The sequence below is a fragment of the Muscardinus avellanarius genome (assembly GCF_963383645.1).
Source record: "Muscardinus avellanarius genome assembly, chromosome: 13".
NCBI lineage: Eukaryota > Metazoa > Chordata > Mammalia > Rodentia > Gliridae > Muscardinus > Muscardinus avellanarius.
Window position 1 is genome coordinate 42893631 of NC_137799.1, and position 144179 is coordinate 43037809.

Sequence of the window (144179 nt, forward strand, 5' to 3'; positions counted from 1 at the left end):
TCACCATGCCCTCCAAGGGTACTAAAATTAAATGCTCATAAATGCTGTATAGAACTCAGCCTCAGAACAGATTGGTGTGAAAAATTATAAAATAAAATAATACTGCCAAGCCATTGATGCATTAGGAAGATTTGCCTCAACACAGCAAGGCACTCAACATGAGGCCAGACCACATTTGGGGGAACCCAGGTCAGACTGCAGCAGCCTCCACCAGGAGCCCCATGCCAGGTCTCTGGACATTTTTCTGTGACCTGGAGCCTGAAGCTCAGCCTTTGAAGAGCCTCTTAAAATACAGGCATATAAAACCAAAGTTCTAGACACTTCCTTCTCTTTAGCCACAGCAGATGTGTCTATCTCTAGGTATTATTTTACTATTCAAGTTCTATTCTCTATTTCTCTTGCGCTTTGACCTTGGGCATGAGAAGAACAATATCTAGTAGCCCCTGTCTCCTTTCATTTAGGGACAGAGGGGCAGGTAGAATGAAATCAACATCAGCTTGTTTTTGTTGTTTTTTTTCTTTAAAATAAAACTTAGTTTAGATGATAAAAAAAACTAAGTTTTATTTTTATAAAAGTTTTATTTTAATAAAATAAAAGTTTTATTTTAATAAAAATAAAACTAAGTTTAAAATAAAACTTAGTTAGATGGTGGTCTTTTAATTTTTCATATCAGAATTAAATAAGTTTATTCTACCATGGACAACCTAGAAAAGCAGAGGCGATTCTGGAAGAGGAAGATAGCCAGTTTCTGTAAAAATAAGGGCTTGGGAGACAGACCAGAGTGTGTGCTTCCCAAAGGTATGCTGGCCCAACCTGGGCTCCATCCCAAACCCATCAGTCATCTAAGTCCCTCTTCCAAGAGTGTACTACTAACAGAAGTTCCTCATTCTGAGGACAGGAACTCTCCTGGGGTGAGAAGGTTCTCGACAACAACTGGATACAGTGTCCATTACATCAGCACAGGTAGCACCATAAAACCAAGCTTGGCGGAAATAACTTTGTGGAAGACATTGGAACTCACTTAAGATTATTGCCAAAAGAAAGAGAGAAAGAAAGAGTGGGGGAGGGAGGGAGGGAGGGGGAGAGAGAGAGAGAGAGAGAGAGAGAGAGAGAGAGAGAGAGAGAGAGAGAGTAATTGCATTACATCATAGTGGGAAGGAGATACAAATAGAAGAGGAGATTTATAAAAGCATCCTTGGCAGAAAGGTTGTAAGAAGGTAAAACAGTTGCATATGAAGTGCTGTCTTAATTCCATCATTACAATTTAGGCTCTACAACTTCTCCTTGAATTAGCCATTCTCTCTGTTTATCAAGTTAATAACATTTAGTATTTATAAAAATTTTCTCTATTATTTATTTTGTGTGTCATAACTAGGGATTGAACCCAGGGACATTTTACCTCTGAGTTATATCCCCAACCCATTTTTTTATTTTTCGTTTGAAATAGGGTCTTGCTAATTTGCTTAGAGTCTCACTATGTTTCTGAGGCTGACCTCAAACCTATGATCCTCCTGTCTTAGTCTCCAAAGTACTGGGATTACAGGCATACATGACTATTCCCAGCTTATAAAAGATTTCTTATAAAGTCTTTCCTATGGCTCTTATAGTATGCCAACAACATAGAAATGGATCTTAGCACCTCTGACCCAAAATATTTTCTGGTTTGTCATCCTCATAAGAATCACATTAGGGAAGTTGTGGTCTTAAGTACTTGAACTTCAGAGGGGCACTGTCCAAGGATGCATGGCTGGCAGTGACTACTTGAACATTCACCTTTCTTGTGAGATTACCTGGCAGGTGGCGAGAGCACAGGAACAACCCAAGAAAGGTTGTTGCTCTGAGCAGAACTAAAATAAGGTAAATATATATCTTCTTCCTCAGGAGTAGAGAACAACAACAACAACAACAACAACAACAACAACAACAACAACTGGTCTGATCTGATAGTTTTCTATACGTGGAAAAACATCTGTTTCTGTATTCACCACACTCTTATGAAAAGAAACACAAATAGTCTTCAATACATAAATGTGGTAACATATAAATAGGCAAATATTATAACCTAAAACATGTATTTAGGAAAATATTATATAACTTTTAATAATGTGAAAATCATTTAGATTGCACACATTCAAATATAGTACAGTTTTAGTTCCTCTTATAATTTTTAGTTACCTGTTAGAACAATACAAAAAATCTACAAATATTAATTATGCAAATATCATACATTAAAAATTTATATTGAGTGAGAGTAGAGAGGTGAGCATACTAGAATGTTAATCATCTTTAGAAGGGTAATATCTTTATTTTCAAATAATGACTTATTGTCGTGTCTTGCCTGGATCTTTTGTCTCTATACCTCTCCACTTGTGCAACTGGAAACATCACTTAAAATGATTTCTTTTGTGTGATTTACAGTGAATCTGCCCGTGTGGCAATCAGGTTGCTACCCAGTTCTGATAACCAGCAGCTGCATCGTTCCTCTGACCTCTCGGTCTCAGAATGGGGTCTACAGGACCAGACTTCTGAATAGAGGGCCTGCTTTGCATTCTCACCTCTTCCCCCTGGAGCTGTTCACAGTACCACCTTAAGCCTTGCTGTAGCTTATGCTTAAACACGAGAAGACCTTATCCCTTACAGGTATTGTGTAAGGATACATCAGGATGTAATCCATGCCACACCACCCAGAGCATGGGCACTCAGCAAATGTCAGCCCTTACCAGCCTTCCTTCTCCACCTTAGGCATTTCCCATGGTTGGTCAAGTGTTCTGGGTATTGTTCCAAGCATTAATTCATTTTATGCTTCATCTGGTTGGCTATCTGTGTTAGCACTTAGAATCTCCAAATATTCAGCCAGGACAGAGGACGTCTCGGTCAATCACACATATCACTTCTTACAGCAGCAGGATGTTGGCTGTCCCTCTAAATGATAACAAGATTCCCCACTGGAAATTCAGAGCATGCAAAAACTGCTGTGGAGTGGGCATAAAAAATGAGCAATCTACAAATCTCAGTTTCTTAAGCATTTATCTTTTGGCCAATGTCTATATATTTTTTCCTGTTTTGCCTTACCTGGCTGCCATGCATCATCATCACTGACATTATTTTTATTATCATCATTGTACTCCTCATCATCATTATTTGTGATGCTGGGATTGAACTTAGGGACTTTCAACCTCTGAGATACACTCCCAGTCAAGCCCCTTTTTAATTTTTGTTTTCATTTTTTTTAACAAGGCCTCTTTAGTTTGCTAAGAGTCTTACTATTTTACTAAAGTTGTCCTCAAACCTGCAATTCTCCTGTCTGAGCCTCCCAAGTACTGGGATTACTGGCATGGGTCACCATCCCCACACCATGCATTATTTTGGTTTGGTATATACACACCTTAATCAAGTTATTTATCCTCTCTAAAGTTCAGGCAGCTCATTTGAAAATGCAATAATGGTCTTTATCTCAAAGAGTAAGTGAAGATAAAGCTGGATGCTCTTGTAATCTGTGCTTGGGAGGCAAAGACAGGAGGATGACACAGGTTTGAAGCCAGCCACACTGGCTTAAGAGACTCTGGTTCCAAATAAATTTAAAAAAAAGCATAAATAGGTCTGGGAGTGTAGCCTGGACATAGAAGGGCTTCCAAGAACCCCAGTACCACCCACCAAAAAAAAAAAATGAGTAAGTGAAGATAAAATATATTGGTATATCTAAAAAGGTAATTCTGAAATGATTTTTGGCTCAAAAACCTGTTGAATAAAAATTCAGTGAGTACCTAAAGTATTTTTAATTGGTTATTATGTCTATGGGTATTTTCTGTATTAGAAATTAAGACAGAGAGAAACTTTGATAATATTAATTCATTTAAAATAATAATAAAACCATTATATGTTAACAAAGATAGCCTATTTTTAATTTTTTGGGGGGACTAAGGATTAAACCCCAGGGTACCCTACCACCGAGTAGAGTGTCCATTCTATTTTTTATATGTTTTGAGGCTGGCCTTGAACTTCTGATTGTACTGCCTTGATGCGGGTCCTGCCCGCTGTCAGTGGCGCGGGGCTGAGCAGGAAGGTAGAGTGCTGACGACTCGAACATACACACACACACACACACACACACACACACACACACACACGAGCCGGGAGTCAAGTCAAGCAAGATCTCAAATGAGATCCTCTCCAAGCAATCATATATATAGCACAAAACCACGAGGGGAATTCCCATGGGAAACAGCCCAGCCTATCGGGATAAAGATCACTAGCACGTAGTTCACAGCCAATCCCAGGCCAGTACATGAGCCATTCATGTGTGCGGAAGCTCCTTTAAAGGGAAAAACTGCTCAGTCTCCCCACCCATAATGAATGGGGAAACCACGCCTTTGTAGCTTCCTCCAGGCGCCATCTTAGCCCCTTTTCTGCTGAATCATTTTACTGTGGAAGTTCTTAAACTTTACCTAAAGCTTTGCCTTAGGCTGCAGGCTGCTCAGGCCGAGGGAGGCTGCATCTCTTTAGGCGCTATATGGACACACCCCATCACTGCCTGAGTTTCTTGAATAGCTGGAATAATAGGTATGTGCCACTGTACCAGAAAAAGAAGTTACTTTTAAGTTGAAATATCGTATTTGAGGAACAATTCAAATAAGGTAATAATGAAGGTATCATTATTAATCTTACTAACATATATGGACTTCGAGGGGAAAGGAGGGGTGAAGTGGGATACAGAGGGAAATACACCACATGATGTATGTATACACGTAAGTATTTATGTGCCACTGTGAATCTCACTATGATGTATAATAATTACAATGTACCATAACAGTACAAAAAGATTATTAAAATATTACTATTATATAAGGAAACTTTAGAGAGTGGCACTGTTTTATCTCTTCGATGTTTGGGTTACCAGAAGATTGCTATATTCTCATATATACCTTCACATTTGGCCTGTCTCAATAATGTTGTTTTGGTTGGAGAACATGAACAAAATATGGCCTCACCTGAATAGGTAGATGGAAAAGAAAGCAATACTCAGATAGCCTTTACAGACAATTGTGGATGTTCTTTGATCTCCCACACAAAGTTAACAAGTGCTACTATAGGAAAGATAGTTGTCATCTGGAATCTTTGACCATATTAGTGAACATTATGCACTGTGTAAAACTAAAATTCATTGTGCTTTGAATGTATTTTTCACCCATATGTCTTTTTTATTGCTCATGGGGGATTTAGAAAATATTGATTTTCTGATAAATTATGCAGCTTTCCCACATATCAACATATTTTATTATAGAATATTAAAAGCCATATTTGTTAAACTCACTAACATACAGATCAGAAAAGTATTCACATATTGGAAGCTGTCATGCTCCTTTTGGCAGATGCATTTTCCAAAATTATGATCTTCACTTGAAAGTTCAAATTTTATCAGGACTACAAATATTGTTTGCCATGGTTTTTTTTTTTTTTTTTTTTTTTTTGGTGGTACTGGGGTGTAACCCAGAGGCTTTTCTACCTCTGGTCTATACTCCCAGATCTATTTTATATTTTATTTGTAAACAGGGTCTCACTAGGTTGCTGAAAGCCTCACTAAGTAGACGAGGCTGGCTTCAAACCTGTGCGATCTTCCTGTCTCAGCCTTCCAAGTGCTAGGATTACAAGCATGTGCCACCATGCCTGGCATTTGTCATGTTTTGAAAGACAGTTTTACTCACTCATTTTCATGACAATATCTGCCAAATATCCATGTCTGAAAATCATTGTTGGCCATTCTTTTAAATAAAAGTGGTGCCCCATGAAACAATGTGCAGCTAAGTTATACAGAACATTTTCTTAAGGCTACTATAATGTGTCAGTGTCAGCAGATGGTGCATCCATATTTCATCACCTAAAACTCTACAGAGTGTGTTCAAGGAATCAAGTGTACAGAAATTAATTTCATTAAAATGTTAAGCTTGGCATGGTTAAGCTGAGCATGAGACTGAGACAAGTGGGTTGCAGGTTCAAGGACAATCTTAGGAACTTAGTGAGGCCCTGTTTCCAAATAAAAAATAAAACAGGGCTGAGGGTGTAGCCTGAAGGTAGAATGCTCCTGCATTCCATCCTCAGGACCGCACACACATACAAAAGGTTAAGTAATTTACGTAAAATTTATTAAATTTTACTACATCAGTAAGTATATACTTAGATGAAGTTCTTTCCCAACCCACCCCTGCAAATAAATGGCTGTGAAGAGTATAGCTATAGCCTGAGGATTTGGCTCAGTGGCAATGCACTGTCTAGCAAGTATGAGGCCATGGGCTCACTCTCCAGTTCTTCCCTTAAAAATTGCAAAAAGTGCCGGGCGTGGTGGTGCATGCTTGTAATCCCCATACTTGGGAGGCAGAGACAGGAGGATCGTGCAGGTTCAAAGCCAGCTGCTCTGGCTTAAGAGACCCTGTTTCCAAATAAAAAGTATAAAATAGGTCTTGGAGTGTAACCTAGAGGTAGAAGGGTTTCCAGGAACCCCAGTACCACCAAAAAGAAAATTGCAAAAAGCGCAATTTTTATTGGTACATTTCTACTTTGATGCTGCTACCTTGATTGGTGCTCAAGACCAGCAGTTTTACCCATGACTGATTTTATGTCATCTGTGCAATGTCAACATGATAGAAAATGACATATAATATGTTTTCTTTTCTTGATACTGGTGATTGGACCTAGGGGAATTCTACCTCTGACCTATACCCTTTTTATTATTTTATTTTTATCTTTTAGTTTGAAAACAGGGTCTCACTAGGTGACTTGAGAGTCTTGCTAAATTGGTGAGGGTGGTTTTGTACTTGTGATCATCCTGCCTCAGCCTCTCAAGTTACTGGGATTACAGGCATGTACCACCATACCTGGCTCCTACATGTAATTTCTTAACACTGTTATGAACTTAGTTTTGCAGAACTTCTAAGAGGGTCTTGAGGATTCCTGGAACATTTTTTTTTTTATTGCAGGTCTGGGGATGGAACCCAGGGGCATTTGACCTCTGAGCTATACCCCCTGCCCTATTTTTTATTCTTTATTTTGAAACCGGGTCTCACTGAGTTGTGGAGGGCCTCACTAAGTAGCTGAGGCTGTCCACGAACCATGATCCTTAGGTCTCAGCCTCCCGAATGCTGGGATTACAAGCGTGCGCCACCACGCCCGGCTCCTGGAATTCTTGAATCACATATGGAACTGATAATATTTGCTTTAGACATAACTTGGCCAAATAGAGAATAGGGACCCCATAGGGAACATCACTTTCATTATGATGACAAATGACTAATTCTATCATGTATGTATATGTTCACGCCTGCAACCCTATGGTGTGGCACATCATCATCACAGGTTATAACAGTTTTAAGCTCTTCCCTTTGTTCCTCCATCCATGAAACTGGTAGCTGTTTTCTACAGTTACAACTTCTGTGGTCACTTCAATCCTCCCTTTGTGTCCTTCCAGTTACCCAATACCTGGAGTGGAAATAAAGACCATCTAAATAAGAACAAATGGGGGCCCATTTATTGAAAGCTTGCTATTGCAAAGGAGTTGTCAACCAAAACTTGCATTGAGCAGAGATGTGTGAGTGGGAAAACTTGAATATAGGTGCATAATTGGGAAAACTTTTAGGGGAGGAGGAGGAAGGCCTAGGGTTTCCTGACTGGAGGTTGTTAGCATGAGGAGTTTAGAGGTGGGCTAATCATAAGTGGAACATCTTATGTGATTGGTGTGGAGAACATGTTTAGATTTTTACGATTGGTCCTGAATTGGAAACAAGGACAAAAATAGGAAAGCTGGTCATTACTGACCAAATTCTGACCTTCCTTGGCTGATTGCTTCAGAGGTTATGGGGCAGAGTTCTATGGGCTTAGGTGGTTTGGCCATTGTATAGTCAATCTTGTACCAGTTAACAATTCATAATATTAGTTTTTTTCTGTTAAATGAATCAGTAGACCTGATTTTCCTAGGTAGACTATAGTAAAATCACTAAATTGTGCAGCCATAGTTAGTCTGCATAAAGATAATCTGACAAGTTTGCTTATACTATAGTAAAATAATTGGGTAAATGATTGATGGACATTTAAATTATCATGGTTCATTACAAAGAGAAAAAAAGAGAAAGGACACAAGAAGAGGGTGTGATGGTAGAGTGACCAACTCTCCTGATTTGCTAGGAATGTGGACTTTCATTGTTAACCCTGGGACAGTCTAGGAAAATTAATATAGCTGGCTGCCTTACAACAATGCTTAAAGTTGTACTTGTCTGATATAATTCCCCGTTTTCTTACTCTAACAATACAAAAATGGTGTGTTTCTTGCAGGCAGCAGATAGATTCTGCTTGTTTAATCCATCTTGCCTCTTTATGTCTCTTTATTGGGGAGTTGAGGGCAATTATGTTCAGTGTGATTATTGAGAGATTATTTTTAATTCCTAACATATTAATATTTAACTTCTGTTTGAGGTAGTGTTTGTTTTCTTTGCTTAGTTGTTTGCTGGATGGAAATTCTTGTTTTTCTGGTTCTTGTGTGTATTACTTATTTCTTCTCTGAGTATTTTCTCTATTGCTTTTTTTTGTGTGTGTGTGGAACTGGTGTTCCTGGAAACCCTTCTATCTCCAGAATACACTCCCAGACCTATTTTATACATTTATTTGGAAACAGGGTCTCTTAAGCCAGTGAGGCTGGCTTTTAACCTGCACGATCCTCCTGTCTCCGACTCCCAAGTGCAGGGATTACAAGCATGTGCCACCACGCCCGGCGTAGTGCTGTTTTTTTTTTTTTGTTTCTTTGTTATTTTTGTTTGTGGTACTGGGGTTCCTGGAAGCCCTTCTACCTTAGGGTTACACTCCCAGACCTAATATATATATATATATATATATATATATATATATATATATATATATATATATATATAATTTTATTTGGAAACAGGGTCTCTTAAGCCAGAGCAGCTGGCTTTGAACCTGCATGATCCTCCTGTCTCTGCCTCCCAAGTGCGGGGATTACAAGCATGCACCACCATGCCCGGCATAGTGCTGGTTTTAAAGACATAAATTTCTTTAGCTTCTGTTTGTCATGGAAGATTTTTATTTCTCCATCTAATTTGAGAGATACTTTTGTTGGGTAGAACATTTTTGGCTGCAAGTTGTTTTCTTTCAGAGTTTGGAATATGTTACTCCAGGCCTTTCTAGCTTTCATGACTTGATTTGGGAAGTCTGGAGTGGTTCTAATTGGTTTTCCTCTAAATGTCATTTGGTCTTTTGTTTTTGTTGCCTTGGCTTCTACATTGGTCAGCTTGACTATTATCTGGCATGGGAAACCGTTTCTCTAATATTTTCTAAAGGGTTTCTGTACTTGCTGTATGTTTGGAAATTTTTCTGATATCACTTCTTCGAAAAGATCGTTGCTCTCTTTGGTTTCACCTTCTTTTCCCTCTTCTATGCCAATTATTCTTAGGTTAGCTCCTTTAAAATGGGCCCATATTTCTTCAATGTGCAATTCATGCTATTGGATTGTTTTTTCTAAGTTATATACTGTGTGTTCATTTCTGGAGTGATCATCTTCTAGGCATGAGATTCTATTCTCCATGTTGTCTAATGCTGGGGTCCAGCCCTAGCAAGAGTCGAGGTTCCTGTGTTGGTGAGAGAGAGCCGAGGTCAATGAGAGAAGAAATGCCACACGAGATCAATCTTCTCCATTTTATTCAGGATTTGTTACAATTTTTATACTTTCTTTTTGGGCAGAAAAGCAAGGGCATAGCCATGCAAGCAGGATCTCCAAGGACAGGAAAAGTTTTATTTTTCATAGAGTTTAGGGCAAGGGTGTCAGATATTTAAATAATCATAATATGCTTTGTCTCACTTCACAAAGCTGACTCAAACTTAATCTTCAAAGCTGACTCAAACTTAATCTTATACATTGGCCCAAACTAAGGTCAGTTTGAACTTAATATTTGGCCCAAACTTTATCTTTGGGAAAAAATCTTTGCTGCCTGAGTCTCTCACAAGCCACTGCCCATCAGTTTTAGTTATAATACTTATACATAAAATTCCAATTATAAATATTAATCCAAATAATCCTAAAATAATTTTTTGAAGAAAGGAATGCTAGACATACTTCATGGGGGATCTATGCCATTGCAGATCCCCTGATCGAGCTTTCTCAAGATCTGCATGAGATGCTGTAGCAGTCTAATCAATTGTTTATAGTTTGAAATGATGCCTTCATTTCAGTGATTGCATCCTTTATTTCATCAGACTCTCTCTAAATTCTTTTCAGAAGTCCTGTAGTATTTCTACAGTTACAGTCCTGATTTGACCTTCTGGGAATCTCTGCAATTCTGTGTTGTCAGGTTCTGTTATTGTAGTGTTGTGAGCACTCATTGCTTCCTTGTTATTATTTCTTCTCATGATTTCAGAAATGTGTATCTGTTGCTTTTGATGGGTTTCTCTCACTCTGGGTTTCAGCTGGTATATCCAAGGGTAAGTTGTATTGTATTCAACAGTGAAGACTGAGTGAGTAGAAAATGAAGTAATAAATGTAAGAATAGGGTAAAGCCTCAGATAGGATTTAATAGAATGAGAGTATGAGTTTGGTAAGGTAGTATATATGAGAGATTAGAGATAGTGAAAATATAATAGTATTCTAGTAAGAAATGTAGAGTTTCTGGTATAGTGATATGAAGTGGACTTGATAGAAGACAAGGGAGAGAGAAGAGACAATAAGAAAGAAAGGGGATAGAGAAAAGAGAGTAGGTATATATACAAGGGAAGAAGATTGGGAGAGTGTTTGGGAGGAAAGTAAAACTTACCAGCATACACCTTTACACGAAAAAAGAACAAAAAACCAAAACAACCCCAACAGCAAGTTAATGCAACTCTACAAATAAACGAGTATTCAGCAGACTTGGCCTCTGCAGTCTTTGTGCAGATACCGAATGCCACCAGCACCTTTCCTGCTGCAAGCCTGGTTCGCTGAGTCTTTCTCAGTCTATGCAGATGGCCAGTATCAATGGTGCTGGATTTATGTTATTACAGATCACCCTTTGTGCTTTCCACAGATGTGGAATCCTGCCTCCATAGGCGGCATATGCCTCTGAGATCAAACTCAATGTAAGGGTCTCTGTTCTCCATGGCTAGGGCTGGTCTGGTCTGATATCTCCCCATTCACCACAATTGGATGGTCTGTGGTAATCTTGGTGATGCCATTAGTTGGGTCTAGTGTTAAGCATAGGTTTCCCCCCACACTTTCCACTGATCAGAGCCTGAGTCTGTCTGAGCCTCTGCTATGTTCAACAGCAGACTCACCTCATCTTCTCTGGGTTGAACCACAAAGTGTCAGACCCAGGGAGTTTATTGTGGTTGCATGAGTCCCTGGGGGTGCTGCACTGGTCGACCTCCTGCAAGGACCACAGCTTCACTTATGGTGTTGTGCTCCATTCTGGATCTATGGAGGGTGTATTAAGCTCAGCTGCCACTGCTGCAAGTTGTAGATTCCAGCCCCTCCTTTGCTGGGTTGAATTGTAGTCTCAGACCCAGGGTGTTTATTGCAGCTGTGTAAGTCCTTGGGAGTGCTGCACTGGGTGTTTTCCTGTGGGTACATTGGCTTCACTTATGGTGTTTTTGTGTGCCAGTAAGATCTCTAGAGGGCGTGGTAAGCTCAGCCACCACTGCTGCAAGTTGTAGCTGGTGCTTGTGCAGGAGGAACTGATGACTTACAATTCTGGTGATCTGTAGCTGCTTACTTTAGGTCCTTGGTTGTTTTCCTGATTGTCCCTGGAGTTGGATGCAGTGAGGCAAGATGGTGCCACCGGAGTGCCCACGGTTGCAAGGCAGGCAGGTGTCTCTTCTGGTCTCTGATCGGTCTTCTGAATCCCCCCTGCCCGCCACTTTGTACCTATCATTTTATTCCTCTACTGATGGTATTTTCTAGCTTTGTAGAATGCTGTTTTTAAAGCAATGGAGATTGAGTGTCAGCTGTACTGGTATGTGCTGCTTTTCCTTAATAAAAATGATCTGAGTTTTGAGGAGGCAAATTTATTTCCTTAATCCAACATTATCACAGATGTTATGAAACTGTCTAGGCTTCTACACACTTAATTTGAGTCAAGTTTTATATTAAAAAAGCTTTTCAAAAACACAATACTATTTTTAGACATAGAAATAGAAATACTCTTTTTTTTTCTTTTCACTTCCTTACATTACCACCAGAGGAGGATTACAAACACTTCTAGGTGATATTTAAATTAGGTAAAAGTGTGCCTGTTTGTTCCAAAATATCTGAACAAAAAAAGAAACTGAGATAAACACAAAATATTTCATTATTTGAAGATATTTCCTCTGGCTTTCTAACAGAGGGCAATTTAATTCTAAAAGATTGCATGTATTGATTCAAGAGCTGCCCCTAGATAGTTGGTAGATGAATGGAACCAATGAACAAGGCACTTATGGTTCTCATTTCCCAGTATGAGAGAAGTATTAATAAAAAGAGTGAGGTAATTTTAGAAAATTATACTGCCCCCTAAAGATTGAATTTATTGAAAGCAGTTTATGAAATAGGGTTGTAGGTTATTAGCATAAAACAATTCATGGCTTAGGAGACAGTGAGGTCAGAAATCAGCTTCTAGGAAAAGACCCCCAGAAGTTGCTCTGGATAGAGAAGGCAGCTCTCACTGTTTGAAGCAGAACTGAGCCTTAAGCTACCTTTTAATCATGGGAAGTGCTGGGGAAATATGTAAATACTGTAGTTTCTCAGTTCTTTCTGCTTCCTCACCAGTCTATAAGTTTCCATTGGTGCCAGATTTTGGCCTATGTACTGACTGCCAAAACTGTGCCTGCATGTGGGCCTACCTTGGCCAACAGAAGGGAGTAAGCAGTGATTTCTTCAGGGAGTTTCTATCCAATATGCATTCATTAAAATTAGAAAAAGAAGCTGGGCATGGTGGTAAACACCTGTAATCCCAGTACTTGGGAGGCTAAAACAGAAGGATAGCAGGTTTGAGGCCAGCCACAGCAACTTAGAGCGATTTAGTAAGAATCTGTTTCAAAATAAAAATTAACAAAGACTAGAGGTGTAAGTCCAAGATAGAATGTCCCTAGGTTTTCAGTATTCAGCACCACCAACAACAACAAAAAAAAAAAAAAAAGAAAAGAAAAGAAAAGAAAACTTACAAAAAGAAAATCTGCAGGTGATATGTAACCTCTTCAAAGGAGTATCTGATAACTATGGCATGTAATATATTATTAAATACCTCAACTTTTGTGGTAAGTGACTGGTCAATGAAGAGACATTAAGTTGTTTGGACTGTGGGGTTCTTTGTGCAGTATGATAGCTTTTACAAACATGATTACTTTTAATCTTCACAAAATTCCATAACATCTATGACTGAAAAAAGTGAGTAGACTCAAGGCTGGAGAGAGTAATGTGGCCAAGATGGTCCAGATTGCTGTGAGTTCACTTAATCCGTATTGCCTGTCTTGACTATAAGATTCTTTCTAATAGATGAGGGCAGTCACTGTCAAAGAAAAAGCTGGATACTGTTAAACAGGAAAAGCAGACTTCATTTAAGGATATTGTATTAGGGGAAAGAGAAGAATTATGTTTGAGCTCAGTTCTGCTGGAACAAAGAGCTGGGATAGGACAGTCTTAGGCCATCTGAGTTTGCTAATTGGCTTTACCTGAATGATGAATAAACTTTCTCCTATCTTCACACAGCACCTGACAGGCTCCTATCTTCTTGCAGAAACTGGGAGATGGAGGTGCTCACTTCCTACCTGATTTCTTTTCAAAATGATTATCTCAGATCTTTGAGAAGAATGTTCCTAGGTTGCAAAACAGGAAAGAGACTATTAAACTTGTTTACATATCAAAAGGGCAGAGAAATATTTTTATAATTATGTTTCCTAAATTCTCTTAAAAAAGAAGGTGAGGGTCCCAAAGCCAGGGTCCCAAGACCCCTGGCTGAAGTTTAGTCAAACTGAAGAAAATGTTAAAAAATGTCTTGGTCAGTTCTCTCTACTGAAGGACTGAAGACCAGGCAAAACAGGCACCTTGGGAGCAGGTGAGGAAAGCTGGTCCAGGTGGTTGTTCCTGAACATTTCTGCTACTGAAGGATGATGGAGCCATCTGTTGAAACATGCCAGTAGAGGGCATCTGCAGTGAGCAGTCTCAAGGAAATCAGAGGTTCATGGTGGAGCAAACTGGCTTTTGAGTCCAGAGGGTGTCAGTCAAGAGGATTCCTGGATGGTAGGTTGGAAGCTTCCTTTAGATGATGGAATGAGAATAAATGCCAACCACAGAGACTGCTCAGTTTGTAATTTGAATGGTTTTGGTGATGGCATAGACATCAGAGTGGTTTCAGTAAAACTGTCCACACAGGTATTTTTTTTTTGAGGCATAGCATAAAAGAAAAAGTGACTTTCCTGATTTTTCTCAAGAGGGCTTTAAAAACATTGGTTGCAGAAATTTGACCTTGGTTCCTTAAAACTATCTGGTCATCTCTATGTTTATGCATATTATTTTCAAATGTGAGTTTCCAGATAAAGCCTTGGTGATTCACTCAGTCTCTCTAATTGTGTTCTGTTACAAGGAGGACAGATTCTTTTTGAACCTATGAAAATAACTATATTGTCATGAAAATAATAATATTTTAGAGTTTCTGAATTCAGGAGGCATCAGATAAGAATGAAATATACATGTTTTATTTATGTTTACAAAAACATAATCTACCCAACTTTAGTGAATTGTAGAGAGCTTAAGGAAAAAAAGAGTTCTGTGTATCAAGAATATTGGATATGACAGCATTAATAATATTCTGAATAAAACTTATAATCACCTTTCACCATTTCATTCAGTCTTGGGGAATTAATTCTGTCTTATTTAATACTGGCTTAGCAAGGCCATGAACCCACCAGCTTCTCTATCAGTGTTCTGGAAGTCTGGAAATTCTGGCTCAGTCCAATAGTGTGTGTGGTTTTGAAGTTATTTGAATAATGTCCCAGAGGACCCAGAGCAGTAATTTCAATGGGATTTTGAAGGACCTTTATTGTTGAAGAAAAATGGCCTATTGCTGATTGCAAGAATTATCAGGGAAGCATTAGATTAAAACAAAAATCTATCTGGGATGACAAAATTACTGTGGTTAAATATCTAATGAGAGCACTTTATAAAAATGATGAGATGACAAGGATATTTAGTTGTTTCTAGATGTATTTCTAAATGTATTTGGCATACAACATTCAAAACACAACAACAACAACAACAACAACAGCAGCAACAACCACCACCACCTCTGGAGCTTTGTTATAAAAGCAAGCTCTCCCTATCCTGCTTGTTCAGTATTATCCTATGATGCCATCTACCCCACAATGTGGGCCTTACCGGAAGCTGGTGCCATGCTCTTGGACTTCTGAGCCTCTAGAATGTGTGAAGGGTATGGAAAGAAAATGTACCCCTATACAGCATTCAAATTTTAAGGATCAGCAGGTCTTCAACCAGGAAGAAGCTTGGACCCATACTCCAGGGAGAGTCAGAAGAACTTCCTAGGATCTGAGGGGCTGTCGGCTTCTGGGGTTTATCAGAAACACCTGGTCACCCATAGCTCTGCTCCAGGAGTTCTTCATTGGCTTTCTCCTTGGTAGGAGGCACAGAGCCCTGGGAGCAGGTCCAGGGGCTTGAAGACACCTTAAGACCCAGCCTCTGGTCACTGGTACCTTGTATAAGTAGACTTATACAACCTTTGTTCTTGGTGTCTGGTTTTGTTCACTTCATATGATGCTTTTGAGGCTAATATATATGAATGTAGCATGTATCAGTACTCCATTCCTTTATATGGTTGAAAAAATATAATACTACATTGTATTATGGACCATGTTTTGTTTATACATTTTTCTATTAATGGACATTTGTTTCCCCTATTTGGCTATCATGAGCAGCCAAATACTGACTGCTTTGAACATTGATAAAACCTCCCCAAAGCAAAAGCCCTGAATTAAGACTGATAACATTCTACTGTAGTTTAATTTCAGGCATAGCAGCACTGTGATGTATGATGGACAGTGACGGTATTGACAGATTTCTAGGAATTTAATATAATTTTTGAAATATTATGTTAACATTTTGCCCATACAAATATAACCCAAGAAAGCATAAGAATCTCTTTTTATTTAATAATACTTTCCATGCAATTCAGCATGTCAGAAAAATCTAATTATTTTCTGTATCTCTATGCTTACCTGGTAGAAGGTCTTTTGTGACTTTCTAGGGGTCTCTTGGGAAATCTCTAAACCAGTTTTAGGTGTAAAAGATAACATTTAGGATTAGATTTTTGGAAGACAGAATATCAAATGTTGCCAAGAGGTTTGAGTAATTGGTTAAATTAGACCTTGAGTCACTGAGAAACAATAATTGGCTTCATATTTAATGGAATAATAAAATAATAAAAGACTTAGAAGGCAAATACAGAAGGTAACATGATTGTAAAAAGGATTCTACCTTTTTTGAAAGTGAGAAGATTAATTTTTTAAAATTATCAAGGACAGAACAAAGTCAACATAAATCACAGGAAATTATTCTGATAGGAAACAGAACCTTTATTTCTTGGGTAGATTATTTAAAGGCAAAGAAAACTGTTTCTAAATTCGTATTAAGAAAAGATCAATAGCCCAATAAAAATCTGTCATTTAAGCAAGTAAGCAAACAAACAAACACAAACTCTAGTTTTGTATTGAAGTGATACATTAATCTATTTTTGATTTTATTAAACATACAAAATGTATAAATTCTTAAACAGCTTTGACCACTAGAAATAAATTTTCTCTTCTATAAACCTTTATAAATTCCCATTCAGCCTTTGTCCCATACTTTCTTTTTTTCTTTTTTTTGAACAACAAAAATATAGGATATGTTGTTTTTCTTTGAAAAAAGAATAATTCATCATCTTATTTTAGAATAAGTGTATTTTTTCTTAACAAAATCATATGTTACATTCTTGTCTACTTTGATTTGCACATAAAGTTGTTTCCCTTTGCTCTTACCACTTTTAATAGTTTCATTTATACGAATTGATTATTTTAATGATTATTAACTTATTTTATAGAATAAAAATAAGTAATTATAAATTGTCATATACCAGCACTTGGAGGAAGACTAGCAAAGCTAATAAATATATCATCTAAAATTTTTTTAAAGATATAGTGGTCTCCCTTATCCACAGTGGGTATATTCCAAGACTTCCAGTGGTTACCTGAAACTGGACAATACTGAACTTAAATACACTGTGTACTTTCTTGTATACCCTGCAGTGTTACCACATGGCACCAGAGTTAACATGTTCTTCTGTGGTTTATAATCTGAGATCTTCTTTGTAACACTACTCTTGAATTTTGGAGCCAATGTTAAGTGAAAACAAGGTGGCTAGTGCTTTGAACACAAACACTAGGATATAGCCACAATTGATCTGATTACCAGGACTGCTACTCAGTGACCCACTGGTAGTTAGCATATAAAGCAGTGTGAATACCCTGGACAAAGTGCTAATTTACATCTTAGATGGGAGGATGTGGAACAGGGCAAGATTTCATCTGGTTACTCAGAATGACACACACTTTTAAATTTAGGAATATTTTCCAGAATTTTGCACTTAATATTTTTTGGACCACAGTTGTCTCTGTGGGAAATAGTGGAAAGGGAAACTGTGGAGAAAAGGGGAACTCTCATATTTGTTTCATTATAGTGCAATATTTTAATATGGCAATCCCTTCCCATATTTGTCAAGAAATTTAAATGTATATAGCCTTTCTGTACCATAGAAAAACAAAGAGTCTAAAGTTAAATTTATGCTTAGCAATTAATGTTTCAGTACTTAATCTTAGGAATGACCTAGATATTTAATGAATATCTATCACTTAATTTAGAACAACTCTAAGGTTGCAAATTACTGGAAAGATTTTGGAAACTATTTTTAAGCAGATGTTACATAAGACACAATTATCGTTGAAACAAACCAGTTACATAAAATGCCTTCCTTGTAGTTAGCTCACCTGAAGCTTCCTCACCCCACATACTTCTGTCAGGACACACCCAAAGCCTATCAGTTATGTCACCATAGTCCTTTCTTAGCTGTTTGCCTGCCGTTGAGTACCTGCTAAATGCAAGTGATTGTGGTTGGTTCCCTCAATGCAGCAAGCTCTGAAGAGAGAGCCTCTGCTTGTTCTCATTTAAGAGATCTTCATTTATTTCCACATATTCATGAGAAACTACTTCTAGGATTAACTGCTCTGGTACTGGGGCCTCCTAGGCCGGGATCGGAGCCTGCCTTGAGGCAAGGCCGGTACTGGGGCCTCTGAGGCCAGGATAAGAGCCTGCCAAGGGGTTAGGCCGGTGCTGGGGCCAGCGAGGCCAGCATCGAAGCCTGCCATGAGGCATGACCAGTGCCGGGGCCTCCAAGGCCGGGATCGGAGCCTGCCGAGGGGTTAGGCCGGTGTTTGGGCCAGCGAGGCCGGCATCGCAGCCTGACTTGAGGCAAGGCCGGTACTGGGGCCTCCAAGGCCAGGATAAGAGCCTGCCGAAGGGTTAGGCCAGTGCTGGGGCCAGTGAGGCCGGCATCGGAGCCTGCCATAAGGCAAGGCCGGTGCTGGGGCCTCCGAGGCCGGGATCGGAGCCTGCCTTGAGGCAAGGCCAGTACTGGGGCATCTGAGGTTGGGATAAGAGCCTGCCAAGGGGTTAGGCCGGTGCTGGGGCCAGCGAGGCTGGCATCGGAGCCTGCCATAAGGCAAGGCCGGTACTGGGGCCTCCGAGGCCAGGATAAGAGCCTGCCAAGGGGTTAGGCCGGTGCTGGGGCCAGCGAGGCCGGCATCGGAGCCTGCTGTGAGGCATGACCAGTGCTGGGGCCTCCAAGGCCGGGATCGGAGCCTGCTGTGAGGCATGACCAGTGCTGGGGCCTCCAAGGCCGGGATCGGAGCCTGCCGAGGGGTTAGGCTGGTGCTGGGGCCAGTGAGGCCGGCATTGGAGCCTGCCTTAATGCAAGGCTGGTACTGGGGCCTCCGAGGCCAGGATAAGAGCCTGCCGAGGGGTTAGGTCGGTGCTGGGGCCAGCGAGGCCGGCATCGGAGCCTGCCATGAGGCAAGGCCGATACTGGGGCCTCCGAGGCAAGGATAAGAGCCTGCCGAGGGGTTAGGCTGGTGCTGGAGCCAGTGAGGCCGGCATTGCAGCCTGCCATGAGGCATGGCCGGTGCTGGGACTTCCGAGGCCAGTATCGGAGCCGGCCGAGGGTTTAGGCCGGTGCTGGGGCCAGCGAGGCCAGCACCGGAGCCTGCCATGAGGCAAGGCCGTTACTGGGGCCTCCAAGGCCAGGATTGGAACCTGCTGAGGGGTGAGGCCGGTGCTGGGGCCAGCGAGGCTGGCATTGGAGTCTGCCATGAGGCAAGGCCGGTACTGGGGCCTCCGAGGCAAGGATAAGAGCCTGCCGAGGGGTTAGGCCAGTGCTGGGGCCAGCGAGGCCAGCATCAGAGCCTGCCGTGAGGCAAAGCCGGTACTGGGACCTCTGAGGCCGGGATAAGAGCCTGCTGAGGGGTTAAGCCGGTGCTGGGGTCAGCGAGGCTGGTATCGGAGCCTGCTGTGAGGTGAGGCCAGCATCGGAGCCTGCCGTGAGACATGGCCAGTGCTGGGGCCTCTGAGGCCGGCATCGGAGCCTGCCGTGAGGCAAGGCCGGTACTGGGGCCTCCGAGGCCAGGATAACAACCTGCCGAAGGGCTAGACCGGTGCTGGGGCCAGCGAGGCCAGCATCGGAGCCTGCCGTGAGACATGGCCAGTGCTGGGGCCTCCTAGGCAGGGAACGGAACCTGCCGAGGGTTTAGGCCGGTGCTGGGGCCAACGAGGCTGGCATTGGAGCCTGTCGTGAGGCTAGGCCAGTGCTGGGGCCTCCTAGGCCGGGATTGGAATCCTGCCAAGGGGTTAGACCGGTGCAGGGGCCAGCGAGACCAGAACTGGGGCCTCCCATGAGGCAAGGCCGCTGCTTGAGCCAGCGGGGTCTGGATCAGTCCACTGAGTAGCCAGGCCACTACTGGGACCATCAAGAGTGGGATCGGTACTTGCAACGCAGCATGCACAGAGAAATATCGCAGAAAATATAAATCAGACGCTTCTCTTAATCAGCAATAACTAGGAGGAAAAGGGCAACAGGAAGAGTTTGAGCTATAGAAAGGGCCCTATAGTGAAGCAACTAATGTGACCAATCAGAGGGTATGTAATACTGGAGGATGGAGCCTCTTTAAAACGCAGGAGGTACATAAACAAATGTATCAAAGTAAATCACCAAAGAAGCATGGGATGGAGGGAGGGGGAGGGAATGGGATGGGGGCTGGAGGAGGGCTAATTGGATGATGTGTGCTTGTATATCCTTTCAAGTCTTGTACTCCAATGTGATTGATATATGACTACAATGCACCAATTTAAAAAATAAATTAATAAAAAATAAAATAAATAAGCTACTAATATCATCAATGAAAAAATCCTTCTCAAGCATTCATTAGGTCAGCTGGCATCACTTGTAATATAGAAGAAGATAGAGACAATTGAGGTATTTGTTGAAGTTATGTTTAGAATACCATCTTTCTGATTAAATGGTAACTGGCCATACATGCAGTGAGAATTAATAAGGGAACTGGTTAATCCTCTTATTCTCTTATTCGCCTTAACTAATCTGTTAGTAAGGCCTGCTGGTTCTACCTCTGAAACATATCTTGATTTCTTCTATTGATTTTCATTTCCATCTACATTATCCAGTCCATATCGCCATCTTCTCTTGCCTGAACTAAGCAGTCACCTCTTAACCAGAAGACCCCATTTCTGTTGCTCACATATATTCAATTTCTACAGAGAAAATGAGAAATTCCTGAAACAATGGAACATTTTAACCCCAAAATGGCTTTTTTCAACCTAGAATAATCTTTTTTTGGCCTTCTGGCGCCTACTTGGAGAATCTAGATCTAATCTTTCTCTCTCTGTCTATCTATCTATCTATCTATCTATCTATCTATCTATCTATCCTCACTTTCCATTCTGTTTCTTACATGTGCCAAGATTTTTCTACCTGGGAACCCCTATAGTTGATCATAAGGCAAAATTCCTCAGGATCATCATCAACTTTTCCATGTCTATTTCACCAATACATTTTATCTACTTTAAAAATATAGCCAGGCTCTAACCCCACTTACTATCTATCTTATTACCTAGTCCAAGCCAGCATCATCTTTTGACTTAATTATCATCATAGATTCTTATATGGTCTTCAGCTCTACCATATCTTTTAAACAGAATAGCCAGTAAAGCTGTTAAATAGATTTTCAGGTAGGTCATTAATTTCCAAAAACCTACCTATACTCTGCTTAAAACATTTTACTCACATTAAAATTCTATTTCCTATATTGCCTGTGTAAATCAGCTCCCTTCCCTGCCCCAATATTATCTTTTCCCACTTTTCTTGTCACCCATTTTCACTCTGGTCAAATGGGCTGTTGTTCCTTGAATGTTAGTTACAATGGCCCCTTCTCATTTAGGACATTTGTACATGTGGTATCATCTTCCTGGAATATTCTACCAACATATTCTCATGATTTATTTCCTCAATTATTTCAAGTACCTGACACTCAGAAGATAAATTAAACCTTTTCTGACCATGTGTAAACAACCATCTCTTCTCTGATTACCTTATACCCAGTTAGTATTTATGTTCTGTACCTATAATATCACCCAATACCTAGTGTGCTCTTAATATTTATTTGTCCAGTAAATGAATATGCTCTGAAACTATTCACATATGTGATCCCCTTTCTAAATGAATTTAATCTAAACTTCATTACTACCCTTTGCAGTAAGGTTTCTCAACTTTGGCACCATCGTCATTTTGGGTTACATTTATTTCCTACTGTGTGCATTATAGGATGTTTTAGCAGGACCCCTTCCTTCTATCTATAGGTGCCAGGAGAAAGCCTCTAACTTTGTCAACCAAACACATCTTCAGACATTGTAAAATATTTTCTGGAAAAAAATTGCCCAGTTGAGAGCTCAAATTTGGCTTCTACCAAGGTTTTATTTTCCCCATTCTGAGTTAGGAGCTGTGCATCTGTGCCACATAGCAGTCTGTGTTTATCCCAATGTGCGCACGTGTGTGTCTGTGTGTATTTGTTTCATGTCAAAGTCTCACTTTGACATAATAATTATCTTCTTATTTGTCTAGCCAACATTTGTCTAGTGGTGACATCCATGAAACCAGGAACTGTAACTTTTTATTCTGCATTCTGTGTATTTGGCAGTGTTCTAGCACACAAAGAGATTGACAAATGTTCCTGAGTGACTGAATGAATGAATGCCACTCTCTCTTGTCTAGATAAAGTCACTGCAAGTAGAGGTGACATAAACTTTCCCATTCTGGTATTCAAGCAGTCAACGAAGGGTTTGGCAAGTCTATGATATGCAAATATAACTGGAGAGTAAAATATTCTGAGAAATGAAGGGCAGTGAGCTGAGTCCCCACTCTAGAGAAGTGCCTGATATCAAAGCGAATCATTCAAAAGTCAGTGTGAGCATAGGTGCTGTGGTTCATCTGAATAATTTAGGCAGTTCTACATCTGATGCACCAGGGGTGGGTAATTTTCTGTTCTATTTTTCTCAGAACATGAGATGAAGCTATCACTGACATTATTACTCCTTTCAGAAATGTTCCTGAAAAGGCAAATTTGAGATAAGTGATATAGAAACAAGCCATGACTCATTTGCTTTAGGTGTTGCTAAGTGATTTCAGTGAGAAGAACAGTGATTTGGTCCCCTCATTTGGACTCTTTCACTGAAAGTAGGATGTGCAATCTTGTGCTTTGTTTTTTAAAAGTATTTTTGTTTCTCCCTTTTGATGTTCTTTCTTTTTTAACTAAAAATAAAGCTTGCCTATCTGATTCTGCATTTTTAAAAATTTCTAAATTGATTTAACACTGTGATAAAAACTGAAGTTGAAATCAAATTGAACTAATTCTATTTTTATTTTTTATTTTTTTTAATAATGGGTACTGAAGGCAGGGGCATTCTATCTCTGATCTACACCACCAGCCCTTTTATTTTTATTGGAAAATGATCTCACTACATTGTTGAGGGTCTCACTATGTTGCTGAGGCTGGTCTCGAACCTTCTTTCCCAGTCTTCAAAATACTGGGATATAGGTGTGCACCACTATGCCCAGATTATTTTTATTCTTTTTTTCTTTGGTTTTGGGGATTGAACTCAGGGACATTCTGCCTCCCAGCTGTAACCCCAACCTTTTAATTTTTTATTTTGAAATAGGGTCTCATTAAGTCACTGAGGGTCTTGCTAAGTTGCCCAGGCTGGCCTTGAACTGACAATCCTCTTCTCTCAGCCTCCCAAGTATTAGGATTGTGGCTGACTTATTTTTTATTCTTAATAGATGCATACTGATTATATATACTTATGTTTACAGACTGCTATTTTGATATATCTGTAATTGTATAATGATCAAATGGGGAAATGTAACTTATCCATCATCTGAAACATTTATAATTTCCTTGTGGTAAAAACATTTTCTCTGTGTAGCAAAGAAAACAAATTAGAAGTCTGAAAAAAGAGCTGACAAAATGGGAGAAAAATCTTTGCCAGCTACTCCTCTGATAGAGGGCTAATATCCAGAAGATACAAAAAACTTATAAATCTTAACACCAAAAATCCCCATAAAAATGAACAATGAAATTGCATAGGCCTTTTCAAAAGAAGAAATACAAATGGTCAATAAATATATGAAACAATATTCAGCATCATTAGCAATCAGGAAAATGCAAATCAAAGTGACAGAGAAATCACATCTAACTCCAGTTAGAATGACAATCATCAAGAATACAAACAACAATAAATGCTGGCAAGTATGTGGGAAAGTAAGAACCATTATATACTATTGATGGGATTGCAAAATAGTAAGTGGCTATGAAGATTAGTGTAGTGATTCTTTGGAAGACTGAGAATGTAACCACCTTCTTACTCAACTATACCACTCCTGGGTATCCTTCCAAAGCAATTGAAGTCAGAATATTATAGGGATACATCAATATCCATGTTTATAGTAGTGCAATTTGCAATAGCAAATCATAGAACCAGCCTAGATGTCAAAAGATAAATGAATTATGAAGCTATAGTGTATATACAAAATGAAGTTCAACTCAGCCTTAAAGAAAAAAATCATGTCATTTGCAAAAAAATGGTTGAAACTAAAGAATAGTATCTAAGTGAGATTACCAGTATCAGAAAATAAGGTTGTATGTTTTCTCTTATATGTGGAAAAATTGAGAAACAAAAGGGACTTCGATTAATGAGAAGAAATACCTGTAGAATAGTAGAAGGGGATTTAGGGAGGGAGTTGGGGAGAGGCAAAAGGGACTTGATTAAGAAAACAATTCTATGCACATATATAAAGCTATCAATACCAATCTCCATAATATATACTGGGAGGGGAAGGAGCAGAGTGGGATCCAGAGGGAAACACATTGAGTGCTGTGTGTATGTATGTTTCTATCACTCTCAACCCCATTATGATGTATAGTTACAACGCACCAATGAAAGTACATTAAAAATTCCAAATCTACTTTTATATCTATTTTTAAGTAGGTAATGCAATATTCTTAACTATAATAACCCTTCTATGTAATAGTATATCAGGGCTTATTTCTCCTAGCTAGCTGCAAATTTGTACCCACTGACCAATCTCCCTTGTCAACAACCACTCTCCATCCTAGTTTCACAGCCTTTAGTGACCACTATTCAACTCCCTCCTCTTTAATACAGCTGTTTTAGAGTCCATGTATGAGTAGTCATGCACCAGGCAGGATTTATCTTTCTGTGTCCAGCTTATTTCACTTAACATTTTGTCTTCTATGTAAAATTGAGATAATTTCAAAACTATAGAAAAATTTTGAATATCTTCTTTCAGAGATATTTAAGAATGAGCACTTTCTAGCAAAAAATGAGTCTGTGCCAGGTGTGGTGGCTCATGCTTGTAATCCCTGTTCTTAGGAGGCGGAGACAGGAGGATCACACTGGTTCGAAGCCAGCCACATTGGCTTAAGAGACCCTGTTTCCTATATATATATATATATCTGGGAGTGTAGCCCGGAGGTAGAAGGGCTTCCAGGAACCCCAGTACCACCAAAAAAAAAAATGAGTCTGTGTTTAAAATACACTTTTGGTGATAAACATTGTTGAGAGTAGAGTAGAAAAGGCAAGGCTTACTTTAACCCTTGACTCACAAACTCCAATTTTGCCCATGGGAAAACTAAATGGAAGAAGGAAAAACCTGCCTGGAAGACATAGAGTAGTTTTTCCTGTGGGACAGGTACACAGTGGAATTTTACTCAGACATAAAGAAGAACAAAATCATGTCATTTTCAGGGGAATGGATGGAACTGAAGAACATTATGCTAAGTGAGACTAGTCAGTCACATAAAGTGAAAAGTCAAATGTTCTCCCTAATATGCAGAAGCTAAGGAGAAAACAAGACATAGGAGATGACTCCAGACAAAGGAGGAAAACCCTTAGATGACTGAAGAGTGTGATTTAACTGAGGAAGATGGGGGGAAGGGAAGAAGGAAATACCTCAATGGACATGATGTACACGTACAAACTTACTGAGGTCAATGACTATGCTGAACACTGGAAGGAGAGAAAAGAGGGAGAACGGGGTGGGAACAGGGGGGAGGGCTGAATGAGTGCTTGAGCATGTATGCCTCTATCACCCTGAACTTTATCAAGATATATTATTACATGCAAATAAAATAAAAGGCTGAGAAGTTTAAACTCTTACCCTTTCTATCCCTGGAAATGTCTATATAAAATTATAACTAATTTAATTTTAAATTTAGAAAAGTTTGTGGAATAGACAAGATAGTTATTTTGGTCCATATTTTATATAGTGAAGGAAAATGATGTCTAGAGTAATTTAAAGCCACACCTCTAGGAGGGATGATCCATTTAGTACCAAGTGGCCACTCAGTCCTGCATCATGGTGAAGAGCTGAGGTTATCTCATGTCCCACTTAATTGTAAGTAGAGTGGTCTTCTCTCCAGAATCCATAGTAGGCTCACTGATGCTTCTAATTAGATTGTGTAAAAGAAAGAGGAAATATGAAATGGGATTACTATTTTGGGAGCCCTAATGCATGCAAATAATTCACCCAAAACACAAATAAGCCAGCTAGTCCCCTTCTAAACTTTGTGCTTAGAAACATGGCCTGACAGGAGAAAATATCAGATTATGTATCTCTTTAGATAGTAGGTGGCTCCTACTTTTGGAAATTAAAATAGAATGGCTTAACTTTACATAACATCAAGCTGCTGTCTCCAAATGGAACCTATAACTGTAGACCACGGACCATGATTTTATTTCTGGTTCTCTTCTTACCCTTCTACATCCGTCTGTACTTAACTGTAAAGTGCTATGAAAATAGCTATGTATAGTCAGAGCTCTGGAAAGCCTAGATTCACTTGAAAGAAGATATAAAAGATGTTTGGTTTTCCACTTTTTCCTTGTAGAAGGAAAAAAAATTGACAAACCAATCCCATTCTGTCAAATATTGTAGAAAAAGAGTATACACAGAGGAACTCTAGCACTATCACTGCAAGTCCACATTTAAAGGTTTTAAAGTTATTTTGTACCTTTAGGTTTTTCCAAAAACCTGGCTAAGAGAAGAGATACTGAGGGACCTACATTATCCTAACTCCTTTAGTTACTTCAAACTCTATACCTGAAGCACATTGAACCTCCCTCTTAACAGTGAATTATATGAAAAACTTTGTTCTGCTTCTTAGTACATAACTGCATCATGTTTTAATGTTTTCCATCATAATTTACCCAATGCCAGCAATGGCAATAACAACAATAAAAACCCAAAGCATCCATATGGAAATTGTGACTACCTTTGCTATAAAATGGCGAGTTATACTATTTCCATTCTTTACTGATGGTATATTGTTAGAATCTTGAACAGTGCCGCACAGATAGTAATTGTTCAATACATGGGCAAATAAAGGAGGAGTTATTTGCCATGTTTCTTTGTTGTACTATGTACTGGGATATCACAGTGAGCAAAACAAAGTCTGTGCCTTTGACAAGCTCCTATCTAATGTGGGGCATGCACATCAATGATCACACACACACATATATAATTGTATACTTTGTTTAGTATTGTAATGGAAAGTTGTATCTTCAAGAACACTTCCCTAAAATTTTTGATCAGACAGGTTTTGTTATCTTAAGGAAATGGTTTGGTTTCCCTTATTCCATGCCTGTAATTGATCAGATTTCCTCCTTTCATTCTGTTTGCCAGTGAGCTCAGAGATAATTTGGCCTAATTCTTGCTATTATGTTAACTTTATAATCAACATGAATGTGTTCTCATTTTTATTGATTTTAGTATTCTATCTATTAATTCATTCAGTAAATACTTCTAGAACATTTACTATATATAGAACGGGTATGGGCACACTTTACATAACATTATGTATAGAATACAACAAACATAGTCTCTACCACAATGGGAATTCTGGTACAGAGGGGAAAAGAAATTAAATAACAATTTTACAAACAATTATAATAACCACATATAAAGTTTTTTGGAAGGTGGAAGTTGGTGGTGCATGCTTGTAATCCCAGCATTTGGGAGGCTGAGACAGGAGGATCGTGGTTCACGGACAGCCTTGGCTAGTTAGTGAGGCCCTTTGCAACTCAGTGAGACCTTGTTTCAAAATAAAGAATAAAAAAATAGGACTAGGGGTGTAACTTGGAGGTAGAATGCCCCTGGGTTCCATCCCCAGTACTGCAAAAAAAAAAAAAAAGTCTTATAGAGAAAATCATGACTCATGGGTGTGGGAGAGAAAGAGAGAAAGAGATGAATAAAGAGAAAGAGATGAGAGAGAGAGAGAGAGAGAGAGAGAGAGAGAGAGAGAGAGAGAGAGAGAGAGAAAGAAAGTAGAGAAAAGAAGAAAGTAGAGTTATTTCTCCAAGTAATTGATCTTTTGAATGGAACCCTGAAAGATGAATCGAGCAGATGATGAGAAAGAAAGTGTGAATGGGTGGCCTGAGAGATGGAGGAGTAGAGGGCAGAGTGAACCATTTGCAGGCACAGGATGCAGAAAGATTATCTCTAATAACTAAAAGAAGGGTAAGTCAGTTGATGCTTATTGAACTAATGGAAGAGGGGCACTAGATGGCATAGGAGGTCAGGCAAAACTTGGAAGGCTATTTTAAGGATTTTATTTTTATTCTGAGATCATTAAAAACTATTGAAAGTTTTTCATGGGAGAGATGAAATAATTAGAGTTGCATTTTATTGCACTTACTTTCTCAGCTATCCATGAAATGGATTAGAGAGAAACAACTGAGGAATTTTAAAAGATGTACTAACAGTATTGATATTATTCATTCTTTTTAATTTAAGGTCTTTACCAATGTGTAGAGGATTTTTGTTTAAATTTATACTTTTTATTGCTTTATGAAGCAGTGTCTCTTTATTTAAATTGTTTTAAGTAGGTCATTTAAACAGGTCATTGAATGTTTTAGAGCTTTTACGGAGAAGAGACTTTGAAGTTAGATTAATAAGTGGAGAAAAGGGCAAATAAAGAAAAAGAAAACAAGAGATAGTGTGAAAGAAAAAGAGGCTGAACATACCAAAAATACAGTTTTACAAGTTCCTCAGTGAGTAGTCTTTCATATCCAAGCTCAACTGTAGATGGAATCTTTGATTTTGTTCACCTGGGGATACAAAAGCCTCATTAGTAGTCAGACATCAATACATGTTTGTAGAACTAATTAACTGATTAATTAAGACATTCTTATCTTTTCCAAAAGTTCTTTCATTATAAAAAGAAAGCTAAATTGGGGACTTTTTTGGTCCTTTCCTTTCCCTTGCCTACTCTTTTTATCAGACTAGAGATGGTTTTGAGGTTCATGGATCCATGGAGTATGTGTGTGAGAGAGATGGAGCTAGAAATAGATGGGGGTGAGGGACAAGAAAAAACAATAAATAAAATAATGTGAACTTTTTTCTTTTGAAAGTGGAGTCGATTTTATTTCTGTTGGCTAATTTTTTTTTCCTGAAGTGCTGAGGATTGAATCCTGGGGTATTCTATCACTGAGCTACATCTCAGCTCTTTTTTAAAATTGGTGCATTTTAGTCATACATCTTAATGGGGTACATGATGTACATTCACAAACATACCCCAGCGTTTTTTATTTTTAAATTTTGAGACAGGACCTTGCTAAGCTGCTCAGGCTGGCCTGAAACTTGCAATTCTCCCATGTTGGCCTCCCAAATCACTGGAATTAGAGGTGTGGACCACCATGCCTGACTTGGTTCATTTTTGGTGCAACTTTATATACCTCCTAGGCTGGAAAGAAGCCAAATCTGAAGTTTGAGTTTAAATTTCATAATGGTTTTCTGATGATGACTCATAGAGTGCCTGCATTCAAGTTCACTTTTGCAGGCAAAAGGCAGGGAGAGCACACCCCACACTTCAGTCATACTGTCACATAAGTGGTTCATTTGCTTTGAAAATAGCTATATCTGTCTTATTTGTCTTTTGCACATGTTTATCTGGCAATGAAATTGTTCCTTCATCACTGGGGATGTGCACAATGTTGAACCAGAAGTGCTTCAGGCCATCTTTCAGCGTTCGATCAGAGTCAGACTGCCCAGCAAAAGCCTTTCAAAATGCAATCCGTCTACTTTACACATGAAGTCCCCACAGCTAAATTAAGATACCAACGACTGTGCTGATGGCTTCAGTATAAAGATTCTGCAGTGCTCCTGAGAAGGGACTGTTTTTCCATTGCCAAATTTATCTAGACTATTTCAAGCAACTGGACATTTTATTTCTGTGAAGTGTCCCATTCTGCAGGATATGAATGTAGCATGATACATGTTGCTTTTCTCATCCTAGAAGGCTGTAATAGTTTTAGTGATTCAGATATAAAATGGGGTGTCATCTCAATACCCATCCTCAAGCTTCATGTGAAGAAGCTGCTTTGGACCATCTGACCTTGTCAAAGCATCTTCTGAGAAGGAGATATCTTATCAAGGTCCTCAGCTTTCTTATTAACCTTCCACCCCTGCTCTTCATGAGACTCTTCAGTGATAGCTCATCTGTTTTCATAAAGATGTGCCTTGCTACAAAGAGTCTTCCTTCAGTGAAATATTATTTAATAAGAGCAGTCTTAGTATAAGTTCATTATTAAGCTAAACGTCTATTCTTCCCACTCTCTCTCATCTTCCCATTTATCAGTTTTTCCTTCTCAATGGCATCTCTACCCACCACCAAGGTAGAAATATGGGTATTATACCTGATGCCTCTATTTTTACTACCCTCAAATCTGTTCATCAAGTCTCAATAATAGCTTAAAACATTTATTAAATCTTCTTAATTTTCACTGTCATCACTCTATTTCAATACCCCTCTTCTTCCAATTGGACTATTATGCTAGCTTTCTGGTAGGGTAAAATATAAATGTAGTGGAGAGTTTACTAAGACAATACAAATATTTATACCTCACCCATAAATGGGTAGAAAATATAATTAAAACATTTCAGGAATAAGGCTAATGACACATGTTCATATATTTTATTCATAAATTAAACTTCAAAATCTTATTGTAATATTGAGAGTGTAGAGGAAATATTGAGTTGATGTGGACCTATGGCATTCTCTTGGATGTGATAGATATCTATTCTCTCTTTTTTATATTTGTAGTTTTATCTCAAAATGTTATAAGGGTAAAGTTATATATTTCACAAGAAATGAGTAAAATAAAGGGCCTCTGTTTCACACATAAAGGAATCATGGGTTAAATAAACCAAAGAATATTTGGAAATAGCTGCTCAAAACTGAGAGATACATCACCATGAGGCAAAAATGAAGCAAGCATGCACCATCAGTGCTGTGAGCAGGCCTGCTGCCAAAAGCTATGGAAAAAAAAACATTGAGATCTCAGTAGCTTGGTTCTATGTTTAGATACACAAAAAAGAAATGTTTACTGATAGATCTTGAATGCAGGAAACCAACATGAATCTTTTTGCACAAACCCATCAAAGATTGTCCCAGGTCTGAATAGATACACCATGTACCATGTACAGACTCTGGAAAGAAGAACCAAGAACATTACCTTTCATTTGCCTATCCACGGGGAAACATAACTTTTCATTTATTTATTTATTTACTTACTTATTTACTTATTTAGTGGTGCTGGGGGTGGAATCCAGAGGCTTTCTACCTCTAGGCTATACTTCTAGACCTTTTTTATATTTTATTTGGAAACAGGGTCTAAGTTGCTGAGAGCCTCACTAAATAGCTGAGGCTGGCTTAGAACTCGTGCGATCCTCCTGTCTCAGCCTCCCAAGCACGGGGATTATAAGCGTGCGCCACCATGCCTGGCAGGAAACATAACTTAAAAAAAAAATGAAAATTTTAAGCCGGGCGTGGTGGCGCACGCTTGTAATCCCCACGCTTGGGAGGCGGAATGCGCAGGTTTGAAGCCAGCCGCGCGGGTTTAAAAGACCCTGTTTCCAAATTTAAAAAAGTATAAAATAGGAGGGCTTCCAGGAACCCCAGTACCACACACACACACACACACACACACGAAAAATTTAAAGTTGTGCCATTTGTATGTGAGATCAAGAATTAAGAGCTGAAGCCCGGTGGTGGTGCACGCTTGTAATCCCCGCGCTTGGGAGGCTGAGACAGGAGGATCGCAGGTTCCAAGCCAGCCTCAGCTACTGAGTGAGGCTGTCAGCAACGTAGTGAGACCCTGTTTCCAAATAAAATATAAAATCTGGGAGCATAGTCAGAGGTAGAAAGCCCCTGGGTTCCACCCCCCAGTACCACCAAAAAAAAAAAAAAGAGTGTGGTGGCACATACATTTGGACGGCACATAGCAAGACTCTTAGCACCTTAGTGAGATCCTGGGTGTAGCTTAGAATCAGAATGACTTGTCTCAATTCATACTTGTAATCCCAGTACTTGGGAGGCTGAGACAGTTTGTGGCCAGCCTCAGCTACTTAGTGAGGCCCTTTGAAACTTAGTGAGATCCTGCTTCAAATTGAAGAATAAAAAATAGGCCTGGGGGTGTAGCTCAGAGGTAAAATGTCCTTGGGTTTAATCCCCGGTACCAAAAATAAATAAATAAATAAATAAATAAATAAATAAATAAATAAATAAATACCTGGTGCCATAATTAAAAAAAAAAAAGAATTTAAGAGCCATGAAATATTCTGGAACTTGCAGTGCTGATGTAGCACTGTGAAAGGCGTTTACAGAGTTCAGAGCATATGTGACTCCTCCCCCTCCACACGCAAAATACAGAATGATGGAGAAATAGTGAGCTCACAAAAAATTGATCAAACCACGAAGAATGGTCCATTGTGGGAGAGTCCTGTGAGTGGAATAATTAGATGCTTATAACATTCTTCCTCTCCACACTTCCTGTCATCTTGCTCTGAGATCTGTGGTTCCTGGACTCACATGAACTGAACCCAAGACGGTAAGAAAACAAACCTTTCTTCCTCTAAAAAATTAACAAAATAGTCTGAAGAAAAATTAAAGTTTAGTTAAACTGTTAACAAAAGATGAGGATGAGCAGAAGTCATAAGATAGGAATTGAAATGTATAAAACGAATTAGAAAAATTGAAAAAGACCCAGATAAGTCTATTTGCATTAAAATTCTGATTGTAGAAAAAAAAAAACAGTAAACCAGACTCAGCTGAACAGAGGATTTGTGAACTGGCCAGTAAATATAAGGAAATCATTTAGAAGGTGCCACTGAGAGAAAAAGACATGAAAAACATCAAAATATTAGTTAAGGCATATGGAAATCAGGGTGAAAGTCAATATGTGTTCAGTCAGTGAAATTCTAATTAATAATAATTAAGAATTTCTTAAAATTAGAGAAAAACATAAGTTCTGAATTTGAAGTGGTGCATTGAATATTAAGCAGGAAGAATATAAGATAATCTCACAGAAAAAATATCTCATGAATTTAGGGTAAATTTTTAGTATTTCAAAGACAAAATTCTAAAATCTGTTAGAAAAGTTAAAGAATTCTTGTAAGGATAAGTTTGGCAGCACACTTCTAATCAATAATAATAGATGTCAAAATGTAATGGGGTCATAACCTTAAAATGCAGAGGGAAAATAGAGTTGAACTATAATTCAGATTTTAAATTAAATATGCGTAAGTCTCTCTGAGTTTGAGGAGGTTAGGTTATTCTGTAATTCAAAACATAAAAGTTTCTCATTCTTGCTCAGTTTATTGTTAGTAATTGTTTAAGTTAACTCTTTTTTTCGGAATGAATCAGACTCGGATTGTTCCCATATATTGGTTCTGGACTTTATTTTTTAGTATTTATATATTTTTTGTGGTACTGGGATGGAACCTAGGGACATTCTACCTCTGAGCTACATCCTCAGCCTTATTTTTATTTATTATTATTTATTTATTTATTTATTTATTTATTTATTTATTTAGTGGTACTGGGGATGGAACCCAGGAGAATTCTACCTCCAAGCTATACTCCCTGCCCTATTTTTTAGTCTTTTTTGTTGTTGTTGTTGTTTTTTAAACAGTCTTACTGAGTTGCAAAGGGCCTTGCTAAGGTAGCTGAGGTTGTCCGCAAACCGTGATCCTCCTGTCTCAGCTTTTCAAGTACCGGGATTACAAGTGTGTACCACCATGCCTGGCTAATTCTAGATCTTATTATGAAGGTCCCATGGTTTTCTGCAGCAAAAGAAGAAACTGCATGGAGTGTTCATATCTGTTTTGACTTTACTGCAGGCCCAAATTGATTAGAAAACCCTGGTTCTTACAGACTGTTGGCTAGTATTGGTAACTTAGTCCCACCTCATTTTAAGAGGCTCACAAAGGGTTATGCTTCACTTGCCTGGAATGAGTGGCAAACCAGGTACTGTGGGCACTGATTTTATCCATCATAGTTCAGCTCTATTATTACCAGACTCAGTTTTTCTTGATTACAGCATCTTTAATTGAAAAGACTTGATGTCTTGTTTAGTCACAGAACCATGGCCCAAGTTTAGGATCTTTGGAAGGTGCAAAGTAATCCCTCTGTGAGATTTAGGGCTATCTTCTGTTGGTCCAGAGACTACACTCTAAAAGCTTTCTATCCTTAAAACACAATGTATGATGGTGATAGGAGTTTTACAATTACTTGCACTCATAAAGAGGAGAATATAAATTATACAGTAGTCACTGGCATTCAACAACCCTGAAATCCTGAGGGTAGACATTGTAAGGATGCTCTAACTTAGAGGTGGGGGAATATTCCTCTCTTAGACCCCCATCTGATCTCTCTCAAGGAACTCTCTTATCCTTTGTTTCCTGTAGCAGTATACTTTACCCTATGTAGATTGTTTTCTATTTTTCTTGGCCATATCTGACGTGCTATCGTGAAATGTGCCCTCCATCTTGGGAATTGTATTGATTTCTCATCATACTTTCTGCTTATGAAAAGTTTGATGCTCAAGAATTAAGTCTTAAAGAGTCAAATGCATTATTATTTATTTATTTATTTTTGGTTCTGGGGATGGAAACCAGTGACATTCTACCTCCAAGCGACATCCCCAGCTGTATTTTTTATTTTTATTTTTTGGTGGTACTGGGGTTCCTGGAAACCCTTCTACCTCTGAGCTACACTCCCAGACCTATTTTTATATTTTTATTTGGAAAAAGGGTCTCTTAAGCCAGAAAGGCTGTCTTCAAACCTGTGCGATCCTCCTGTCTCCGCCTCCCAAGTGCGGGGATTACAAGCATGCGCTACCATGCCCGGCCTCTCAGCCCTATTTTTTATTCTTTATTTTGAAACAGCTTCTCACTGAGTTGCAAAGGACCCTACTAAGTAGCTGAGGCTGGCCGTGAAAACCACCGATCCTCCTGTCTCAGTCTCCCAGTGCTGGGATTACAAGCATGCGCCACAACGCCTGGCTTTCAAATGCACTTTTTACTCAAGCACCTAGTATTTCTCTTAACATTTATGTCTCTACATTTTTTACTTGCTAGAAGTCAGTTTCATATGCCAGTCATCACCTTTAGAGTTCATTTTAAAGCAAAGTTTTCTAGTTATACGCTGTATGTTTAGTTTTTTTTTTTTTTTTTTTGGAGGTACTGGAGATTGAACTCAGGGACATTCTGCCTTTGATTTACACCCTCAGCGCTATTTTATTTCTTATTTTGAAACAGGGCCTCGCTAAGTTGTTGAGGTTGGCCACAATCTGTGATTCTCCTATCTCAGCCTCCCAAATACTGAGATTACAAGTGTACCACCATACCTGGCTCACTTCGTATCTTTATTTTCTTCTCCTTTTCTGTCTTCTCTTCCCCTTAATTAAAGAAATCTGAAGGCAGATGTTAGGCCTTTAGGAATTAGTAATTTTTTATGATCACCTTTGCCTTATCCAACTGAAAAGTTTTATTGAATATATGAATTTTTTCTTCAAAGTTTTTTTCTCCCAATTTTATATTTTACTGCTTGCAGCACAAAAATATTGGGCTTTTCCCACATTACAAGGACCTACATTTCTAGACTTTTGTTGCATTCATTTCTACTTGTAAACTATTCTTGGGTTCTTCTTTCTCTTGTAATTCCTTGATAAACATAGCAACTGACACACACTACCAAGGTTCTATCTCTCACTGCTTCTCTTAGAGCTATATATTCATTGAGCAAATTCCAAAGAATATTTTTCTTGTGCCCTTAGTCTGCTGCCTTCTAGTTGACTCTTTAGGATGATTGTTTGCCATAAGTGGCTTGGCCGTCTGGGCTGCTCTTCCAGCCTTGTACGCTCTTCCAAGGAGGCGAAAGGAGCTTTTATGACAGAGGTAGGTCTACCTTGACATGGAAATGATAAAGGTCATCACACCCTTCTCAATCAATACATTGGCAAGAAATTGATCATGTGACTTGCCTAACTGCAAGGGGGCTGGGAAGTATAGACTCATTTATGCCCTGCTGGAGAGAAAAGCCACATATTATTGAGCACTAAAATATCTAATTAATGATGTATACATTCTGAATAAATGAAAAATGATGAAGTTATAAAGATAACTACAGTAGAAGACAGAAAAGGAAAATAGAAGAAGCAGAGCCCCACAAGTTTTTAGTAATCTAGTATATACTGGATATAGCGTTTCAAATCATTTGGGGAAATAATGTATTTTTTTCCTCTAAATAGTGTTAGGGCAATTGGATTTTCATAAGTAACATAAAATAAGATAAAATAAAATTGCATTTTTACTTCATATCTAATGTTATATGGACTAACATTGAAGGGCCGGGTAAAGCCAATTTCTCTAAATCTATGCAAGTCATGGTAAAAAATTTGGGATTTATTCTAAGAGAAAGGAGAAGTTATTTGAAGATTTTTAAAGCAAGCAAATGAAGTAAACACATTTATAATTTTGAAAGGTTACTCTTTGAAAAGGAGAATGGATTTCTGAATGGAATTAGACAGATCATTAGGGGGAAAGCATAGTAAATACAAGCAAGAAATGATAGCAGAGAGTTGGCAGTAGAAGGAAGGAATTTAATCGTGGCTCGGCTTGCAAATGTGGGACATGCTTTGCTTTTCATTTAGGGAGTAACAGTGAGGAACTACAGGAGTGATGGAGTGATAGAAGATGAACTACTTTGAGGCATTTTTATGGACCTGGGTCATTGCTAAGGGCAACAGATTACTAGTCTGTGGCACTTCACTAATACCAAGTGGAACAATTTGCATCTTAGAATCAAATACTGAAGGGCAAAAAGGAAATAAACATGACTGGCTCGTGTCTCCCTTTGGTGTGCTGAGCTTCCTAAATTTCTGGGGTGTACAAGGCTGAGAATGGGTCCTGGGAATCATAAACAAGGAAGCCTCAGATCAGGATACCAGCGTTCAGGGATGGAGGAAGAAGCACTGTCAGGTTGTACCTACATAAAAATGGTCGCAATACAAAACAAGCTAGAACAAGAGATAGATGAGGCCAAGAAGATCTCAGGTGCTCCATGAGGCTCAGGTGGTGCACGAAGCCTCTAATACAGAGCAATTTGGAATAAATTTGGGAGATGTTAAGAATAGACAACTTATTGAACTGGGTAGCGATTTGATATAGTAATGGGAGAAAGGAATGAAAGACTTGAGTGTGGAGAGAGATATGATTATATGCAGTATTTATAGTATCGGAGCATGTGTAATGAGCACTTCAGTCACACTCAGCGCTTCCCAGAGCAAGGAGGAGATGACAAAGATTTAAGTACTGAAATATACTGATGAATATATGAGAGAACAGCAAGTAGTGATGGGATGATTTTTTTTTTAAGACAGAGAAAAATCCTATGTGAAGCCCTGGAAATGAAATTTGGATGCATGTGTCATTTGAAGAAGAGTATGCCTGGAACCAAGAATCTGGGCTAGGGGCTGGGGCAAAAGGAAAACATGAAACTGGAAATACAGAAGGAAGACTATGTAGTACTTCCTAAGTTATGGGGGGAGGTTTTAGATTTTATAACAATGGGAATTAACTAAATGTCATATTCTAAACATTTCAAAAGATAATTTCTCTATAGCATGCAAAATAGATTAGAGAAACACAAGATCTGAGGAAGAATGGTGGTTAGGCAGTTGTTAAAATAGCCAGAGTAAGCAGGGAGTGGTGGTACATGCCTGTAATCTCAGTACTTGGGAGGCTGAGGCAGGAGGATCGCAGGTTCAAGATTAGCCTCAGCAACTTATTGAGACTCTCAGCAATATTTTGAGCTCCTATTTAAAAAAATTTAAAAAGGAGATGGGCTATAGATTAGATACAGAATGCCCCCGGCTTCAATCCTTAGTACCAAAAAAGAAAAAGCCTGAGTAAGAGATGGGAGTGATCTTAGGGTTGGTAGTGAGATGGATATTGATGGATGGGTTTTACAGAGATACATAGAAAGAATGGATTGAATGTGGAAAGAAAATGGAAAAAGAGCAGTCAAGGATAATACCAAGACTTCTGGCTTGAAGCATTGGGTGAATGAAGGCTTGGTGAAGATAAAATGTTTTTAGACAGAGTGAGTCTGAAGGGCCTGCAAGACATCAAGTGATGTTACTTAACAGAGAGTTGAAGGACTGCTGGACTTTACAGAGACAATCTGAGTTTCAAAACCATGAACTTAGTGTGGTGTCATTCAGCAAAATTGTGTGATTATCTTCAGTATTGCTCAGGATTTTGCCTCATTGTCCTAAAGAAAATCAAGAGCTGGATGATCCATACTTTAGTTTATCAGCCAGTTGTGATAGAATTATCTTTTTGGGAAAAGACTTGAATATATTAGTAACAGAGTGTCATTAATAATGATCAAAGGTGTCTAAGTTTAATCAAAATAGAAATAGACAGAGTAAAGGGGCTGAGGAAAGAAAGTAAGACATCACAGGCCTGGTAGTTCTTGCAGACTGGAGGAGGAACAGTCTTTTCCTTCTTTTCTTTTCCTTCATGGCTGCCCTCAGGAATGCTGGCCCGGTGCAGAATCAGGCAGCTGGAGCTGTGTGTCAGAAGCCTATTATTTTATTAACAAAGCACATGCTATTGGAGATTGGCGCACTACTCCCCGCCTCCCAACCAGAGAAGACTTGGTATTTTCATGAGAGGTGATACTGCCTTTCCTTGGGGTGCTGCTATGACTTATGGGCTACTGTTATCCTCAAATTATTGAGAGCCCTAAATATTTCTAATTGCCTGGACCACAAAAGAAAAAGACAAGGCAGATGATAGAGATAAAGTGAGAAATTAGTATAATCTTAGGAGGAGTGATGATCAATATGGCCATCTCAAAAATTTAGAGAAAGCATATTGTATAGTTATCAACAACTTTATATATGTGTTACTCTGTTATATATGAAAGTCATTATCAGAATACATCTCAAATACTAGAGTATGAAAATAGAAAAATAATATCTTGACATAAGAACCTGATAGAGTGTGAGTTGATTCAAATCACTATGGGTCAGATGGCAATATTTTTCTCTAAAATTCAAGAGGAATGTTTCACCAACATGTCACTTCTTAGGAACAGAAAATACCATTTAATATTTCTTAGGTGAAAGTCTCCTGAGATATGCCTATGGGAATTTATCTCTCCATACAACTCTTGTACCACCTTAATACAAAATACTCTAGGGCTGCCATAGTGCATCCCAGGGGCTTAATGTTCAGTATGGCCTGTCTGAAGGCAGAGAGGAGGAAGGAGAAGTGACATAAGTATGGGAAAGCATGTTACACAGTAACTAGGGTCCACACAGTGTCCATGTTTCACTCTTGCTGCTTAGCCAACATGTAAAGGAAAAATTGGACATGGTATTATTTCATTCAAATAGGAACATTAATGACCAGAGTATGGGAAATGGAAAGTGTGTCCTGGGTTAGTCTCAATATTATAGATAACTACCTATTAGTAAAACTCACATTTACATCTTGCTTTTTCCAATTAATTTAAAGCTGCTCTTAATGAGCAAAAAAATGGTAGCTTCCTGTTTTTTATTTTTATTTATTTGTTTATTTTTGTTAAACAAATTTTTATTGGTGCATTGTAGCCATACATCTTAATGGGATAAAAATCTTGTGGAGATATACACGCACACATCACCCAATCAGCCCCTACCCAATCCCTAACCCTTCCCTCCCCCTCCCTCCTTTCCATGCTTGGTTTCCTGATTAACTTTGATATTTTTTTTTTCCTTCCATATATGGTACTGGGGTTCCTGGAAACCCTTCTACCTTTGGGCTACACTCCCAGACCTCTTTTATATATTTTTTTATTTGGAAACAGGGTCTCTTAACCAGAGTGGCTGGCTTCGAACCTGCGAGATCCTCCTGTCTCTACTTCCCAAGTGTGGGGATTACAAACATGTTCCACCAGACCTGGCAACGGTCAAGTTATTTTTGACAAGGTTTCCAAGAACATTGGTGAAAGAAATAATAATCTTTTCACTAAATATTGTTGAAAAATAATAACTACATGAAAAAGAATAAAATTGGGCCCTTACATAACACCCTATACAAATATTAACTCAAAATAGATAAAAGACCTAAATGTAAATCTTAAGACTACAAACTTTTAGAAGAAAACCAGGGTCATAAAACTTCACAACACTGAAAATGGCAGTGATTTCTTGGATATGATTTCAAAGGCACAGGCAACAAAAGAATAAACAAATAAGCTTCATAAAAAATAGAAAAATATTGTACATCCAAAGACAATGTAAACAGAATTAAAAGTTACTGATAGAATGGGATAAAATATTTCCAAATGCTATATCTGAAGGTATATTAATATTCCAAATAGAAATCCTAAAAGTTAGCAACAATAAAAGCAAACAATACAATTTAGAAATGGGTAAAATACTAAAATAGATCATGAATATCCAAACATTTTTATATGACCAATAAATACATGAATATCACTCATCATTATCATAATATAACCAATCATTAAGGAAATACAAATAAGAACTATAGTGAAATACTACTTCACATTTGTTAGGATGACTACTTAACATGAATTACTTTGTCCAGCCCCTATACCTTGAGTTTGTTACTATCTTTACTTATAAAGTGTGTTTCTTGTAAGCACCAGATGGATGGATTCTGGTTTTTGATCCATTTTGCCATTTTATGTCTTTTTATTGGGGAATTGAGTCCATTTACATTCAGTGTGATTACTGAGAGATAACTTTTAATTCCTAACATTTTAAGATTTTATTTCTCTTTGAAATACTGTTTATTCTTCTGGATGGAATAATCTTGTTTCTCTGGTTCTGGTGTGTATTACTTATTTCTTCTTTGTAGTTAATCTCTTTGAGTATTTTCTCTAGCGCTGGTTTAGAAGACATAAATTTCTTCAGTTTCTGTTTGTCATGGATGCTTCTTATTTCTCCATCTAATTTGATAGATAGTTTTGCTGGATAGGACATTTTTGGCTGGAAGTTATTTTCTTTCAGAGTTTGGAATATGTTACTCTAAGCCCTCTGGCTTTCATGATTTGGTTTGGGAAGTCTGGAGTGATTCTAATTGGTTTGCCTCTGAATGTCACTTGGCCTTTTGTTTTTGTTGCCTTTAAGATTCTCTACTTGGCTTCTACATTGGTCATTTTGACAATTATGTGGTGTGGGGAACCTGTTCTTTGATCCTGTCTAAAGGGAGGTCTATAAGTTTTCCGGACCTGTGTATTGACCTCTTGCTCTCTGTTTGGAAAATTTTCTGCTATTATTTCTTTGAAGAGATTATTGATGCCTTTAGTTTTACCTTCTTTTCCCTCCTCTATTTCTGATTATACTTAGGTTAGTTCTCTTAAAATGGGCCCATATTTCTTCAATGTCAGATTCCTGCTGTCTGATTTTTTTTCTAAGTTATAAATTATGCATTTGTTTTTGGAGTGATCATCTTCTAGGAGCGAGATTCTATTCTCCATGTGGTCTAATCGATTATTTATAGTTTGAATTAGGGCCTTTACTTCAATGATTGTATCCTTTATTTCTTTTAGACTCTCTAAATTATTTTTGAAAGTCCTGTATTATTTCTACACTTATATTCCTGATTTGATCTCCTGGAGATCTCTGAATTTCTGTTATCAAGTTCTGATATTATGGGGTTGTGGGTGTTCATTGCTCTATTGTTGTTTCTCTTTCCCATGATTTCAGAAGTTTGTGCCTTCTCTGGCTTCTTCCCTGGGTCACCACGACTTCACTTAGGGTGTTCTGGATCTCGAGTTTGTGGTAACCTCAGCTGCCACTATTGTAAAGTCTCAGACTCAGGGAGTTAATTGAGGCTGCGTGAGACCATGGTGAGTGCCGGGCTGGGTGTTTTCCCATGGGGAGCTGTGACTAGGGTGTGGTATCTTTGCCACCACTACTCCTTCATTGGGTTGGACTGCAAAATCTCAGACCCAGGGAAATTATCAAAGCTGAACAAGTCCCTGGGGTGCAGTGCTGGGATTTCTCCTGTAGGGGTCGCAATTTCACTTACAGTTATTGTGCGTGCTGATCTGTAGCTGTTGCAGGCATGGTGAACTTGCTGCCACTGCTGGCAATATGGTGCCGCTGCCACACCCTTGGCCGTGAGGCTGGTGTATTTCCTTTCTGGTTTTGAGCTCCATTCTGAGCCCCTGGAAGGTATGATGAGCTTGGCCACTGGGAGTTTTAGATATTCTTTGTGCTGAAAGAACTGCTGAATTACACCTGAATGATCTGCAGCTGCTCACTTCAGCTCCTTATTTTATCTTTTCTCTCTGGAGCCTGGTGCTGTGAGGCATGATGGCACCAGTGTGGCTCTGCAATGTGGGCTGATTTCTTTTCTGGTCTCTAGTCGTTATTCTAGTCTTCTTTTTCTCTGTCCCTTGTGTTTACATTTTTTATTTCTCTGCTGATAGTGTTTTCTGGCTATGAAAAGTGCTGATTTTGTGGCAATAGAGATCAAGTGTTAGCAGGACTTGTAAGCACTGCTTTTCTTGGTCGCCATCTTCCCGGAAGTCCCCTGTTTTTTAATAGTAAACAAGACTTCTTCAATGTTGTATTGAGTATGATCATATTTATATAAGCTAATATTGTAAATATGACAGTATTTTCTAGGAGAGATACATTCCTTGCAACATGTTAAGTCCTTAGCTCAGTAGTTTTACAAGTGACCTTGTTCAGAATTATTCTTGTTTTCAATTAGCTCATTTTAAGAGTAAGTCGCTTTTTTCCCTGTATAGACCCACTAGGATACTGTCAACCCTTTCATAAAGCCATGAATCAGCATTTTCATCTTATGACATCTTATCTTGCCACTATGCATGAAAAGCCATTTTTCCCTAGTTCATGATGCAGATTTCTGACAGGAATATAATTAATGAGAATACTGGATTCACAGAAACTTTAGAGTCAGGAGGGCTGTGGATGCCAGCATTGTGATTATGGCTTCATCACTGCTAATCACAGAGATGATTTTTAAGGGTTCCCATATGAGCATATTACACATTAAAATTTTCTCCTATAATCTTGAATCAGGCCAGAAGCTTGCTAATTGCTTCAAGTAGTCCAAGCTTGTTTGGATAGAAAATCATGCTGAAGCCTATTAGCTCACTCCGATCTCAGCATGGCCAGTTAGATAGACCTGAGTATTGGTTCCATAATATTGTTTTTTCAGGACATCACTCAATATTTCATCAACTCCCAGAACACTTGGTGCCTTGAAAATATCCTTCATAATCTTTATTCCCCCTGAAGCATATATAAACAAATCTAATTCCTTGTTAGAAGCTAATTGCAGCTGCTATATAACTGTGCCTTTGAAACTTCCTAATAACATTATCCATATGTCAAGGTCTTCCTCTAACTGCCTGGTTATCCCAGTGAGAAAATGATTTCTTCTTCGTTTTTCTAACTGTACCCCATATATTTTGTAAACTAAATAACTATGATAAAAATATTGTCAGAAAATATTGTCAGAAAAAAATTTGTCAAAAAAATAGGTGATGGTGCACCTATCTCAGGTCCAGTGATGATGTTATAACAGGATACTCTGGAAAATTATAAGGGACATTAGGATGGAAAATCTCCCTTATCTGTGCTATATTTCTGAACTAATTTTACTTGGTATTTGAGGAAACTTCTGGAAAACATATAGATCCAAACAACATTCACCAGTGTTCTTACATATATAAACACATCTGGAAAGACTTTGAGATATGTAGGAATGTTATGATATAACATTTCCAGGAAGCACTTTAGAGTTGTTGGAAAATCTAGCCTAAGAGGAGATTGGTAAGCTAAACTCAACTCAAATCTTCAATATTAATGGAAAATGATGGTTCTATATATAACATGGGGGTTCTTATTTTAACCTGACCTAATGTAGTGGATGCTGTGTTCTGATGCCTAGACCCTCCTTTCAGAACCTTTTCCAAGCTACTGGAGTATTTTTTGCCAATGAGTCACAGATGGGTTTGCATCTTGAGACTGCTCCTGATACCAAATATTTTGAGCACAGCTCTGGAAAATGCCTTAGCAGAGGGGGATGCCTTAGTCAAGGTTATACCATATTTCCTGCGTAGTTGGCCCAGGTTTCTGGTGCACTACATTACAGTTTAATTTTTTTTTCTAATCTCTTTTCCCTTGCTTTTTATGAGCAACAAGGAATCAGAAGATCACGTTCCACAATCGATGTCCCCACCCCACAAATCTCAGGACCTGAAATAGGTGAATCATGACTGCTAATATGAAGTCACGCTGGTGATATTTTTATAGTAGATATTTATCTATTTTCTTAGGTAACTCTTACATTTGGAAAGAAAAATACTCAGCTATTCCAAGGACTATTGGGCATAGAGTCCCACCTAACATTAATATCTGGTGTTCAGAGGGTCATCATAATTCTTGGTCATAGTTAGGGCACAGATGTGTCAGATAATAAGTGGAGGAGTTCAGAGGGTGTTGTCCACTAGGGTGTTGTCCAGTAGTCATGTCTGAATTTCCAAATATAATATTGAAATGGATGTGCTTAATCCTTGGCAGAAAGCTTGACTTAAGGATTGCCAATCTAATTGGAGTTAGGAGAAATTTCAGGGTAGTTTTGATTTGCATCTCTCTGATTGCTAACAAAATTGAACATTTTTCATACATTTATTGATAATTTGAATTTCTTCTTTTGTGAAGTGTCTATTTAGTTCACTTGCCCTGTTTTGATTGGGTTATTGGTTTTTTTAGTGGTGACTTTCTTGAGTTTTCTGTATATTCTAGATATTAATCCTTTATCGAAGGAATAGTTGGCAATTATTTTCTCCCATTTTGTTGGCTTTCTGTTGAGGTTTTGTTTTTCTGGTGGTACTGGAGATGGAAATCAGGGGCATTCTACCTCTGAGCTATACCCCCCCAGGCCTATTTTATTCTTTTGTTTGGAAACAGGGTCTCACTAAGTTTCAGATGGCCTCACTAAGTTTCTGAGGCTTATTTTGAACCTTCAGTTCTCCTGTCTCAGCCACCCAAGTACTGGGATTACAAGAGTGTACCATCTTGCCCAACTTCTGCTGAGGTTCTTGATAGTTTCTTTTGTTCTACAGAAGCTCTTCAGTTTAATGCAATCCCACATATAGATCCTCTTTTTGGTTTCTTATGCCTTTATGGTATTGTTGAGGAAGTTTTTACCTGTGCCTATATATTGGACCTATGCCCTCTTCAAGGAACTGCAAGGCCTCTGTTCTAATTTCCAAGTCTTTCATCTATCTTGAATTAACTTTTGTGCAGGGTGAGAAAGTGGAGTTTATTTCTATTTTTTTCATGTAGTTAACCAGTTTTGCCAACACCATTTGTTGAAGAGGCTTTCTTTATTCCAGTATGTTTTTGTGAAGAGTTGTTTCTGAGTCTGAGTCTTCTATTCTGCTTCATTTGTCTATGTGTCTGTTTTTGTGCCAATATAATGCTATTTTTATTACTATGGTTTAGTAGTATAGTTTGAAGTCAAGTATTGTGATGCCGCCTGGGTGGTTTTTTATTGCTGAGAACTACTTTGGTTATTCTGTTTTTTTTTTGTCCCAAATGAATCTAATGATTAATTTTTTATGTCTGTGAGGAATGATTTTGGTAATTTAATGGGTATTGCATTGAATCTGTAAGTCACTTTTGGAAAAATGGCCATTTTGATGATATTTATTCTGCCTATCCAAGAGCATGGAAAATCTTTCCACCTCCTAAGGTCTTTTTCAATTTGTTTTTTTCAGTGTTTTATAATTTTTCTTATAGAGGTCTTTTACCTCATTGGTTAGGCTTATTTGTAAATATTTTATTTTTTTGTGGGATATCATGAGTGAAAGTGTTTTTTGGATTTCATTTTCAGTGGATTTATGGTTGGCATACATAAAAACTTTTGATTTCTTTTTAAGATTGATTTTTATATCCAGATACTTTGCTGAATTTCTTGGTCAGTTCTATAAGCTTTTTGGTTGAGTTTGTTGGGTCTTCTAAGTATAGTATCATGTCATCTGCAAATAGAAACACAAACAATAACAAATGCTGACAAAGATGTGGAGAATTAAGAACTCTAGTACCTTGTTGGTGAAATTGAAAATTAGTGCAACCACTTTTGAAAACAGTATGGAGGATTCTCAGAAGAATAGAAATAAACCTACCATCTAATACAGCATCACTTCTGGGTATCTACCCAAAAGAATTGAAACAACACTACCAAACTAATGCATGTGTATCTATGTTCATAGCTGCACAGTTCACAATCGCCAAACTATGGAACCAGCCAAGATGTCCATTAACAGATGAATGAATCACAAAACTATTGGATTTTACAGAATGAAATTTTACTCAGCTATAAAGAAGACAAAAACTTTGTGGGAATATGGATGGAACAGGACGACATTATGCTAAGTGAGATTAGTCAGCCACAAAAAGTAAAATCTCAGATGCTCTCTTTAATATTTGGGAGCTAGGGAGAAAAAGGGTCATAGGAGGAACTGTAGACAAAGGAGGAAAAACCAAAGATGAGCAAATAGGCCACCTAACTGAGGTATATTGGAGGGGAAAAGAGAAAAATTCCCTAATGTACATGGTATACATTCACAGACATATCATAGTCATCAGTAGCCGGGCATGGTGGCACATGCTTGTAATCCCCATGCTTGGGAGGCAGAGACAGGAGGATCGAGCAGGTTCAAAGCTAGCTGCACTGGCTTAAGAGATCCTTTTTCCAAACAAAAATATAAAAAATAGGTCTGGGAGTGTAGCCCAGAGGTAGAAGGGCTCCCAGGAACCCCAGTACCACACAAAAAATGTCGTCAGTAAGCCAAACATGAGAATGAGGGTAGGGGAAGGAATGGGGAGAGAACTGCGGAAGAGCTAAATGAGCGGTGTGTGCATGTATTCCTCTACCATCTTGTATCCCATTAAGATGTATGACTACAATGCACCAATAATAAAAAAGAAACACAATAGAAGAAAAGCTTGATTTAATTTTCTGATGTGTGGTGTAAGAATTATCATGGTGGATAAGACCAAGTGATGGTAGTTCACCTCTCTCTGCCTAGACTTGTCTTATCTTCCTCTTTTTCAGACAGCGGTGTGCTGATAAAGGTTTAATGACTGGGGGAGGGAATGAGGTAGGAATTGGGGAAGGGCTAAATGAGAGATGTGTGGATGTATGCCTCTACCATTTTGTACTTATTTACTGTATTATTTACTGCCCTTATTTACTGTATTTGCCAGTTTACAAGATATACTTCCCTTGTGAGTTGTCTATTTAGTTCATTTGCCCATTTTTTGATTGGGTTATTTGTTTCTTAGCATAGAGATTCTTGAGTTCTCTGTATATTCTAGATATTACTCCTCTATCAGAGGAATAGTTGTCAAAAGTTTCCTCCCATTATGTTGACTCTCTGTTGAGGTTATTGATGTTTTCTTTTGTTGTACAGAAGCTCTTCAGTTTAATGCAATCTCATGCATTGATCTGCCTTTTGGTTTCTTATGCCTTTGGGGTCTGGTAGAGAAAGTTTTACCTGTGCCTATGTGTTGAAGTGTTGGACCTATGCCCTCTTCAAGGAACTGCAGGTCTCTGGTCTGATTTCTAAGTCTTTGATCCATCTTGAATTAAATTTTGTGCAGGGTGAGAAAGTGGGTTTATTTCTATTTTTCTGCATATGGTTAACCAGTTTTTCAACAGCATTTGTTGAAGAGGCTATCATTTTTTCAGTATGATTTTTGGTCCCTTTATCAAAAACCAATTGGCCATATGTGTGCAAATTTGTTTCTGAGTCTTCTATTCTGATCTGTTTTTGTGCCAGTATAATGCTGTTTTTCAGTACTATGGCTTTGTAGTATAGTTTGCAGTCAGATATTGTGATACCTCCTGCATGGTCTTTGTTGCTGAAAACTACTTTGGCTATTCTGGGTTTTACTCAGCCATAAAGAACAAAATTACATCATTGACAGGGAAATAGATTTGGAACTGGAGAACATTATGCTAAGTGAGATTAGTTAGTCACAAAAAGTAAGAAATTGGATGCTCTCCCTAATTTGCAGAAGTCAGGGAGAAAAATGGTTATAAGAGAAATTCTAGATAAAGGAGGAGAAACAATAGATGATCAAATAAGGAGGCCTAGGTAATGGGAGGGGGGAAGAAGGGAATTCCATAATGTACATGATGTACATTTACAAAATATCAAAGTCAATCACTAAGCCAAACATGAGAAGGAGGGAGAAGGGAGGAAATAGGGTAGGAATTGGGGAAGGGTTAAATGAGTGATGTGTGCATGTATGCCTCTCTACCATCTTGTACTTCATTAAGATGTATGACTGCAATGCACCCACCAATAAAAAAAAAATTAAAAAGTTATAGTTACCATCTTTTCTAATTTCAGCCTACCAACCTGATGTCATGTAATGAAGAATTATTTGTACTAACTTGAGAGAAGTATCTTCGGCTCCAGCCCAACATTGTAACATTCCAAATGTTTTTTTTAAAGCATTTCTCAAGAGTCTCCAGTATCTATACATTTTTATAATACAAACAACCTGACATATGTAGTATATAGAGAAATTTGGAAGATCTCATGGTCCAAGTGACAATACCATGGTATACAGATGTAGGGAATTCCCTGAAAGTCATAAATATTCTCTTTTATAGCCATTTTAGCAGAACTGTGTGAAGCAGCTATAGAATCAGCACTATGGGTTGTGTGAAAGAATGTGCCAGGCATGGCAGGTGTCATAGCAAAATGATCGGTGCTTTAATTTGGAGCAAGAGTGAATGGTGGCTTGACCTAGAAATGAGGCATAGGAGCTGCCTACTTACACATATTCAAAGATGATGTAATGTCAAAGGCAACAGCATGAGAGAGTGGCTGGACAAATTAACTGCTGAGGTCTGGAGGCTTTCTGTTCCACTACAAGAGTAGCAACTATATTCCAGGTTTTGTGCTATGCCTCTTATATACATTGCCTGTAAGCCTTAAAACAGTATTTCAAGGTAGTTGTGATTGTCCCAACTTTATAGATGTAGAAACTAAGGGAAGTTAAAAGATGTTATTAAGGACATATATGAAACACATGCCAGTAAGAGCCAAAGGTGGGAATTTATTTCAAATCTACTTCTTGATGGGTGACATTCATCTGAGACGCTCTTCTATGTTTGTACCCTATAAATGTTTATAGCTGCAACACAGAGTAGGGAGTATGCAACACAGAGTAGGGAGTATGAAGCTTAAAACATACATTGAGAATAGAAGAGTAATACTATTTCAACTGACATAAGAACTGATGGCCTTTTCTTTGCTTTTTAGAAGTCTGAAGCATCTCCCTCAAGAGAATAAATAGATAAGGGAAAATTAAAATTCATGTAAGATGAAAGATTAAGAGATCTGTGATCAAAGTCCATAAATCATGAAAGGTACACACAGAGATTTGCCCAAAACAGAAGAATCAGAAAGTTTTGGTTTAATTTTATGTTTCTTAAAGGAAATTATATACCTCTTAACAGGCATGGCAAGTACTGAGTGTGAAGGTACTATATTCGAGGTGCCAGATATTCCTGGATACTTATGTCTGATACACCCTCCTGGGTGACAGGGATCTCAGAGTGTTAGAACAGACTGGGGAAAAATGTTTTGAGACCTTCACTGATGTAAGTAAGGGTAGAGCAATTAGAAGAAGTGGGAAAAATCAGAGAGGTTGGAGGAATCATCAAAAATAAAGGCAAGTCGTCAGCCCAAGGGGTTGAAGGGAGAAGCAAAATCCAAATGTAAGAAAAAGAACAGAATTCTGGTGAACATGGTCTTAAAGGAGAAAGATCAAGGAGAATCTCAGAGGAATTCCTTGCCCTACAGGACTATAACTGACACCTCTATAAGGTGCCCAAAGCCTATCTTTTAAAATTTTGTTTGTGTGTGGTTATTGGGGATTGGGCCCAGGGACACTACCTTTGAGCTATATCCACATCACTATTTTATCTTTTTAATTTTTGGAACAGGGTCTTACTAAGGTGCTAAGGGCCTCATTAAATTTCTGAGGCTGGCCTCAAACCTATGATCCCTTTGTTTATCCTCCTGAGTACTGGGATTAAATGCCTGGCTCCTAAAGCCCATTTCTGGAGAGGAAAAGAACAATCTGTTAAAGGCCCATACAGGCAGAAGAAAATCCTATTTGGAGGGTCTCAGAGCTTTGTCTAAAGTGGCTGATGAGAAGCCTGGAAATGCTTCGGAAAGATATTATCTTGTGAATGCATACAAATTTTGAATTATTATTTATAATGTTATAATCTTTATTTAGTTTTCAAAGAGCATATTGGTTCTGAGAAATATTGAAATAAAACTGCTATTCTAGTAAAATGTGCCATGTGTATTTCTCCTAGGTAACTCCTAGGACCTTGAGGGATTTCTTCCCTCAGTTTCTAAGGAACAGAAGGATTGTTTTGGGAATTGTTTATTAGTAGGACCATGAATTACTGCTTTTGCTTCTGCTCACCACATTCATTTTTCCTTCCAGACACCACTCTGATTTCCTTTGGGGGAATTATTCTTCCCCACTGGACAAGGGAAGGCATTAGGTATGAAATTGGTCAAAGCAATTTTCCACCCTGAATTTAATTTTTATACAGAGTGACTAAAATTGGCAAAACATCTGAGGATCTCATTTGCAGGACCAATGACCTCTCAATTTCTGCTATGATACTGTTCCTGTTATTCTAGCTTCTTTACTTTGGGACCTGTCTAGGTCTCAAGCAACTCCTCAATTTTTCCAGAAGTTTCTCGAATTCCTTTTGTCTATATAGTTTTTTGTTTTGTTTTTTAGTATTGGGTATTGAACCCAGGGACATTCTACCTCCAAGTTAGTCCCTAATTTTTATTCTTTGTTTGGAAACAGGGTCTCACTAAGTTGTGGAGAGCCTTATAAGTGGCTGAGGCTGGTCACGAACCTGTAACTCTATCTCAGCCTCCCAAGTACTAGGCCTGGCTCACAAAATTTTTTCCTTCACTCATATTTGCTGTACTGATGAGTCCCTACTAGTAGGTATTTGTTTCCTATTTTTGAAACTTGGCAAATAGAATAATAAACTAGGGTATATATGAACCAGGAAATAAGGGTTCCAGAAGCATGTACTTTTACTAGTGCACTTTTTGACTAGAAATAACCAGAGGCAAAGAGTTTGAGATCCTAAAGAAGGGAAAATTAACCTAACAGAGTTTGGATAGAAGAAGCAAGAGAAAAATCCTCTTCTAGATCTACAAAAGCATCTGGTAAGAGATGGGACTAGGGCTGGAAGTAGAGGATCAGAAAAGAGGAGAAATGTAATTGACATTCTCCTATTTCAAAACGGAGAAAAGAACAATCCAGTGGTCAGAGTTCAACAGGACTAACCAATGGTCCACTGGTAATTTAGGAACTAAGAGCACTGACTTAAGGATCAGAGAAACTAATATTTTTTGTTTTTTTTTCAGTCTAGGGGGTGGAACTCAGGGGCATTCTACCTCAGAGCTATACCTCCAGCCCTAATTTTTATTCTTTACTTTGAAACAGGTCTTACTGAGTTGCAAAGGGCCTCAATAAGTAGCTGAGGCTGTCTGCCAACCATGATCCTCTTGTCTCAGGCTCCCAAATGCTGGGATTAGCCTGGCAGAGAGACTAATCTTACCTCTCAGTTATGTCATTGCTGTCTAAACTTGTGCAGATTATTTTAACCTTCCAAGTTTCAGCTTTCTTGTTCACTGAAAGGAGATGAATGCTAGCTTATTATAAGAAGTAGAACAGCAAAATGTTAAAGAACTCAGGAAATAGTTGGCTGTCAATGAAATGATAGCTGTTAATGCCGGGGTCCAGCCCTAGCAAGAGTCGAGGTTCCTGTGCTGGTGAGAGGAGAGTCGAGGGCATGAGAGAGAAGACACTGACACATGAGACCAGATGGCAGCTTCTCGAACTTTATTCTGATGGAAGCCTCTTTAGCTTCTCTTTACTCCTTTCTTACTTCTTTCTTACTTCTCCTCCCTCTTTCTTTCAGGATTTGTTACAATCTTTATTGTCATGCAAACAGGAACTTCAAGGACAGAAAAAGTTTTTTTCTTTACAGACTTCAGAGCAGGGTGCCAGACATTTAAATAATTATAGGAAGTATGCTTTGTCTCACTTTGCAAGGCCAGCTTGAACTTAATCTTATATATTGGCCCAAACTAAGGTCAGTTTGAACTTAATCTTTGGCCCAAACTTAATCCTTGGGAAAAAAAAAAATCTTTGCTGCCTGAATCTCTCACAAGCCGCTGTCCATCAGTTTTAGTTATGCTTATACATAAAATTCCAATTATACATATTGATCCAAATAATCCTAAAATAATTTTTTTGAAGAAGGAAATGCTAAACATACTTCATGGGGGGGGGGATCTATGCCTTTGCGGGTCCCCTGATCGAGCTTTCTCAAGATCTGCATGAGATGCTGTATCATGTTAATATATCCATATGTCAAATAGACTTGGCTTGTTACATACATGGCTCATTTAAGTAAATCCTTATCACATCCCAACAGGTAAGTACATTGATTCCATTTCACAGATAAAACATCTGAGGATCTAGAACCAAGAAAAATTATGGCCTGCAGATCAAATCTAGTGTATTGACTGCATTAGTACATAAAATTTCATCAGTATGCAGCTAGCATCATATCTGTGTTGCCCGTGGCTGCTTTCCCACTACAAAGGCAAGGATGAGAAGGAGCAGAAGATACTCACCGACCGGTAAAGCCTAAAATATTTACAAGGCTTGCCAACCCCTGCTCTGGAAAAATCAGTGATGGCTTGAGGTTACATAACTGTTCATTTAAAAAATATATTAATACAGTTGATCAAAATGAAGACTCATTAGCAATGAAAATCAAGAAAAACAGTATTGCAAACATATAAATTACAATGTAATTATATGGTACAGAAATGTTTATGAAGTTTAACAAGTATGGAAAAGTAAAATTAAGTCTATAAATTTATATGTAGGGATAATCATCAACCTAAAGAGTTGTTATGTTTTATAAGGATAAAGTGGTTCTGATTTAGTGGTTAGAGGGGACTTTAATTTATAAATTTAAAAAGTAGAAATCAAAATGAATTTATCATTATTTTTGAATACTTAATTATCTTACAAAATAAGTAAACTAGGCTTTAAAATTGAGGTTTATGTGGCGCATGCTTGTAATCCCAGCATTTGGGAGGCTGAGACCGGAGGATCATGGTTCGGGAATAGCCTCAGCTACATAGTGAGGCCCTTTGCAACTCAGAGAGACCCGGTTTCAAATTAAAGTATAAAAAACAGGGCAGGGAGTGTAGTTCAGAGGTTGAATGCCCCCGGGCTCCATCCTCCAGACCCACAAAAAAAAAAAAAAAAAAAAAATTGAGAAGAAAAAAAAGATGGCGACCGAGAGTAGTAGCACTTAAGAATTCTGCTAACTCGATCTCCATTATCCCAAAAACTGAACGCCACAAAAAGAGATTAAAAAAAAAAAAAAAGCAACTAAGGGATAACAATATTAAATACAGGTGACAAAGAGAAAAAGACTGAAAGACCGTTCAGAGAGAGGGAAAAAAAAGTTACACCCCCAGTGGCGGGCGCCCACTCAGACGCAGGCTTCCTGCACAGTACCACGGACCAGTGACGAGAAAGGAGAACAAAGGATCTGAAGGGAGAAGCAGCAGATGCACGGTGTGTAAGTAGGCCGGCCTGAAGACCTGCTACAGCAAAAGGGAACCAACTAGCCTCACCCGAATAGATCGCCACACTCACAGGCGCCTATGTGACGTCATCAATGCAGCGACAGCCCAACACACCATGCTCCCCAGAGTCCCAGCCAGCGATGGAAGTATGAGAAAAGCTGCAGCCTAAAGGGTTACCCAGGGGTGTGCCCCTAGGGACCTGTGCAGCCAAGAAAAACTCCCTGGGTCTGACATCTAGTGATAAAACTCAGTAAAGGTGGAGTGCTGACAGAGCACCATACTCGAGGCTCAGAGCTGGCCTTAATAACACTACCTCCCATTAGTGGAGAAAGCAGGGAAATCAGACCTGGCCATCCCTAACAGTGGAGAATAAAGACTCCCACAGAAATGGTGGCAGAGAAAGACTGAGATTCCATACCAGCGGAAAGCGGGAGGATAACCTGTGCTTAACACCTAACACAGCTGGACTGGTAGTGGCTGCTTACATAGACTGAGAAAATCTCAGAGAACCAAACTCACAGTAGGAAGGGTGCCGGTGGGATTTGGTATATGCACAGAAAAAGACTGCTGCAGACCCATATGCTGGATTGTCATTTAGTTGCAGAATTGCATTAATTCGTGGTTGAGGTTGTTTTGGGTTTTGTTTTCTTTTTTTGTATGTGAGTGTGTATAACTGGTTGGTTTTCTTGTTGTTGTTATTTTTTTGTTTAGTTTTTTTTAATTTTTTACCTGTTCCCAAAGCCTTTCCCAAGCCTCTTCCCCTTTCCCACTATTTCTTTACTATCTTTCTTCTGGTTTTTTAGCTCTCTCCTTTGGCTTGTATCAAACCTACTTCATATAATTATACCGCAAATTCTATGTTGTTTACTAGAATGCTACATTACTATCTCTAACCTCTAGTATATACTAATATATACCAAACTCATACTTTCTCTCTATTGACTCCACCTGAGATTTTACCCTATTCTTTCATTTACTCCTGTGCTTCCCTCCATCCTCAACCTTCACTATTGAATACAATACAGGCTGTCCTTGGATTTACCAGCTGACACCTAGAAACTGAGAGAAATACATAAAAAGCAACAGAGGAAAAGGTCTGAAGCCATGAAAATTAGAAATAACAAAGGAGCAATGAGCACCCACAACTCCATAACTACAGAATCTGATAACACAGAACTGCAGAGGTCTCCAGAAGGTCAAATCAGAAATGTAACTGTAGAATTAATACAGGAATTCCAAAAAGAATTTAGAGAGAGATTGAAAGAAATAAAGGATGCAATCACTGAGGTAAAGGCATCTATTCAAATTATAAAAAATTGCTTAGACCATATGGAGAGTAGAATCTTGCTCCTAGAAGATGATCACTCCAAAAATGAACACTTAGTTTATAACATAGAAAAAACAATTCAACAACAAGAACTAGACATTGAAGAAATTTGGGCCCACTTCAAAGAAGCTAATTAAGAATAATAGGTATAGAGGATGGAAAAGAAGGTGAAACCAAGGGGCTCAACAATCTGCTCAAAGAAGTAATAGCAGAAAACTTTCCAAGCATAGAGGAAGAGATTGGTACAGGAACAGGAAACTTATAGAACCCCTTTAGATGAGATCAGAGAAAAGGTTCTACATGCCACATAATAGTCAAAATGACCAATGTGGAAGCCAAAAAGAGAATCTTAAAGGCAACAAAAACAAAAGACAAAGTAAAATTCAGAGGGAAACCAATTAGAATCACTCCAGATTTCCCAAACCAAGTCAGGAAAGCCAGAAGGGCTTGGAGTAACATATTCCACACTGAAAGAAAACAACTTGCAGCCCAAAATTTCCTACCCAGCAAAACTATCTCTCAAATTAGACGGGGAAATAAAATTCTTCCATGACAAGCAGAAGCTGAAGGAATTTATGTCTTCAAATCCAGCATTAGAGAAAATACTCAAAGAGATCAACTACAAAGAAGAAACAAGAATTTCATGGCAGAACCAGAGAAACAAGAATTTCCATCCAGCAGACAACTAAGAAGAGAAGAACAATATTTCATATAGAAGTAAAATGTCAACATGTTAGGAATTAAAAATCACCTCTCAATAATCACACTGAATGTAAATGGCCTCAACTCCCCAATTAAAAGACATAAGGTGGAAAAATGAATTAAAAACCAGAATCCATCTATATGCTGCTTGTAAGAGACACACCTTACAAGTAAAGATAGCAACAAACTCAAGGTAAAGGGTTTGAGCAAGGTAATTCATGCCAATGAAAAATGAAGACAGGCAGGAGTAGTAACTATGATTTCAGATAAGCTAGACTTCAAACCCAAGCTTATTAGAAGGGACAAAGATGGTCATTTATTTTTTATTGGTGAAAGGAAATATCCATCATGAAGAAATAATGATAATCAACATTTATGCTCCAAACTTAGGTACAGCCACTTTCATAAAACAAACTCTTTGTGATATTAAGTCACATATAAATCCCAATACAATAATACTGGGAGACTTCAACACACCTCTTATACCACTAGACCGATCTTCTAGACAAAAGGTCAGTAAAAGACACCTTGGACCTAAAGAACACTATCAATCAAATGGACCTGTTAGACACACATAGAATTTTCTACCCATCTACAGCAGAGTTCACATTTTTCTCAGCAGCTCAAGGAGCAAATTAAAAAGATGTGACATAATTTCCTGTCTCTTTTCAGACCATAATGGTATAAAACTAGAAATCAACTATAAAAATACTCAGAGAAACCACATAAACATGTAGAGACTGAACATCACACTTCTAAATGAAGAATAGGTCATAGAAGAAATAAGGGTGAAATCAAGAAATTTATAAAAACAAACAAAAATAGAGAAACAACATATCAAAACCTCTGGGACATATAGAAGGCAGTATTGAGAGGAAAATTTATAGCACTGAGTGCCCACATAAGAAAAACAGAAAATCATCAAATAAACAACTTAATGACACACCTCAAAGCCCTTAAAAAACAGAAACAATCTGAACCCAAAGCCAGTATAAGACAAGAAATTGTCAAAATCAGAGTAAAAATAAATGAAGTAGAGAACAAAAAAACAATACAGAAAATCAACAAAACCAAAAGCTGGTTCCTCAAAAAAAATTAAGATAGATAAACCACTAGCCAATGTAACTTAAAAAAAAAAGAGAGAGAGAGAATCAACCCAAATCCTGAAGATAAGAGATGAAAAAGGAGATATCACAACTGACAGTGCAGAAATCCACAGGATTATCAGAAATTAGTTTGAAAAACTATATTCCAACAAAATGAAAAATCTGGAAGAAATGGGCAACTTTGTAGATAAATACAACCTTTCTAAACTGAGTCAAGAAGACACAGAAAACTTAAACAAACCAATAGCAACCAAAGAGATTGAAACAGCAATAAAGACATTACCATAAAAGAAAAGCACAGGACCAGATGGCTTCCCAGGTGAATTTTATAAAACCTTTGCAGAAGACCTTATCCCAATACTCCTCAATCTATTTTACGAAATAGAGAAAAACAGGACTCTCCCAAATACATTCTATGAAGCCAACATCACATTAATACCAAAACCAAATAAAGACAGTTCAAGGAAGACAGTTTCAAGGAAGGAAAATTATAGGACTATATCTTTGATGAACTTGGATACAAAACTATTAAACAAAATACTAGGAACACATATTCAAAACCACATCAAGAAAATCATACACCATGACCAGGTAGGCTTTATCCCAGGGATGCAAGGCTGGTTCAACATACGAAAATTAATCCATATGAAATTAATCTCTTCATTATAGTGCTCGAGACTCTATCCAGAGCAATAAGACAAGAAAAGGAAATCAAAGGAGTACAAATAGGAAAAGAATTAAAACTTTCACTATTTGCAGATGATATGATACTATACCTAGAAGACCCAACAAACTCAACCGAAAGACTTATAGACCTGATCCACAATTTCAGCAAAGTATCTGGATACAAAATCAATCTCAACAAATCAGAAGCTTTTCTGTACAATAACCATAAATCCACTGAAAAAGAAATCAACAAAATACTTCCACTCAGGATTTTCCAAAAAAATTTAAAATACTTAGGAATAAACTTAACCAAGGAGGTAAAAGACCTCTACAAAGAAAACTATAAAACATTGAAAAAAGAAATTGAAGATCTTAGAAGATGGAAAGATCTTCCCTGTTCATGGATAGGCAGAATAAATATTATCAAAATGGCCATACTCCCAAAGTGATTTACAGATTTACAGATTCAATGCAATACCCATTAAGTTACCAAGATCATTCCTTACAGACATAGAAAAATCAGTACTTCAATTCATTTGGAACAACAAAAAACCATGCAAGAGGAATCACAATACCTGACTTTATACTACCAAGCCACTGTAATAAAAACAGCATGGTATTGGCACAAAAACAGACATATAGACCAAGGGAACAGGATAGAAGACTCAGAAACAAATCTACACGCTTTCAGTCATTTGTTATTTGACAAAGGGGCCAAAAACATACACTGGAAGAAAGATAGTCTGTTCAACAAATGGTGTTGACAAAACTGGTTAACCATATGCAGAAAACTGGAAATGAACCCCATTTTCTCACCCTGCACAAGAGTCAATTCAAGTTGGATCAAAGACTTGGAAATTAGACTGGAGACCTTGAGGCTCCTTGAAGAGGGCATAGGTCCAACACTGCAACACATAGGCACAGATAAAAACTTTCAACAAGACCCCCAAAGGCACAACAAAGTAAAAGGCGTATCAATACATGGGACTGCATGAAACTGAAGAGCTTTTGTTCAGCAAAGAAAACTGTGAGGATTCTCAACCAAGAGCCAACAGAATGGGAGAAGATTTTTACCACCTATGCCTCAGATAGAGGACTAATATCTAGAATATATAAAGAACTTTAGAAACTCAACACTAAAAAAACCCAATAATCCTATCAAAAAATTGGCAAGTGAACTAAATAGAAATTTCACAAGAAAAGAAATTCAAATGGCCAATAAATGCATGAAAAAATGTTCAACATCATTGGCAATCAGAAAGATGCAAATCAAAACTACCCTGAGATTTCACCTAACTCCAACTAGAATGGCAATCATTCAAAACACAAACAATAACAAATGCTGGAGAGGATGTGGAGAAGTGAGAACCCTAAAACATTGTTGGTGGGACTGTAAATTAGTACAACCACTATGGAAAACAGTATGGAGAATCCTCAGAAAAATGGGAACTAATTTACCATTTGACCCAGCAATACCACTTCTGGGTATCTATCCAAAAGAAAAGAAACCAAATTACCAAACTAATCCATGTGTATCTATGTTCATAGCTGCACAATTCACCATTGCCAAACTATGGAACCAGCCAAGATGTCCATCAACAGATGAATGGATTACAAAACTGTGTGATATATACACAATGGAATTTTACTCAGCCATAAAAAAATAAAATTATATCATTTTCAGGGAAATGGAAGGAACTGGAGGACATTATGCTAAGTGAGGTTAGTCAGTCACAAAAAGTAAGAAAATGAATGCTTTCACTAATATGTGAAAGGTAAGGTGAAATGGGTCATAGGAGGAACTCCAGGTGAAAAAGGAGATCCTATAGAGGAGCAAACAAGGCAACCTAACTGAGGGGATGGAAGGGGAGAAGAGGGAAACTCTCTAAAGCACATGATGTACATAAAAAAAACATATCGATGTCAATCACTAGGCCAAGCATGGAGGGAGGGAAGGGAAGTGAATGGGATAGGGAGGGAATAGAATTTAATGGAGTGATGTGTGCATCTATATCTTCGCAAGCTTTTTATCCCATTAAGATGTATGAAGTCGCTGGGCATGGTGGTGCAGGCGTGGGGTGTAATCCCCGCTCTTGGGAGGCAGAGATAGGAGGATGGCGCAGGTTCAAAGCCAGCTGCATGCACTGGCTTAGGAGACCCTGTTTCCAAATAAAAATGTAAAAATAGGTCTGGGAGTGTAGCCCGGAGGTAGAAGGGCTTCCAGGAACCCCAGTACCACCAGCAAAAAAACCCAAAACCAAACAAAACAAAAACCTTTAAAGTCAATGCACCAATAAAAACAAGAAAAAAAATTGAGGCCTATATCCTTGAAAGCAGAGATGCAGCTGTGTCATAGAAAAAATGGTGTGTTAGTATTCTCATCTTTTATATGGGAATCATTAAGAAAAATATTTTTTCTTGTAGTTTTTGAACTGCAAGGTAGCCACTGGTAGATATGAAAAGAAGATTTGTATGTTTAAAATAAATGAGAGAAAATATAGTTATCTATAAGGTAGAAATAAAATGAAAGTTGTATTATCTTATTTAGAATTTTTGCTTTACTCAAATTACATACTAACATTCCTTTAACTTGTATGAAAAATCAAAAGCATGAGAAGCATACCAAAAATAGTGAGAAAGAATGTTAATAGTGAAAGATAGCCAAATATATCTAATTTGAAAGTAATTAAAAGAAAAAAGGTAAAACCTTTGGCTTGAAGATGGTTAGCCTGAAAATATAAAATCTATTGAACATATATATACATCAATTAAGGTAACCTGAATAATTGCTCTACAAAATGATGTTGGAAATATATTTTAAAAATGATAGAATCAAAAGAGTAGTAGACTTATGTACTCTTAGTTATTTAGAAGTCAGAATAAAACTTTTTATGTAGAGAATTTGAGGTATTATATCAAATATGTTAATATATATTTGTTAAATTATATATGAAAACTAAAGAAATGCACCTTAATAATCTTAGAAAAATTTTATTAAATTTATGACATTCTTAGTCATAATAAAAATCAGAATAAAATTTAAAAGATGGTACATTCTATATTTTATAATAATGATACATTAAAGCTTAATCTCAAAGTTTAAACAAACAAAAAACATAAAACCCAAAAGAAAATTAAAAAAACATTTTAATGTTACTTTTCTAAATATCTATTAGTTGAGAGTAGAATTCAAATCAGTTTGCCTTGTCTTCATGAAGATAAACATAAAATAAACATTAAATTTTACTATGTTAAATGTTGTATGGTTTAGTTTAAACAGTTTATAAATGAAAATTAATGTTTTTAATTATCATTTAGTAATAAAATGAATTTGACATCCCGTTCAAGAATGTTTAAAATGAGTAACAGAACCTGTGTATAATAAAATAACTCTATAATCACTAATGAGTGAAGAGAATTATTCCTATATTATAAAGGAATAGTTTCCTTTTTATATAATATAAGCATTATTAATTGTTATTCACCTTGGTTGATTGGTAGAAAATTCTTTTGGTTTTCTTCTTAGAATTTTGAAAAGTATGTCTTAATGTTTTTCTTTCTTACTGAATAGTTAAGATAATATTTGACTTTATTTCTGCTATCTTCATCTTTATTCACCACAAATAACACTTATTGCATGAATAGTTATTTTTATACATTTGTTGGCAGTTTAGGAATATGAAATGTAGATGCATATGTCTAGGGCCAGGATGTATTTTCTCTCATCTTACTTTTTACAACATTTATTTCTGGAAACACATAGTGCCAGTTGCTTTCTCCATGATGGTGTGTCTTGAGAAGTCTATTAATTACAACTAAAAATGGTATTTTTCATTTTATGGACCATAAGATAATCTCAATAGAGGGATATTAATAGAACTATGATATTATACTCTTAAAAACTGGCATTTATCTTTGTCCAAATACTCTCAATATTTTCCTTTTATAATTAGTTTTTACATGTAGTGTGTCATAACATTTTAATTCTAGTTGAAATGCTTCCAATTGGGTCAAATGGAAGTAACAATATTGTAAATTTTAGATGCTATTTCATATACCATATCTAAACACTGTCACATTTTTTTGGTAAATCTTAATCTGCAAACACAGATAAAGTTATAAAGTAAATATGGACATACACACATACACTCTGTTATTAGTTATTTTTGTTGTGCTAGGAATTGAACTCAGGGTCTTGCAAGTACTAAACATATGCTTTACCAATGAGCTATCCCCCAGCTACAATTAATTTCAAATTAACATGTATTTCACAATTTCTATGTAGTTTTTGTTTTCATTTGTGCAATGTATTCTTAGAGATTGTCAAATCCATAGGCATCATTCCTGGTTTAGGAAATGTGTTTATATATTGAAATAATCACATGTTCTCAGAATTCTGAAACTCAGCTGAAGTCACTATTTCAAAAACTCAGTCGGGAGGTTGAGACAGGAGGATCGTGGTTCGCAGTCAGTCTCAGCTACTTAGGCCCTTTGCAACTCAGTAAGACCCTATTTCAAAATAAAGAATAAAAAATAGGGCTGGGGGTGTATCTCACAGGTAGAATGCCCCTGGCTTACATCCTCACTACTGAAAAAAAAAAAAAGCCAAATATGAGAAGGAAGAGATGGGGGAGGGAGGGAATGGGGTAGAAATTGGGGAAGGGCAAAATGATTTTTTAAAGTTAGACCTCATATTTCCAAACACAGAAATCATGGACAAAACCAGATTTATTCTTGGAGGATAAAGCAATGAGTTAGTGGGAAGGATAATAAAATCTGTGTTTGTAGTAGGTTCATTTATTATTTTAACATACTAATGTCTCAGCCAGCTTTGCAATTTTTAGATGATAAATGAAAGTCACCCATTTCAAGGAAATCTATCTTACTGATGTTTTGTCTATTTGCTCTCTCTCTAGTACAAATAGAACTTTCACCAAAATAAATATCTGGCAGGATGGTGATACTGAATTGCTTCATAAGACAACACAAATAAAAATACAGCAGCAAGACGGTGATTCCCAATCATTCTCTCTTTTATTCTCTTGCTCAAGGGCAAATGTTTCCTTACAGCCTCTCATGCACCATGGCGATTGATATGAATAGGAGTGGTTGCTTTGTTGTATTCTGCTATATTCTTGGTGTATTTCTGCTATATTTCAATTCTATTAGAGAAATGCTTCCTTACCACCACATTGGTCTTTTACAGGGCACTTCTCAATCAATGCTTTTCTCACTGTAGTGAGCTGGGAGGCAGACACCTGACTAACTAGAGTTGTCAGCACAGCTTCAACCCCCTGTTGTAGTAAGTGGCCCAGAAGCAGAGGGACAAACATCTTTAGCTTGGAACATCAGAGTCTATTTGTTGGTGTTTTCAAGATGGAGCTGAACTTTATGGAAAGCCCTTGATTTATTGGTGGTTAGAATTGAGCCTCTTTCACCTATGACTGTAAAGGCTATTGTTCCAATTCTAATTGGAAAAAGTGGTTCTGAAAAAAAAAAAGTCAACAAGGGAGAGATAGATCCTAATTGTTTTTATGCCCCTGCTTTTCTGTTGCTTGATGTTATCAATTGTTCTTGAGAGCTGAATCCATGTTCTCCTCCACTTTTGATTATAAGTCATAACTCCTTTATTCTTGCCTCAGTGAATTCAATTTATATTTATTTTACTTATGACTAAAAGAGATCTGAGTAAAACTGCCCTAGGTGCTGTAAACCTACTCATGGAAAAATAAGCAAAAATTGATTATATAAATATTTGACTATTTTGCCCAAGGATAATAGAAGGTATCTGTTAGAATCTGATTTTTTAATAGATAACATTTTATTTTGATCTCACAGTGAATATTTGAGTTCACCAAGTTTTCTTCTCTTTCTGGGAAAATCATACTGAAATTATGAACATAATTTTATATTTTACTTGAATAAAGAGGGAAAAGTGGTAAAGAGCTTTTATTTTTATTATAATTGTTATCTCATATTAACCTTAAAAATTAATGATTTTTTGTAACAGTCCTATACATGCAAAAATCATGCTTTGATTCAGTCTACTCCCTAATTAGCTCTTTTCTGGTTACCCTAATTCTCTAATTTTCCTGGTTTCTTTTCTATTAGTCCTTCTGAGTTCAGATCCTGTAAAGGGATTTTAAATAGTTTCAAATTGTAATACCACATATCCTCTATGAATTAGGAATAATTATTTAAGAAAAAGTCAATTTCAGATGATAGTATTTGGTAAGAAGAGGTTCAAAATAAATTACTAAGATTGTTTTATATTACTTTGTATAAATTACAATTTATATAATTAGAATAAAGTAGAATACTTCTTCCATGAGCTATATTGTTGAAACCCAGACATTCTTCAGTATATACTCACAAATATTCCTTTAATTACCAAAATCACTGGCATTGCCATATTCAATTATATAACTTATATTTAATTAATTGCATTTTAATTTGGCAATTTCCCAACTGAATAAGATGATAGCATAACCCCATCCAGCATTATGTTTACAACTCAAAATTTAATGAGATTTCTTTATTGGAAAATATTTCTATATGGATAGTATCATATACATAGAGGGATTCTGTGTTATTTATTTAAATCAAAGATTAAATAAAATTGATTGAAAATAGGAGATATTTTAAAATACAACCTACCACTTAATTACCCTTGTGTTCCATAATGTAAAAATCTTATAGACTGGATCTTGGATTTATTTGAAAGGAAATTTTCCCTTTTCTTTGAAGTAGTATATTTTTATTTACTCTATTAAACAATACTATGAACTCAACAATAAATATAATTAGTGATATTAATAAAGCAAGACATGCATAGCTCACCTAACTTATCAAATGTGTGCTTCACATTTGACTCACCTTTCAGTAGATCACCCCTTCTAGAAAAGCAGTATTTTTTTTTTAAATTTAACTGGTGCATTGTAGTCATACATCATAATGGAGTACAAAATGGTAGAGGCATACATGCACATATCACTCATTTAGCTCTTCCCCAATTTCCACCCCGTTCCCTCCCCCTCCCTCCTTCTCATATTTGGCTTGGTGATTGACTTTGATATGTTTGTAAATGTACATCATGCACATTAGGAAATTTTCCTCTTTCTTCCTCCCATTCCTTTTAGTTATGTTGCCTTATTTGCTCATCTGTGGTTTCTCCTTCTTTGTCTAGTTCCTCCTATAACCTTTTTTTTCTCCCTAGCTTTTGAGTATTAGGGAGAGCATCTGAGTTTTTACTTTTTGTGACTGACTAATCTTATTTAGCATAATGTTCTCCAGTTCTATATATTTCTCCACAAACAACATAATTTTTTTCTTTTTTATGGCTGAGTAAAATTCCATTGTGTACATATCCCATAGTTTTGTAATCCATTCATCGGTTGATAGACATCTTGACTGGTTCCATAGTTTGGCAATTGTGAATTATGTGGTTATGAACATAGATCTGCATGCATTAGTTTGGTAGTTTGGTTTCCATTCTTTTTGGTAGATACCCAGAAGTGGTATTGCTGGATCATATGGTAGTTCATTTCCATTTTTCTGAGGATCCTTCATACTGTTTTCCAAAGTGGTTGCACTAATTTGCAATCCCATTAACAATGTATTAGAGTTCCCACTTCTCCATATCCTCATCATCATTTGTTGCTTATGTTTTGAATGATTGCCATTCTAATTTGAGTTAGGTGAAATATCAGGATAGTTTTGATTTGTATCTCTCTGATTGCTAATGATGTTGAACAGTTTTTCATACATTTATTGACCATATGAATTTCTTCTTTTGTGAGTGTCTATTTAGTTCACTTGCCCATTTTTTATTGGGTTATTGGTTTTATTAGTGGTGAGTTTCTTGAGTTATCTGTATATTTTAGCTATTAGTCCTCTATCAGAGGAATAGTTGGCAAATTTTTTCTCCCATTCTATCTGCTCTCTGTTGAGGTCCTTGATACCTCTTGCATGGTTCTTGTTGCTGAGAACTACTTTGGCTATATTTTTGTGGTTCCAAATGAATTTAATGACTGGTTTTTCTATGTCTTTGAGAAATGAACTTGGCGATTTAATGGATATTGTGTTGCATCTGTAGATAACTTTTGGAAGAATGGCCATTTTGATATTTATTCTGCCTATCCAAGAACATGAGAAATCTTTCCATCTTTTTCATCTTTTTTTTTGTGTGTGTGAGTCTGGGGATGGAACCTAGGGGCATTCGACCTCTGAGCTACACCCCCTGCCCTATTTTTTTTTTATTCTTTATTTTGAAATCAGGTCTCACTAAGTTGCAGAGGGCCTCACTAAGTAGCTGAGGCTGTCTGCTAATTGCGATCCCCGGTCTCAGCCTCCCGAATGCTGGGATCACAAATGTGTGCCGCCACTCCCGGCTCTTTCCATCTTTTAAGATCTTCTTTGATTTCTTTTTTTCAATGTTTACTAGTTTTTGTTGTAGAGGTCTTATACCTCCTTGGTAGGTTTATTCCTAAATAATTATTTTTGTTTAATATTCTGAGTGGAAGCATTTTCTGGATTTTTTTCCCCAGTAGATTCATGGTTGGCATAGAGGAAAACTTCTGATTTTTTAAGATTGATTTTTGAATCTAGAAATTTTGTTGAATATGTTGATCAGTTCTATAAATTTTTTGGTTGAGTTTGTTGGGTCTTCCAAGTATAGTATTATGTCATCTGAAAATAGGAATAGTTTTAGTTCTTCCTTTCCTATTTGTACTTTTTTGATTTTCTTCTCTTGTCTTATTGCTTTGTCTAGAGTCTCAAGTACAATATTGAAAAGAAGTGGTGATAATGGATATCCTTGTCTTGTTCCTGTTTTTAGGGGGAATTCTCCCAGCTTTCCTCCATATAATATGATGTTGGCTGTGGGCTTATTGAATATTGACTTTATGATGTTGAGGTATGTTCCTTTTATACCAGTTTTCTGCAATGCTTTTAACAGAAATGGGTGTTAGATTTTTTTTTTTTGCCGGTCTGGGGATGGAACCCAGAGGCATTTGACCTCCGAGCTACACTCCCTGCCCAATTTTTTATTCTTTATTTTGAAACAGGGTCTCACTGAGTTGCGGAGGGCCTCACTCAGTAGCTGAGGCTGTCCGCGAACCGCAGTCCTCGGTCTCAGCCTCCCAAATGCTGGGATTACAAGTGTGCGCCACCATGCCCGGCTGGGTGTTAGATTTTGTCTAATGCTTTTTCAGCATCTATTGAAATGATCATGTGATTTTTATATTTGCTTTTATGTAATGAATTACATGGATTGTTTTTCATATGTTGAACAAGCCTTACATTTCTGGGATGAACCCTGCTTGGTTATGGTGTATTTTTTTGATGAAGTTTTGAATGTGTGTTGCTAATATTTTCTTGAGCAGTTTTGTGTCTGAGTTCATCAATTATATAGGTGAAATCTCAGGGTAGTTTTGATTTGCATCTCTCTGATTGCTAATGATGTTGAGCATCTTTTCATGCATTTATTGGTTATTTGAGTTTCTTCTTTCATGAAGTGTCTATTTAGTTCACTTTCCCATTTTTTTGATTGGGTTATTTTTTTCCCTAGTGCTGAGTTTCTCGAGTTCTCTGTATAGTCTTGATAGTAGTCCTCTATTGGAGGAGTAGTTGGCAAAAATCTCCCATTCTGTTGGCTCTCAGTTAAGGTTCTTGATAGTTTGCTTTGCTGTACAGATGCTCTTCAATTTAATACAATCCCACATATTGACACCTTTTAGTTTCTTGTGCCTTTGGGGTCTTGTTGAGAAAGTTTTTACCTATGCCTATGTGTTGCAGTGTTGGGCCTATGCCCTCTTCAGGGAGCCTCAAGATCTCTGGTCTAATTTCCAAGTCTTTGATCCATCTTGAATTGACTCTCGTGTAGGGTGAGACGACATAAGGGCGATTGACATAAATTGTCAGTAGGACTAATATGTGCTGCTTCCCTAGGTCGCCATCTCCCCAGAAGTCTAGAAAAACAGTTTTGTACAGTGAGATATCTGAAAAAATTGAAACTACTTTTCTTTCACAGAAACAGAGAGATGAGTATTTTACAGATATTCTCACTAACAAATACCATTTAAATTTGAAATTTTAATAGTTATTATACAAGCATATACCACTGACATTTCTTTATTTTTTCTGAATTAAAAATATTTAATTGGTGCATTGTAGTTATACATCTTAATGGAGTACAAGATGGTGGAGGCACACAGCACACATCAGTTGTTTAGCCCTTCCCCAGTTCAGACTCTACCATTGACATTTCTGATTAAAATGGTGAACGCCGTGGTGGCACACGCTTGTAATCCCTGTGCTTGGAAGGCAGAGACAGGAGGATCATGCAGGTTCGAAGTCAACCGTGCTGGCTTAAGAGACCCTGTTTCCAAATAAAAGATATAAAATAGGTCTGGGAGTGTAGCCCAGAGGTAGAAGTGCTTCCAGGAACCCCAGTACCACCAAAAATAAATAAATAAATAAATAAATAAATAAATAAATAAATAAATCGGTGAACATTTTTTCCTGAATGGCTAATATTGATATTATTTCCTGTGTGTGTGTGTGTTTGTGTGTGTGTATGTGTTAGTTTTGCTATAAAAGTAACATATTTTCCAAGCACTGATATGCTTTTCTTACCAATTTTACCTATTTGTCACATCACACCCTCTTAAAAAAATGTAGTATTAACAGTTTTCCAGCTTGCAAATAGACAAGTCAAGAATAAATTCATGAAGTGAAATACAAGGTAATATAGAGCACTTACCACCCAAATTGATTCATAAAATTCAATTTACACTAATCTTTTCATACACTCAGGCATGCTACCAGATGACATGGCACTATAAGTAATAAAAGATAAGATTTTAGTGAAATGAATTGAAGTATACCCAAATACAGATGAATGGCTCGATTTTCAGACTAGAAAATCTTTGAATTAGAGAATTATTTCTCTGTATGAAAAGGTCTTTCCATTAGTTTGCAATTCAAAAAATGTAACTATGAAATATTCTTCATGTAAGCACATACAAAACTAAGAAAAATAGTTTTCTGCTTTATTAACTAACATTGTTAGGAAAGTTACTTTTTTGCTGTGAACATCAGTTTTTGTGGACAATAATGGATATAGAGGACAGCGACTCTTCATTAGACAGTAATTAGACAATTATTAGAAATATTCATAATTAAAAGTAAATTTATAATGCTTTTCATAATATGATTTTAGCTAGATAGTTTTTTTCTAAAAGCTGTTAAATTAAGTAGAATTAAAAAATTTCATCCACATTATAATGGTAAGCAAACTGAAACACATAGGTATTAAAGTACTTGTCTTAGAAAACATATTTGTAATAGACTATTTTCTTCACTGTGTGCTGCTTCAAACTGTAAAGAATACCAAGAGCTTAAATAATCTGACCTTCCAAGGACCAGTTGGAGTAAAGTGGTGGCAGAATGAGAACTAAAGTCCCCAAACTTGGACTATTTCAGAGAGAAAGTAGTAAGACTTTGGCTACTGAGAAAAAAATTTCTAGCAAAACCATTTTTTAGGCTAGAATCTAAATCTGTAGTCTGTTTATGACAGAGTGCCTAAATACTCATCATGTGTGCTGTGGCATATTCCTTCTAGAGCTGTCAGAGCACTGTCCTTTCCTCCTGGAGGCCACAGTCAGCCTGAGGGTATTTTCAATGCAGTGTTTTTCCTTCCTACTATTGGAATGCAATTAGCATAAAGTTACACCTTCCAGTTGGAAGCATCACTGTACCTCCTTTCCTTCTTACAAACCAGTTTTCCCTTCAGCATCTACTTCTGGGCTCTGCACAATGTAGAAGCTAAACAGATGAGAAAGACTTATCAGAATATTGTCTCAGTTGAATCTAAACATCAATCTACTTGACTATAAATGCTATGCTCCAAATTTTAAGGTTATAAACAGTTGACATTTAATTTTTCATCTCAATAACCAAAAATTTAAGTTTTGATGATATTTCATGGCTGGATGGCATCTAATATTTTAGTCAGTCAAAAGTATCAGCTACTTGTCTTGTGGTTATGGATTTCAGAGTAGAGTGTATAATTTTTAAATTTTAAGATGAGAATTTATTTTCAATACATCTGTTCTGAGTAGATTTAGATAATATAAAACAACTAAAACACAATTTTGGTTGTTTCAAGAATGTATGTTTACTGTAATTTTGACCAAGACTGTTTCTTTATCCATTAACACTCCTTGGAAATTTGATAAAAGTCTTAGAGGAGAGAGAGGGAGAGAGAAGGGAGGGAGGGAGGAAGGGAGGGAGAGAGAGAGAGAGAGAGAGAGAGAGAGAGAGAGAGAGAGAGAGAGAGAGAGAGAGAGAGAGAGAATATTGATTTAGGTTGGGCAGTTCATTCACTACAGAGCACAGCTTGCTGAGTTTTGGGTCTCAGGTCTGGGTCAGTTGTGAGTCTTGTCCCTGTCTTCAGACCTGATCTTAATCAGTGCTCAAGCAGAACTGAAGGTGAGGACTTCCTGATGGTTGCTGGTACAGCTGGCCAGGTCAGTGTTCTGCCTCATCATCGATGGTTCTAATAGTAAGGTGGCAAGGCTCCCTGGCAGAAGAAGCTGCTAATTATCCGTCTCAGGTGCTGACAATTATAGTCCTCATGTTGCTCAGGACTCCATGTGATTGTCAAAGGTGCTCCTGGTCAGTAAACCTTGAACTTGTTAGGTCGGATATTGCACCTTGTGGCTGGTGTCTGTTTGTTGCCCCTAATACCCTGGGTGTGTTTTGCCACACCTGTGTGTGTGTGCTGTAACAGTTATGCTTGTGCACTGCACGTCATGCTAGAATGTGGTGAGCCACACTCTCATGTGCTTTGGGACTTAAGTCCTTCTTTGGCTTTAATGAACTCCTCTTACTGTATATGTGCCATACAATACGCTTAAAATCATTATAAGGATAAATATGCTCTGATATTTTTGGACTGATTTTAGAAAATTTGATAAGAAACTACACAATTTAAAACAGAAGAGTATTCTTATCTATTTTTAGGAAAATTTCTTATCATCAAGAATTTAGTTTAATGCCTGATAATAACTCCATGTTGATTATAATTCTTTTATTTTTTGTGGTACTGGGGGGTGGAACCCAGGGGCTTTTCTACCTCTGGGCTATACTCCTAGACCTATTTTATATTTTATTTGGAAACAGGGTCTCACTAAGTTGCTGAGAGCCTCACTCAGTAGCTGAGGCTGGCTTCGAACCTGTGCAATCCTCCTGTCTCAGCCTCCCATGCGCCACCATGTCTGGCTCTTGATTATAATTCTTGAACAATAGGCTGCTAAAAATTTGGGGGATTAAAATATGAAGATAAATGCAGTTGTAATTTGTCCATCTTGTGTCCCATTAAGATGTTCAACTACAATGCACCAATAAAAAATTTTAAAAATACAGTGATTCTGGTAAGAAACAATTTTTACACTTAGTGGGCTCTGTTGACAATCTGTAATTAAAGTTCTATTAATATGTGCCAGTTTTGTGTCATTTTGCATAGAAACTTGTTTTTACTAATATATGTCTTGGTTATAAGAAATAACATGGCATCATTTAAGATGCCAGTTCTCCATAATTTCTCCTTTTCTCAGTCAAAAACTGACTTTATTTCCGGTGGATTATCTTTGTGAATAAAAAGTCAAAGGAGTTTTATATTTAAAAATTAGAAAATGCAGATAAGTATCATGCAGGTTACAAAGTGTCAAGCCAGAGCTAGTTATTTCATTCCAGCCAAAAACTGGTTCTTGTGGTAGGGTGGTCACCAATTCTGGCTAACAAAATGCAAGTAAAAAATAAAAATTAAAAAGTATCTCCATTTATTACCAACCATTCAAAAGATGACTGATGAAATATGGTGGATAATAATGGCAGCTTTTCCGTGGGACATATTGTATTTTTTGAAAAATTATCATATTAACTTTTTAGTCATATTTTTTCTTGCACTTAATTTGTTGTCATTTTTTTCAGCTCAACAATTATACTCTGGCTGTGGTACTTTAAGTGGCTCAAGGCTATACTATAGGAGTTTAAGAAAAATGATAAATGTGTTATATACATAAAGAAGAAAAGATGATAAACAATAGAACAGAGAGGATGGGTATGTATGGAAATGTTGACTATTGATGGTAAAGAGATTTACTTCCCAACTAAACAATTCCTGGCATTTTGGGTCTTTCAAAACTTTCTTCATCTGTTTGTATACAGGCTAGTTTTGTTCAAGCTATTTTCTATTTTGTAATAGCTAGAAGGATTAGTTGACATGTATAACATTTTACCTAGACATCTCCTTAGGTATATTTTCTACCTTCCAAGTTATTACAGGTGACATTTTTAAACACGTATTTTGGTACATAGCATACTTTCGCCTTTCTCTAGTTTCCTATGGCAGTTTTCTCATCTCTCATTACCTTTTGACACGTGTTTGCTAAATTCCACCCAGCCCCAAAGTATAACTACATATTTTAGGCCATGCTCTATTTAAAAAAAATAAACTTCTGGCCTTGTGTGGTGTCACATGCCTGTAATCTCAGTACTTGGGAGGATTAGACAGGAGAATTGCAGTTTTGAGATCAGATTTAGCAATGTAACAAGACTTTGATTCAAAACAAAAAATAAAAAGAGTTGTTGGTGATAGAGACATACATTATGATGCGAGATCATAGTGCACTAATAAAAGTACAATAAAGATAAAAATATGCAGTAGCAACCAAGGGCTTTAAAATATGAATCTGCAGCTAGGCGTGGTGGCGCACGCTTGTAATCCCCGCATTTGGGAGGCGGAGACAGAAGGATCGCGCAGGTTTGAAACCAGCTGCACTGGCTTAAGAGACCCTGTTTTCAAATAAAATGTATAAAAATAGGTCTGGGAGTGTAGCCCGGAGGTAGAAGGGTTTCTAGGAACAGCAGTACCTCCCCCCACAGAATCTGCAATGAGAATAATTTAAATATAACTAATTTTTCATTATTAAATTAGTTTTTTTTTTAAATACTAGGGATAGAACCCAGGGGCATTCTACCTCCTAGCTATACCCCCAGTCCTATTTTTTATTCTTTATTTTGAAACAGGGTCTCACCGAGTCTCAAAGGGGCCTCACTAAGTAGCTGAGGCTGTCAGTGAACTGCAATCCTCCTGTATTATCCTCCCAAATGCTGGGATTACAAGTAGGCACCACTACGCCTGACTATTAAATTAGATTTATTTATTTATTTATTTATTTATTTATTTATTTATTTATTTATTTATTTATTGTGGGTCTGGGGTTGGAACCCAGAGGCATTACACCTCTGAGCTACAGCCCCTGCCCTATTTTTTATTCTTTATTTTTCTTGAAACCGGGTCTCACTGAGTTGCAGAGGGCCTAAGTAGCTGAGGCTGTCTGCGAACTGCTATCCTCCAGTCTCAGCCTCCCAAATGCTGGGATTACAAGGGTGCGCCGCCACGCTCGGCTTAAGCAATTGCCTAAATTAGTTTTAAAGTTAAAAATAAAATAACATGCACACACACAAACACAAAACATTTTAATTTTTTCCTAAAGTTAACCACAATAATGTTGCATGATAACTATGAAATTTAGATAGTATTTAATAATTTTTTTCGTGTGATTGGCTAATTCAGGAAAATTTTAGCTTTGATTTGCAAGTTTTGACAATAAGCTTTTTGATAGTATTTTAAGTAGGATTGCTTTGAATCTACAGACCAATTTAGGTAGAACTTAGTATCTTAACAACACAACATTGTGGAGTTCAGGGCATGACAGTGAGAGGCAGAGAGAGAGAGGGGAGGGGTGACTATAGTCCCCAGGGTCACACCCTGTGGAGGCCCAGAGAGAGTACAGGCTGGCATCTCAGACATGTCCTCACCCTGCCTGCACAGCACAGAAGTGTGAGGTATGACTAGGCAAACACAGTGCACATATGCACATCATGCTGTCTTGGACATGTGTGATACGGGCATTCCCACGTCTGCACCAATGGCATAGCACACATGTGTACATCCACGCTGATGAGGACATGTTCCAGTTTGCTCAGAACACCATAAAGGGACAAGCCAAGAATAACATTGCTTTTTGTTCTTTTCCAGATAGCAGTTCTATGTGCTTTCTTCATCCTGGGTATCTCACTGCCTGCAACTATAGCTGGCCCCTGACTGGGTCCCCAAAAATTGTCTTAATTGTCAGGATGAGGTAAGTTGCCTCCAGCACCCCTCTGGAGGAGAAGCCCTAGGAGGAACAACCCAGAATAAAGGAGATGTGGCCCCTGGCCTCCCTGTGGTTCCTAGTAGCAGCATATCTGGCAGCATGGGCCCTGACAGAGGATTGGGTTGATGTATATCCCTAGCCAGAAGATGCCAGAGGGTTTGGAGGTACTAGAGCTGAACTTCCCGGTGGTGCACTGAGAGGCAGCTGGGTGGGTGTCCTAGATGTTTCTGGAGGTGTTGTGACATGCCGGCTATGATTTCTCCCAGACAAGAGACTCAACGTGGGTACCTGGTTAGAGGGGGAACCAGCTGACCTGAGGTCACATGTGGAATTGGATATTTACTGGTCCTCCCACAATGTGATAGTTTGACATGCCCTAGTAATTTTTGGGAATTGGACATTTGTCTTCTAAGCAATATAATGTGTATATATTTCCCATACAAGTATGTGCATGACATTGGACTTTTGGGAGCTAAATAATAATAATTTTTGTATGCAGTGATACCCAACATTTCAGAACTGATGGATCACCTGTTACATGCACTGGGTCAGTTCCACTAAGTTGTAGCCTCTGGGTAGAAGCCTGAGGCATGTTATGGTTGAGTGGCACAGGATTTAGCCTTTTGGCAGAAGCCTGAAGCTGTACAGTTGTATTATTGTACTGATGATGTTATGCTAACCTGTAGAAGCAGCTGCAAACAGTCTCAAAGCCACTCTCCAAAAATGGGGGTGGGCTGTCAACAAAGACAATGTCCAGGGACCTGGTTATTCTGTTGAATTCTTGGGAGTTGTTTGTTTTGATAAGAGAGGTGATGCCCAAAGCAGTGATAGACTGGGAATGGTCAGACAGTAGCTACTGAGCCAGTGATGGTCCACACCACCTGCTCTATTGAAGGTTGGCTAAGGTCCTGGACTCAGACTTCCTGGACAGGGATAGCCCCCCCCCCCACCCCCTTTGTCAGATACCCACTCTGACAAGGGGGGGCACATACTTAGATCAGTGAAAAGGGCTTTCTAGTAGCTTTTCGTATGAACAGTTATATACTTTGCTGTGGCTAGTACAGTTCTGATTGGCAGCCTCTTTGCACTCCATGGAAACAGGAGATGCCCCAAGTCCCTATGAAGAAGGGACCTGTGATATACAGCAAGCTTTAGTGGAGATGGATGTGGAGGTACAGACTATTGAGATGCTACAGAAGGACCTGCTTACAACCTGGTGGAGCTCACTGGGCTCCTTCTGGAAATGGGTATTGACTATCCTTGTCTGTGTGCCTGGAGGAACAATAATCACCTGCCCCACCCTTTATTGCTGTTGTGATCTTTGGGCCCAGTATAATGTTCTCTGGGTCAAGTCGTACACTGCCACCCTGAAGGGGGTGGAGTGTGGAGGCCTATAGGGCATGCAGGCTGGGGTGCAGAAATGACCGTACCCTGTTCACAGAGCCATGAATGAGCATACATCCTCCACAGCCGCTGATGAGCACATATCCCATGCAGTTGCAATTGTGTAAGGTATGATGAGGCAAACACAAGGCACAAGTGCATGTCATGCTGACATAGTCACATGCCACATACACATGGGAACATCCATCCCAAGGATGCACCACATGTGTGCACCTCCACACTGATGTGGATAGGCACCATTTTCTCCAGAACCCTAAGTAAGGGTCTGGCCTGGGAATAAAGTTGCTGCATGTTTTCTGGGTTGCAGCTCTCCCTGCTTTCTTCATCCTGGGTATCTCACTGTCTGTAACCAAAGCTGGCCCCTGACACTTCCAGGGATCCCTCCGCAGTGACCAAGCACCACCTCGAACACGGCTGCCTTGTTTACAGGACATTCAGACATAACAGGTGGGTTTACCATCACTTTGGCACTGGCAGGGTACCGAATAGTTATATGGCTCTTTGATTGACAAAATTCCTAGTTTTCTGGGTCAGGAGTATAGACAGTTTGGAAGAACAAATATTTTTCTGCTTATATATATATCAATAGTTATTTTTTCACAATTGAAGCCAGTATATGGCATTTGTTGTATTCTGAATCATTTTTCTAAATCCAGCTCTATGATTGTTGTCAATTCCTCCAAGATTACAGTGTTAGTCAGCCTGATAGTTGTATTTTTCTTTGCATTTTGGGGTAGTCATCTTTTTTGTGATTGGATATTTTAGTGAGAAGTTTAAAGGAGTGGATTGGAGGTTACTGAGTCAGTTGCTGGAATGTACTGGAAATATTCACCATCTTTTGCTAAAGAACTAAATTCTCCAATTCAATTAATTTACGAATATATTTTGATCAATTAATGTTTCAGAATGAGACAATGTTCACTTTTACATCAGAATGTATTTTATTCATAAAATTCTCCATACTGCTAACAGACTAATCATCTTTTGTTTGTTATTTGTTGCAGTGGTGCTTCTTAGGCACTTTGATGATAGATTTGAGCTATAGTTTGAATTACCCAGACATTCCATAAGGGTCTGCTGTTATGATCCTCAGGTAGAGGAAAAATAGTGAGTGGGATTATCTGGAGGAAAGAAGCACAGAGGTTGTACTGTTAGGTACTTTTATATGGCATGATGCATATCATTTAACCTATACCACAATATTGTCTATACTGTTTAATAACTATCGTGACGCATCAAGGTGGGTTTTTTTGGTTCCTACAGTCTCCCTTTTCATTCTGTGAACTGCTCAGATTATTTATTAAAGCCATTATTCTATGGTGCTTACTTTCTTTTAGACAGGCTCAGGAAAGTCCTGACTAATGCATGACCTAGAGAAGGTGTTTGAGGCTTGATCTTGGATTTATAGATAATCCTTAGTTCACACATAAACATCTACAAACGTCTTAGTTTAAGGCAAATATTCCTGGAATGCTTTAAGAAATGTATTTCTTATGTAACTAAGCTTAACATAATAGAAAATTCTTTTTGATTGAATATTTGTGAATTCATTAAAGGATTTAAAGCCAGGCATGGTGGCGCACGCTTGTAATCCCAGCACTTGGGAGGCTGAGACAGGAGGATCTCACAGGTTTGAAGCCAGCCTCAGCTACTTAGTGAGGTTCTCAGCAACTTAGTGAGACCCTGTTTCCAAATAGAATAGAAAATAGGTCTGGGAGTATAACCCAGAGCTATAAATACTCCTGGGTTCCACCCATAGTACCACACACACAAAAAAAGAATGTTGAGTATGAAAAATACTTGCCAATAAAGGTAGTATTTTTACTTACATATATGAAATTGTCAAAACCAATATCCATAAGATGTGTGGGGAAGGGGAGGGAGTGGGATGGAATCTGGAAGGAAGCACACCAGGTGCTGCATGCATGCATGTGTCTATCACTATGAACCTCAATGTGATACATAATTATAATGCAACATTTAAAATATATATTAAAAAGTAGTGTCCTGGCAAAACATTTTTGTGAATATTTTCTGTAATTTATATTAGCATAAATGCATTGCAGAGAGGAACCACACTGGAAAGTTATCAAAACCTATTTTATTTGGAGGGTTCTATATACCTAAAGTAATAATGTCAGGGGTGAGCAATGATCCTTGAATGAAATGAAGCAAGCAAAACAAGAAAAAATAGGATCTTCAGTCAATGGTGAGAGTAACTTAAGCAGGGAAGAAATGACAAAGACAAAAGGCATGCGAATTGCATTGCTGAGCAGTATCATGCCATGATAACACTCCAAGGGCAGGCTGTTTCTGCTAAAAAGCGCTTTGGTGACGACCAGGAAAACCAGCAACCAAACCAGCAACCCCCAGGAAAGAAACCATTTCTTCGAAATTTACTTCCCCGAACTCCCACATGCCAAAACTCAAAAGACTGCAGTCCTTATGCCAGAATTTTACGCTCTCGGAGCTCTCCTTTACTCAAATCTGGGCCTTTTGGAAAAAAATACTAAGACTATGGGGAAGGTGAGCACAGTCATTGTCCTGCATCAGCTGCTGAGCTTAAAAATAGGTCTCTTTTAAGCTTTATCATATACCTGGGACTCTATCCGGAATATAATGCTCATAGTAGTTATTTTTCCCCTTTTGTATTATAATCACTTTTGTAATTTTGTTTTTAATTCATATGGCATCTATGCACAAAAAGGTTATAATAAAGATTATTGTTCACTTTTTTATTTGAATCCTAAAAAAAAAAAAAAGGCATGCTAATGCCGGGCATGGTGGTACACCTTGTAATCCCCCATGCTTCGTAGGCGGAGACAGGAGGATCCCGTAGGTTCAAAGCCAGCCTCGCTGCCTTAAGATACCCTGTTTCCAATAAAATATAAAAATAGATCTGGGAGTGTAGCCCAGAGGTAGAAGGGTTCCATCCCGGTGGAAGCAATTTCACATTTGACTTTGAGTCTCATGGTAAAAATAAATAAATAAAAATGATCCGAAAATGGTGATTTCCAGAAAAATTGCATCAAAGATGAAAAGTAAACAAAAATAATCCTAATACTATTTTGCTAAAGTCTTCTATAAATTAGAAATAGTAAAATTTGTCACTAAATGTATGATTTGACAAGTTAGTATAGTATTGATATATGAATCCCCAAAAGCCTAAAAAGTTAGAAATGGGCTAGCTACATTGTAGTTGAAATATTTTACTTAATTCTAATATATCACAGAATTTATTCATTTAATTTCAATGCTTAGTATTATGTCATTTTCCCCACCTTAGCCAATATATTTATTATTTTATGAGTAAATATCAGTCAGGGAGCTTACTATGACATGCTAAATAACTTGACAATATTTTTTTGTATGTGGGAACTGGTGAGTCCTGTAAGCGTATTTAACAGGGCAGAGTTGGGTTTCAAACAGTTTATTCTTAGATGATGGTGAAGATTGTTATGAGGGGGGTGGGTTGCAGGAAGAGACTTGAAGTTTGAAATTGCATATGTTCTTTCTCTATACATTAACGTTTTTGCTAAACCGTGGTTCGAACGGTTTCTTCTTCTCCTTCATTTTCTTTTGTTTTTTCAAATTGCAGTTACCTTTCTGAAAGAGATTGTTTTTATGTCAGGAGGCTTCCAGAAACAGGACTAAAGATTTGACTCATGATCACTATATCATATTCAAAGTTTTTATTCCTCATCAACAATCAAGCATATAATGCACATTTGCTAGGCTCCTTATATAGGGTGGGCCTGTGTCAGAAAGAGTTTTCAGGTTTCTGCATCAGTTTGCCAGACATGCCCACATATGCCTGAACACCGGGATCTGATATAACTTGAGCTCTTTCTCAAGAGACTCCTCAGTCCTGTGAATAGGTTTCTGACAGGCCTATCTCATCAGTTTGCAAAACATGCCTGAACCTGCTTGCATCCCAATGATGAGCAAGAGTGTTTCAAACTGAGCTCTGGGCTGTATACTGTGGATATGGTAAAAATAAAATAAAATGTGGTATCTGAACCAAATTTAACATCGTGATGGGTTCTCACGTGTTTGATCTTCACTAGACCACTGTGAGGCACATAGGGGATGCATTTATTACCATCACATTTCAAAACCAAGAGAATAGTAGAAATTGTAAACTGAGGGGAAGACACAAGCCTTTTTGATCACTCAAATGGAGGATAATAGGGAAGTGAATTGATTTTGTAGATGCGAGAGCAAGAGGAGGAGATATGAGAATTAACATGGAGGTAACTGGCAAGCAGAAGGATGCCAGGAACATGGATTTGGTGAGGAAAGACTCCAAAGAGAATAGAATATTAGAGACATGAAGTTTTAATGGGGAGGGTAGGGGTGAAACCTAAATATAAAGAGGAAATTCCACCTCCTGAAATTCTGAATCAATATGAAGTCGGGGGATAGATAATGAAACAACATTCTTCTGAATTTGCTTTTATGGCATTGTTGGGGAAGGGGAAAGAACCAAGCAGTCAAGATTATTTAGTTAAAAAATATATTAACCACCGGGCGTGGTGGCACACGCTTGTAATCCCAGCATTCGGGAGGCTGAGACTGGAGGATCGCGGTTCGCAGACAGCCTCAGCTACTTAGTGAGGCTCTCTGCAACTTAGTGAGACCCTGTTTCAAAATAAAGAATAAAAACAGAGCAGGGGATGTAGCTCGGAGGTCAAATGCCCCTGGGTTCCATCCCCAGACCTGCAAAACAAACAAACAAACAAACAAACAAACAAACAAACAAAAAAACACCTAAATATCTATCTATCTATCTATCGATCGATCGATCGATCGATCGATCTATTTTTCTCACATCTGACCTACCTGGTTTGTAGAACTTTACAATTTCATTAACACTGCAATTAGTCCACTCTGTGTCACCATATTGAATATAAGATATACCATTGTTTTATGTGTTGCTAATTTTAAAAAAGTTGCTAATTAAATATGCCAAGCCAGCAATTGTACCATGTATATTGATTTCAGTGCTGATAAAATATTTAGCAATGTGTATTTCAGAATAATTGAATGACATTAATTATGCCCTCTGGATATGTTTTTATGCGAGTGGGGAAAATCTGTGGACGTTAGTTGATGAAGTTCATTATTCAAAAGAGGATTTCACGTAGCCGGTTAATGACCTTGGTCACTTGCCATGTGACAATCTGAGAAAAGAAAACGAATTTCCTAAACTCTCACAAGGAGAACATGAACCTCAGCACTGGGGGTATTTCACTCCCCAAATAACCTTCACATAAGTTACATCAAGGGATATAGTCCAAACATAACATTTTAAAGCTTTCAAAAATATTGTTTCCCAGTAATTTTGCATGCTTGCTTCCTTGTAATATTTGTATTAAAGAACAGAAGACAAATATTTTAACTTAAAAAGGGAAAATTCTCAGTCACCTATATTATGAAAGAGAGAACTAGATGCAAAGTCATGCACAAGTGGCTTACTTAAGGAAGAACCTGATCCGGGGCTGTATCTGGATGTAAGGGAGGTCTCTCATCTGCTTAAGTATACTCAAAAACTCAAGGCAACTAACAAAGCTAGCCAAAACCTGTAACCTAATGTAGATAGCATCTGTTTTTGAAGGGTTACTGGAGATGCAACCCAGGAGCATTTGATTTCTGAGCTTCACTCTAGGTCCTTTTTACTTTTAATTTTGAAATAGGGTTTTGCTAAGTCACTGAAAGTCACTAAGTTGGTGGAACTGGCTGTGAACCTGCAAAACTCCTGTCTTGGCCTCCCAAGTGCTGGGATTTCAGGTGTGCACCATCATGCCTGGCTTACTCATGCATCTGATGTATGCTTCCAAAATCATGAACATCTTACTCATCATTTTGTTAAAAGGAAAAAGAAGAAAATACACCTGGCTTTGATTAAGAAACTTCTAAAAGACAGAAGAAGTCTATCTGATGAGGAGTTTCAAGACCTAAGCTCCAATGCTGGGCTGCTAGTTAGAAATTATATGTCAGAGAAAATTCCTTAACTTACTTAGGCTTCGGCTTCTTCTGTAAACCGACCAGAACAGAATATATAAAAATAATCATTTTACTCAAATCATTACACATAGAAAGAGGCAGCAAATAAATGGTTCCATTACCAAACTGATTAAAATTGTATACCATTCAGTTAGTATTCAAATATGTGTAACATATTTTGGAAAAATACCTGATAACTCTCCCTTTCATCCATCTTCCCAAAAAGTATCATACAAGATAAGATTTGTTGCAAAACATTTGGGTCCTTTCATCTGGTAGATGTACTCATCTTAAACTCATAATTAATTATATAGCTTCAACATGTACAAAAAAACACTAACAGAAATAAAAAGAGAAATGGAAAACCCTTACTTAACCACAGAGAAAGGCTATAATGCATGTCTCTTAGTAATGGAGGGAACATATGAGCTTTATTCAGCCAAACTATAGATTATGAAAACAAAGTGATTAACCAGTATGAATAGCTAAAACCTGTGAGTGCTATACAACTCCCAAAGTCACGTGTGTGTGTGTGTGTGTGTGGGGTACTGGAGATTGGACCCAGAGTGCTCTACCTCTGACCTATACCTCAGTCCTATTTGATATTTTATTTTGAAACAAGGTCTCACTAAGTTCCTGAGGCTGGCCTCCAACCTGCAATCCTCCTGTCTCAGACCACCAAGTCTAGCTCCAAAGTTACATTTTTTGGAGTACACATGAAAAATTTTCTAAAATTAACTACATACTGGTCTATGATCTGGTCTAAAATTAACTACATATGGTCTGTCACAATAAATCTTGAATATTTAAAAATCATATAAAATTTTATCTGATAACAGAGATGTCATATATATATAGCTTTAATAATATTATGATATAAAATGATATATCACACATTAATATATAAAACACATTTGTATTAATAAATACAATTTATGTACTAAAGCCATATATAACATATATTAAAGTTATATGTATATTTAATTCCAAGATGTTTTGGTATTAAACAATAGCATTATAATTATCCTACATGGAAGAAATGACTATATACATTTTAAATATTTTAACTGAAAGATAATAGTTTATCTATAGTTTCAAAAAATACTTTCTAAGTATAGAGTCATGTCATCTGAAAATCACAGTGGTCTTACATTTTTCCTTGTCAATTATTATGTCCTACATTTAATTTTTCTTGCTACTGCTATAATGTTTAAGTATAGTGTTAGCAGGCATCCTCACTTGGTTCTTGTTCTCAGTATAAAAGCTTTCAATATTTCACCATTAGATGAAATTAGGTGTGATATATGCGTGCAAATTTTATTTTTATATGAGTTTCTGATTGGCTTTCTAAAGGACCAAAAGAAAACAAAACAAAAACCTAAAAACAAACACCCTAAACCCAAACCTTAAAAGGCACAAAAACCTGGGAGAATTAAATTGTATTATAAAGCTATAGTAATCAAGATGGTGTGATAGTGGAAAAAATTTAGGCAAAGGAACAAAGAACAGGTAAATATTCTATAAACATGTCTATTTGATTTATTTTAAGAATGACACTGCAGTTTGGTAGAAAATATATAAAATATGACCTTTTCAAAAATGAATCTAGGCTATTTGTATATCAATGAGAAGAAAAAATGCTAACAGTAGAACAGAAGATGGGACCATATCCTCATAATCTTGCAGTAGGCAAAATTTTCCAATAGTGTATAAAAGTACTAATTATAAAGAAAACACTCAAATATCAGACTTTAAAGTAAAAACTTTTATTTACCCAAGAATTATATTCAGAAAGGGAAATACTAATCACAGGAAGAGAATACATTTGCAATACAATTATCTGACAAAGACACAGAATATATAAAGAACTCCTGTAACTCAGAGGTGAAAAAATAAAGATGACCCATCATCAAAATGTACTGTCTCTCTCTCACACACAAAGATATGCAAGTAGAGGTTGGCATGATGGTGCACGCCTGTAATACCAGTAGTTGAGAATTTGAGACAGGAGGATCACAGGTTTGAGGCCAGCCTCAGCAAGGTAGATAGACTCCACAACAAATGACACCCTGTTTCAAAACAAAAAATAAAAAAGGGCTGGGAGTATAACTCTCATGTAGAATCTCCCTGAAGTCAACACACACACACACACACACACACACACACACACACACACACACACTCATGCAAAAAAAAAAAAAGATATCCAAGCAGCCAACAAACAAGCAGTAAGAAATATGCTCTACCTTAAGAATTTTCAGGAAAATGAAAGTTAAAAGTTCTATGTCAAAATAAAATGCCACTTTATGGCTGAGTAAAATTCCCTAGTGTGCATAATGTACATTCACAAACATATCAAAGTTATTTACTAAGCCAAACATGAGAAGGAGGGAGGGGGAGGGAATGGGGTGGAAATAAAAAATATAAATAAAATAAATACATTTGAATAAAAAATGAAATACTATAATCCATTCACCAGAATGGCCTAAATGAATCACTAATAATAGTAAGAGTTGTTGAGCATGTGGACAAAAGGAGCTATCATATACCTTCATCAACATTCTGTACATATGTGATCATGTCAACCTCAACAGCCTGCATGTGGAAGGGGGGAATGGGCAGGGGCCTGGGGAAAGCCCACCAAGTGCCCTGTGCATGTATGTCGTTATCACTATGATTTACATTATGACGTAAGACTATAATGCACCAATAAACGTATATAAAAAAGAGAAAAATGATAAAACTGAACTGAGTGTGGTGGTGCATGCCTGCGATCCCAGCACTTGAGAGGTTGAGACAGGAGTATCAAAGGTTTGAGACCAGTCTCAGGAACTTAATGAGGCTCTTAGCAACTTAGTGAGACCCTGTTGAAATGGGGGTTTCTTGAGAGAAAACCCGGTGAGTTCTTGTCTACGGTGAGCGAAGAATGACACCCGCAGACCTCAGGAAGGGGAGTAAAAGGTTTATTGGAAGCAGCAGGGAATGGGGGGTAGGGTGGCTGAACACCCCAAAGGGGCTGGAACTCTGAGTCCAGCAGCTGCCTTCAGGACAATACTTGAGAGTATCCCAAGCCGAATTGCCTTCAGGTGCAGGCTGCTTTCTTCCAGAGTCCGCACGATCTGCCAGAAGGGAATAGAGAAAAGTGGCCGGACACCCCAAAGGGGCTGTCGGAACTCCGGGGTCCAGTAGCTGCCTTCAGGGTCACTACCCGAGTGTCGCCCAAGCCAAGTGCCTGTCAGTTGCAAACTACTTTCTCCCAGAGTCTACGCGATCTGCCAGAAAAGAGGTACAGGTCACCCCTAGGGGCCTGGCCAGCCATGATGTCCAGCAGAGGCCTTCAGGTCACTACTCGAGAGTCGCCCGAGCCACGTGCCCTCATATGCACTCTGCCTTCTCTCAGGGCCAACATGAGAGAGAGCAGCTCCCCAAAAGGGGAGGGGGTCCTGAGCGGGAAAGTACCCCCTTTGCCATCCTACTGGCCAAAGCCTGACCACTTGCAAGTCCATTTTTTGGTTAGGGTGACTTCCAAGGAGAATTTGCATAGGGCATTTGCAAGTCCTTTGAAGGGTCTCCTTTCAGGAATGCCAGACTTGCTCGGTGGGTTTGTTGATTAGGAAACTCAGGATGGCTTTGTGAAGCTCTGGCCTTCTTATCTCTGAGCCTTTGGAGTTTCAGGCATTTGTTGCCCCTCAGGAAACTCAGGAAATTTAACTTTTTTCTACTGAGGCCTTTTTCCTATCTGCCTATTTCCTTTCTACCTCCTCACTGTTTCCAAATAAAAAATAAAATAGGGATGGTAGTGTAGCTTGAAAGTAGAACGTCCCTGAGCTTAATCCCCAGAATCCTACACACACACACACACACACACACACACACACACACACACACGGTAAACTGCTTCGGAAAATGACTTATATAATCTTATAAAATTGCAAATCTTTAACATTTGATTTGATAATTTGATTCCTAAATAGGTACACAGGAGAAATGAATAATGTGTACACGTGTGCACCAAAAATATTTACATGAATTATAAGAGTGGCATTTGATATTCATTTCAACCTTGAAATACCTAAAAGTCATTTAAATGAATAAATAAATGCTGACATAGACCTACATTGAATAACATACAACACTGCTATTATAAAATTGTTATATAAATGTGGGGAGCCATTAAAGTCTTCCCCTTATCTTTATTAAAAGCATACTTCTGACTGTCCTCCACCCAGAGTCAACAAGGTTTGGGTCCTTGGAAGCTTCAAGGTTACTAATGCTAATGATGCTATTGTTCTGTCTGAGCTAAGGCTAGGTTTGTATTGTTTGTGGCAACAGGGTATTGTTTGACCTGCCAGGACTTTGGAATTTTTCCCTCCAGGGTAACCTAAAGCTAAAAACTATAAATACCACAAGAGAAGAAGCCCCAGTGTCGGCCAGTAGAGATATCGACCTGGGAGTTGACTGGAGATCCTTCCATGCTTAGGAATAAATCATATTTGGAATTTCATTCTTAAGAGTTATATTATTTCATCCTCACTCCTCTCTTTGGGACCCATACTTTTGCCGGCTGGCTCTGACATATAAATAAAATAAATTTATATAAATTGTGAGAGGTTCAAAAACACACCAAATTAATCTTTGATGATAGACAATACTTATTCCTGGTGGGATGGCTAAGGACTTGGATGCTTCTTGGGAGCTTGGGTGTATTTTGTGTTTTCATCTTGGTAGCAATTACATGAATGTTCTCATTTTATATGTCTCTTATAATTCAATAAGTTATTTAAAAATGTCCTAGATGACAGAGTGACATAATTTGTCTTCAAGATTCTCAAAGGTAATGTCAAATCTAAATTGAAGATTTATAATGAAAATACTATCTGCATCCAGTTTTACCTTTAAATAAAAATATAAAATGCCTTTTATAATAGCTAGATGAAAATTTATGATCAAATTGCAATTAAAATCTGAAGATTAACCACCTATGTACAGTATAAATCAGGATGAAGTGTTTGATTATTTCAAGAAAAACAATCTAGACGTAATGAATCTTGAGGTAGCAAAATGTCAGAAATAATTACACATCTAGATTCAGATATCTGCAAAATATGTGGAATGAGACACTTTCTTTTTATTCCACAGTAAAGGCAGAACTAACTGCTTAGTTTCCTTTTCAGTTTTAAATATAAGGTATACTTACATTTTGTTAAATTATATCTGAAAAATGGATTGCATTTATTCATGTTTAAACTAATTTTTGAAGAGCAATCTAGCAAAATATTTCCCCTACACATGTTGTATGGGAAATGTGTAGACCGCCCAAAACATTTTTCTACATAAAACACTATCTTGTGTAGTATCTTCCTAGATCTACGGTGGCAGGACTGATGTCTGGGTGGAGGCCTTTGGCTAGTTCACTAACACAGAGGGATGACTTTCCTTCCTGTCCCTTTCCTCTCTCTCCCCACCCTTCTTTTTGGTACTGGATATTAAACCCAGGGACTTTCTGCCTTGTAAGCCACATCCTCAGCCCTATTTTATTTTGTAACAGTGTCTTGCTAAATTGCTTATGCTGACCTTGAACCTGTGATTCTCCTGTCTCCGTTTCACAAGTACTGGGATTACAAGTGTGCACCACCATAGAGGGCTAGAAGAATGACTTTTACCAGAATAATAATTAGTGATTAGCCGTTGATGCTGACTCAGAGGAAATGCTGACCTATTGGACTACCCCATGCTGAATATTTTTGCAAAATTTAGTTGATACCATTTTTCCACAGAAATTACATTTAAATTCTGTGGGAGGCAAGGGTGATTGCAGTATAATCTTTATATATTGTAGTAGGATACTTATTTTATAAAGTGTAATATATATGGGGAACAATTTAACTTTTGTGTATTAAGACATATAGCAAAACATTGTGCTTTAAAAATGGCATTTTACAGCAGAAAATATTTTTAGAACACAAACTTTTCCGGATCATACACAACAAGGCTTTTTAGGAATAATTTCTGTTTTCATTAATGCATGCTGAACATTGTCAATTAAATCAGACAGTTCCTTTCCAGGTGCTTTCTAATTTGTCTTTGATTGATGTTTTAATTATACTGATTTCCAATTTCCCTAATACTTAGTGTTTGTATGCTTCTCTTAAAATGCATCTTCTTCATCATAGAGTTTCGGAACTGCTATGTAAAGAATGAAATTGTCCTCCTTGTCTGTGGGTTGCTTGTGTTAAAGCATATGGAGAAGAAGTTGCCTGGGTCCTCCTTTTCTTTGAGAAGAAGGGGCACCACCTAACCTCAGCGTCCTCAGGGCCCGTGGCTCTTTCCCGTCAGGAAACCCAGGGGCACCTCTGCCCTCTTTACACCAGCACACACGCTTCTGCTGCTCTCGTTGCTATCTGCAGCCACTCTGTTTTCAGAGCTAAATCTGACTCATGATTTGGGTCAGAGAGTATAGTGCCCTGATGACTGTGAGGCTGGCTGAGACACTCCATAAATATATTCCCAAAGCTCTCTTGCTTTCTCCATTACAGCCATTATCAAAGTTTATTTCAGTGAATTAGCGATTTTTCTCTATGCCCCATTGAGTCACAGCTTTACTGGACATAGTTTAGGTTCTTTGTTCATCTAATACTTAGCATGGTTCTCAATACTGTCTATTAACCATTTGTTGCATGAAGAAACTGCCATTTAACACCATAATATATAAGAGCATGCGCTACCAAAATTAACTTCGTATTTTGTAGAAATGTCTCACAGATGAGTCTGAAATGAGCATTCTTTAAAAATACTATTAAAAGGTCATAAGCTATAGCAATGTTCACTAATATGTGTATATAACTTAATGAATTATAGAATTTATACCTGATATCAATGTCAATTTAAAAAAATCTATTCTTTTAGAGAAGACTGGTAGAAGAGCAGAATAGAAATTATTTTCACATTTGCACCTGTGTGATATTCCTTAACTTTTATTTTTCCTAATTATTAATGATACCTGGAGCAAAATCTGAAAGGGAACTCGCTACTACTTTAATCATAATCTCTCCTCTTTCTTGACCGCAGTGGGTTGCTATAGGGTTGGCCTTACAATCATTTCTTTTTCTGCATCTGCGATGTGCATTATACCTGGGGTGACCATCTGTTTTAGTTTTCCCATATTGTCTTGGAATAATTATTGTGTTCCATTTCTTACTATCAAAAGTGTCCAATTTCAAGATCAGGTTTAAAAGAAGGGGCTGAATTATTTACTCCATATATATATATATATATATATATATATATATATATATATTTTTTTTTTTTTTTTTTTTTTTTTTTTTGCTGACAGGAGAGGGAGAGATGTGGCAGGGAAGACAGACAACGGCAACTTGCTACGTCATTAGCAAGAAGTGCTTCAGAAAAGGTAGAGAGGCTGGATGTTTGTTCTGGGGTTGCCTGTATCTGAACTGATGTGAGGAGAAAGACCAGGGTATTATACAATGTTACTCTGGCACCTTGCATGTCCGGGGCAGAGTATGAAGGAGGCGAAGAGGAAACAGCACTTATTTGAGTCATAATATACTCTGCCTCTCATTGTGGCCAGAGTCCTCTGAAGCATTAGCTCATTTAGTTTTCTTAACAATTCTAAGGGGTGGGTATGTTTGTGTCAGATTTATAGATGAGGGAGCCAAGTGCGGTGGCATACACCTGTAATCCCAGTACTTGAGAGGTTGAGGCTGGAGAATCTGTTTTGAGGTCAGTCTCAGCAGTGTAGTAAGGCTCTCAGTAACTTAGTGAGACTGATTCAAAAATAAATAAGCAAAAATAAAATAAGGCTGGTGGTGTAGCTCAGAGGTAGAATTTCCTGAGTTCAATTCCCAGTACCACACACACAGAAGAGTAAATAAAAATAAAAGAAAAACTTTGGCTTATTCAGGGGAAACAAATTTTCAACGACAAATGACCATGTACAAAAGTAACTTAATATTTGAACAGTGGTTCTGCATGTGGAGAGAAGAGGTGGTAGTGTTAGTGCGTAAGTCACTATGTGTAAGGGTGTTTGCCAGCATTTCTCTTCCCCTAATGGCATTGGGGCAAAATTTCAAATTTTCTTTCATTTGCTTTTATGTTAATTAACCCGAAAATGAGCATTTTCCTTCTAAGAAGTACAACATGGTCTCTGAAGAGGCATGATACGCTAGTCTCACCACACACACACACACACACACACACACACACACACACACACACACTCACTCTGTTGTCCAGACACGCTGGAGTTCTCTCCATGCCTGATATCAAACATGTGGTCTGTCTGGTGTGCACATTTGCACACTCCATTCCATCTATCATAAAGTCTCCTCTGCCATCCTTTTGCTGGCGTGTGCCTGGATTATTAAACCCCCCAGCAAGGTCTCCCCTGGCCTTCTCAGACAAGAATAGCCACCTTGTCACACTCAACTATAACATCTTATTTCTCTTTTGGCAAGGTATATCACATCTGTGATTGTTTTTATAAATTTCAGGGTAGCAAAGCTGGTATAGGATGTACCAAACTCCCTTTTATTGCCAGTACCTGGCCCACTCTCTGGCACATGATATTCATTCTTCATATTCCGGTCAAACTAAATATTAAACATTCCATCCTCATCAATATTACATCTTTTTGAATATGATTTCCAATTATTTTTACTTAATATACCCTCCTGTTTAAAGTATAACTAAGTGCACTTTGTAAAACCTTCCGGCATTTATCAATATGCAAACGAAAACAACCAGAAACAAAAAGCTTTGGCGATTGGTTGGTTGGAAAGACGTTGTGCTTATTTGAGTCCATGAAGATAAAACAAAAAGAAATGCATATGCCTCTCTGTTACTATGGAATTAATTTGTTTTATTTGCAATAAGGTTCACCAAAAGCTTAATTAGCACTCTTTAGAGCAAAGAAATAATGCCTGACATAATTCACCTTTTATCTGGAGCAAAATTAAAAAGAAAAATGTAAGGTGTGAAGACTTGGAGGCACTCAGAATGTATCAATTATTTATATTAACATTCATTATCTGACTAAAAGGCAGGATAAAGGCTTTGGGGAATTGTAGGGTTCATATAATTTCTCTCTAATTATTCTAATTTACTGTAATTAAGACACTAAAATAATCCTGAGAGAAAGCAATAATGTCTTTTAATATCAATTGAAGGGGAAAAAGCTATTCTGCACTTTTCGTTTTATTTACGATAACTTTTCAATGTGACAGAAAGACTGATCTTGTAAAAGTTTTTAAAATTATGGTTTTTAGAACTCCCAACATGAATCTGTATAAAACACAAGTTGAAATTCTAATATTTAAGTATATAAAGTAGACTTAAATAATAAAATCAAACATGTTGGTGCTGTATACTCTATTAAGATCATGGCTTTCAGGAAGGAAAGGTCATCTTTAATATATGCTCTCAGGATTTCAATAGTAGAGGAAATACAACAAAATAAGTATAAGCTAGATATCTTGCCTGCAGAAGTCATTTCCTGATGGTAAAAGGCTTTGGAAGATGCAATTGCAATAGATATAAACATGAATGATATTTATTAGTTAATAAACCCATAAGAACTATCAAGGTAATGCCATATCACATTTTTCTCATATAATTAGAAACCGATTTCTATTATAGTTAGGTTATTTTATGTTTTAATTTTTATTTTTGATATTTATTGGACAGGTGTATGAGGTACCAAATACTGTGCTAAGCATTTTTATATAGAGTATTGTGTGTAATATTTAAAAAACTTTATTGTCATGCTATGAGGTTAAGTATGGTCATCTCTGGGTATTCACTGAGGGGTGAGATCCAGGAGCCTCCCCCAAGATGTTAAAATCTACAGATGCTTAAGTCTGTATGTAAAATGATGTAGTATTTGTATAAAACCTATGCATGCATACTCTATATTTTAATTTTATTCCTTATTGGCTTATATTGTTTTTACAGAATGGTGGGTTCATTGTGGCATATGTGTATAAACATAAAAAAGCAATTTGGTAGATTTCACTGTCTAACACCTCCTCCACCCTCTCTATCTGCCTCTCCCTGATTCCCTTCCCCCTCCCCTGGAGGTCTGCCTTACAGTGAAGATTTTTTTTCTTTGTAGATAGAAAGAAGCATACCTAGCCAGGTGTCGTGGAGCATGCCTGTAATCCCGGTATTTGGGAGGCTGAGACAGGAGGACCACAGGTTCAAGACCAGTCTCAGCAATTTAGCGAGACTATCAGCAATTTAACAAGACCTGGTAACAGACAAACAAATGAACAAACAAACAAACAAACAAACAAATAAGCACGCAAGCAATCAAGCAAACAAACAAACGGACTTAGGATGTAGTTTGGAGGTAAAATGCCCCTGGATTCAATTCCCAGTACCACCATACATACATACATACATACATACATACATACATACATACTTTAATATGAAAGTGCACATCATTATTACTAAGTGTAGGTTACTCCCCAGCTCCAGCAGCTGCCCCTGAGACATGGAGAACTTACTTCAGGGGACTGAGCCAATGGAGAAACACAACAAGGAAATGTGACCAACTTCTGATTTTCCAACTCCCTCTTGGAGAAGCCTGAATAGAGACATTAAGTAAAATTTATAAGATATTTTTACAATTTATATTTGCATTAACATTGTTAATTTCAAATTGATATAAATATGTATTTGTAATCTTTCCTTTCCTTAAGTACTCAAAGCAACAGTAGATAGAATATTTACCTTTTGCATTTTTTTCCACTAGGTAAAGAAAACCTATATAGATTATATATAACATTCATTATAGTATAAATATACTTTTTTTAATGGTACTGGGGGTGGAACCCAGGGGCTTTCTACCTCTGGGCTATACTCCCAGGCCTATTTTATATTTTGTTTGGAAACAGGGTCTCACTAAATTGCTGAGAACCTCACTAAGTAGCTGAGGCTGGCTTCAAACCTGTGTGATCCTCCTGTCTCAGCCTCCCAAGCGTGTGCCAAAATGCTTGGCTTAAAAAAATAATTCTACATAATTAACACCAATATAAATAACCCTGTACTTTTGAAGCCCTCCATAAGCTCTTTCAGTTCTCTTCTGAGAAACCACTGTCTAGGATTTTATGCATTCATTCAGTTACTTCTCTTTTATCAGTTTGCCAGACATGTAGGCAGCCCTAGGTAATATATTGTCTACATTTGCTGTTTTGAACTTTAGAAGAATAGAGGTGCAATACATATTTAGTAATTTGCTTTTTTTCTCCACTCAACATTGTATATTGAGGCTTATCTTTATTGACGTGGGTAGCTTGGTTTCATTTATTTCCCTGTGACCTATTATATGAATGTACAAAATTCCATTGTATGAACTGTTCAAATTCCATTATGTACACTTCACTCTAAGAATTTATCAAAACCCATTTGCTCATTTTGCTCATCTTGAACATTTGTGCTATTTCTGGCTTTCTATTTTTCAACAATGTAGCTATGATCACTTGAAATTTTCTTATATATGTTCCTCAAACACAGGTATGAGTTTTTTTTTACTCAAGGTGTAGAGTTTTCTATAACCAGAAGTGGAATTTCTGGGTTGCTAGATATATGGACATTCAACTTTGCTATATAGATTGCACTGCTTAAGTGTTCCCATTGTTTCATACACTTGCCAATACTGGGTAGACAATATCTGTTCTAATGATCTGAAGAGAAGTAAGTTGATACATACATCATTACATCTCATGTGTATATATACATACATGCATGTTTATATATATATGCATATATTGTATACGTATGTGTATGCATTTATATACATACTATATATGCACATGAGGCATGAAATGTGTTTGCCAATAAATTTGGGATTAAATTAAACTAGTTCTGCTTATAAAAAAATTGTTTTTTTTTTTTTTTTTTTGGTGGTACTGGGGTTCCTGAAAGCCCTTCTACCTCTGGGAGTGAGTTACACTCCCAGACCTATTTTATACTTTTTATTTTTGGAAACAGGGTCTTTTAAGCCAGCACAGCTGGCTTTGAACCTGCGCAATCTTCCTGTCTCTGCCTCCCAAGTGTGGCGATTACAAGCGTGCGCCACCATGCTTGGCTTGCTGTATTTTTTAAAAAGAGTTATGCCTTTTCTCAGATAAAAAACTTCTCAGATCCTGACACTAAAATAAGTCTATAAACATGCTAGGTATTGATTAAATACAAGAAAAATGGTCTAAGGTATATTTCACATTGAGACAGTAAGTTTTCTGCTGTTCATAGTTACATCCCTAAATCATAGACACTTGTGGAAGGGAGAATACATATTTTATATATGAATATATCTTAATTTTATATATAAAATATCTTTAATTAAGTAGCATGATATCCTTAGTAGGAAATGTATTTCAGCAAAATAATTTTGTATATTTAGTTACTGAGAAGGAAGTACATATTAGAGAATAGTTATATATGAACTATAGTCTATAATTTGATGCTTCAGACTTTATAACATGGTATGTGTATATGTACATGTGTGTACATATACATATACACACATAACACCAGGAATATTATATTTTCAAGGCATATAAGACATGTAATTTATTTGACAAATATGTAACAAATAAATTGGCATTCTGAATGACTTTAGTCCTAAATATATAGTCCCTATATACCTACTATGAAATAGAGAGCATAATTGGCAGTTATCCTATGACTTTAAGTTTTATAGCTATCTAATTAGCTCAAAACATGGGAGCATTTTTTAGTTAAGAATGATTGATAGTATCCACAATCTATAACCTAAATAAAATTATTACATTTAAACAAAAAGGAATAAAATTATAAAATTTTTAAATTAATTATTAATTTTTTGGAGCTTTTAAACCAAAATATGAGTACAATGAAAACAAAATCACAGTATTTTGATCATTACAATTTATGCTTTCTTTAAATATTTAAATAAAATGACATATACTTAAAATGTGGGCTTATTACATTGATACTGGTTTTGATATATGTGATGAGTCAGATATGGAATGTCCTCCAGTAAATCATGTGTTGACAGTGCAGAAATGGTCAGAGGTAAAATAACTAAAGCAGGGCTCTTACCTCATCATTGGATAAATTCATTGATATATCAATAATTGAATAGACTTAGTGAGTGGTAACTACAGGCAGGTAGGTCTGGGTGGAGGACGTAGGTCCCTGGGGTGTGGCCTTGGGGCTAGATCTGTCCCTGTCTCTCTCTTTGATTCCTGGCTGCCATGATCTGAGTAGCTATCCTCCAGCACATCCTGTGTTCTTGATATTCCTGCTTTGGAGCCAGGTGACCATGAACTCCAGCTCTAAAACCATGAACCAAATAAAACTTTCTTTCTCTAAGTTGTTCCTGTCAGATATTTTGTCACAGAGATAAAGTTAGCTAAAACAATGTGCTTTTCTTTTCACTTAATATATGATGAGAATTTGAGGTAATAGAATGTGAAGTGAAATAGAACTGTCTGGATCCCATTGGAATGGGTGGAGTAATTGAAGTAAACAAGCCAAACCTCATTATTGGCTCCTCAAGATACTCTCTGAGGCTGGGGTGACAGTGAAGCTCTGATGTAGTTATAGGGCCCCAAATATCCAGCCATTATTTTTTTAAAATTAGTGCATTTTAATTATATAGTATAACAGATATTTGTGCCATATTCATACATGCAAATAACATCTTTGGTCATATCTGTCTTCCCATTACTACCCCCATTACCATTCCCTTCTGTTGGCCCCCATCCCCTTCCTCTAGGCTGATAACTCCCTGCTACTTCATGCTGTCTCCCCTAACTCCAGAGTACACAAATAAGGAAAATGTGTAATATTTGTCTTTCTGTGTCTGGTTTATTTTACTTAACATTATGATCTCTAGTATCACATATTTTCCAGAAACTGACATAATTTCACTATAGCTACTATTTTTGCAAATAAATTATTTTGTACTGTTAATTGAGTTTCTTGAGACTCTTTAGCAAACCACCAACTACTGGCTGGCTTAAAACAACAGGAATTAATTCTCTTATAGTTCTGGAGCTTGGAAGTCCAAAGTCAAGACATAGCATAACTGTTTCTATGGTTATAGAATGTCCCCTGAAAGAGCCCATGTTTTTAGGGTTGTATTCTCATCAGTGCATAAATCCATTGTAATAAATTTACTGGCAGGTGGCAGGAGAAAGTGGGTTTCTGGGGGTGTGGTTATGGGACTGTGCTTTTGTTTGCTTTATCTCTTGCTCCCACCCTTCATGATGTGAGACCAGAGCCCTTGCTCTTCTTTCCCTCTGCCTGCCTGCTTCACACCACCATGCCCTGAGATCCACAGATGTAACACATCCTGATAATGGACTGAATCTCTGAGGTCTCAAAAAATAGAACAAAACATAACAAAACTGTGAGCAAATAAACCTTCCTCTAAGTTGTGTGGTCAGTTGTTTTGGATTATAGCAATGGGAATGTGGACTGAGACAACTGTGTTCCCTCTGAAGGCTGTGAGACTAATCTGATCTTTCTCTCTTCAGCTTTTGGTAGTGGTTGTCATCTTGTGCTCCCTGACTTTACTTCTGGATGCATTGCTCTAGCCTCTGCATTCATGGATGTATTGTCACCTTCTCTTTCTGTCCAATCTCCTTTGTTTAGTCTTGCTTTTCTTTTCCCTGTCATGATAAATATGTGCTCTGGGCTTGAAAGTTAAAGAATAATACCAAATAGAGACATAAACTATTCATGTGATAGCATATTCTTGTTTATTCTTTAAAAATATTTACGAAGAGTATACTATTCAATTTTAATACTTATTTATTGAACCATTTATGAGAAATTTTTTAGAGTAAGAAAATTATCTTGTTTTGTTGATCAAATCTCCTCAGGAACTGATATTATGCTTGTTTCTCTTGACAGCTGTTGGGTATAAAATTTTTGAAATAACAAGCTGTATTTTTGGCAAGCCTGACAGTGGGAAAAATACATCATTGCAACTGATGCCTGCTATGCTTGAGAGAAGTTAGTATAATCCATTTAATTCAGTGTTTTTCAAATACTAGGTTGTGATGTACTTTAAATATTTAAACATTGTTTATAGATTTGTGTCTTTCCATAGCTATAGTTCATATTTATCTCTATATCTTAAGCCAGATTCTCAAGTACGTGTGTGTGTGTGTGTGTGTGTGTGTGTGTGTGTGTGTGTGTGTGTAGGGGGTAGAGAGGAGCACAACACTATGTAGTAATGACCTTTCCCATAATTAAGCACATGTAATCAAGTATTTCTTCTCCCAATTGCTTGAATCCCAAGCATTCAGGTAAATAAAAAATGGTTTCCTCCCAACATAGCAAAAGCTTGTTCACTTTTAAAGACAATTCTTCTTGCTATCTTTTCCAAGATTCTCTAAGTGCCCCCAACCTCAAGAGTCATGCTCCATCTCTTCCCAATATTTCCATTGGGATTCTTCATCTTCCTCCTCTTTCTCCTGTTTTTGGTGGTACTAGAGATTGAATCCAAGGACATTCTACCTATGAGCTACATCTCCATCCATTTTATTTTATTTTTTATTTTGGAATATAGTCTCAATAAGTTACCGTTCACTTGGTCTCAACCTTTAAATCCTCATGTTTCAACCTCCAAAGTACTGGCATTACAAAAGAGAGTAGAATTACTGGGAAATTGTCACTTTCTTCAAGTGTCCAGGGCTCAGTAGGTACAGAGTTCCATGTCCTGAGGATATGGAGTATACTTGTCTTTTACAATTGGCTTTATAGTAAACATATTTTCATAAAGAATCATCCCATAAGGAGCCTGGCTCAGCTGGAGGTGTCATTGTGTGGTGACATTAGGATGGCATTGTGACAGTGTTCAGAGGTAGTCCCAGGGATGCCTGAATGCTGCATTTAACCACAACTCTTCCCACAAAAGTCTCTGAGACAGAGAGAGGTGCACAGAGACACAGAGAAAGGGAACACGCTGGGGACTTGTTCCAACTGTAACTCAGAGTTCTGCTAATTCAGGCTGCAACAATCAAGGCCTTTTCTGAATCAAACTTTGAAAGATATTTTTTTTACCTACTATTGAAGTCTGAGTAGACATGAAGACCTATTTACAATTACTTAAGCCGGATATGATGTTTGTCAATGTACCAAAAGTTTTTCTCCATCATCTTTCTTTCTCTTTAAAAATTAGAAGAACTAACTATATCAATCTTCAGAATTCAGATAGTTCATGCATGTGTACATACATATGTGAAAATATATTCAAAATGAATCATAATAAAATTACTGTCTTAGTATGAACCTCTTTCCTTAATAAATTATAGACCTTTTTCAATTCCAAAGCATAAGGTTGTACATTATCTTTTTAAGAGTTTTGCAATATTCTATTAAGAACTATGCTGATTTATTTCTTATGGTTTATTTCCCCAGAGTAATTCCCCAAGAAATATTTCAACAGTGGAGTGAATGATATATTTTACAAATACTAATGTGTCTGAATATGCCTTTATGTCTTTTCCTTGGCCATGAACATGGATAAAACTTGTCTTTATGTATCCATGGTTACAGTACTTTTTATTCATAACTCTGTAATATTGCTCAATGGCTTTCTATTATTAATCTTGCAGATAAAAATATAAAGTCAGCCTAATTTGATTTGGTTTGTAGAGAACTTAATTTTTTAAATGAAAGCTTGTGGTATTTATTTTTGCCATTCCATTCATAATTAAACCTAGGATGTGCCATTTTATTTTTGTGTGTGTGGTCTAAAGGAGGTACTCTAGCTACAGCTCCTTTTTATTTTTTATTTTAAGGCAGGGTCTCACTAAATTTCCCAGGATGGCTTGCAAGCCTATTTTGGCTCCCTGAATCACTGGTATTACTGGAATGCATGCATTACTATGCCTGGCCTAGGATTTTTCTAAATGTGCACCTTCTATCAATAGTTATGTCCCATACTCAGAGAAATCCTCTTTGCCTAAAGATCCATGCTCAAGAATATTCCTTTTTATTTTTGTTTACTATTGATTCTTTTTCACATACCTTGTCTTTGCTTTGCCTTTTCATTCTGGAAACAGTCTTAGGTGATAGGAAGAACATCACAGTTATTGCTCCAGTGTATGTATGTATGTATGTATGTATGTATGTATGTATGTATTTTTGCAGTGCTGAGAATTGAATTACATGCTAGGCAAGTGTTCTACTATGGAGCCATGCACCCTAGACACTTGTGGCAGTGTTGCTTTGGAAGTATTTCTACATTCTTTTAGTGTTCACTCCAACCTAAGATGTGTCTTATCCTGTGGGTCCCAGAGCTTTTGAGTCCAGAAAAAGTTGAAGAACCTTATATTGAACATCATGAATTTCTTTGAAAAAATTTAAATTTACTATTGCATTACTTATGACCTCCCTTCATTTTCATGAGCTTTCTTTCATTTTTTTCTCTAGCTTACACATAGAAGAAAAAAAAATATACCTTTGACTATCTGAGTCTGGGTTATTATCCTTAACATGATGTTCTCCAGTTCCATTCATTTTTATGTAAATTGATAGAAGTTATTTTTCCTTTTTGGCTGAATAAAACTCCATTGTTTATATAGATCACATTTTCTTTATGCACTCATGTGTTTATGGACACCTCGGCTGATCCCATAATCTGGCTATCAGGAATTGTGCTGCTATAAAATTGGTGTGCAGGTATCAGTGTATTATGTTGAATTTAATTGTTTTAGATAAATTGCTAAGTGTAACAGATATTTTTCTCCCTTTGATATAATTAGATGTTATTACTTCAATAAGCAATACCTAGAACATGGAGTTTCACAAGGAGTCTATGGAAATGACATTTTTGTTCAATAACTTCAATAAATAAATCTGATTGTTTGAGAAACAGGTTGCATTCCTAACACCCTGTAGTGATAAGATCATACTGATCTTTTATGTCACTATAATAGGTCTTTCATTTTGTCTTTCTTCTATTTTTTGTGGTACTGGGGATTAAACCCAGAGGCATTCTACCTCTGAGCTACACCTCATATTTTTTATTTTGAAACAGGGTCTTGATAGGTTTCTGAGAGTGTTACTAAATTGCTGAGGCTGTTCTTGGACCTGTGATCCTCCTGTTTCAGCCCCCAAAGTCCTGGGATTATAGGCATGTACTACCATGCCTGAATATATAAATAATCTTCTTAGATAAAGTATACTCCCTTAGATCACTTTTTTCCTTTACTATTAAAAAGAACATACTTCTAAACAGTTTGCATGGTATACAGATTATATCAACACACCTCCTCCTTTATACTGTTTGTTCATTAGACTCACTGAAGGTAAAAAATCAATTTGCTATAAGTATATGTATTTTATTCTGAATATTCTATTCTGCTTCATTGGTCTATGTCTGTTTTTATGTCATTACTATGCTGTTTTAATTATTATGGATCTGTAGGATAATTTGAAGTCAGGTATTGTGATGCTTCCTACATGCTTCTTATTGCTGAGAAATGTTTTGGCTATCTTGAATCTTTTTTGTTTCATATGAATTTTAGTACTGTTTTTTCTAGGTATGTAAACAATAAGCATGATATTGTAACAGGGTTTACATTAAACCTGTAGATTACTTTTGGTAAGATGACCATTTGATGATATTTATTCTGCCTATCCAAGAGCATTGGATATTCTTCCATCTTCTAAGAATATCAATACCTTTTTTAGTGTTTTACAGTTTTTATTGTAGAAGTCTTTTACCTCCTTGGTTATATTTTTTCCTAGGTATTTTTTTAGGTAATTATAATGGAATTTTTTCTAGATTTACTTTTCATTGGATCAACAGTTGGCATATAGAAAGTTACTAATATTTTAGAATGACTTTGTATCCAGAAACCTGCTAAATTTTTTAATCAGTTCTATAAGTCTATAAGTCTTTTGGTTGAGTTTTTTGGGTCTTCTAGGTATAGGATCATGCACCATACACCATATACATAAAACTTTTGAGCAACTATTTGGCCATTCTATAAGCAAGGTGAATTAACAAATAAAATTAACCATCATGAGGACTTTATCATTTCTCCATTTTGTGCTGATTGCAAGACAGCTACATACCATCTAATGGATGACTAATTTTTTAGTTTATTTTGCTATTTTAAATTATCTCTAGTGAAAATTAAAAGTGAAAGTATATTTACAAGATAGTTCAAAACCATTAAATTGGTTTGCTGGAAAGAGTTAATACCTCTGAGCCTTTTCCCCTGAATTCGGATATTATGAAGTAAAAGGAAATATAAACAGCAGCACTGCAGATTAGCTAGAAAGCAATAGGTCTGTCAAACTGTTCAAAAGATATGGCTGGAAACCAGAAGTGTCAAAGAAGAAATGGGAAAACAAGTGTGTTTCTGCTAGAGTGGTTGACATTCTGAAATCTTATTTCTCCTCAGAGAAGTCCACATGGCTTCTGTAATTGAAATTGTTCTGAATGAGCGAATGAAGGTAGGGGAGAAAAACATGAAGTATTAAAGTCTTTGTCACACTCATTCCCAACTGAGTGATGCTCATAGAGATATGGAGCTTAATATGTGACCAGAGAAGAAATACATGAAAAATAAATTGCATTTTGCATGCTTATGTAATAAATTGTGTATGATTTCCCCAAGGAAATTTAATTAAAATACTTAAACATTTTTCACAGAAAGGCAGATATCAGAATGTTAAAATTCATCTTTGATATGGCAGTCTGATTATATAGGCAAGTTAGATGCCAATTCACTTAACTCCATTCATTCATGCAATAATATTTATTTCTTACATGAATAACATTATTTCATGTACTTAAAACATGTCTAAAAGATACAAAGAGATGAAAAATAGAGTTGGAAGTGAGGTATATAAACACACTAAAATATTATCACTTGTTTGTAACAGATTGCTATGATGGTTTTTAGTTAGACTTATTTTTGCTGAATTTGTTGACTAAGCTTTTGGTGTAATATACTAAAGAGTAATTTCCAAGGCTAATGTTAAAGGGTTCTTTCCCCCAAGGGTTGTACAATTTGGGTCTTGTAGTTAAGTGTTTATTTCAAGTTGTTTTATTATGTAATGTAGGACTAGTGTCCACTTTCATTCTTTTGCATGTAAGATATCCAGTTTCCCAGCACCATTTGTTGAAGAGACTACTCTTTCCCCCATTCTTGGTAACTTTGTCAAAGATTAATTGATGTATAGGTTAATTTTTGGACTCTCTATTCTGCTTCTTAGGTCCCCATGTCTCTTTTTTTGCAAGTATATACTTTCTTTGATGCTATTACCTTGTAGTAGAATTTTTAATCAGATGTCCCAAATGTATATTCTTCTTTATCAAGAATTTTTTAAAGCTATTTAGGGTCTTTTGTGCTTTCATACAAATTTTAGGATTTTTTTCTATTTCTGTTAAAAATGATATTGGAACCAGGCATGGTGCTGCATTCCTGTAATCCTAGTACATGGGAGGGTAAGAAAGCAAGATTGCAGGTTCAAGGTCAGCCACTATAATTTAGCCAGACATTGTATCAAAATAAAAAATAAAATAGGGCCAGGAGTATAGATCAGAGGTAGAGCACCCCTGTGTTTAATCCCCAGGACCACACAAGCACAAAAACGATATTGGAATTTTAATAGAGACTGAATTTAATCTATAGATTGTTTTAGATAGTATGGATTTTAGAACAATATTAATTCTACTCCGAGAGGTTCCTCCAGCCCTATTTTTTTTTTTTTTTTTGTGTGTGTGTGTGTGTGTGTGTGTGTGTGTGTGTGTGTGTGTGGTTCTGGGGTTCCTGGAAGCCCTTCTACTTCTGGGCTACACTCCCAGACCTATTTTTATATTTTTTTATTTGAAACAGGGCCTCTTAAGCCAGCATGGCTGGCTTCGAACCTGTGCAATGCTCCTGTCTCTGCCTCCCAAGCTCGGGGATTACAAGTGTGTGCCACCATGCCCGGCATTCTTTCTTCTTTTGAATAAAGGTCTCACTCAGTTGCAAAGGGCTTCCTTTAGTTGCTGAGGCTGTTCAGGAACCATGATCCTCCGGTCTCAGCCTCCCAAATGCTGGGATTACAAGTGTGTGCCACCAGGCCTGGCTCATTAATGTTTTAATATTTTTCAATGTACAAATATTTTTTCATCCTTGATTGAATTTATTCCTTACTAGTTTATTCCTTTTGATTCTATTATAAATCAGATTATTTGTTTTTCAGATAATTCATTACTGGTATAATAGAATACAGCTGATTTTTACATGTTATTTTGTATCCTTCAGCTTTACTGAATTATTTTATTAATTATATTGGATTTCTTATACAGTCTTTATAGTGTTTTCTACATATAGGATAATATACATATAGCATAATATCCTGAATATAGATAATGGATATTAAAAATGGGAATAATCCTACTTCTTCCCTAAGTATTTGGATGCATTTTAGTTCTTTTTCTTGCTACATTGCTCTGGCTAGGACTTACAGTACTATGTTAAATAGAAGTGGTAAGAGTAGATATCTTTGTCTTGTTTTTGATCTTAAAAAAAAATCTTGAAATATGGAGGTTCCTTAAAAATATTAAAACCAGAACTATTATCTTTTCTGTTAATCACACTTCTGGGTATATAGCCAAAAGAAATGAAATCAGTATCTCATAGAGCTGTCTTCCCCTTGAGGTTTATTGCAGCTCTATTCACAGCAACCAATATGTGGAAACAGATGAATTGTCTTTCAATGGGTGGACAGATTAAAAAAAAAAATGTGGTCTATCAGTGCAGTGGAATAATATGAAACCCTGCCATATGTAGCAACATGGATGAACCAGGAGGACATGACAGTAAGCAAAATAAACTAGACGCAGACAAATACTACATTGATTTCATTTACATTCAGAACCCCCAAACTGAAGTCAGAGAAGCAAAGAGTAGAAAAGTAGTTACTCAGGTCTGGCTATAGGGGAAATGAGATGTTCAATGCATACAAACTTCCTTTTTTTTGTTTCTTTGAGGGTCTGGGGATGGAACCCAGGGGCATTTGATCTCCAAGCTACACCCCCTGCCCTATTTTTTATTCTTTATTTTGAAACAGGGTCTCACTGAGTTGCAGAGGGCCTCACTAAGTAGCTGAGGCTGTCCGCGAACCACGATCCTCCAGTCTCAGCCTCCCAAATGCTGGGATTACAACTGTGCACCACCAAGCCCGGCTTAAAACATTCAGTTATAAGATGAATAAGTTCTGGGAACTAATGGACAGCATGGTGACTGTCTCTCTGATATTTGGTAACAGCAGATTTTAAGAATCTTCATCCACCCCATTGGAAACTATGAATGATGTTGAATATATAAATTAATTGCAGTATAAGTGTATATCAAATAATTACATCAGACATTCTAAATATACATATGTAATTTTTATTTGTAAATTATGTCTTATGAGGACTGGAAAAAGTACAATAAAAGGGGCTAAAAACATGAACGTGAATGTGGTGGGTATGTATGTATTATCTACTATATATTTGTTACTGTACTAGGTAGCAGGCTAGGCAGTGGTGAACAAAAGAGTCATATTTTTGACATTGTGGAACTGAAATAGTAACTATTAAACTACGAAATAATTTAACTACACACTGTGATCCTTATTGAATACTATCTATTTTTTGCTAGTATTATAATAAGAACATTAAAACACTTGGATTTTTTGGAACTATTTAGACATAAACATGTGAAAGTGGTATTAATGTATAAATCTAACTTCCATGAAATATTTTAGGAATAATTTTTATTATAATTTGTTATGTCATATTCAACTATATTAGTGATATCCAAGTCCTAGGACTTCTCATTTATCTGTTGTTTTATGAATTTTAGATGAGATATAACATTTTCAAACACTCTTATTGGTAAATTTCCAGCTGGTTTTCTTCCCAGTTGTTTAATTCACTCCATTCAATAACTCATTAGCTCATTAGTTCATTGATTTGAGACAGGTTGATTGATTAGTACATTTACGATTTCCTAGTAAAATCTGCAGAAAGCTGGAATAAAATGTGAATGAGACACAGACTCAGTCTTATGAATCGTATTGACCAGTCATGTAGTGATAATGAGAAGACATGTACTCAGTATATAAGTATGATACAAATGATGAAGAATCAGAAAAAAAGACTGCATATAGATCTGTGTGAAAGACTATTTCTGTTCATACCACTTCAGGAAGGTAATATCTGATATAATCTCTGAACCAAAATTACTATTTTGGTAAAAGGAATTGGAGTTGAAAGAGAACCTTTCAGATAGAGAACAATGTAAAACAAACAGGATAAATATGAGAATTGGTATTCAGTTTTGAAATGCATGGTATTTTTATAGATACAAATTAAAGATAATACTAGGGACAGTTATGAAGGCAAACACATGAGGGAGGGAGGGAAGGGGGGAATGGGGTGGGAATTGGATAAAGGCTAATTGGGTGATGTGTGGATGTATGCCTCCACCATCTTGTACTCCATTAAGATGTTTGACTACAATGCACCAATAAAAAATTTTAAAAAATGCGAAAAGGGAGTATCTCAAGAATGTTTGGTAGTTTCCAGTAGGCAATGAGGAGGTACTGAAGATTTTTGAACAGTAGCCCTATTAGCCTGAATGACTAAGAAATAATGTAGCCATTATTAAAGATACTAGAGATGTTCACATTTGAGAAACTGCGCATGTTAGGAAAGCCATTATAATGAGTCTTCCATGGAGTGTTTTATATAGGCAGATGGAGATGTAAGGTCATAATTTACATGAGAGGTGAGAGCTGTCATGAGAGGTAGGTGTCATGATGACTTCTGTGGATATTAGTGCTAGAATCACGAGACTGAATACGATTTTCAAGGAAAAACTTGAGCTTATATATCTAGAAGATGAAAGTATCTAGGATTTAAGCCGGAAGCAGGAGAAGACAAAGTAACAATGTAAAATTAGAAGACAGTAAAGAGAAAGAAAACTTGTGGAAGCAGAGCAGTAATTGCATTGTTAGAATGAGAAACAGGAAAGAAAAGAAGAATCATCCCAGAAAAACTAAGAAAGAGGTGGGAGAGTGATAGAAAAGGAGATAATGCTATTAAATGCATCAAATCTATCAAGGCAAAGAAGCACTAAGGGAATACTGATACATGAACCTACGGAAGATTATCGGCTTTGCAAGTGAATTACATGTATAAGTAACCATCTTTTCACTGTGAATTATACACAAGCTCTTAAGTTATAGACATCAAAATATGTTACTCTTAAAGTACATTTGCCAGTCATAGAATGGTGGCTGGTGGCTGTGTGGAAAATGTAATGTTTCTTTTCTTCTGCTCTTGAATCATGTTGTGGTCTTAAGCTTTATTTCTACATATGTACTTTGCATGGTTGAATGAAGTAGTTAGGGTTAATTTCCAAAGTCTCTATAGGAAAATAAAACGGTGTTTTATGTGTCTTGACATGAGAGTAAGTGTGGTTTTGGGTTATGCATTTCACTGAAATGAGTTGGTCTTCCCTTCCAACTCCCTTCCGTGTATTCTTTGTCATTTGCAAACTAAAATAGTGAGCAAAGCTGAGGTGCCATTAAAATTATTTTCTTTAACAAGAATCTCACCTTTGTAGGACAACTACCTTTTATAATTTTATGTTATCATTAATAGTGACATAAAATTAGCAAAATGAGCAGCAAAAGAATGGAAACTATGTAAATTCGGCAATGCACAAAACAGATCCAATAATACAGAGTACTGTAAAGAAATTTAATATATTGACATAAATATCTTGAATGTATTTTTCACACTTTCCAATCCTTTTGTTATTTTTGATAAGCAGCCTAAATATTTTCCCTCTCTTAGCCTCAGGTTAACATTTCTGAAGTGAGATCCTTCTCTGCTGAGCTTTCTGAACTTGAGATTGAAGTCCTTGACTTCAGACAGAAATAACCGAGTTGTATTCTTGACCTTCCTGAGTAGTCACATGTTTAGTTTAGATTTTCTCTGGATCCCAATAGCAAGAGCTCTGAAAAAAAAGTGGCCTAAAAATGTAGAAATTTATTTAGTCCTGGAGTAGGAAGTCAAGATCAGGTCGTAAATGAGGCACAGTTTTAGAAAACTGGATTCTTTTGTGGTATAGCTCCACTCACTCATGGTCCTGTGCTCAAACCTACTCTACAGTACTCCGTGGCTTATTCAGAGTCACTCTATCAGTATTCCTGGCAGCAAAATGGAGGGATGTAGAAGACATAAGCTAGCTCTCTCTCTTTAAAGAGATACCCGGGAAATATTCTTTATACTTCTGCTTAAATTTTGTTGGCTAGAACATGGCCACATGGTCACACCTGTCTTCAGAAACAGATGTGAAATATAATCTTTTGATGGGGGAAATTTCTCCTTCAGTTATAAGCAGAGTATACAAAGTTGTTTCTTAGACTTTCCATCAATAAAGAATTAATTAGCAGTCTCTCAGTTGGGTGTTTGACTTTATAATACATTCCAAATGCAATCTTACACATTTATTTTGCATTTCTTTTACACACACAGTTTAATCATACTAAAGTCAAGAATACTTTTTTGAACATATTTTTTCTTTCTATTATTTGTACTTTTTTCTTTGCAGTCTTTCTCACTTAGAGTTTCTTCTCTTTGCTAAATAAATTGTATTTATATACTCAGGGAAATAATAGGCATCACATCTTTAAAAACTTCTTTTCTAATTTATGAATAACATACAGGTTTTACTTTTTTCAATTCCCATAGCATTCAATTTGAATATTTTATATATTAGGCCCCCTATAATACAATTTGTCTTAGATCAATGTAATTGTAGAAAAAACTCCATTGTGAGGTATTAAGAACACCACTGTAATGTTTAGAGCTGGGGCATTTGGGAGATGACTAGAATGAGACAAATCCATTAGGTGAACCCCCCAATACTGAGTTGCTGGTGGCTTTATAAAAGGAAAGAAGTGGGGCATAATGGTGTATGCCTGTAATTTTTGTACCCAGTAGTCTGAGACAGGAGAATTGTAGGTTTGAGGCCAGCCTCAGCAAATCCGCATGAACCTCAATGATTTAGCAGATCTTGTTTCAAGATAAAAAATAAAAAGAACTGGGAGTGCAGCTCAGTGGTATAATGGCCCTGGATTTAATTCCCAGAAACATTAAGAAAAAAAAAAAGAGGAGGAGGAAGAGAACCCAGACACAAAACACATCTGTGTTCTCCCTGTCTCTTACCATGGGATACCCTGAGTCTCTTCAGGACTGCCAACCAGAATGCCACCAACAATTGTGGCCTCCCAACCTTGAACCAGAATTGTGAGCCAAAGTAAGATTATCTTAAAAAATAACTTCCCTAGTTTGTGGTACTGTGGTACTACCAAGAGAAAATGGACAGTGATTGTCTCATTCTATTTATTTGCATACATATTCCTTGAAACACTTCATTTCTAATATCTGCCTAGGAAATACACAAAGTAATGTTGTAAAATGTATCCTAAATTAAATTTCCATAGAAATTTTTGTTTGTTTCTTAAGCTCCATGGAAAAGAACAAAATTATATGTAAATATTTACTTGAATAAAGATGATGCTGTTGAAAGTATGGATTTTGAATATTCAGCAGAGGATCAAGGATGCCACTGAAGGTGGTTCAGGTTCATGGTGAAGTGATGTATTTATCCTCAAGATGCAAAGGGGAGTCTATTTGTACAGGAAACCAAAACCTAAAGCTTTCAAACATGTTAGTTGAGATATATAGTCTGTGTCTTGCCTCTTCATCTAGAAAGAGATTCTCCTTTAGTCAGCATGATGTCATAGGATATGATCTGGGAACATGATCTTAGGAGCCCTGCAAAGTACCGTGTGAATCTCAAGTGTAGAGAGTTATCCATACAAGCCTGCCTACTTTTCTTACAGATGTGATATTTCACACACCAATCAATACAGAGGTTAACCAGAAATGAATTTGAAAATTTATACTTTAATAAAGCAGAAAACATAGCCGGGCGTGGTAGTGTACGCTTGTAATTCCAGCATTCAGGAGGCTGAGACTGGAGGATCGTGGTTCGCGGACAGCCTCAGGTACTTAGTGAGGCCCTCTGCAACTCAGTGAGACCCTGTTTCAAAATAAAGAATAAAAATAGGGCAAGGGGTGTGGCTGGGAGGTCAAATGACCCTGGGTTTCATCCCCAGACCCACATAAATAAATAAATAAATAAATAAATAAATAAATAAATAAATAAATAAATATTAAAAATTAAAAATATAAAATAAATAAAAAAGTAGAAAACAGGAAAGATAGAATAAGTTGACAAATTTCTAGACACATACAACCTATTTAAATTGAACAAAGACAATATAGAAAACCTAAACTGGCCAAGAGAAAGCAAAGTGACAGAAAAAACAATTAAAAGCTTTTTATCAAAGAAGAGTTTAAGTCCAGATAAATTCCCAGTTGATTTCTACAAAACTTTTATAGAAGAAACCATATTCTTTTTTTGTGTGTGTGGTACTGGAGATGGAACCTGAGAGAATTCTACCTCCAAGTTATACCCCCAGTCCTATTTTTATTCTTTATTTGGAAATGGGGTCTCGCTGAGTTGCAAAGGGCCTCACTAAGTAGTAGATGAGACTGTCCTCGGACCACAGTCTTCCCGTCTCATCCTCCCAAATGCTGCGATTACAAGTGTGTGCACTTGTACACCCAGCCAGAAGCCATATTCCTTACAAATTATTTCATGAAATAAAGAGATGAAATTCTTCCACTTCTTATATGAAGCCAATATCACCTAATACCAAAATTGTATAAAGATAGATCAAGAAAATTATAGACAATATCCCTAATGATATTGCATATATGCAAACATCCTAAACAAAATACACATTCAAAACCATATAAAAAACTTGTACAACATGACCAAATTGATTTTATTCTAGGAATGAAAGACTGGTTCAACATACACAAGTCAATACATGTAACTTACCCCATAAATAGAACTAAGAACAAAAATCACATGAGCATCTCAATAGATATTGAAAAAGCATTTGAAAAAATCCAACACCAATTCATGTTAAAAATACTGCAGAAAATCATAATAGAAAGAAATTACCTCAATATCATAAAGGCAATATACAACGAACCCAAAGTCAATATCTTATTGAATGGGAATAAATGGGCATTTTCCCAAAACTAATCTACAGATTCAATGCAATACCCATTTAAATTACCAAGGTCATTCTTCATGACATAGAAAAATCAGTCTTTAAATTCATTTAGAACAACAAATAGCCCAGAATAGCCAAGTAGTTCTCAGCAACAAAAATCATGCAGGAGGCATCACAATGCCTGACTTTAAACTAAACTACAAAGCCATAATAATAAAAATGGCATGTTACTGGCACAAACTGGCATGGTACAGACACATAGACTAATGGGCAAGAATAGGAGACTCAAAAACAAATCCATACACTTATAGCCAATTCATTTTTTACAATGGAGCCAAAAATATACACTGGAAAAGATAGCCTTATCAATAAATGGTGTTGGCAAACTGGTTAACCATATGCAGAAAAATATAAATAAACCCCACTTTGTCACCCTGCACAAGTCAATTTAAGATGGACAAAAGATTTCGAAATCAGACCAGAAGCCTTGTATCTCCTTGAAGAGGGCATAGGTCCAACACTTCAACATGTAGGCATGAATGAAAACTTTTTCAACAAGACCCCAAAGGCATAAAAAACCAAAAGGTGGATCAATATGTGGGATTACATTAAACTGTACAGCAAAAGAAACTATCAAGAATCTAAACAGAGAGCCAAGAGAATGGGAGAAAATTTTTGCCAACTTCCTTTGATAGAGGACTGGTATGTAAAGTATATAGAGAACTCAAGAAATTCACAGTTAAGAAAACAAATAACCCAATCAAAAAATGGGTGAGTTAAATAGACACTTAACAAAAGAAGAAATTCAAATGGTCAATAAATGCATAAAAAATGTTCAACATCACTAGCAATCAGAGATGTAAATAAAAAATACCCTGAGAGCTCACCTAAATCCAACTAGAGCGACGATCATTCAAAATACAAGTAACAACAAATCCTGGTAAGGATTTGGAGAAGTGGGAACTCTAATACATTGTTGATGGGATTACAAATTAGTGCAACCACTTTGGAAAACAGTATGGAGGATTCTCAGAAGAATGGGAATGAACCTACCATATGATCCAGCAATACCACTTCTGGGTATCTACCCAAAAGAATGGAAACCAAACTACCAAACTAATGCATTCAGCATATCTATGCTCATAGCTGCACAATTCACAATTGACAAACTATGTAACCAGCCAAGATGTCCATCAACAGATGAATGGATTACAAAATGATGGGATATGTACATAATAGAATTTTACTCAGCCATAAAAGAGAACAAAATTATGTCATATATGAGGAAATAACTGGAACTGGAGAACATTATGCCAAGTGAGATTAGTCAGTCACAAAAATAAGAAATCAGATGTTCTAATTTGTGGAAACTAGGGAAAAAAGGTCATAGGAAGAACTCTAAACAAGGAAGGAAAAACCATAGATGAGCAAATAAGGCAATCTAACTGAGATGGAAGGGTGAAGAGGGTAATTCTTTAATGTAAATGATTTATATTCACAAACATATCAAAATCAATTACTAAGCCAAACATGAGGAGGGAGGGGGGGCATAATGGTGTGGGAATTGGGTAAGGGTAAATGAATGATGTGTGCATGTATGCCTCTACCATTTTGTACTCCATTAAATTTTATGACTACAATGCACCAATAAAAATAAAGACTCCCAAAACTCAGGAAATTAAAACAAGAATTAATAAGGGGAATGGAATGAAACTAAAAAGTTTGTGCTCATCTAAGGAAGTCATCAAGAATCTATAAAGAGAGCACACAGGATGTGAGAATATCTTTGTCAGCTACTATTCTTATAGAGGACTAATATCCAGAATATACAAAGAATTAAAAAAGAACACTAAAAGAAACCAAATAACTCAACCAAGAAATGGGCAATTGAATGAAATAGACACTTTACAAAAGAAGAAATACAAATGGACAATAAGTACATGAAAAAAATGTTCAAAGAACATCAGGAAGATTCAAATTAGAAGTACACTGAGATTCATATAACTCAAATCAGAATGGCAGTCATCAAGAAGTCAAACTATAAAAATGCTGGTAAAGATGTGGGGAAACAGGAACTCTTTTACACTGTTTATGGAATTGCAAATTAATGCAGCTGCTATAGGATCAATGTGGAGATCCCTAAGAAAATTGAAAATGGATCCACCATATGATACAGCTATACTACTCCTGGGTATCTTTCCAAATCAGAATATTATAGTGATACATGCATATCCATGTTTAATAGCAGCACACTTCACAATTGCCAAATCATGAAACCAACCTAAGTATCGATCAACAGATGAATGAATTACAAAATTATGGAATATCTAAACAATGAAATTCTATTCAGCAACAAAGAATAAAATTAAGTCATTTTCATGAAAATGGGTGGACCTTGAGAACATTATGTTAAGTGAAATTAATGCACCACAAAAAAATAAAGGGTCATATACTTTCTCTCATATGCAGAAGCTAGGGAGTAATTAGAATACAAGAGATATTTTAGATAATGGAGGAGAAACTTCAGGGGAGCCAGGGAGGTGGTTTAGATAAGATGGGGGGTAGAGGATAAATCAATGAAAGAAATACTGCCATGACATTATGTATATACACGCAATTATTGATGCTAATCTCAATATTATGTATGAGGAAGGGAAAGGAGCTGGAGGAGAGTAGGATGGGAACCAGAAGGAAGGTCACAAAATGTGGTGTCACAAAATGCGGTGTGCATATATGTCCCTATCACTCTAAACTACATTATAATGTGAGACTACAATGTACCAGTAAGTATATTTTTAAAAAGGAGTAAATTTCAATTCCCTCTTTAAAGTGGGAGATAAATTTTTCTGCAAGTCATAGACTATTGCAGAAAACAATTCTGGACAGAGTGTCTCTTGGATGAGAAATAGAGGTGGCTGATTCCTGCAGGACCACCAAATCACTGCTGTAGTGATAGATCTGGACGGAAATCCCTCCTCTACCACTTTGTGATTTGAGGGAAGCTGTTTAAGTCTCCTTGCTCTCAGTTTTCCAAAGTAAAAAAATAGGGGAAACCCCATTATTATATACCTCCTTGACATATAAAAATAAATATACTTATTTAGATATTAAATTTTCTTTGTTAAAAATCTTGTTAAAATACAGGGTCAGGGTGATTGGTAAAGCTAGAGGGACAGGTTCCATGAGAACTGACAAGATAGAAGTTCTTTTGTGAATTTAGATTCAATTGAAAATTTTTTTTTGTACTGAGGATTGAGTTCAGGGGAATTTTACCTCTGATATATAACCTTAGCTTCATTTTGAAAATAGTGTTTATTTTGAAATAGTCTCATTAAGTTGCTGAGGGCCTTGCTAAGTTGTTGAGGCTGGCTGTGAACTTGCAATACTCCTATCTCAGCCTCCCAAGAACTCCATGCAGTGGTTCATCAGACTACATTATTCTGGTTACTGGTGTGCACCACCATGCCCAGGTAGGATCTTCAATCTGTATTATTTATTCTCCCGGAAACAGGCGCCCATACCCATAGATATAGGTAGCTCTGTGGAACAGAAATTCTTCCTTCTGTGCTGAGGGTCTCTTGGGATAAGAAAGGGAGATATTGAGGCAGTATACCCAGTTTATTCTTTCCTTAATTATGAACTGAATTAGAGCTAATAAATGGTTAGTGAGAGGCAAGAAAGGTCACCACAATTCTGGTCCCTTGACGCACAATGGAACATTAAATAATCTCCCCTCATATGCACATGCATGCTATTTTATTTTCTGAACTTATTGTACTTAATCACTAAGTTATGGCTGAGCAGAGTGCAATCATTCCCTACGTCTCTCTCAATTCTAGGACAACCCTTTCCCCAGCTTTATGAAGGTCACTCCCTCTAAAAGGAACCACTGCTTCCTGTGATCTTCCCTCTTGGGATCACTGGAGCACTGTACACTTTGTCTCCTAGAACTCTCAGCAGTGATTCAGCAGGAAACATTAAATCATCCCTGTGACTTAGATTCTGAAATATCATACTCTATTCTATATTGTGCCCAAAGTGTGTATAGCAACATTGTCTAAAGTATCATAAGAGATACTCTGCATGGAAAATGAGTGCCATAAACATAAATACATTTTACCCACAAAATGCTAGTCATAGAGCCATTCCAAATTTGTCCTCTGCATTAATCAAATTTCTTAGGAGAAAATTAAGTTCAAAAATAGAATATCTTTGCACATTAAAGGCCAAATATGATAATTCCAAAGGTATCAAATATAAAATTGTCTTATTCTCATGATTAAAAGCCCCAAGTCCAAAATTTTTAGGCCAGATTAAAAACCAAATTTATTCTGTCCAGTCTGTTATTTTTCTTTTTCTTAGCTAGTTGTTCTCCATGCCTGAATAAACCTTGGATTCTGTTAGTAGCTACAGCCTGGACTATATCTCATTGGAATTCGTATTGTTTTAGGGCTTTAAAAACTATGCTAGTGTAATGGATTCAAGATCAGCTTTGTGCAGTTTATTTCATGGCCTTGGATGAATTTGATTCATATTGCTCTGACAAGCCTGATGAATGATAGAGCTCTAACCTTACTAATGACTATAGAGCAACTGAGAATCAGCTGTCTGGTTTTTCAAAGCAAAATTTATTTTTGATCTGAAATACAATAGACTTGTAGTCAGCTTTCCCTATAGTTGCATCAGCAGTCACCTCTTCAGAAAGGGATTTCTTGACTCTCTTCTCATGTTACCCTTAAAACCACATCTCTTTTCCTCCTATGTGTATTCTACGTATATCTTATTTATCATACTTGATATTAGAATATAAAAGAAGGTCAACGACATTGCTGTCTTGTCCTCATCTGTGCTCTCTTATACCCAGTGATGAATGCAGCTTCCTGGACATGAGTCAATCTATCTGTGTTTCTGGAATAAATGATAGGAATAAGAAGAAAACTCTCCTTGGAGATGTCAATCATACCCCAACATCACATCTCCACTTCTAAGGCAAATTGCCTTTAGTTATCTCAGTTTATAATTTGTTTATTATCTTTATGTCTTTTTAAAATCATTTTACTTTATTTTCACAAATTGTTTATTTTTATACTTTTATTGGTGCATGATAGTCTCTCAGCATAATGTACTTCATAGTGATAGTGACATACATGCACATAGTACTTCTCAGCTCTATTCCCACTCTCCCCTTCCCCATACAGAATGCTGAAATTAACATTGGTATTCTAACATATACACATAATTTCAATGAAGTGATTCTTTTATTAATTCTTCCTTTTCCCTTCCTCTTTCCCTAGACCACCCCCCTGGTTGCACTGGAGCTTCTCCCCCATTACCTGAAGTCTCTCTGGTACTTGGGAGGCTGAGACAGGAAGATCACAGTTTCAGGGCCAACCTCAGCTACTCAGTGAGGTCCTTCACAACATAGTGAGACTCTGTTTCAAAATAAATAATAAGAAATAGGGCTGGGAGTATAGGTGAGAGGTAGAATGCCTCTGGGTTCAATCCCTGGTACTGCAAAACAAAACAAAAATAAAACTAAACTAAATAAAAAACCGTGTAGGAGATATCACAGTTCCTTACTTCAAACTACCTTTTTTAGCATATTAATTTAGAAAAAGTTCTTTGCTAAAAATTATGAGACTTTTTAGCTCAGTTCAGCTCTTCCCCGCTTTCCTGAATTCTATAAGTAATATTACTTTAAAGACCACAAGGTATGCACCAAAAATTATTTCTTCAGATGTTATGAAATGAATTGGTCACTTTTCTATAGTAGTTTTTTCCCCCTCTAGCTTTGGCTGTGTCCCCTTTGTCTTGTCTGGAATGTGAACAGGTAGCCAAGAGTGACAGCAGACATTTGCAGCCCTGCAGGAAAGGAAAGATGGGAGGGACCCAGATTGTTAACATGGTGTTTCAGCCTGGAACGGAGGTGGATACACAAGCATCACCGCACTCTTAATTCTTGTTTCCCTGTTACTTGTAGTTGAACACATTATTAATGGCTGCTATTTGGTTAACTTGAGTCATAATTCTTGGCTCCCTATTATACAAACTGAGGAAGTTAAAGTCCCGGTATTTCTCTCTACTTCCCTCTTCTGCCAGTTTCTCTCTGCTGTATCATCATTTTGATATTACAGCTTACAACTCTCACATGTTGTTCTATTATGGTAATGAATTCTCCCAGGATTTGCCTTCAGAATTAATCTAAAATTTGATAAATAATGAGCAACAATATCCTTATGTAAATATCAGTCACAATTAGAACCTCACATTGTGAATGGATTCAGAAAGAAAAGCTGTGCAGCTCAGTGGAGAATCTTGAATTGTAGTCTAATGAAGTCTTATACTTCACTAAACCATCTTTGTTTGGTTTGCTTCATATTTGAATTATGAATTTTTTGTATTGCTATTTTCCAAAGTTTTTATCTTTATTTTTCTTACCATAAAAATGTATCCTTTACTAAATCATTAATCTTTAGCCCAGTTTCTTAATGTTTATAGATGTTGTTTAAAATTATTTCTAAATTTACCTACAGAAATACGTTTATTCTCCTAAGACTAGCAGATGGTATTGTATTTTCTTTCTCATTTACCACCAGAGAATTTTTTATCTTTATTCCTTGGTATTTGTAAAAAATATTTTAAAACTGAATTGATTTTTGATTACCAGTGATTCTAAGCATTTTTTTCTTTTTTCTTCATTTGAAAGCTTACTAAGTACTGTGTGCATGTATGTTACACCACTATGGATACATTGTGATGTGACATTATAATGCACCATTGTTGGGAGGGGGAGAAGGAAAACTGGGGGGCGGAGAGAGGGCCCCAAGCACAGTTTAAAATGTATACCATTTTCAATAAAAGAAATAAAATGCATGTATTTTATAAATGAAAAAAAATAATATTTTTTTCAATATTTTTTATTTTTATGTGGATCATATTGAAAATGCGATACATTCAGACTGTGCTTGGTGCCCTCTCCCCTCCACTTCCTCTTCTTCCCCTCCCAACAGTGAGTGTCCAGGTTGAGGATGCTACATTCATACTTTTACACATATTCAAATGTAGCTACTCCATAAATCCACCTCAGCCTTCTTCCTCTCCTACCATTCCATTGCATGTTTTATCAGACAACAAAAGTTAAAACTGGGAGAGGACATTGATCTGAAAATGCACCAAATACATTTCCTACACACACACACACACACACACACACACACACACAATTATTAAAACTAACCACTCCTGTGGATATTTATCATAAAGTTGAAATGATGTAAATATTCCTACCATTAAAAATAAATTATTTCTTTATCTTATAGTGTATGCAATAGTATTATGTTTGAATAGTAATAAATCCTCCTTTCAGTATTGTATGAAGACCTAAACACAATCTAAATTTTTTCTTTCTTACAAATGTTTTTGATTAGTAAATTTGGCAAAGACAAATTATTGAACCACTATGAAAAGTAATTATTTTAATTTTTATTTATGCTTTCACAGATTACCTAACACTTTCCTTGATTGATAGTCTCTTTTTAAAATTTTTTTAGTAAATGGAAGATACACTCAAACAAAAAATTTCAGTATTTTTTTACTCTAACATATTAAATTCAGTCAGTGATGGTATCTAGTTTGATGTGAAGAGTTCTTCCGATTTTAAAGACAAAATTAAATTAATTTAGAAACCTAAAGTTTCATTAACCTCTTTATTGATTTAAATTTATAACCAGTCTGTTTCTCAAAGAGTGACATTATTAAGAAAAATAAAATGTATATTAAATTATTACTTCTTACTACTAAAAAAAGCAACTGTTACTAGCTAAAATTTTAGATACCATAAAAAGGAATGTTTAAAATTGAAGATAATTTTTAAAATGAAGATAAGTTACTTGGTTGAATAAAAAATATGTTTATGTTGGGAAGTAAGCTGTGTATGCTATGGTAGCCGTGACCACTCCTTTGGGAGTTGTCCTTTGCAGAGTTACTTCCCTCTTTTTGCCCAGCACTCTAAATTCTAGAGGAAAGACACACCTAAGATGATTAAAATATTAACCACTAAATAATGTTTCTTTTGATTGACAGGACCCAGAACATCCGGGGATCATTGAATTGCAACCAAATGTGTACAGGTCCCTTTTCATTCATTAGTCCTGTGCACATGATGTCCTAACCAGAAAGAAGAAAAGGAGACACTCTTTGGGTGATGGAGACCCTCCCAGAATGTTGTCTTTCTTTCATTGTCTATCAAATCTTCTTTCCTTCCCTATAGAAGCTCTTACATGTACTGAGTTCTCTAAGTTGAGGTTGTATTTTGAGGGAAGATAATAATAATCCCTCCACTATCTTCTCAGGGTACCACTGCCTCTGTGCAGAGGTTGAGTGGTATCTGGCATAAGTTAAATTCCAAGTTGCTTTTTTTCAGACTGAGTATTGATTACTCAAAACTGAATTGAAAAAGCTGAGGAAATTATTTCTGATCTAGAAATTTTAAGGATAATTGCTCAGTCCTGTATATTTCTGTAATTTCTCTATAAGTGTGGCACTTGGAGAGAAAGTATATAGAATGACAGGAAGAAAAAATTCCTGTTACATCTACAAGTTTAGCAGAAATAGACAAGACCAAGAAGTAAACAAAAGGAACCCAGCATGTTGTGTGGAAGAAAAAATGTTCTAGTTACTGTTTTTGCATTAGTGACCTACTTCAATAATTAATAGTATAAAGCACTGACTTTTTATTATTGTCATATGAGTTAGAACAGGGCATGTGGTATGGCTGGGTTCTGCTCTACGATGCCTGGCATCTCAAAGGATTGGGGGATGGAAATGTCTAAAGACTCGTTGACTCATGCGTCTGGTTCTTGGTTTGGAAGGACTGGCAGATTAGGACCTGAAAGTTACATATGGCCTTTCCATCTGTCTTGGCTTCTTCACAGCATGGCAGTTTTAGGTAGTCACACTTTATACACGTTTTTGAACCCTAGCAGTAAGGATTCCAGGGAAAAAAAAGACAGAAACTGCATCACATTTTATAATACAACCTTGTAAGTCACACAAAGTAATTTTCTCTGTGCTGGATTGATTAATGCAGTCATAGAGGTGAAGGGGAAACTTTCTCTGCCCCTTTTGAAGACTCACTGAAATAAACCAATAACAGGTCAATAGGAGAAATAAAAGCACATACATTTATTAATGTGTATTAGCACACTAGAGATCATAGGAGGTAGATTACCTCATACGACCTTGAGGTTTAGATGCTTTTTTATATATATAGAAAAAGGGAAATGGGAAAAGTAACCAAATTAGGGGAATGTGAGGGCAGAATTTTATTGTAAACTAAGAGTGTTATTATGCAGATAAATCTTAGGTAATCTCTTGGAGCTTCTCTTAGTAAAATGTATGAAAATCCTGCCTGAATGTAGGGAGGACTTCACTTTTAATCTGTTCTCTTCTGTGGAGATAATCTTTCCTGATTAGTTGATGAGATTCCTAGGGAGTGGGCTTAATTTAAGAGGGTTACATAACCTTTGGAAGTTTTCTCATTCAAATAAGGGAAGTTTGAAGAGAGCCCCCTTCTACAGTTGGGGGAGTAACATGAAATGGTTAGAGACACTCTGGTTGAGACTTTTCTCAGCTTAGCAGGTCAAAGATCTGAAATAGGAGAGATGGGGGGAGGGCAGGCAACTTTAAAATACTTTTATTCTTTAGAACACCCTTATTCTTTCAAAGCATCAAATTGGGTTCTTGGTCCTAAAACAGATTAAAATAATAGAAGATCTTAAGTACATTCAGCTTTAAAAAAGAGAACATTACAATAAAATTAACAACCAAAGGTAATGAGCTACTGTTTGGCACTTCTACTACGAAACATATAAAAAGAAGCAAAGTTAAATTTTATAAGAGTAAAAATGTTCCAATACTGAAAGCTGTTGAACTTTCAAATAAGTCTGAAAGAGTTTGCAGAATCAGATTAGCATAGCCTGAAGTACTGCTCTTTTCCAACTCTGTAATTGCTTTACAAGGGAAAAGAAGACACTAGCCATCTGCCTTATGCCACACTGTTCACACTCCCATTACTAAACTGGTAAGAAAAAGCATCATTTCACATCTATGCCTAAATGAGAAAACACATTTTTCTGTACTTTTTTAGATTAATAGATACTAATTTTTTAAAAGAACTTATAATTTTTCTGTGACACAGAATCATAACATAAAACAATAGCAACAACAACAGTACCCAAAACTAAAATAACAGAATACAGTCCCTTCAGGGCTCCTATTTTATTTAGTTTTGAAGCTGAGGCAATTAGTAGTGGGAAAAACTAACCAAAAAAAAAATTGCCTGAAATTTTCATAAAAATAACTTAGTTTAGTGTGAAGGCAAGTGCTTCCTAAGTTAAAGCTCTCATGACTTCTAGGAGCAAAATGTAGACCAGAAATTTTCTGGGACACATTACAAAGAGGATGGGTCTAGGACTCTGCCTAAAAACATACCAAAAAAACAATACTGGCATAAAGATGGTGCTACATGTGATGTCTAGGGGCAGATGCAAAAGCTTAGGAAAGTTAAAGCCTTCTCATAGTACTTTTCTTGAGTTTTCTCTTCTATAAAAGAGCATCATATCTAACAAGATCCAGTAACTACTCAAAAAACAAAACCATGTGATCACTCTCTTACTTGATGGTTGAATGACAAATACCAGCCCACTCTTGAGTCTCAAGACGAGGAAGAAGGGGGTGGGGCTTATGCTCTTGTATGCCAGTGTTTGTGTTCTTGACAATATACTTGTTGAAATTAATCTATGAAGATATTTGATAAAAAATATGTGTAGTATGACAAAAAAGTCTGGGTGTTAGATTTATTTTGCATTCTTATCTATCGCTTACCAACTGTGCAGCTCAGAGTGATACACTATTAGAGAAAAATTACTCATGACACTTGTTAAAAATGGTAAAACAGACTTTATTGAATGAATTGCCATAGTAATCAGTATAAGGACAAGGTTTTTCAGTGGGGAAAAGAAAACAAGATGATAGATAATGGGTTAAAAAACTACAAAGAGGAAACATGAAGGATAAGAAGTTTCTGGCTAAACCTACTTAATTATTGTTGAAGGCAGGCTCTGGTGATAGCATATTTAGGATGGTCAGAAATCAAGGATTCTTGCTCAGACTGGACTCAACAAGGGCACAGCTGGACAACTGTCCCTCAGTTTTCTCTTCTCTAAAACCACATAGGTTGATGATATAGACCAAAATAAAACTTATAAAAGGGGTTTGATCCATGATGATAGAAACTTAATGATATATATTATTCATCTTAGTATTTCATATTCCAAAGTTCCCTTATATTGATTTAAAAAAAAAACCTTAAATAGAGTTGGATAACAATTATAAATGGAGAAATAATAGCTAACTTAAATAGCTAAAACAAAGCCACTCAGAGTCATATTTGTCATATTTCTTAATGTCTCATAAAGGTTTTTTTGCTTTTTTTTTCTTTTGGTGGTACTGGGGCTGGACCCCTTCTACCTCTGGGCTACACTCCCAGACCTACTTTTTATATTTTATTTGGAATCAGGGTCTCTTAAGCCAGCCTCGAACCTCCGTGATCCTCCTGTCTCTGCCTCCCAAGCGCGGGGATTACTAGCATGCGCTACCACGCCCAGCTCAATTTTTATTTTTAAATGGTCTTGCTAAGTTGCTGAGTATATTACTAAATTGCTGAGGCTGGCCTGAAATCTGTGCTGTTCCTGTCTCAGACTCCCAAGTGCTAGGATTATAGGCACATACCAATATGCCTGGCACTATTTTTATTTCTTGATGTTTCTATTTATTGTATGAAAGTCACGGCTTTCATACAATTAATATAACAAAGATACTGTTATTACAAGTATATTACAATTGAAAATTAATAAGGAGAGGACCTATAACACTTTTGTCCATCCTTTTAGCAATGCTCCTTTTAAAAATTATAAACGAATGACTACTTCTGCTTTCTATTAGAAATAAAACTTTCTTTTTCACCTTCTTATTTCATTCTTTGTTTTGGAGGGAGGATTAATTGTTAAACATCCATATTTTTACTACTTTTAAAGGCAATAACTAAATAAAAAATTTTGTCTCTCAGGACCAAGTATTTAGAATTCTAGAAACAAAATAATATAGGCTACAATATTCTGAGATATTTTAAAAAATTGTCTTTAGTAAAGTCACATGTCTTGTTAATTTCTTTGGCAAATATAGACAATAATTTAATTTCATTGCTCTTTCTGAATTGTTTTATTCTTAGAACTTTCATAAAAATTAAAATTTGTTGTCTCTGTTCTTGGACCCAAGAGACATTTTTATTTTAATTGAGACACTTGAAACTCAAAGTTCTATTAACTAATTTTAAACTCATTTAATATAGCCTAATTTCTTCACTCAGATTTAAAGAAATTAAAAATTTGAATAAGGGCAAATTTCAATAGGAGATAAAAGGAGTTTCTTTTCTAAAGAGAGAAAATATTTTGTGCAAATTCAGATTTCAAATGTTTAATGCTTTGTTTCATTTGCCATAGTATAATTTTTAATATGAATACATTTCAAAATACACTATTTTGAATACACAGTTATTTAGTGTTTACTTTATGATTTTGACACTCTAAAGAATACTACTTTAGTCAAGATGGTACTGTGAATTCATGTTTTGATGTATCCCCTTTACTGTAAATACATATAAATAATAGATAAAAAATAAAAAGGGGAAATAACCAAATGGTATGTTAAAAGAACTAAAAAAACAAATGCTGTTCGGTTTGGAGTAAACTATCTAAGACACATCAATTTGAAATTTTAAACACTATAGACAAAAAAAATTACTTAACTTCCAGTTATAAAACAAATAGATTTTATATAGATAAATATGATTTGAAATAGATTTATTTTTCCTAAAGCAACACTAGAAGTTATCTGGATAAGGACTTCAATATTTTGATGGAAATATTTTTACCTACAATTATATACCCAGCCAAAATGTCAATGGAATAGATAAGTAGAATAAAGACATAAATTCTTAGAAGACATGAGCCAAAGAACAGTGTAAGCTAAGAAAGAATACATGTCATTTAGGAAATAGCATTTTAAACATAAGACTCAATATATAGAATAAGGGCATGAAACTTCTAGAAGACATGATCTACCAGACAAGATAAGAAAGAAGAATACATGTGATTTAGGAAATAGCATCTTAAACAAAGGTAAGAAGTCAAAGAATCTAGAAGATATTAATAAAAAAGGTAATTGCATGTCATCCATGTATAGAAACAGAGAGAAACTAATTCAAATTAGATTATGTCAGAAATCTCTGGAGTGGCTCCAGGACAATGAAACTAATAGGATACTATCCTAATCTTTTTTGTGTTGCTATAACAAAATACTTGAGGCTGGATCCTCTACAAAGAAATGGGATTTATTTAGCACACTGGTGTAGAGATTTAAGGGTATTGCCTCAGTATCTGCTCAGCCCTGATGAGGGCCCCATGGCAGATGGCATCACAATGACAGAAGCAACAGGAAATGAGAGCATATATTGAGACAAAAAGTTAGAGTCTTGGAGAGGGTGCAGCTTTGCTGTTTTTATACCAATATACTCTCATGGGAAAATATATTCCTACCAGGCCTGACCCACTCAGCAAGACCAACACTGATCTGTTCATGAATGTAAATAAAACTACATTGAGATTCCATTTAACGCCAATCAGAATGGCAGTCATTAAGAAGACAACTATAAATGCTGCTGAAGATGTGGAGAAATAGGAACTCTTCTACACTGTTGCTGGGATTGCAAATTAGTTCACCCACTATAGATTTCAGTGTGGAGTTAAAACTGGGAATGGACCCACCATATGATCTGGCTATACTACTCTTGGATATCTCTCCAAACAGGTTGAAAACAGAGAACTAAAGTAATATATGCATACTCATGTTCATAGCAGCACAATTGCCAAATTATGGAATCAATCCAGGTGTCGATCAACAGATGAATGGATTACAATATTATGGGAAAACATACAATGAAATTCTACTCAGCAATAAACAAAATTATGTCATTTGCAAGAAAATAGACCTGGAGAACTAGAATGCTAAATGAGATTAGCCAATCACAGACAGTTAAGAGTCATATATTTTCTCTAATATGCAGAAGTTAGGGAGTAACTGGGATACAAAGTGACTTCATATAATGGAGGAGAAACCTCAGTGTAACCAAGGAGGAGGGCTAAGGAAAGGGGAGGAGGAGAAATGAGGCTCATTAATGGAAATACTACCATTGACTACTTGTACGTATATTAAAGTACCAATGTCAATCTCAGTACTCTGTATTGGGAAGGGAGAAGTAGGGAGTCCAAGGGGGGCCTGCCAAGTGCTGTGTGCATGCATGTCATTGTCAATATAATTTACATCATGATGTGAGACTATAATGCACCGATAAAAGCATATAAATTTTTTCTCCTGATTAAACATGGTCTATCCAGATATCTCCTTTTTGAGAAACTAAACTTCAGCTGATTTGGGGCCTTAATCACACTTGCAAAGTTCTTCACTTTTGTCCTGTTCTATGGACTAGATCCAAGTCATAGGTCTTGCTTTCACTTGGAGTAGGAATTATATAAGTGAGTGCTCATATGGGTTCACCTTAGAGTATTTCCTTCACAAAAGGGTATGTATATAAGTATTATAAAGCAAAGAGAGAAAGTCAGGCTAAATATTTACCTCTCCCATAGTGACAAGTTAATACTGATAATGCATAAAATAGAAAAAAATCAAGGAGTGATATGAGCATTTTATTGACAGTTGTGGTGGCAAATTCTAAGATAATCTGCTAAAAAGAGGAAGGCCCTTTATTTGAAAAGAAATCTATAGAGGGGCAGCAATAATTGTTTTCCAGGAAGCTTTGTATAATCATGTGATTCTTTTAAAGGAGGAAATGGCACAAACTTGATAAAAAAGAAAACATTAAGAGGAGACAGAGACTTCAAGGCTTCCAAGAAAAGCCAACTTCTCAGGGGGAAAAACTTCAAGTTACAGACAGAAAAAAATAAAAATAAAGTCTCAACAAGACAGATTTTAATGGAGCTCCAGGAAATCTGCAAAAGTACAGAGGCTTCTTATATGGATTAGGATAAATATTATGAAAAATGCTAGACACATGAAAGTAGACATTTATAATATCAAGAATGGAGAAAAATGAAACCCTAAAATTATCACACATAAAAGGCAGATTATCTATGAAAAATGGCAATTTGAATTAGAACAGACCTGTTAATGAAGTAAAGGTCAAAAGATGATGGGAAGCCAAATTAAATGTGTCTGAAAACTGCTAATCTATCATTTATACTTGTGTAGAATGAAATTTAAGAATTATGTTAAGTAAGGGATATATCTAGATGTATGAATATTAAGAGTTTACTGCTCAGATTTTTCCCTTGCAGAAATAACAGACACAGAGACAGTGTGGGATATAAAATGAAGCTATGTACATGGAAATTAATTTTTAAAATATCAGTATTATCAATTGCAATTCACCACAGAGAAGAAAGTAGAGACCCAATACCACTAATGACCAAATAGATGTATAACACAATGAAATATCACTTTAAATTTATTTTTCAAGACTAAATAAAAAAGAAAAATGAAAACCAAATCTGAGAGTACCATTGATGAGCACACAGAGAAATAGGAACTCTTCTAAACTCTGAGGTGGATTGAAAAGCAGCGTTTTTATTTTAAAAGTTGAATGTCTGTATATACTTCCACTGTATAACCCTAGGAAAAATTAGAGTGTTACAGAGTTTCATACAAGAATATTAATTGCAATATTGTTTATAACAGCACAAAACTGAGAGCAATCTTTATATCAAACAGCAAGAGAACAAATAAATTAAGAAGGTTAATATAATAAAGTATTGTGCAAAATTGAAAATGAATGAATGTTGGCTGTACTATTACCACCATAAATATCACACAGACATAATTTTCAATAAAAATGTGGTTTTAAAAACCATGTATAAACTGTAATTACACTTATATACATGAAAAAGTAAAATATTTCATGGAATTTATGAAAAAGTATATGTAGCAATCATAAAAGATACATGAGAATGGTAAATGTAAAAATTGAATCAATTAAAATTTATAAAGAATGAGAGGATGGAATGCTATCAAGTGGACATATTCAGTGGGTTTCAACTCAATCCATGTTTAAAAAAAATGGGTTAGGATTTGCTTAAGGTGAGTCAAGGCCAAGAGAAAATCAATGATTTACAAACAACAGAAAAAGCCCAATTTCTACAAAAAACATTAATAAAAAGAAAATAAAATGATACCTTAAAATACAGCTTCTACTTAAAACTTATCTTCATCATAATAATCAAGATGAATTAAATCCCTACTTTTAATCCTTCACAAGAGTCAACTGTATGGATTAGACTAAAACTTTCAAATTATTAGAGAGGGCATAGGTTCATCACTCCAACATATAGGCACAGGTAGAAACTTCCTCAATAAGACCCCCAATGCTTAGGAAATTTAAAATATTAATAATGAAATGACTAAACCAAAAAAGTTTCTGTTCATCAAAGGAAACCAGCAATAGTCTAAAGACAAAGCTTACAGACTGGGAGAAGATTTTGGCAGTATTGCTCTGATAGAAGACTAATACCTACAGTATGAAAAGTATTTAAAAGACTTAACATAAAATGAAGTAACACAATCAAGAAATGGGCAATTGAAATAAATAGATACTTCACAGAAGAAGAAATATAAACAGCCAATAAATATGTGCAAAAATGTTCAACATCATTAGCAATAAGGAAGATGTAATCAAAACTACACTGTGATTCCATCTAACCTCAATCACAATAACAATCATCAAGAAATCAAACAAAAATAAATATTGGTGATGATGTGGGAAAATAGAAATATATTTTTCTCATATACAGAAGCTAGGGAGTAATTAGGATACAAGAGGGACTTCAGATACTGGAGAAAAACCCCATTGAAGCGAGGGAGGTGGCCAAGGGGTGGGTGGGGGCAGAGAAAGAATCAATGAAAATAATACTTCCATTGATTTTAAGTACATATTTGAGAATACCTATGTCAATTTTAATATTATGTACGGTGAAGGGGAGGAGTAGAGAGGGATTCAGGGTTTTCCCTGGCTTACCAAGGGTTTTGTGCATGTATGTCAATGTCACTATGAAATGCATTATGATGTCAGAATGTAATACATCAGCAAAAGTATAAAAACATGTTAGCATTATCCATTATGAGAATGGTCTTAATTAAACTAGTCTTCTAGTCTTTTTTGCAATGATCCAATATGTATATTAAACATTTTCTCTCCTCAGGTACTGAACTCTGTAGATATGTTGGCTAACTGGATAGAAATTATTTTATATTAATGCATTATAAAATATATTAAAATTAAGTGTTCACACTCTTGAACTGGAGGCCACCCCTCCTCTTTTATCTTCTTGACACCCCTCAGGTCGTTCACCCCATGTCCCAGCAGCTGCAGTGCTGATTCAGGAAACATTTTGATTAAAGATTTCAGGTGAATTTGGTCAGTTTTTATTTTTTAAGGTGAATTTCTTAGAATAAAAACATTTTCAGATATTTGTTGATCAGTTGTTTAAATAGAAAGTCTATAACAGTTAACGTGATCAAATATTTCAAGCACAATAATTGTCCTGACCTTCCCTTTGCCAGCGTTACAGTGTAGACTTTGTTTCATGATTGCATGGAAGGAAGGAGTTTGCCTAGAAACTTCTGTGTTCTTTCGGGGTGTTTCTAATTTTGTCCCTGCTTTCTTTGGCATCACTTATTTAGTACATTATATTATTAAATAACATTCTTCATGCTATAGTGATAATTCAGGGTCAGTTATGCTTAGAGGAGTAACTGAAATAGTAGTCTAGCAATCAGAAGACTTAGCAATTTTTAATATTCTCCTGAAATTTATATGTAGTCCATATATTTAAGCCATCTTTAAAAACCTCTTCTGAGTTGCTGGGCGTGGTGGAGCACGTTTGTAATCCCGGTGCTTGGGAGTTGGAGACAGGAGGATCGCGCAGGTTCGAAGCCAGCCGCGCTGGTTTAAGAGACCCTGTTTTCAAATAAAAATATAAAATAGGTCTGGGAGTGTAGCCTGGAGGTAGAAGGGCTTCCAGGAACCCCAGTACCACCAACAAAACAAAACAAAACAAAAAACAAAAAACCCTCTTCTGAGCTGGGAGTGGTAGTCCATGCCTATAATCCCAGTATTTGGGAGGCTGAAGCAGGAGGAGTGCAGATTCAGGATCAGCCTCAGCAATTTAGCAAGACTCTTAGCAACCTAGTAAGATCCTCTTCAAAATAAAAAGCAAAAAGAGATGGTAGTCTATCTTAGAGGCAGAATGTCTCTGGGTTCAATCCCCAGTACTAAAACAAACAAAACCCCCAAAACTTATTCTATTAACTGGGCTACATTTAAGATTTTTTCACCGTATTTAATAAATCTCAATAGATATGTAAGCTTTTTCTATATGCTTGGCATTTTTCTAAGCCCTGATTTAAATACTTTTTTATGGTCTATTCTTCCTGTTTTCCACCAAAATACTTAGGTAATGGGACTAAATGGCTATAGATACATGTCTATATATTCACCTCTCTCCTGCTATCAATCTCATATGTGATGCATATAAGTATCTATAGCTACAAATCAATAGCAAAACTAAAATAATAGCCTTGCCATTAGTCATTTTAAAACTTGAGATATGGCTAGAACTTAAAACACACGTGAGGTTGTTTGAACAGGAAACGACGGTGAGGAGGTGGCAAATGCCGGTTCACATGTGGGTGTGATCTCAGAGCACTGGTGATGTGATAATGGCATGGTAGCTTTGGGCAGCTAGAAGAAATGGTACGGTGGCTTTAGGCAATTAGCAGGGTAACTGGCTGGTGCACTGAAGAAGGGACATTGGGGCAGGGGGGACAAAACTTTCTCTGACCCTCTCCCCTTAGGCTCAGTGCCAATAAACACATATCTGACATTAGACATGAGCGCTGAGGGTGGGAACAGAAATAGAAAAGACCTGCAGAGTCTTGTAACTGGTGACATCAGCAAGACTGGGACAACGCATGCCAGCGGTGGTAGACTCTTCCTGCCAGCACATTGCTGTGGGATTCAGCAGACTGAAGACTTAAAGTCACCTGAGCAACTAGGCAAACACAACCAACCCAAGAGTCCACCAGATGTAATGGCTTTCTCTGAGCTGACTTGATCACATATATATTTAGGGCTTAAAAGTTTGACTTAAAGGATTTGTTGAAAGCTACAACTGATGGCTTGAGGTCCTTACAGAGACAAAAGCTGTTCTACATGTGTCTACTTGGTTAATCCTTAGTGAAGTATGATATTGGGTAAGACCCATGATTCTTCTTTCCTAGCTCCAGTGCTTGAATCCGTTGAGCCCCAGCTCTGCCTGGAATCCAACATGTGTGTTCTCTCACTGTAGCCTGATGATAGCTTTCATCTGCCAAATGAGGAAGCAGGTACAGCGCCATTAAGTGGTAGAACTGGGTACAAAAGAGGCACGCCCAGACTAGAACTGCTGCATTTAAAGACTTAGATCAACCCAAATCAACATAAATTAGTAGCCCCCAATGAGAAACTTGTTTGAAGTTTTTGTTTTGAAATGACACAGATTTCACTCTGCTGAGAGTTAGTGAGGTGATATGAGCAGAGGACTCAGGCAGAATTTTAACTCTGAACAGTTACCCCAGGAAATGACAAAGACAGTAAAGTAACTGTTAAGGTGCATTGAAGACCAATAAACATTTGCACTCTAAGTGGAATTTATTTATTCAGTTCTATCATTTTTTACCAGGTTCACATTAATCCACCTTGAACTTGTTTGGCCTAAGAAATCTTTGATCACCAAAACAAATGTTTTCATGAGTGTATTTCATAGTAAGATTGTTAGTTAGCTTTCAGAGGCTTTTAAGTTTTATATTCTGTGTGTGTGTGTGTGTGTGTGTGTGTGTGTGTGTGTGTGAGAGAGAGAGAGAGAGAGAGAGAGAGAGAGAGAGAGAGAGAGAGAGAGAGAGAGAGAGAAGACTGGGGATTGAGCCACATTCTACCTCTAAGCTATAGTCCCTGCCCTATTTTATTTTGAAACAGGGTTGTTGAGGGTTTAGCTAAATTTCAGAGGCTGTCTTTGAACCTGTGAACCTGAGATCCTCCTGTCTCAGTCTCCCAGTTCTGGGATTACAGGCATGGAACACCATGCCAGGCTTCTCTTAATATTTTCCATTTGGAGTATTTTCCTTTCAGAAATATACAAAGTGTTTTCTATTTCTCCATTTTCAGGGTTTAAAGAGCTCTATTTAGAAATCAAAGAAGTGGATTACATCAATCAGAGGGGAAGATATTAAATCAATAATTAATGAAGGTTGATTTGAAATAAGAATAAATATAAGCACCATTATTTTTAAGAGTGTGTCTGATTACTTGAAAGAAATATTAAATCATTTGTCTTTCTTTCTATAGAGGTTGGAATTCTCCTTTAAATTATGCTGGTAGTGATTGGCAAATATATTTAAAGTCTGGGTTTACTTTAAACATCTAATTTAAGCACATTTTATTTTTAATTGTAATTACATTTTAAAACAGAGATACATTTTTGGAATAACATATTATATGCTAAAATATTTTACTTTTCTACTCTGAAATTCAGGACATCTAGTCTAATCTCTCTTTACATTATTTTTTCTATTACAGTCATGCAGATGGGAGAAGCAAAGAAGGGATTTTACTTTAGCCTAAACACTGTGTTTAGGTTGATCATCATTCTTCTTTGTACTTCTAAATTGAAATTACTTGAGTTTATTTAAGCAGAATGTATATCATAGCCTCCTAAGATAAACAAATGCTGTGACCATGTTTTCCCCATGGGGGCAAATTAATTTGCTAAATAGAAACAGATCAAGGTGCTGGGCACTGTAACTTGTTTTTGACTTTGTTGCTGATAACGTTTAAGTCCCCAGAGCGTATGATAATATTTGAAGTGACAGAACACATTTTCCCCATTAATTCTCCTTTATATCACCACCCACATCAGATCCACTTTTCGGCAGTTTACTGTGCGCTGTATGTGCTGAATTTAAAAAGCTAAGGGCCTGTTCTCCTTCCAGAAGATATTATGGCTTTCACTACTTACTAATTGAAATTGTACGGTGAAGGTCAACTTTCCTTCTCCTGCTACTTTGTACTTAAATATCTGATGGCTGTTAATCAACAGGCTTCAGTTTCATATGCTGCCTTGCCTAGGAATCACAGACAGCAAGATAGAGAAAGGAGCTAGACAACAAATAAAATAAAACAGAGCAACCGGTAGCATTTGCAGAATTTATTCAGTCAGTTACATCTTCGCTCACATCTTTGTAAATAGTCCCTTTACCTTGTGTTAGCGCAGATATAGGTACTGAGAAAATAGCCAAGAAACAAAGAGGAAGGTAATCCCTATTTGCATGAAACATACAGTACACTAAGCAGCACATAAAGAAAATATGTAAGTTACATGATATACAATACAGAATACAATAGAAGGCAGATCCAGAATATGAACTGGGATATTTCTCTGGACAAAAGGGAGTCAGCATGTGATGTGAAGGCAAGTTGTAATGCTAGTCAGGTGGTCAGGGAAGTCCTTTCAGAGACAGTGGTACATGAGTGAAACCTGAAGCTGACCACATGGAAACTTGGGGGACAACTGGGAGCAGAAGAAAGGAAAACTACAAAGATTTCCAAACAGAATTGTGCCTGCAGGAGCTCAAGAAGAGTGTGTAAGATTGGAGAATGATAGGAGACAAGAACAGCAGAGCCCAGACATGGAGTGGTGCCTTCTAGGCCATTTTAAAGATCTAGACTTTGGTAGTGAGAGACCTAGAAAATCCTTTTGGGCAGCCATCTGACCGGTCTGTCTTATGTTATAACATAACAGCTCTAGCTGTGTGTTAAAAATAGAGTTCTCAAAAGAACAAGGGCAGGAGCCAGGCTAAAGAGCAGTGGCGGTTACTTGCAGCCCTTCTCCCTGCCCTGTGCTCCAGAGACTGACCTGCATGAAATATGCTATGAACTGGCTTCTCTGAACTCTGGCTTCCATTGGAGTCAACTAATGAGAGGCTCTCACAGGGAGGTTGAGAGAAGAATAAAATTTATGTCTTCATTTCCCTCTTCTCCTGCCCTTTCGGGTCTCCACTAGCTGGTTGTGTCCACCCACCAGGGCCGAAGTTCCTATCTGCAGCCCTCTTGTGACTGCGTGGGTCTAAGGATGGTGAATTCTTTTTTTTAGTGCTAGTGCTGGGTACCACACCATGCCCTATTTATTTTCTAATCCCTGCTTACAATCTATTTTCTGTTTGGAATTGTCTGATGCGCCTACATAGGAGGTCATTCAACATTCTAGGGAGAGATGAGGATTGAGAAGTGGATGAATTATGGATTTGTTTGGAGTCAGAACCTATTAAATTTACTAATGAATGAAATATAAAGCAAGATAAAAATATGCAAATGCTGACTAGAATTTTGGCCTATAATACTTAAATAAAAGTGTTGACTTTTGGGCATAGACTTGAAGTTCACAGAAGCTGAGCTAATATGTAACATCAGAAGTAAATTTGTAGAGATGGTATGTAAATCTTAATAGAGAATATATCATCCTGGGGTGATTGAACACATACAAAAAAAAAAGATTCAAGGTCAAAACTCTGATAAATATGAATGTTTAAAGGTTGAGTAGATGAAGACAAACACAAAAGATAGTGAGAAGGAACTACTGAAGAGGTAAAAGGAATTCCAGGAGAGTAACTTCTGGATGATCAAATAAATACATTTTGGGCATTAGAATGAATAGGCTTCTGTGTAAGGTTCTAAGAAGCTAATATTGCCTTTCAGTGTAAAATCATATACAAAATTTACTTATAATTTTGATTTGTGAATTTAAAATATCTCAAAGAGATAAATACATATTTCAAGTAATACTGACATCTTAATTATATATATATTTATATATATATATATATTTCAGCTATATATATATTTCAGCTGTTCTCCAGCACCAGGGACTCAACTGTGATAATTTCACAAGAGAGCTTGTGCTAAGTACCATATACACTTATCTTCATAGCTAAATGTCACGAACCATATCACCTACACTGCTCCTCCCAGGAATGCAAGTGTCAGGGAAAAAGTTAAAAATTACCCCAAGAAATAGAATTTTCTGTGTTAGGGTAAAATAGCAGAAGGAAACCAACTCAGAGACTTCTAAGATTAAATTAGTAAATTTAATGATTTAATGGGAGGGGACCACTGCCTATTCGTCCATCCCAAAGAGCTAAAATGTGCAAAACAAGAAAACATATGTAGCCCACACAAATTTGAGAAACATGTTTCCACCATGTACAATTAATTTAAAGAAGACTGTTAGGTAAAGAGAGCAACTGCAGTTTATTTTTTATAAACTTAAGATTCTTAACTCTCCATATCATTAAAGTTATTTAAAAACAACTAGAGGGGTTGTGGGTAGAACTGAGTGGTAGAGCTCAGTTCTTAGCACCAAGGTGGGGTGGGGTGGAGCCAAAAACCAAAACAAACAATGAACACATAAACAAATTAGCGATCAATTTACTTAAGTAAAAATATTCAATAACTAATTATTTTGTGTTTTAATTGACAAATTTTTTGGCTTGTGTTTGTGGAGATATTCATTAATCATTACAGAAAAAACTCATGTGTGGCACATTTCATAATTGAATTATTTTGCAGAATGAGCTATTTCTATGTAAAGGATCAGCTTTAAATTCTAATTCAGTATTTGACAGTGAAGCTTCTTAGGAACTTTAATTAGAAAGCTAACAGGAATTAAATAATGTATGAAAGAAAAATTATAATTACTTTAAAATATAATTTTAATAAATAAAATATATTAAACTATAATTTTAATATAAAATGCTACTTTTAATCTACACATATAAACACCAAATAATAAGAATCAATATTCATAATCACAAATGAAAGGTTTGATTTGTTCATATTAAGGATGCAATTGTCTAGCGCCAATACTTGGTATTTAATTTATTGTGAAATTTGAGAGAACTGAAAATTTCTGATTATTTTCTTTTTGATACTATCTTTGCATGTTATTATCCAACATGGTATCTATTTCTCCATAGAATCATAGTTTTCATGAGCACACTAAAAGCTGAAAAATACCTATTAACATATTGACTAGAAATACAATAATAAAAAGTGCTTTTTTCTTTCTTCGTTATCATTTTTTCTAATTTATACTAAAGTACAAAAATCATGTAGTAATAGGAGTGATAGAAAGCTTCATTATGCAAATTAAGCATTCTTCTCCACTCTTAATTCTGTAAATAAACTAAAACTTCCTTGGCAATTATATGATAAAATGAGTTCTGCTTGTGTGATGCTTTGTTTTATTATTTTTTTGTGTATTTCTTATTTATTGATTAGAAAGTGAATGCTACTATAAAATTAACTATATTGTTTAACTATATTGTTTGGCATTTCAGGGTAGTTCAGAGAAGGAATAAAAACTATTGATTATAATAGAAAGAAATAGATGAAATGAGAGATTTTATAAATTAGGTAAATTCTCACATAGTTATAGCAAAATAATAGAACCTATCTAAATTTGATATATGGAAAAATAGCTACAAATACACTATATTTTACTACATGAAATAAAACTTTACACAGCCAAGTAAACATGTTTTAAAGTAGACATAATTAAGTTTAAAAGTCATTGCCTTTGGTGGATAAGTGGCAAAGGTTGGGTAAAGAAATGCAAGTGATGGTTAATTTTTATTATGAAACCCCTGTATTATTAAGAAACTTTCTAATTAGGAATAAATTAAAGAAAAATGAGGCTGCAATAGAAGGGTTAATTTTCCTTGCTTGCGTTATTAGTCAACATATGTATACTTTTACATTGTGGTGCATATAGCTTTAAGGTCTTTGGAATAAGAACTAAGGAAAGACTCTATTGACTACAGAGTCTTTTGATACTTTTTTTTAAAAAATAAACTAAAACCCAACTTCAATATAAATGCTTCAGTATTGCCTTTAAAATAGGAAAGCTAGAGCCAGGCGTGGTGGCGCACTCTTGTAATCCCTGCGCTTGGGAGGCTGAGACAGGAGGATCGCACAGGTTCGAAGCCAGCCTCAACTACTTAGTGAGGCTCTCAGCAACTTAGTGAGACCCTGTTTCCAAATAAAATATAAAATAGATCTGGCAGTATAGCCCGGAAGTAGAAAGCCTCTGGGTACAACCCCTAGTACCACCAAAAACACAAAATAAAATAAGTATGCTATTGACTACAATGTATACTGGTAATTAAAGACTTTGCTTGTGCAGCATTTAGACATAAAATACACAGCTGCATTGCTAGAAGCAAATATCAAGCCATGTGCTCCTGGTGACTTTATCTGAGTAGTGAATGCTGTTAAGGCTGGTTGCAGAATTTGTAGGGACAAACTTTCGGGAGCTACCAAAAGATAACTCATTAATGGTACATGATTAAATCAGCATTTTGATACTTTCAAAGACTTGCTTAAGTTTCATGTATAAATATTGGGTGATTTAGGCCTAGACTCAATATTAAAATTCATAAGCCCTGCTCTAGTAGGTAATTTCTCTGCATATGTCTATTTGTACATTTGTTTTCACAATAATAAAAGGAGGAGAAATGGGGAAAATTGCAAATGGGAGGCCCTTACATTAACAAGCCTTAGGAACTTCAAATTCTTTCCTAATTTTGAGATATGTGTGTGTTTGTGTGTATGTGTGTGTGTATATTTCAGAACAGAGGAGTTAAAAGTAGAAAAGTATGAAAGGCTGTTGTAATGTAAAAAGGGTTCTACAGTTTGGATCTGGAACATACTCCAAAGGCCTGTGTGTTGAGGACTTGGCTCTCAGCTCTGTGGTGATATGGGGAGGTGGAGGACCTACCGGACATGTAGGAGGTGAGGCCCAGTGGAAGGAAGTTAGGTCAGTAAGGGTGTAAGGTTGAAAGGGATATTGAGACTCCTGCCTTCCCTTTTCTAGGGCTTCCTGATTGCCATATGATGACCGGTTTCCTCCACCATGTGCCCCAGGCATACTGTACTTTGCCACCAGAGGCCCAACAGTAGTTAAGCCAGCTAGCTATGCACTGAATCCTGTAAACTGTGAACCAAAATCAAACTTCTCTCTCCCTTTCTTTCTTTCTTTCTTTCTTTCTTTCTTTCTTTCTTTCTTTCTTGTACTGGGAATGGAACACAGGGACATCCTACCTCTGAGTTATATTCCCAGCCCTATTTTTTATTCTTTATTTTGAAACAGGGTCTCACTGAATTGCAAAGGCCCTAAGTAGCTGAGGCTGTCCTTGAACTGCGATCCTAGTGTCTCAGTCTCCCAAATGCTGTGATACAAGCCTGTACCACCAAGCCCGGCTACTTCCTTTTTTTAAAAAAGTTGATTATTTCAGGTATTTTGCCACAGTAATGGAAATCTAACACAAAACATTGCTAACAAGAAGTGGCTAATGGAAAGCTGATAATACAAAAGAATACATTTGAATATTGCACACTTGTAACTAAATATTGAATTATTCACTCTAAGATTTGTGTATTACAGATTGGCATGTTTTGTTGGCTTTTTTTGCAAGTGGGATGTAATCTTCCTAAACATTCTTGTTTTGAAGGAAGAAAATCATACTTTTTGTCCTTTTCTACTTATTTTTTCTTCTGGAATGTATTCTGAGTATTACAATGAGACTAAAAAATGGACTTGTTTGGAGCTCACTTCTTCTTTACAGTGAATTGTGTCACTGTAAATTGTGAGTTGGGATTAGGGGCCTCAGCCAGTTTAGATTGACAGGACAATATATTGGATAAATGGTATTATTTCTCCAATATGATCCTGAGGAAGTGCAGTTAAGATACTCATGTGTAAATCTGACCCACTTTAAAACAATTATTTAACACAGAATAAGGAAAAATGGAATATATTATTGCTATGCATTAACAAGGTAAAACCCAATTGGAATAAAATAAATGTGTGCAGAAAAAAGTACTGTTAAATGAGAGCACATATACTGCCAAGAATAAATAATACATTGTGCAATTTAGTATGTTACTTCTATTCTGATTTTCTGCAGTGCTTTTATCATAGATGGATAATGGATTTTATCAAATGCTTTTTCAGCATCTATTGAAATGATCATGTAATTTTTGTCATTGGTTCTATTTATATGATGAATAAAATGGATTGATTTTTGTATGTTGAACCAGCCTTGCATCCCTGCAATGAACCCTACCTGGTCATGGTGTATGATTTTCTTGATGTGGTTTTCAATGCGTGTTGCTAGTATTTTATTTAGCAGTTTTGCATTTAAATTCATCAAAGATATAGGTCTGTAGTTTTCCATCCTTGCACTGTCTTTGTTTGGTTTTGGTATTAATGTGATGTTGGCTTCATAGAATGTATTTGGGAAAGTCCTATTTTTTTCTATTTCAGGAAATATATTGAGAAGTATTGGGGTTAGCCATTCTATAAAGCTTTTATAAAATTCACTTAGGAAGCCATTTGATCCTGGGCTTTTCTTTGATGATAGAATGTTTCTTATTATTTTAATCTTTTTGATTGCTATTGGTTGCTTTAAATTTTCTATATTTTCTTGACTCAGTTTAGGCAGGTTGTATTTATCTAAAAAGTTATCAATTTTTTCCAGATTTTCCATTTTGTTGGAGTATATTTTTTCAAAGTAGTTTCTGATAATCCTCCGTATTTCTACACTGTCAGTAGTAATATTTTTTTTTCATCTCTTTGTAATTTTGGTTGATTCTCTCTTTTTATGGTTAGGTTGGCTAGTGGGTTATCTATCTTGCTAATTTTATTGAGAAACCAGCTTTTGGTTTTATTGATTTTCTGTATTGTTTTTTATTCTCTACTTTGTTGATTCCTGCTCTAATTTTAATAAATTCCTGTCTTCTACTGGGTTTGGGATTAGATTGTTCCTGCTTTTCAAGGGGTTTGTGGTGTGTCATTAGGTTATTTATTTGGTGATTTTCTGTTCTTCTTATGTGAGCACTCAGTGCTATGAATTTTCCTCTTAATACTGCCTTCGAAGTGTCCCAGAGGTTTTGATATGTTGTATCTATTTTCATTTGTTTCTAGAATAATTTCTTGATTTCACCCCTTACTTCTTCTATAATGTATTCTTCATTCAGCAGTGTGGTGTTCAGTCTCCACATGTTTATGTGTTTTCTCTGGGTCTTCTTATAGTTGATTTCTAGTTTCATTACATTATGGCCCAAGAAGACACAGGGAAGTATGTCACACTGTTTGAATTTGCTAATGCTCTCTTTGTGGTCCAGGATGCAATCTCTTTTGGAGAAGATTCTGTGAGCAGCTGAGAAAAATGTGAACTCTGCTGTAGTTGGGTGGAATATTTTATATTTGTCTAATAGGTCTATTTGGTTGATGGTATACTTTAGGTCTGAGGCATCTTTACTGACCTTTTGTCTAGAAGATCAGTCTAATGTTGTGAGAGGAGTGTTGAAGTCTCCCAGTATTATTATATTGGGATTTATGTGTGACTTAATGTCACAGAGTTTGTTTTATGAAGGTAGCCGCACCTATGTTTGAGGCATAAATGTTGACTATTGTTAATTCCTCTTGCTGGAATGTTACTTTTACCAGTAAACACGGCCTTCTTTGTCTCTTCTAATAAGATTGAACTCAAAGTCTAACTTGTCTGATATCATAATTGCTACTCCTGTTGTCTTTGAGTTTCATTGGCATGGATTACCTTGCTCAAGACGTTTAAGTTTATTACTATTTTTACTTGTAAGGTGTGTTTCTTGCAGGCAGAAGATAGATGGATTCTGGTTTTTAATTCATTTTACCATTTTATGTCTTCTTATTGGGGAGCTGAGGCCATTTAAATTCAGTGTGATTATTGAGAGGTGATTTTTCATTTCTAATATATTGAGATTTAACTTCTTTGAGGTAGTGTTTGTTCTTCTTTGCTTAGTTGTTTTTTTGAATGGAAATTCTTGTTTCTCTGTTTCTGGCATGTATTACTTATTTCTTCTTAGCAGTTATCTCTTGAGTTTTTTCTCTAGTGCTGTTTTGGAAGACAAATTCCTTTAGCTTCTGTTTGTCGTGAAAGATTTTTATTTCCCCATCTAATCTGAGAGATAGTTTTGCTGGGTAGAAAATTGTGGGCTGTAAGTTGTTTTCTTTCAGAGGTTTGCTACTCCAGGCCCTTTTGGTTTTCATGACTTGGTTTGGGAAGTCTGTAGTGATTATAATTGGTTTTTCTCTGAATGTCACTTGGTCTTTTGTTTTTGTTGCCTTCATGATTCTCTCTGTCACTTCTACATTGGTCAGTTTGACTATTATGTAGCATGGGAAACCTTTTCTCTGATCTTATCTTAAGGGGGTTCTAAAGTTTCCTGTACCTGTGTATCAACCTCTTGCTGTATGTTTGGAAAATTTTCTGATATTATTCTTTGAAAAGATTATTGATCCATTTGTTTTCACTTTCTTTTTCCTCTTCTATGCCAACTATTCTTAGGTTAGCTCTTTTAAAATGGGCCCATATTTTTTCAATGTGCAATTCATGCTGTCGAATTGTTTTTTCTAAGTTATAAACTATGCATTCATTTTTGGAGTGATCATCTTCTAGAAGCAAGATTCTATTCTCCATGTGGTCTAACCAGTTGTTTACAGTTTGAACTGCTGCCTTCACTTCAATGATTGTATCCTTTATTTCTTTCAGATTCTCTCTACATTCCTTTTGAAAGTCCTGTATTATCTCTACAGTTACATTCCTGATTTGACCTTCTGAAGATCCCTGCCATTCTGTGTTTTCATGTTTTGTTATTGTGGTGTATTGGAAGCTCATTGCTTCATCGTTATTCCTCCTCATAATTTTAGAAGTTTGTATCTGTTGCTTTTGATAGCTTTCTCTCAGTCTCTAGGTGTCAGCTGCATAAGAGAAAGTTTTGTTGTATTCAATAGTAAAGGTTAAGTGAGGGGGGAAATGAAGTTGTAAATACAAGAATAGGGTAAAACCACAGATAGAATCAAATAGAATGTGAGTATGGTAAGGTAGTGTAGAGTAGAAATTAGAGATAGTGAATATATAGTGCTATCCTAGTAACAAATGTAGAGTTTTTAGTATAGTGATATGAAGTGGATTTAAGACAAGACACAGAAGAAAAGAGAGGAAAAAGAAAATAAAAATAAAACTGATGAGAAAAGATAGTAGGTATATACAAAAGAAGAACCTTGGGAGAGTGTTTGGGCGGGGGATAAAAAAACAGGCATACACACACACACACACACAAAACCCAAAAAACTAAAATAACACCAAGAATAAATTAATGCAACTCTACAAATATATAACTACTCAGCAGACTGGGCCTCTGCAATCTCTCTCTGTGCAGACACTGAGTTCCAATGGCACCTTTTCTGCTGTAATCCTGGTTCTCTGAGTCTTTCTCAGTCTATGCAGATGGCCAGTATCAATGGGGCTGGATCTAGTGTTAAGCACAGGTCATCCTCCATGCTTTTTACAGACTAGAATCTCTGTCTCTCCCTGCCTTCATAGGTGGTGGATGCCTTTGAGGCTAAACTCAATATAAGAGTCTCTGTTCTTCACAGCTAGGGCTGGTCTGGTTTGACTTTTCCCCATTCACCATGATCGGGTGGTCTGTGGTGATCCTCGAGAGTCCACTAGTTGGGTCTAGTGTTAAGCATAGGTCTCCTCCCACATTTTCCACTGATGCAGAGCCAGAGTCTGTCTGAGTCTCTGCTATGTCCAACAGCAGACTCTACCCCCACCTTCTTCAGGTTGAACTGCAATTCTCAGGCTACATGAGTCCCTGAGGGTGCCATACTGAGTGTTCTCCTGCAAGGATGGCAGCTTCACTTAGGTGTTGCTATGCACTGGTCTGGATCTCTGGCAGGTGTGGTAAGCTTGGCCATTACTGCTGTAAATTGTACATTCCATCCCCACCCTTGATGAGTTGAGTTGCAAAGTCTCAGCCCCAGGGAGTTTATCACAGCTGCACAAGTCCCTGAGGGTGCTGTGCTGGGTGTTCTCCCATAAGGACTGTGGCTTTACTTACTGTGTTTTTGTGAGCTGGATATCTGGAGGGTATAGTGAGCTAGGCCACCACTGCTGCAAGTTGTAGCCAATGTTTGAGCAGGAGGAACGAATGACCCACAATTCCGATGATCTGCAGCTCCCCACTTCAGGTCCCTGGTTGCCCTCCTGTTTGTTTCTGAAGTTGGGTGCAGCAAGGGAAGATGGTGCCAGTGTGGTGCCCGCAGCTGCAAAGTGGGCGGGTTTTCCCTCCAGTCCTCTGGTTCCCTGGAGGGGTGCATCAAGCTCGGCCACTATCGCTGGAAGCTGCAGCCAGTGTTTACACAGGAAGAACTAATGGCCCACAACTCTGATGATAGGCAGCTGCTCACTCCAGGCCCTTGGCTATTTTCTGGTTTGTCTGTGGAGTCAGGTGCAATAAGGCAAGATGATGCCACTGCTGCACCCACCTCTGCAAGGTGGGCAGGTTTCTTTTTTGCTCTCTGATTGGTCTTCTTACCTTTCTTTTTCTCCAGCCTTGTACCTATTGTGTTATTCCTCTAATGGTAGTATTTTATGGCTTTGTAGAATGCTGTTTACAAGGCAATGGAGATCAGGTATCAGCAGGACTAGTATGTGCTGCTTCCCTCAGTCACCATCTTCTGGGAAGCCTGGATTATTGTTTATAGTTTTTAAGGTAAAATTTGCCCAGATTGAAATATCCAAATATAATTCATACCTTATCAAGACATAAAGTATGGTCATCCTAGAAAGTGTTCTGTCGCATCTCATTCAGTCACTCTCTCTATTCCCATCAACTGGTCCAACCACTTTTTTCTTTCTACCTACATTTGATTTTGCCTATCCTAGAACTAATGTAAGATAGGATAAATAAAAGCAAAAGATGGGAAGGAGACAAACAGGGAAGAAAATGGAGACTGTAGCTTTAAATCTAAAAACTCTACAATGCCCCCCCTCACCCTGAAGGTCTATCTTCCTTCATATTTAAATCCTTAAAAGGTCCAGTAAATATTAGATCACGATACATCCAGTTAATTGATGCATATATTTTGTTAGCCTACAGAAAATATTTTAGACTGATAAGAGAAGTCTAGGCATAAATTCTTAAAGGTCCAGTAAATCAAGAGAGTCAAGCTCATCCCCCCTCACATGCTCATTCTTTATGAAAATCCTTGTAAAGCTCTGAACTCCAAAACAAAGCATCTCTCTCACTAATGGGATACACATTCTCTCCTATTTTCTAAATAAGCCTCTGTCCTATGTCTCTGGCTGGCATGTGATGACATTCTTTTCCATTATGTAATTCAAGGATTCTAATAGTCCTGAGTTCAGTTCCACACTTTTCCCATGACACCAACAAAAATGTATAAATTTCCTACTGGCCACATATAAGTATTCTTCCAATATTTAGTTCTGGCAGAGTCTTACCTTTTAGCCATTGTTTTGGGCATGTGTTGGCATCTCATAGTTATAATATGCATTTTCCTCCTAACAAATGAGGTTGAGCATTTTTGTGACTATTTGGATGTCTTCATATGCAATTACTCATTTAGTTCTTTCTTTCTTTCTTTCTTTCTTTCTTTCTTTCTTTCTTTCTTTATTTCTTTCTTTCTTCCTTTTTTCCTTTCTTCCTTTCTTCCTTTCTTCCTTTCTTGTGGTACTGGGGATTGAACCTAGGGGCATTCTACCTCTGAGTTACACTCCCAGCCTTATTTTCTATTTTTATTTTGAAACAGGGTCTCACTGAGTTGCAAACGGCCTAAGTAGTTGATGCTGTCTCCAAACCACAATCCTCCTGTCTCAGCCTCCCAAATTCTGAGATTATAAGTGTGCTATCATTTTAAAAATTGGGATAATGTTATTTATTTAGAGGGGTTATTTATATCTTTAGAAAAAAATCTTTTGTCAGAGCTTTGCTTCACAAAATTTTCCCTAATCTATTGCTTTTCTTTTCTTTATAAACTAATAAAAATAAAATTTTTATTTTAATTAAAATAGTATCTTTTAAAGTTATTTTATAATATTTTTCTTTCTCCTTAGAAGTACTTTTCTATCTTAATAATAGTAAACACAAGATTCTTCTATGATTTCTTTTAAAGTTTTCATAGTTTAAGCTCCTGTGTTCAAAGTCTAGGATTCTTTTTATAACAATTGTGTAGGGAATGAGATGTAGGTTGAGTTTTAATTTTTTCCACAAGATATTCAATTGTCCTTCACTTTTCTGTAAAAATTTCTCCCACTTAATTTATTTAGTGCCTTTGTTGAAACACAATTGTTCATGTAATTTTCTGTCTATTTTTAAACTCTTTATCAAGTACTATTAATCTATTTTTCTATACTTAGGTCAATACCACACTCTCATGATTTTCATAATTTTGTCATAAATCTTGAAGCCCAGAACATAAGTCTTCTGACTTTGATTCTCATTTTCAAAATTGTAGAAAATGGCTAAACACAGTTTTGCATGAGGCTGACTTTCTTCTAGTATTTGCATTATACATTTTAAAAATATATAAGCTAAGCATTTATTTTAGAAAATTTGAAATATATATATATATATATATATATATATATATATATATATATATATACACACACACACACACTGAAGGACCAAAGTGACACCATGACAGGCTTCAGTTAAAGCTTTAAGTAGAGTAGGCCTAAGTTTCTGTTCAAAATTACTGTTCCTCTGTAACCTCTGCCCTATTCCCTGGAAAAAAAGCTGCTAACTGCGCTAATCTGATCTTCCCCTAGCAACAGCCAATAGGTGCAGCGTATATCTTGGTCTGGAATTCGCAGGTATCCCAGGCAAGTTCACTCTGCCAGAAGTTAGTGATCCCCACCCATCCTGAACATTCCTGAGATAAGCTTTCCAAGCCGCTAAAACTAAGCCAATGGGGGGTGGGGGCAGCAGACTTATGTTTTAAAATATCCAATAAACGCGAGGTGGGTTGGGCGGCCTTTCTTAGGGGATAAAACCTTTGTTCTTGGGGGGCAAAGGGCTCTCCTCCGTGACCACTACGTTGGTGCGTGTGAAGAGACCAAGCTTGAGCTTGAATAAACAGCCCTATGCTTCTTACATTGGACTCGGCTCCTGGTGGTCTTGGCCGATAACGAACTGGCATAACAACACACACACACACACACACACACACACACACACACACACGCACGCACGCACACACACATACATATATATATTGAACTGTAAAATATCCTCGTCCTCAGCTTAGAAATATGTAGGATACAAGCATGCATATTAGAAATAGAGAAAGTTTATACCTATAATTGGCAAGTAAATAATATTGACTATTGTATTGTATTGAATATTGGATAATGTAATTTACTCTGATGTTTTAATTGTAATTTTAAACGAGCCTATACTGGGATACATATATTTTTGCCCAAGTCAATCAACAGGAGCTGACTTTGTCTTGTTACTCAAAAAAGACTTTATCATGTCAACCTGGGTTATAAATATATCTACTTGGCAAGTAGTTCAGAAAAGAACAAAATACTAGAGAGGTTCTGGCTATATCTTAGCACAAATCCTTATATTCTACTTGATTGAGAAAATCA